The following is a 144,179-nucleotide window of genomic DNA, read 5'->3' on the forward strand; positions in this document are numbered from 1 at the left end:
TTATTAGAGAGACTTTCAGCCCTTGGCTGTACATGCCAAATTGATTTTGACGTCTGAGCGTCATCGCAATGAAGTCTCCATTTCAAGGGGTGGATCACTTCTGATGCATCTTATAAATTTGAATTATTTCATGCATTCAAATGCATTTGAATGCATACTCAACAAATTCGCATTTCATGGCATGCTCCAATGTTTATTTGCTATCCTAGTCTGAACGTCAAACTCATTTTTCTACAAGCTCAAGAAAAGCTGCTGCTCACCCAAGAAAATCACTACCTGTAAATAATCCTTCGATCTGATAGACAAAGGACTGACCCGCTTAGGACCCGCAGTGAGGAAAACTACAATAACCTTACACTAACGGGATGGACGCTTCTGATCAGCTGCTGGCACTCCTCGGATTCATTGGAACACCAGATATTATCATTTTTGGCTTCACTCTCCTATGTGAAATAAATATAATCCTAATCCTCTATCCGCTTATGACCTTAGAGTTTAATATTCAGTACCGTTGTCTCCAATCAGTCTGTAAGTTAGAACTCACAGTGCCAGGGTACGAATTTTATAGTGAGAGTTGTGACACAGATAACAGATGTTTATGCTAGAACAAAAATCTTCTGAAAACTTGTGTAAGTATTCAAACTAAAACACGTTGAAAACACTAGCGCCGCCACACAACGTATTGCTGCAATCAGTGGTGAATATAAGTATCTTGAAATGTTTCATATTCACCACAGACATCACCATGGGAACTTATCGATAACAGCGCCACCACGTTGTTGCTACTTGTGTTGCCACTTAAAATCACCATTATTTGTTTTACACAGTTTTACAATCGGACATAAACATCTGTTATCTGTGGTTGTGATTTTGAAGACAGGTATGTTACTGGACGACCTATACACTACCCAGGTAACATTGGTAGCTGAATAACAGCTTATGCAGCTGAAAAAAGACTGTATAAACATAATTTTAGCTGAATAAGCTGTTATTCAGCTGCCAATGTTACTTGGGTATTTAATCCCTTTACCTACACTCGTGCCCCTTAATTTAATCCAAGCGTTGCAGTGATTCAACGCTCCGATAAGAAATATTCATTCTGCAAGAGATACTTGAAGGAGGAGAATACCAAGCTTAAGAGCTTATAGTTCTTTTCCTAACCCTAAGATTCTAGACCTACATTAAAGGAAATAAAACAAGTTATTAGTACAAATAATGTTATATTTGTTTTATTTTGTTGTCCTTTATTTAAGAATAGATGCGGATTTCTATTAGCCCCCAGTAAGCCAAAGACTTTAGGATTATCGGGAAGGAAATTCCGAGGGTTCCAATTAATCCTGATTAGTTCACAGGAGTTGGAACAATGTACTCCTGCAGTCAATCATCATTTTCTGTACATCTAGCAGCATATCCATAGATCGTTATTGAACTTCTTAGAGAACCAGATGGTTAGTGACCTAGATCTAGACTTTTGACTATAAACAGCTCTAATTAGGCTTCTGAATTGAATATATTTTCTCGCTTCAAAGCTACATCTTGATCTTGATCTGAAATGAAGAGAATTTGTAAATATTTGAATAAAATGAGTGTAGAGTAAAACAACGATCAAACTTCCAAAACAAACAATGACGCGTTGCTATAGTCCGATACAATGGTCTGGTTCAGGGCTAAGTTGATGAATTTATTGAAAAAATGCATTTAATGCAAATCGATGTACATTAGATGTGCACCGAACAAGTGATCCACCCCTTGCTCCATTTATTGCCCATTGCACAGTGACGTCATCGTGTTGCGACCTTGGAAAATCTGGCAGCACTTCCTCGTTTCCATCGGCTCTCTGCTGACAGTTATGCTGTCACCAGTAGACGCCATAATAGTTTTAGTTATGTCGTTTTTCTTTATTTGCACCGCCTGCACCGTTTTCCCACCGGTTAAGCGAAACTTGTACCCAAACTGTTCTTTTATTCCGCAGGCAGCACACCGTTTTTACACTCGATCGCCACTGGTGCAGAAAATCCTACACCCTGATCGAGCTGGGTGTAGCAAATAATGCACTCTTTTTACCAATATATGCATGATTCTTAGCTGTCAGTGGCTTTCTTGTTTTGGCCATTTTGGTAGGCTTTGTTGTTTTTGGTTACGAACAAACAAGATTTTTTATTTTTGCTCATGTCCGACTGCGGGGATAAAATGAATTTATTTCAGAATTGAATCTTTTTATTCGGTAAAAGAAGAAATGTTATTAGCATTTATAAATAAACGAAAACTACAAAAAATCAAGATCATAAAGGAAAATTTGGGATACTATGACCAGGTCCGTCGGACTCGGGCTGAGATTGGGTACCACTTCTATACTGCATTTAGTCCCTCCGTAGTGCAAAAAGTACCCAAGTTGGACAGATCGCAGTACACGGCATTCTAGATTACCTTATGAGCCATAAATTTTTGGAAAACTGCAAGGGACATAGAAGTCTTTAATGTGTCTTTGCTATGACGTCTGATTATGTATCATCAGTATGTAGGAGAAATTTTACGGCTATTATCTAAAAAAGGAACTCTTCATTCAGATGTTTGAGTTACAGAAGATACGTTTTAATGGAAGAAAAAACATGAAATGTAACAAAATAGAATAATTTAAACTCCGATTACAAAATCTGTGGTTCCATATGTTTTGAAAAACAGTGCGATAATATTAATTCAAATAATAATACATAATTAGTGCTCCTGGATGTTTCTGCTGAATCGTGCTTATTACATGCATTTGAGGTCAATCCTTAAGTGTTCAGAATATGTGTCAAAACGGTACCAAACTTTTATTTCCACCCACAGCATAGTAATGTTTTCATCCAGTGTTGGAAGTACCGTTAACAAACTATAAAAAATACCAAAGAATCTATGTAGCACATCATGATTACCGTGATTAACAAATTGACATACAAAATGACACTTCGTTTTGATGGACGCCTACACTCGCACGGTGCACCGTCGGGAATAATCGAAAACGACATTAGTTAGCGTGCAACAATCATTGTAAGACCCACGTCAGCCATCTTGTTCAGAACCGCATACGTAAAAGTGGCGACGCGGTGTGTGGAAAACCAACATTTCGTCGGCGGTAAAAGGATATAATCTAGCGGGACATGGAAGGAGATCAGTACATGCCCAAGCATTTCGTGCAAAAATTTACATCCACAGCCAAGAATCAATCAGCCGCAGCCACTTCAACATTTTCCACCACCACGACAGCAATAGACGGGCTATTATACAACATTTTTTCAACATGTTCAGCATCAGCGTCATGAAAGTAGAAGCATTAACCTAAGAATGCTAATGTCGCTGCTGTTCGTGTTACCAACATCTAGTTTGCCACGAACTGACAGCGTGAGTACCGGGCCTCAAAGTGTCAGATTAATTTTAGGAACCAAAACAACATCATGGTATAGAACAAACAATGAAAAACCATAATTAAAGGTAATAAAAATTGAAATCAATTTTCTGACCATTACGCCATTAGCGTTCTACTACTAATATTTCTATTGTCATGAATCAGATGCTCCAGCAGCAACAATTGTTCTTCCAGCAACAAGAGAAACTATTTCAATTCGCTTTTCATTCAATCAATCCCGTGGCACCTGCGAAACCGGAGCTCATTTTGGATTCACTCGCAAGCAATATCCATGAGTTTCGGTACGATGCTGAGAGTCACATCACGTTTGGAGCATGGTACTCGCGGTACGATGATTCATTTGTGACGGATGCACAGCAATTGAATGATGGAGCAAAAGTTCGATTGCTACTGCGAAAGCTAGGATCAGCAGAGCATGACCGATATGTAAGTTTCATTCTCCCCGCGCTACCGAAGGATTTTTCTTTTGATTAGACAGTCCAAAAGCTCAAAAGTTTTTTTGGAGCAAAAGAGTCGGTCATCAGCAAGTACTATCGATGTTTACAAATCACCAAGAATCAGGTGGAGGGTTTTGTCAGTTATGTAAGTGTAGGTTATTTTATGTCGTAAGAGTCACAGGGAAATTCAAATGTCAGGAAAACTTGTACTTCGTTATGTTTCCACCGTTCAAACTCCCGAGCAGCCTTAGATATACTCCACCACTGCCGTGTCGTGCTGCATCGTCGTCGATGTAGAGCTCTGCACCGATCTACGTCAGAGAAGCCATCGTTGCAGAGCTCCTGTAGCAGTAAGGTGTTGGAGAAGAAGAAGGGGCCCCGCTAAGGTTAGACTAGGTTAAGAAAGTGGGAGTGAATCTAGCCAGCAAATAAATTGTTTAAAGAACTTCTGTGGTAGACTAAATTAATTGCGAGAACTTCCTGACCGCGAGTTTTATTGGTGAGCGTACCGACCCTGAGGTTTTGAGTCAGGGAGTCTCTGTGGTGCTTTCGATTGACTTACCCGATAATTACAGTTAATCTGCAGAATCAATAAATCCTGTGTAAAATTCGATCTGGGGAAGCTGAACGAAAACCAATTCAAGTGCTTAATGTTTGTGTGCGGACTTAAATCAGAAAGTAATGCAGAGATCCGTCTTCTGTCCCGGATTGAGGAAAAAGATGGCGTCACACTAAAACAGTTATCCGATGAATGAGCGAGCACTGCTGAAGAATTTGCGATTGGGTATTATTCAATAACTAAATACTGAGACGTCCGATTTGGAAACGGTCTTCGGCAAAGTTGTAGCTGATGACTGTATCTCACAGTATCAATGTAATATTAATCCTCAAGAGCACATGGGCAAACACTACGACTGATTGAATGAATTGATTGCTTTTCCCATACTAATTTCCATATAAACTTCGAAGGGCTTGTGCAGTCTCAGTTTTCTCCCGAATGAGCTCAAATTTTGGGAGGACACTCAGAATTTGATCTATAGAATCGAATGATTTTTTGAACCACTCTAATACTGATAATATACACCATGAATGCACAGACAAAATGCATGTATTCCCATACTTAGGGCTACACTAACTTGAACTTTGTATGAAGAAAATTATTATTATTATTACTTTTTGACCATAGGTGTTGTTGAAATCGATGAATTTCTTTTTTTATATTGATTGAGAGGTTCTTTAAGGTGAAGATGAATCGAAGCCAAACTTCAAATTTTCAAAGGCACAGGTTCTCCCATTTGAGTTGAAAACTTAATCGATTGATCATCACCAGCTAGTGACAAATCGATTAAGTTTTCAGCTTCAACGGATGTTTTGTTCTCCAGATTTGTGCTCTTGAAAATTTGAACTTTGGCTTCGATTCATCTACACTTCAATCAATAACGAAAAGACTGCAACAAACCTGAAACCTCTTCCCCAAGTTACATAGTGGCTGAATAATAGTCTATTCAGCTGAAATTAGCTTGAGGGTGTTTTATCCAATTATTTTTTCGCAATACCAATGGCTTTTAAAGCGTTATCATAAGTTTAAGAAATGTTAACGTATATGTAAGGATGGATCTTTCGAAGATATTAAAAGAGTGTTTTGAACAACTTTTAGTGTTCTTTAGATAGTAATAACGTTAATGGTCTGACCTGGTCTGACTAGACTTACATACAACACATCCCCGCACTAAGATGCTCTTACCGACATCTGTGGATTCCATTCTTCAAGCAGAGAGACCATCATTTTCCACATGATGTTCTTTTCGGGATCATCCACGAGTACGACTTTCAAACTCGGTAACCGGTAGAGACAGTGCAGACCTCGGTCGGTAATGGCCGTCCGGCGAAGGTTCAACACCTCTAGCGAGGGAAATGAATTACCTGATATTCTGTCCAAACACCAATCGTCGAATTTGGCTACGTTCTCGAAGGACAGATGTTTCAGATAGCGCAAACGTCGAATGTTTTCTAAGCCTTCGTAGAACAGATTCATGTTGTCACAATTGATCTCCTCCAGCACCAGGTTCGGTATGAAGTGCTGTGGCAGGTTGTAGTTCTCCTCTTCGTCCATCTTGATCCACTCTTTTTGTCCGCGGAATCTGAATTTAAGAAATGGTTTGAAAAAGTTAATATTTGAATAAGCGTTTACCTAACAGATCCTCCTCGGTGCACTACAAAATGTGCAGACGCCAAATCCTCTCCCAAAGTGCTATGCCGTTCCGGGATGAACTTTTGCATGAACGCTTCGGTTCCGTCCTTCCGGGATTGCCACCACTTTTTGATTGCGGAAGGCGACAGATCGACCGGCTGTTGCATCAATTCAACCAGTTCCGAGTTCCGATTAGTGGGGGCGAACAGTTTGAAGCTGCTCTGAAAGGAATCCGGGCGATCACTGTATGGAGTTCGCCACTGGAGCTTCTTTTTGTCCTTTTCGATTTTGTTTTTGATACTGGCCAACTGCGTGTTTTGCGGCTCATCGTGATTTAACCGACGGGCACCGGTAAAGAGTGAACGGGTGAAAATTCGATTTCGATGCAAATTTAACATGTTTATTGGGTAACGATTGCACAAACTAAACAAAATTTTTAAGAATCGCAAGTGTTTCCTGACAGTAACTGACAGCGGAGCGGAATTAAATTTGCCACGTGGGTACCATATGAAAACATTTCGGATCTCATTAGAGCGGTGCGATATCATCGGAGGCACTCAATGTAGATTGCAGTTTTCAAAAGGGGCAATGGGGTCATAAACTCAAAAAAAAAAAAACATATTGCAAAATTTGCAAATTTTATCAATTTAATAATCAAAATTTGCAAATTTTATCATATAATCATTTAATGATATTTATGAATTTGGATCATTGAAGGCAACTCTATCGACACTAACCGCATCAAAACAGCATATATGGAATTTAACATTGTGACAGCATTACTGTTATGTCAAACACAAACACATGCTTTTCATAGCAGCCGTTTTGGTTATTTTAATGATTCATTATAAAAAAAAAAAACTAAATATTGTAAGTATACCATTCCAGGCGGCGGTATTGTTGGAGCTTAACATAAGCGATTCTCGCATAACTTATGATCTCACCCTAAAAGCCATTGATCAAAACTATCAACGTTGGGGCGTCATAAGCCTTAAAAAAATCAGAGGTTTCATACAAAAAACAAGGGGTTGAAAAACTTGAAATTTAGCGTCAGTGTGTACCATCCCATAGAGGAGGATCTTCTCTTTATAGTAGCATTGCTGAATAACTTGTAAATCCATTCGTTTGGTCAGTAACAGCGTACTACACACTTGCTTACCAATGGCTTTTAGGGCGAGATTCATAAGTTAAGCGAGATGTTATACAATATCTTGCATAACTTATAATTCCCCCTAAAAGCCATTGACTAAAACAAAATCTTAAATTTAAAGATTAGAGCACTGCTTAGTCTTCGAAATATGTGTTCTTCAAAATTTGAGGTGTGGTTTCAATCCACACACCAACAATTTTGAGTGTGGCTCGTTGATTTCAAGCAAATGAATGGAGCAAATAAAAACTATCATCACTGGGGGATAGAGCAGGATATTCTCTTCATCGTTGCAATATTAAATAACATGTAAATCCATTAGTTTGCTCAGTAACAACAAGCTACACAGTTAGGGGGAGATCATAAATTGGCTTGTTTAGGGGTATCCTGTTTTTCACATATTCTGATTCTACGTTAAAAACTAAACCAGAATCCAAAGTTTCATAATTATCCATGCTCTGGAACCAAAGACAAATTAAAGACCTCCATGTCCCTTGCAGTTGCTCAAAATTTTATGGCTCAAATGGTAATCTAGAATGCCGTGAAAAGTGTACTGCGATCTGTCAAACTTGGGTACCTTTTGTACTACCGAGGGACGAAATGCAGTACTAGAAGTGGTACCCACTCTGAGCCCGAGTGTGACGGACCTGCTGGAACTATGTTTAAAACACGTTTGAAATTAGTATGGAAATCGCGTTTGAATCACCCCTCGGCTAATTTTACTTCGGCACGAACTGTCATTGTGCAAATTGAAATGTCATTAAGTCGACGGATTGAAATTTTTTTTATTCATTTATTATATCCAAATAAAGATATTGAAGCGCAACAAAATCGTGTTACACCTAGAAAAATGTGCTCTTTCGATCAAGCTACAAAAAACTGTGAATTTCATTTCATCACTAAACAACCCAATTGGGTCCTAAAATTTTTAATGAAATCTTGTTTTTATTTAATAACACGAAAAAGCATGTTACTGTAACTACTTTAGCAATTTTTCCCGCTCAAATAATGGCTATATCATGTTTAAACTTTAATTTAAAAATTTGGTCCATAAATGAACCTTGACACTTTGGATCATGTTTGACGTTCGCTTAGTCGACAAAAACACCACAGGGGTTTTAGTTCGACCACTGGGGTTGTTCCTATCTGACATTTCGTAAGGGACACGGAAAACAAAATACACCTAAAATTTGAGTTTAGGCCAAAGGATGTGACAAAATCTAAATAAATGTTTTTTAGGCTTAAACCAACGAAAAACATTAGAAAATTGAGTAAACATGTGTTTTTGGCCTAAACTTAAGCGTTTGGCACTTAAATTGAAACATGGCTTTAGGACCCTATTAAGCGAGATATAAACAGATTATCCGCGAAACAATTTAATTTTGAAAAATGCTCCGCGAGTCAAAAAGTCTGGAAACCCCTTGCATCCGTGAGTGCCTCTTATGACGTTGCGTCCGTCGTGCAGTGAGTGGTTGTTAGGTTTTCAGCTTCGGTTCGTTTCGTCGTCCGTCCAACACACTTCTTGACAGTCGAGCGAAAAATTTGGTGGGCTCTCCTTCGCAAAGGTGCAAAAATCGTCATCTGCGTCTCGAATGGTCAATTTTGCTACCGTACGCATCCTGGAACAGGACAATTTCTAGCACATTATCTGCTGCACCGATTCCGCCAGCAGCCGAGGTAAGTTTGAGTATGGAAAACCAGCAGGACAGGGCGGAAAATTGATAAAATATTTTTGCATTTTCGCGAACCGAAAAAAAAACGAAAACAGCTCCAACATGGCCGGCCGAGGAAAAACCAACATAAACATTGAAGAGGATGTTCGCATCGCCATTCACTACATGATCGACAAGTTCGTCCAGGACGAGAAGCTGAACGAGTTTGACTTTCCGGCCTCGTTTACCCGGGAGCACCGGGCATACATCCACGATTACGTCAAGAACAAATCGCTCAAGTCCAGATCCCATGGGAAAGGTGAGTGAACTCCCTGTGACTTGTTTCTGATAGGTGGCGATAGGTAGTTATCTACCTAGCTGAATTTAGTTTGTGCAATGCACAAACCTGAAGGCTTGGCAAAGTTGGTCTATGCTTTTGCTCTTATGGTATGAACTTTTACCTTTTATAGTTGACGAATAACAATTACTGTTTAGGCAGTTGTTAAAAAATATGCGAAAAACTATTCACATTTTACACTTATTGAGCAGATATGACCTTTCATATTAATTTGCAAAAGTAAGATAAGATATACAAATAACGATCGCAAGCAAAAGTTTGTTCAACTATATATCTGACATTCGTATGTATCAGATTTATTGGAAATGACACCAGGTTTACCTATGGCCACCTTCAAATAAGTCTTACGAACACTATTAACAACAATTCTATTTAGAGAATTTTGGGAAATCTAGCTTACCTTTTGAGCAGCACATATCTAACACAGAGAAAGCCTCTCTTCTTTTTTTTTAATTAATTACTTTTTGTATGGAACGCTAGCCAAGGATATTGTCTTACGATCTATAGTGAAAAAAAAAAAACTTTCCAATAGCTTTAGTATTGCAATGTTATAATCGAAAGCGATCGAGAGAGGAGAGAATATCTCATTGTTACATAGGTCCTATAGTAAAATAGGAGCGGAAAATAATAACTTAAGGCTAAGTAGCCCGTCATTCGTTTTGGCAACAATGATCACTTTTCAGCCTGCATTTCAAAGTGATAAAACTCAGTCTTGATAGTTTATTTTGACTTGAAAAAGTATCACTGTACGCGCTAACGTGCATAAAGTATACTGATACTTTTTCAGCTGTGTCAGTGCAAAACCAACTGTTTTTTTTATTCGAAATCGTGAGATGAATTAGCAACAATCATCAAGACGCGTACAAATTTCAATGACGGCCTACTTTGCCTTAACTATGCTGTTCATTTCACGAGCAGTTCTTATTTCGAAGTTGGAAACAGATATTGGCATTCTATGAAATCAAAATAGGGTAATTTTTGTAATTGTAAATGTAAACATTGTAATTTTTTCATAAAAATAAGTAAACATTGAAATTTCAAGCGTTTTTGATATTTTTAGACATCTCCCATTTCTTCCGATGTCTATCAGAATCGAACATTGTAATTGTTTTTAATCATTTGATGTTTCTGCAGAATCCGCTGGAAAAAATGTTAATTTTTCATTCAATTTAAAAAAAGTATTGAATTTTAGTGATAAGTGTTTCTATATGCCCTATTGCGGGGTTGATAGAAACATACAACAATGTAATAAATATGGGTATGATGTACATTTTTTTTTTTGCTTTATTTAACAACGCAGCTGTAGAAGTTACATAATTAACTGTGTCCAGCCACTCGAAAAGTAAAATATTTCGAGGGAGAAAGCTTATAATCTAACAATGTTTCTTATTTTCTACTTAATACTAACATTAATTCATTACATTTCAATAATTCAATATGGATATCTCAATTATTCTCAAATAGATACTTTTTCAATTTCTTTTTATAAGATGATAAATTTAATTCTAATTTTAAATGATTAGGAAGCGCATTAAACTGAGTTATTCCGGAGTAGAAAAAATGTTTAAGAGCTAATTCTGTACGTGGCCTTGAAACATAAAAGTTTTGTCTTGCTCTTGTGCTATGAGAATGCAAATCATGAAATTCAATAAGACGAATATTCGATTCTACCAATTTATATTTGATTTTAAACACCAGAATTAAACAATTGTATTTGTGCAGCAAATTTAAAGGCAAAACTTCTGGTGAGTATAAACTTGCACTTGGAAAGAGAAGTGGAAGCTTTCGAATTGTTTTAATAACCCTGTTTTGTAGAACTTTCAAAACGTTTAAGTGACTTGCTGCAGCTGATCCCCAAACTGTATTCATATAAGACAAGTGAGGTAATATGAATGCATTATACAATTGCCAGCAACTCTCAATTTAATTTAACTCAATTTAACTTTTATCAACTCGATATTGAAGAGGTATCAAGTCACAGAACACAAAACCAGTGCAACTGCGATCCAAGGGACTTTCGAATTTGCCATGATAACCAACTTTTACTACGCACAGGAAATAATCTGTGGTAAAAATTACTATTTCAGCTGACTACGCCCATTCTCAAAACTACCATGGATTTTTTTTGATCGTCAGCCAAGGTGTCGATCCAAGGTAGACGAACTCGTCAACCACTTCGATCATATCCCTCTTCTATCGTAACACTGCTACCTAGGCGAACCCTGCCGCGCTCAGCCCCACCAGCTAGCATGTACTTTGTCTTGGTCACATTCACCACTAGTCCAACTTTTGCTGCCTCGCGTTTCAGGCGAGTGTGCAGGTCTGCCACCTTTTAAAATGGTCGGCCGACATTGTCCATATCATCCGCGAAGCAAACAAATTGACTGGATCTCGTGGAAATCGTACCTCGCATAACACCTTCTAGTACAATATTAAACAACAGGCATGAAAGTTCATCATCTTGTCGTAGTCCCAGGCAGGATTGAAACGAACTGGAATGTTCGCCTAAAACCTTCACACAATTTTGCACACCTTCCATCGACGCTCTTATCAGTCTCGTGAGCTTCCCAGGAAAGCTGTTCTCTTCCATGATTTTCCATAGCTCTACGCGGTTTGTAAATTTCCATTAAAACTTAGTAAAGTTAATTAATTCGTCAGTTGCTATTAGAGTGTCCAAAAAATCAAGGGATTTGACCAATTTCGGGATTTACCGTTTCCCGGGATATTAGTCCTGACATTCCGGGATTCCAGAAGTGTTCGTTGAAATGATGAAACTACTAAATTTCAATGAAAAACAATGACGCTTTTCTTTATATGATAAAATAGGAAAGCATCATTGAAAACAGTAATTATTTCCATGAAAAGACCAATGTACCGAAACACATATTTTTATTTTTCTAGTTGCAAATTTTTTATGATTTTCTCTTCAACATTAGCCGTTTTTATAAGCTAGGCTGGGAAAGCCAATTTAAAAGTACACCTAAACTTCATTCAAAAATTTTCAGTTATTAACTTTTAGCATGATATATTACAATACCCTCAATGATCTTTAATCGTTCCTTTTGTTCTAATGTTTTGATGAGTTTTCAAATGTTTGAAGTAAATTGTTCAATTATTTATCATACTTCCATTCATATGGGTTATAGAGAATTTGAAAAAAAAAAATCCATTGAAAACCCGTTATAGGGTAACGACACTTTATTTCGGTCTTAAACGCCAACAGTTGACACCAGCGGCAAAAAGTACAGGCAACAACCTTTCGAACATTCAGTTTCTTCCAGTGACCGCCGAGCGACGACACTGTTGTTTGTATTCCACCCACTGATCGCGCTACGCTGGATTCTCAAATTTTTCAAACTTTCAACACAAGCGCATGGAAGAATGATAGTCGGAGAACTGTCAAAACGTATGGAAAATAATGAAAAACGTAAATTACTTGCAATTAGGAACCTGGATCAAAAAAGTAGTGATAAGAAATCAAGTGTAAAGTGAATACAATATACAAGAAAATGTGATTTGTTATAATAATTGGAAACTTGCATCTTTTTATTTAATTGAAAAACAACTAAAATACCTGTTTTATTGAAAATTTGAGAAATCCCGGGATTTCCCGGGACACGCTAAGATTTTTACTCCGAATCCCGGGTCGAGCAAAATGGCCGGGAAATGGACACTCTAGTTGCCCTACCAGGGTGTCTACTACCTGGAAAAACCTGGAAACCTGGAATTATCAGGGAATTTTATTCAACCTGGAAGAAACCTGGAATTCTCAGAAAATTTCGGTCACAATCAGAGAAATTATTTTGAATTAGCCTTTTTTGTGACAAAAAATCTGATCAATCGAAGAAAAAATTCGGCTGCGCCGATATCAAATCCTTATACTAATTTAATAGTCACTTTTATTTGTTCAACATAAAACATGTTTAACCAATATAGTAGGACCATAGGACATAAGATTGCCAAGTTGGTAAATGCAAGTACAGTTCTCAGTTCCAGTTAGACCTCGTTCAGGAGCATATGAAACATGGTTGAGAATATTATTTTTCCATAAATATATTTTCGCCTATTTACAAAAATAATAATTTTTTTAGGAAAATAGCAAAAATAACATGTTTCGAAAAATAGTGCTTTTTTTCAGGTAAGCAGGTCTCATTTCAGAGTCTTGTTCACTATTTTAAGGTGAAAATGAATCGAAGCCAAAGTTCAAATTTTCAAGAGCACGGATCTGGAGAACCAAACATCCGTTTGAGCTGAAAACCTAATCGATTGGTCACCACACAGAATGAACAACCAACCAAAATAACCAAAAACTGGGTACGTGATTTTCACGCAGGTGTGATAGGATGACACAGTAAAACACACTCATCCCCCATTTGATGTCTATGAATGGTTTGGTAATCGTTTCGTTACCTTAGTCAGGTAAAATCAGTAAAAATTCATTTTCAACGATCTACGTGAATTTTCACGTAGCAATGACGTTTGGATTTTTTTTTTTGAGTGTAGTGAAACATTATTCAGAAATACGAATATATTTTTTCAGTAATCTTTAGAAATTCATTGAAAAAAAAAAACTTAGAAAGAATTTCATCAAGAATCCAGGAGTTTCAAAGATCATCACAGGAATTCATCATGGCATACTTAGAACTTACACAAGTTTCATCAGAAATTACTCTAAATTTTTGTTTATAAATTTCTGGCGGATTTTTTTTTCAAAATTTGCTCCAAAAAATCTGAAATATTTCCTAGACCCATCCCCGGATAAAATGATTGGAAAAATTCTTTGAAGACTCTTTGTGAAATAAAAATAAAAATAGAGGAATTCCTGAATGAACTTTGAGCTCTTGGAGATGCTCTAAACGGAAATGTTGGAGAAAGTCCTAAGGAAAACAATGGATGTAAAACATAGAATTTTCTTGAAAAATTAAGCAAGCTTTGAAGGAAATCCTGATTTCTAAAAAAATCAGAATAAATTCATAAAGGTATCTTAAAAGAAATTCATGGAAGAATTAAGAAAGAGGAAGAGATGTTTGGAGTAATATGCGAAAGAAAGAAAGAAATCAACAGCAAAACGAGCAGTTATATTTATCGTATTGTCACGAGGAATTGAAACAAAAGCCAGAGAAATGTTCTTAAAGAAATGTTTGTTCTAATGAGGAAACGATCTCTTATGCCGTGGTTACCGTTAGTTTCTTTTCGTATGTTTTTATTCAGCTAAGAGGTCTCTAAAGTTGATATTTCCAAGACGATCAATCACTTCCAGCCCTGATTTCATCAAGATATCATCTATGCAAAATGCAAATCGACCTTCTGGGTGAGTCGCTGATGATCATAAATATGAATTCCATTTTATGGGAAAGGTTAATTATTTTATTAAGTTCGAGCTTTTACCTCATATCTGACTTTGATGGTTAAAGGCACTTTCAGATAAAAAAAAAAAACAATTCAGAAAATACAAATATACATACAAATATTCAAATTCAAATGTACAAATATTCAGAAAAATACTTTGAAATTTATCATTCGATTTTTTGTTCAAGATTTCGAATCCTAACCTTAAATAAATAAATTTAATAATAATTCATGTAGGGTGCAGAATCCCTGCCCTTAGGTGATGGGATTGACGGTGATTTATCAAGCGATTACATATTGTTGATATTGTGAAAAATTACTCTAATGCTAATATATTGATCGCGAAAATAATCGTAATTATAACTTATAAAATGTAAGCTAGTCGAATAGTTTTAACCCTCTCTTTCCCATGGTAGCTCCAGAGCTCCACTAGTTTTCGACGAACTGGAGACAACCCGAATTAGATGAATACTTAGTAATAGTTACAATAATATGTCTATATACTCATCAGATTAATCCAAAAGTAAACTAACTGTTTCAATATTAAAACTATTGATAAATAATCAATTTACTATTAATAAACAACCAATAACTTTTTTACCGAATTCAAAAAATTAAAACCATTTGCAACATTGTTTGTTCAAGTACTTTTGATAAAAACGCTTTTTTCGTAAAGAAATAGTCGATCATAGTCGTGGGAAAGAGAGGGTTAAGTTAAATAATGACATGTGTTTCAATACTTAAATATATTTTACACTTGATTTATCACACCTTCAGCATGAGTTTAGTTACTATCGCATGATCTAATGCTAGAGGGACCGGCAGGGCCTACTACCAGTCTCTACTAGCACTCAAATCACTAACAAGACTGGGAAACCAACGATCACCTTCATCAGTAGCACTATTTCTAATAGTATTATTAGTTCAATATACATCTTTTTCAGTAGACCACGAGGCGCAAGAGTGGGTGCGGGTGGTCTCTGCGTCTCACAGGACATTGAAAATAGACTTTTATGTTAGGTTTACTAACAATGTAGTAATTATTACCTTAGTAATACCGTAAGATACCGTAATTCAGCGCATCGCCTAAATTCGCGTATTTGGTTCGATATTTGTCGAAATTTAAGAAAAATTTTGAAATTTGCCCATACTGCTATTTGTATATGATGGTAATGCATCAAAATTCCAATTCAAATTTTCATTAATAATAATAATAATACGAATTTTGAGAAATATTCCAAAATGTGAATTACGACATTCTACGGTATTGCGTTATCTAATAAGGTAGGTTGTAGCGGTATTAGAGATAGTTTAGAAGTGTTATTGATATATGTATAATATTTAGAAAACTGATGACGCTGTTGTTACTGAAATGTTTAATTTTTTACTGTCTTTTATAATATGATATAATATTGTTGAACAAAATGCTATAATTTATAACTTATTTAAATCTCTAAACATTTTTGCACTACTTTGCATTTATCACACCAACACTGGCGACATTAGCGTTCTTTTGGTAGTATTTCTGTTATGTAGTAGTAACCTCTATCGTTTTTATTCTAACGATCATAACATAATTGTCGTGAGCGTAGTTGTGGAAGTAACATAGAAGTAGCTTTTGGATTTGTAGTTAAGGTATTATGGTATTAGTTGAAATGTGACACTTTGTTAGTGTCTATGAATATACCGCTTTGATAATATCACATATATTTTCTAATTCTCTATTTCTCGGTACACCGGCCACGGGAACGTCCCTCGGACTCAACGGACCAGCGATAGACCGCATCTCAACCTAAGTAGAAAAATTATACTGCATACTATTTTTGTTTAAATTGAAACAACAACTTAACTTTTCGATCCCTGCATATTCACCCACCTGATGATACAGCCTTTCTAATCTGGAAACTATCTTGAGACATTATTCAATTGAATTCTCATTTTGAGAAGACCTCAGAACAATAGCAACGAACATAAAACACATAGCTGACCATACCGAACACATTTACAGTACATTTCGATTTGATACTTCTTCTCATAATTATCTATAACTTGGAATCGGTACTACAAGTTATCAACATAGATAGTCATCTCTCCTAGAAATTGTAATGGTTAGCATTCCAGCGCGACCTTTGGAACATAAGACTTTTTAACTTGACTCATATTTTGGGATAGATCAGAACAATAGATTGGAATAGATTGGAACACATCATTGACATTGTTTCAGACTAGTAGCGGAATTTGGGGCAAGTGTGCCACCTTAAGCAAATTGTTCTCTAACTTTGCCTAAAGCTTAAAAAATCCACTAATTTATCCTCATGAGGTTAGTTTCGCATCTTTTCATAACCACTGTGTCATTGAAAAAGAAAATAATTTCAAAAAGTATTAGTTTTGGAGCTTCTCAAATATTATCCAAAATAACCTATTTTTCAACACTATGGGGCAAGTGTGCCACCCATATGGGGCAAGACGGCCACCGAATGAACATCGCATGTAATTCTACCTGTAATGAAATTTTCTTTATTTCCTATTAATATTACTTACAAAGCAGACGCTAATCGATAATTTAAAAAATAATTTTAAGTTTACCGTAGTAAAGGGAGGCTTTATAACAAGGTTCAAAACATGCCTACTTCCCTCTTACTCAATTCGAATAACTAAAATAATTATTTTTGTGTCCATTCAATACAATATATGTATTACCATTATATTACGGCAAATATGTATAATATTAAACTAGATCAACATTGAATAACGGTAAAATATTGATGTAGATATGTAAAACGGTACTTAATAAGCCGAAAAACATGTTATTATTGAATATTTTGAGATAAAATCACTTTGGGGGGCAAACATGTTAGTTATTCCCCTACTATACTTCAGAAACCACTACCGGTGCCTCATTTAAGTTTGTTATTATGATTTTGTTGATGATGTTTACATTTTTATAAATTTTACTTCAACAATTTTTGTTTACCAAATAGGTGGCACACTTGCCCCAATAAATATACATTTCAACCAAACTGGATTTTGCATGTAAAACTAAATACTTTTTTCGTTCAAATGCCATAATAACTTACACATTTGAATAGTTTCACGATGTACAGTACGTTAGAAAAATCTGTTAATAATTTACCTTTTACCATGCTATTTGGAAACAACGAAGTCTTATAAAAATCCACTCAAATTTGGTTGTCTTTGCAAAAATCAATGTAAATACGTGTAAAATAGAGCAATGTTCATCATATTTTGATTATTATATTGTGAACTATCATGGAACATATTGTTAAGCTCAAAGAAAAAATATATATTGTAGTTTTTATAAAAAGCAGGGGTGGCACACTTGCCCCTATGGCACACTTGCCCCAAAGTCCGCTAGCATAAACGACTAAAATACAAGAAAATACATGACATACAAGACCTGACAAATGACGAGACACTTCAGATAGTTCTTGTTCGCGTATAGATGGAAGCACATTTCATGTTTTTCACTTCTATAACGTTCATTCGGGAAAATGGATCTTCCATCAAATCGCTATCATTTTTAAATTCGACCGCAATCTATATAATTAACATTCTCTGTATATCATTGTCAAAAGATGCTTGGAGATGACATTTGGGCTGCAATTTGTCAACATAGATTACAACATGGGCCTATTCACATGACGGTCCAAAACAGCTGATCGGGAAGCTCTTTGACAGTTCTTCTATGAAAATGACAGCCTCGTGTATGCATCGGTCCTCCACCGATGTAAACAAATGCATAGACGGACCTGTCACATGAAAAGGCCTATAGCTCTGTATGTTATTTCCAAGAAGTGCATTCATTTACAACATATATTTTCATGTCGCTTCTCCACGCGTAAACAAGAATCCGAATTGCTCAGGACTAAAGGCTGACTATACAAACACAACAACGGAAGGGAAACTGAAGCAAAAACAATTTAATAAAACTACTTCTGCACAATATTCAAACAAAATAGTGTTAAAGCGGGCAACTTAGCCTATTCCGTCTAAATATTGGCAAAAGTAGAGGTAAAAATTTACACTACGGGGTCCAGCACAGACAACGAAGCTGTCATGCAGCTCCAGCTGAGTACACCATAAAAAAAATAATAATAATTCATGTAGGGTGCAAAACCACTTGGGCACTTCCATGATTCACTTTGGCATAGGGGTTTTTTCTAGGCTGAATTATCTGAAACTTTGCAATGAAAAACGCTTCAGTAGGAAGCATATTGTGGAAAAATATGAGCTCTGTAGCTTTCAAAAAAACCCACGGCCAAAGTTAATCATCACTTTCAACTCGACTGACAGGAGCACCGGACGGAGCCGTGAGTAACAAAAGTAGATAAAGAACAGTTCTTTTGAGAAATTTGGTGAGAAATATTGTTCAAAACCGAATAGTGATAATGTTCCACATCAGTTTTCCGACCCGTCAGCTGTGGGAATCCAAATATCTCGATTTCCAACATATTTAGTAATTCTGAAACAGTATGACGTATCTGCTGATTGAAATTTTATGTTTTGGTTCTGATATAGGTCGTTTTGCTATGAGCATTTATGTACGGTGTATGTGCTAGCATGAAAAATGTTGACAGTTGAGTCGCTTTGCACACCTGTTTGCCAAATTAAAAAATACCGAGTAAAGTGCACATACCTAGGACATAATTGATAAAAATTAAAAAAAAAAATGGTTTTAGGAATACTTTTGTGAGTAGTGTTTGATCCTTCGATCTTGACGCTTGCTCCTTCAGGGCGGCCGATGAGGGCAGGATCATACATGTCGTGCGTCGGTAGTATAGAAGTCAAAAAGTGCGCGGATCGTTAGTAGTGTTTGATCTATTGATAGCGTCGCTTGCTCTTGCGTGGGCGAACGACGAACACTTGTTCGGCGTACAATGTGTTTATCGAATTGTTTCGCGAATCCGGTTAGACGTGACGTGAAACATTGGTGACTCCCAGATCTCTACCTTATCCCACTAACCCAATATCCTTTCCATGGCAACTGTGGAGATGCAGAGGTGATCTCGGTCTCTAGTAATAACGGTTGTAGAACTAACATTCCTTCCCCGATGACCGTAAGGACTTGGCCGGCGCCGTTATTGACTTTTAAAATTTGAGCACTCGATTTGAGAATGGTAAGCTAATCCCACGCCCCATTCATTAAATCTCTGTGCGATTCGATTGTTCTGGTCAATCACGGAGTAGCAACTTCGAATTGTACGGTCATCTATGCTTATGGTTAAATGGTTTCAGGAACACTTTTGTAGACTCAATACGTAGATTATTCGTTTGTCGAACCCATGCAAAACAAATCACGATTTGTTCATTTTTTGTATATTCGTCGGATGGAAAAACTATGCTTGAAATCTACGACTCGTGCTGCAAAATCATCATTCTGCAACTTGTTGCGTAAATTATACTAATTTCGAGTTTTCCCACAAGTATTTTATAAAATATAAATACTGTTCGGCTTATCGATAGGCGTAATAGCACTAACGCTTATAACCCTTACAGGCAACCAACGCTACCTGACGATCTACAAATCGAACATCCTATCCCTAATCCATGACGATGCCAGTCTGGACATCAGTGACAATTCGCAGAAGACGATTGAAATGGTACTCCAGAAGCAGGGCCCTGCCCATAAAGATATTGCAGAATCCATAGCTCGGCGCAAGTTGTATCCCACCCTGACATCGTACAGTTTGAACCTGGGATCGCCGAACAATTCCGTCAAATGCATCCCGCCGCCGACAAACTCCAGCATGCAGATCATCCAAGAGCGACTCCGGCTGCCGATTGCCCCCTACAGGGATGCCATTATGAACTGCTTGGCTCAGAACCAGGTGATGATCATTTCGGGCAGCACAGGTTCCGGCAAAACTACCCAAATTCCACAGTTCATTCTCGAATCTGCCACGCAGCAAGGTGAAGCATGTCGCATCATTTGTACTCAGCCGCGACGACTATCTGCGATCACCGTGGCCGATCGGGTAAGCTACGAACGTAATGAACAACTTGGACAGACCATTGGTTATCAGATTCGGCTGGAAAGTCGGCTGAGTCCGATCACCAATCTTGTTTTCTGCACAAACGGTGTTCTCCTGCGGTGTCTGATGGGCAAGAATTCTACCAGTATTCTGAACGACGTGACACACATCATAGTGGACGAAGTTCATGAGCGCGATCAGTATTCGGACTTTTTGCTGATCTCGCTGAAAGAGAAAGTCCTGCAGCACACAAACATCAAAATTATCCTCATGTCTGCTACCATCGAATCCAACACATTTTCGCGCTACTTCAACAATTGTCCACTGATCGAAATCCCCGGAAGGCTGTTCCCCATCGAGAGCTACTTCCTGGAGGATGTTCTCTATCGGATCGATCGCTACAACGCCAAGATCGATGAAGTCAAACGACAGTTCAAAAGCACACCTGACTTTGCCAGAGCATTGGCACAGAATCCTCACCGGACGGAGTTGGTTAACACGGCCAACATGGACGATGAGACGATTCTTCTGATGAACGATATCCTTGAGTTGTGCTGGATCGAGAACAATCCGGACGATTTCAACCACTTCTTCTATCTGGTCGAGGACGAAAATAATCCGATCAATTTCCAGCACACGGAGACGAAGATGACGGCGCTGATGATCGCTGCAGCGAAAGGTATGTGGGATGTTGTTAGACAGGTCTTTCCAAGCTGCTTTTTTTTCGGCATGAATGGTTGATGCGCTCGCAGGAATAGTCCGATATTTTTACCAGGCAAAAGAAAGAATCAGTCCGGCCCGCGGGCCGCACCAGTTTTTTGACTTAATGGCATCACTAGCAATGATTTTGACATGCAGATACCAAGAAGCTTAACAATACATATTTATATACTTTGATATCAGACTCATTCCCCTCCCTCCATAGATGACCACGTAGGACCCTTAATGGAATCATCTCTTCTTTCAAAATATGCCTGTTTTTTATGACAAATGACCCAGTCCCACTTGCGAACACACTAACCAATTCATGTCGAAAAAGAGCCAAAAAGACTGGGCAGGCCTGTTCTAAAGTTTTGATCAAGGATGTTCTAATTGTTTCACTTTTTACAGGGTATACAAATGTAGTCAAGCGACTGATAGACATGGGAGCGGATCCGATGATCAAAGGCAAGCACAATTTCACTGCACTGGATTGGTCGGTCAGCATCAATGGATACAACGCGTGTACGCAGATGTTGGATATGGTCACTCAACCACAACAACAGCTCCAGCAGCAGCTTCAACAGTCGCAACCTCAGCTGCAGACCCCTCCAAGGCAGCTTGCCAAGGTACTTCTGGATGTGTATCACAGCACAGTGAACGACGAGAAGATTGACCATCGCTTGATTCTGGATATCATCAAGTACATCTGCACGAAGCTGGCTCCGGGTGCGATACTTGTGTTCCTCCCCGGATACGACGATATTCTGGAGCAGTATGAAACGCTTAACTGCGGATTGAGTGCAACAACCAACTTTCGAATCTACATGCTGCATAGCAATATGCAAACGAATGATCAGAATGCAGTGTTCAAGCCTGTTCCTCCGAATACCAGAAAGATTATTCTTTCCACGAACATCGCAGAAACTTCGATCACAATCGATGATGTCGTTTATGTGATCGACAGTGGAAAAGTAAAACAGAAGCACTACGATTCGGTAACATCGACGACCTCGTTGACAGCGACGTGGATTTCCCAGGCATGTGCAACACAGCGAGCAGGACGAGCTGGTCGAACCAAACCTGGTGTCTGCTTTCGACTGTTCACGCGACAAAGGTTCGACGCGATGGACAAGTTTACACTGCCGGAAATTCTACGCGTTCCATTGACGGAGATTTGTCTGCAAACGTCGATCATTGCCAGTCACACTTCGATTCTGAACTTTCTGAGCAAAGCCATACAGCCACCGTCAACGATGAGCATCAAACAGAGCATTAAGCTTCTACAGAAGTTGGGTGCTTTGGATGATGACGAAAACCTAACCGAACTGGGCTTGATCCTGGCGGATTTACCGGTGGATGCACGATTGGGAAAGATTTTGCTGTACGGGATATTTTTGAAGTGTATCGATCCGGTGCTGACCATTGTCAGTGCGTTGAGCGTGAACGATCCCTTTGTGTTGCCCACGACGGCTCTCGATAAGGATAAAGCGGCCAAGTTGAAGCGAGACATGGCGGAGGACTCGTACAGTGATTGTCTGTGTTTGCTGAGGGCGTTCCAGAAGTGGAATGAGGTGAGTGATTAGTAGGATGCCCCAAAATGCCAGGAAACATTTCAACCTCCAAACGGTAGCTAAGAATGTTACAATCAATCTCTTGTAAGGGAGATACCTTAAATATGGCGTTTAGAGGTTGCCACATTGAATTTTTTGTACAGAAAGTCCGATTTTCGTTACTACTTAGGTAATAACAAATAGTATTTCTTTTCTAAAATTCCATGATATGTAGGTACCCATTATTTTTATATATTTTTGACGATTTCTCATTGTCCATACCGTCTGGAAAAAATCATTCAATGTGTGCTCTGCACAAAAATTACGCACAATATTTTTTTGAAAATTCGAGAACTAGGTATGCCTTTTTTTAATACTCACATTTTTATTTTATACCATCTAAAGTGGGTATCAAACTTAACGGGGAGTAAGTGAAAAAGTGGGTATCAAACTTAACGCTAGGATTATCCTTCACCTATGAAAAGATGTAAAGGAAACACTTTCATGCCGAATAGGGTGATGTGCTAGTATCCATCGTATTAAGCATTGATCAGTTAAAACTGCAATTTTCCCAGTATTGCAGTTAATGATGCTGATAGAAACCGATGCCAAACAATTCTTTCTCAAAACGGCTTTAGCATTGTACAATAACATTTTGATAAATCTTGATCTCTTTTTGGAAATAATGCAAAGAAAATGCATCTTACCGTATTCTCAATCCGTCGTATCGTTTTCAACTCCGTCGCAATCAGTTTTCAGATTCGTCTCACAACTTACGGCTCACTGTGTGTATTGAGTGGTTAAAATACAACATATCAACGCTATAATAAAATGTTTTACTAGAATATATAGATCTACGGGTATCTCCCTCCATTCCTTCAGCATGATGGAATATACTAATTTCCTTTTAAATTAATTCCTCGTCATCAAAATTCAGCCCAAACATATGAACACAATTCCTTTTGACCGTACAATTATGGTATTTGCTCACAGTACAGCGAAAACAACACAATCAGAGGAATCGTATTTTTACGTCGAGCGTCGCGCACACATTGATGCACACAAGCTTTTTTTCTCAGTACGACGGATTGAACTTTGTTTACATTCTCAATTATACGCGGTGGTTGAGGAAATTTCGTAAAATTTGGTGATTTATTGAAGTTTTACGGCGTGTGATTGGAATGAAATCCTTCAGTGAAGAAGTACGAAGGTTTTCCATAGTGAAAATAAGTGCCCGGCGAAGTAAGTCACCCACGGGGGCGGGAAGAAACTTGTGTTGGATAGTGGTGTGGCTCAGTCGATCGCTAAGCATTTCTCTCAAATCGTGTTCGTCCATGCGATTTCGGTGAAAAAGTGCAAAGTGGATAATTAAACTGAAGTTATTTACCAAAATACAGTAGTTTTATTGCATTTTGGGTGTACAAGTGTACAAACCATAACAGCTTTCACAAAATTACACTTGGATAATGAATCTATGTTGCAGGTAAGTTTGAATATCCGCCGTAGTGAAACATTTTAAGTTTGATACAACGAATAGTAGCGCTTACGACGAAGAAGAACAAAACCCTACCTTTAATTTTATGCGTTTTAAAGCTTTTCAAGATTTACTGAGGGGTGGAAATGTTACATTTTTGGCAATGACGAAGACAAAAATGATGTAATTAGTAAAAACCCGTCTATCAAATAATAAATCCAGCCTAAACAACAATTATTTTGTCAAATATGATGCGCCACTGGATTTCCTTTGATTTATAGCTTAGCTTAGCTTAGCTTAGACTGACTACACATATCAATGGTTGCTATTCCGTGATTGACCGAAGTCAGTGAAAATGCACAAAGAATCAACTAGAAGTTCAGCTGGGATTGGCCATAATCTTCTTCAGTGTGCATAATTCAGTGCCTCTATTTATACAAGGTCAATAACGGCGCCGGCCACGTCCTTGCAGTCAGGTGGGATTGAGGTAAGGAATGTTAGTGTGTAACCTTTGCTATTTGGAAACCGTGTTTGCCTCTGCATCTCCACAAAGGTTACTGGGAGGGATGTTTGTTAATGGGGAGGGTCGTTGGGTCAAAGGATTCACTTTGATAAGCGATTAGACCATGATAAACAATGATTTGTGAGATATATACATGCTTATACGTAAATATAATTGTTCATATAATTTCTATGTAGAGGAAAATTATGCCGACACTTGAGGTGACGAACCATTCAAAGTTTGTTGAACAAATACCTAAATGTAACATTCCTACAGCTGTCAGTACGAAAGCATGTGTTATTATATTTTACTCATTTGAAAAGAAACAAAAGACTCAATTGGTTGGGACATCATAGAACACTCTTATTCTTATGCCGACACTTACAGTGGCGAACCATCCAAAGTTTGTTGAATAAAGTGAACCTTTCGCAAGTCTACACTTGTAGTGTCGAACCATTCAAAGTTTTTTTAATTACAAAAATAAAGGTATATAAGGGGTGTTCTGAAAAAAAAAATGTTAAACATAAATAAATCATGAATCAGAGTTTGTGTCGACACTCACAGTGACGAACCATCCATAGTTTGTTGAAACATCATATTTACATCCCACCATTGTAACGATTAAATGTGCAGTCATACATATTTTATAGATTAGAAATAGTAGCATGAAACGAGCTCACCAATTGATCCGTTATCCTTGACTGAGCAGCCACAATCCACTTTCAGCTTCACTCGTTTGCTCGGCTAGCACCCAGAAAAAAAAAAAAAAAAAAAAAAAATAGGCGCGCGACCCGAAAAAAAAAACACGGACGACAGCTCGGGCTTTCTTGACGCACTGCCCAGGAGCAAGCGTCAAGGTCGTCGAAAGATCAAAAAGAACGAACCGATCGCGGCACTTTTTAACTTACTCCAACCGAACTCCCCGATCACGCCACTTTTTCACTTACGAGATCGACGCGCGACATGTTTGATCCTGCCCTCGTCGCTCGCTCCGGCAAAAGCAAGCGTCAAGGTCGAAAGATCAAACAGAACTCACCACTGGATTTCCTTTGATTTATAGGAACATAAGTTGGAAATTAAATCACATTTGTATGATATTCTGCAAAAATTACCAACGAAGTCACATTTCTGCTCTCAGTAAATTTTGAATAACTTCAATAAAGGGTCATGCACAAATTACGTCACGCTATGGGGGGGGGGGTGTTCAAGCCAAGTGTGACAAGCCTTATAAAATTTTCGAAGGACTCATACACAAAAAAAAAACGTGACAAAGGGGGGGGGGGGGGTGTAAAAAAAAATTCGAAATTTAGCGTGACATAATACCATCCCTAAGCGTTTAGGCTCTCTTTCTTTCTTCACTACTGTTTAGACCAGTGGTTCCCATATTTTTTTGTAGCTGCAATCCCCTGTTAAGTCCAGCAGGGTATTTATAATTTATTTGGTGTTACATCAAATAGTTTGATAAAACCTCGTTAACGATGTTACGCCAATTTACTCGGTCCATGGCTGTGTCCCACGTCTTGGCTGCTTTTATAGTGCTCCAGCTGTCCTCAAGAAGGGCTTCGTCAACATCTCCCATTTCTGGCAACGCTTCCTCGAGATGCTGCGTGGCGACGACGTTTGGTTGGGCCAGTCGATGCGGGTGTAGATACCGTACATTGTTGATGACGGATAGTTTTGGGCGCAGTTCCACCATCACTAGATAGTGATCAGAGTCAGTGTTAGCGCCACGATAGGTTCTGGCGTCGGTTATATCGGAGAAGTGCCGTCCATCGATCAAAACGTTGTCATTTTGTGATTCCCTCTGCTCCGTTGATCTCCAGGTGTACCGATACGGGAGGCTGTGCTGAAAGTAGGTGCTACGGATGGCCATGCTCTTGGAGGCGGAAACATCTATCAGTCGTAGGCCGTTCTCGTTCGTCAGTCGGTGGGCGCTGAACTTTCCAATCATAGGTCTGAACTCCTCCTCCTGGCCAACCTGAGCGTTCAAATCTCCTATGATGATCTTGACGTCGTGGCTTGGGCAGCGGTCGTACTCGCGTTCGAGCTGCTCGTAAAATGCGTCATTGTCATCATCAGTGCTTTCGGAGTGAGGGCTATGCACGTTTACTTTTAACCTCAACTTGCACATTCTTTCGTTGATTGGCCACCACCCGATCACGCGCCTTTCTATATCATCCATCACTAAAAAAGCTGTTCCCAGCTCACGTGTGTTGCCGCAGCTCTGGTAGATGGTATGGTTACCTCTAAACGTTCGCAGATTTCCGGAGGACCATTCCCCCTAAATGTTCGGAGGACCATAGTGCACAGTTTAGCTTAGAGTCCTTCTCTGGCACTCGGACAATGATCAGCCGCCCCTGACATGGGGAACAGACGCTGTTGTGAACCGCTCCTAACATGGAGTACAAACGCTCCAGGTTTTCAGAAGCAAAAGCAAACCCCCCCCCCCCTTCTCTGTCAACATATGACCAATGTTCCCACTGGGGTTGGTTACCCGATCTTCCCCAAGGTTGCTTGTACCCCGGCCAATACCACGAGGAGGCAAGGATAGGAGTTGCTGGGCAGAACGCTAAGGACCATACAAAGGGGTCTATTTTAATCCTGCTGGTACACGAGGTACAATGGTACGCAATGTCCAGCCATTTGCCGTGCTCCAGCAAAGTATCTACTACCTGGAAAGCCTGGAATTGTCAGGGAATTTTATTAAACCTGGAAAAACCTGGAATTCCGATTTCAGTCAGAGAAAATAGTTTGAGGCAGTAATTCATGGTAGAATATGTTCACGACAAAGTATTTTTGCGTTAAAATCCAGAGATAGCCGTTATTTTCCAGAAAACTCTTCTATAAAAAAACGTCAGCGCCGCTTTCAAAACGCTACTTGAGCTATTCAGTGAGGATCTTTTCGGGTATAGAACTTAATCGACTTGTCAAAACATGATTGATATTGTAAATATCTCTTGGTATATTTGATCAATAAATAATAATAATAATACACATATCTAGAGCTGGTAGCAGGTTTCTTTTTGAAGACTTATATGTATTTTTTATTAAAGATCTTTAAGGTCTCTATTTCAACCAGAATATTTTTTCCTTATCTTGCTTGCAGTGAATTCTGATGCGAAATTCTACAGGGTCTTGAGAAGCTTTCAGAGACTGTTACCAGACTACTCAATTATTTCTTCAATATTTTTTTTCACATTATTCTCGAGAAAAAGTTTCAAGAATTGTCCTTGTGGTTTCTCCAGATATTCCACTGGAATACTTTCAGGGACTAATACAGGATTCTCTCCAGAAATTCTTCAAAAGATTCCTCTATCAATTCTTCCAGCTTTCAAAAGGTGCTTAAAGGAATGTCTCCAGATTTTGCTTGAGGAAATCCTTGAGCACTTCGATGTTACTAACTGCAGTAATTTTCTCAGGAATTACTTCGAAAAAAAAAAACTCCGGAGCCTACTCTAGGATTTCTTCCAGATATTTTTCCACTAACTCTTCAGCCGAATTCTCCAGCTGTTACTTTGATAGAGCTTCAAAAATTTCCACAGAAATACTTCCAAGAAGATCCACAAAGGTTAATTCATAAGATTTTAATGAAATTCGTTCAGGGAAAAGCCGACAAGGCTAAGCCATTTTGTCCACATTCGCTTAAAAAAATTGTTACAAAAATACCTCAAGTGGTTATTCGAGTAACTCTATTAGGAACATTTGAAATAATTACTCAAATTCGACCTCCACACCAGTTACTACTACAACGCAGATCATTCCTACACATTTTTTAAAGATTTCGTTTTTCAAGGAGTTCTATCGCCGAGATTCAATATTGATTTGTTTTTTTTTTGTTTTCAATTGTAGAAATTAACCTAGAAAATCTTTTAAAGTTTGTCAAGAGTTTCTCTAGAAATCCTTATTTATCAAGCATGACTTAAGAACTTACACAAGTTTTATCAGAGATTACTTACTTTAAGAATAAATGCTTTAGAAATTAGTCACGAAAAACTCCTGAAGATTGCTTGGACAAATCTTTGAAGACTTCCTTGAGAAATCTCTTAAAGTTATTGGAAGAATTTCCAAAGAAATCTTAGGAGCAATCTCTAAATAAATATTGAAGGAAAATTAGGTAGGGAATCCTGAGAAATCTCTGGAGAAGTTTATGGTTGAATATTCCAACATATTTCAAACGGGGGCCTTGGAGGATGTTCTAGAAAAAGCGACGGAAGAAGATTGCTTCCAGAACCATTACAAAAGATTACAAGCATTGAAAGATTATTACAGGTCTCTCCAAGTGTTCCACCAGGGTCCCCAGTAGATAAGCCGTGAAGATTGATCCAAGGCTATAATTGACCGGGCTGATGTACGACCACCAGATACCTGTCAAAAATCTCATCGAAAAGCCTTAATTAGCAGGCTTCCACAAGTTAGAGTGGAAGAAACGAAAAATGTCGATTTTCTTTATTCACGTCAATACTTTACCAAGGAACTTCCGTTTTTGGGATCTCAGCAGGAAACTAGCAAAATCTGTCAAGAATTTCCCCCCAAAAAAAAAGTCATCGGAAGTATTGGTAGACTTACACGCATAATCAATTAGCCAATCCTTAAAAGAAAAGAACCTTGGAGCTTTGCCTCAAAAATCTCACTTTTGAGATTTTTATGAAAATCACAAAAATGGCAAAAATGTTAGTGCAAAACATACTGTAAATGATTTTTTCCCAGAAAGCTTGGTCTTCGAGGGATCTGCAAAATAATAAAAACATGGGAGGGTATCACGAAATATACACAAGACATATTTCCTTATTACCTCTAACACTGGCACATACGCTAGTGCCAGTGTTAGAGGTAGGTAGTAGGGTGCCGGTACCAATGGTTGTAATGTACCAGTAGATTGGACTATGGAATAAAACGAACATTTTTCGATAAAAAACGACTTGCGCTATTTTTGGTGGATAGATCGTCTCTAGTTTAAGTCGATTTGCCAAATTTCAGCTTTTTATTTTATCAAAAAGTTATATAAATAATTAAGTTTATGCAAAAAGTTTGCTCCCTTGCACCAGTAGTTGCCGTCGTGTTCCAATAGTGGATCAACGGATGGAAGCAGTTTTTAAAATGGATGTATAAAAATGAAAAAAAGCCCTAGAGATGATCTTTATGCTTCATTCGAAAGATATTAATTGCTGTTCCGAGGGAAAAATGTTAAACCTTTGTAAAAATTTACCATTTTGTTTAATATTCCTTGTATCATTCCCAAACGTCTACTACTGGAGCACTAACGCAACTATTGGAACACGTGTACCAATAGTGGCTCAAGCTATTTTATGTTAAAAATTAGATTTATCACTCTTTTAATATTTTTCCCATATAGTAGAGGTTGAAATCTTTCTGTTGACGTCAAAAGATCTTTGTTAAATTGTTTCGTTATTTTGTTATGATTTTTTATAGCTTAGGTAGTCCACTAATGACACCGGCACCCTATTCCATATCTGAATATGTCATTCGAAAGGTGTTCTATTCTGTTTCACCTAAAAATAGTCTTAGAATGATAAAATCGTCGAATCTTTCAAAAAAAAAAAAAAACAAAAAGCCATTTAGAAAAAAATATTGTATAACATCATTAGGTACGATTTGGTGGTTGAGCCCTCAACTTTTCTGACAAAGTGAAATATTGGGACACCCAATATGTAAAGTTTTAATGTTTTTATTTCGTTTCAGCTCAAACCATCGATGAAGGAGCGCCAGTTCTGCAATCGGTTCTTCCTCAATTCGGGCACGATGGATACTATCGGAAGTTTGCGAAGTAAGATTCTCGGCCATTTACGATCGGTGGGTTTGGTGAAGAGTTACGGAGCAGGGAATATCCAAGATCTGAATCAAAACGCAGATAACTGGGCCGTGGTGAAAGCATGTCTGGTTGCCGGTCTGTATCCTAACATCTGTCGCGTGGATAAGGAAAATGCCACCATTAAAACCCGCATCGATAAGAAGATAAGTCCACATCCTAGCTCTGTAATCAGGGACAAATCGTTGAAGAAGAACAAGGAAAGCATCCTATCGCTTCCGTCGGAGTGGATCGTTTTTGAGGAGAAAACGAGAGCGGGAATTCACTGCCTGATCAAGTGCAATACGGTTGTAGCGCCGGTGACGATCGCGTTGTTCTGCGGTCCCCTGTTTTTGAACGAGGAAGAAGCGCTTATTTCGTGGAGGGAATTGGATGAATCGAATTCGGATTACGATGAGCATGACATGTCGGACAAAAGCAAGTTGATTGTTGACGATTGGATTAACTTTGCCGTGGATAGCTATTTTGGTGCCTCGGTGTTCGAATTCCGAAACAAGCTGAGTGCGCTCTTCCTGAAGTTCATCAGCCACCCGAGATCATATCAGCCGAGCACAAACGATTTGTACCTGTTGAACACGGTGGCCCAGCTGCTGAAAGACGAAGATCGTCATCTCGGATTCGCCGGCCACAGTAACATTGGCCAGAAGCCTCGACCTGTGATACAGAACCACCTGAATGTGAATGGTGGCGCTGGAAATGCATTCAATTTCTCGGCGAACGATTTCAAACTGGCTGCCAGCAGTAACAACAGCAGCAGCAACAACGGCAACGGTAGCAGTGGTCACAATAGTAACAACAAGTATCATAACAGGAACCAACAGCAGCACGGAGCAGGAGGCAAACAGCACAATAACAACAACAGGAAGGGGGACCCCAAGGTCCGTTACTTTGTCGTGCATGCGGCGTCCAGTTTGCAGATCGAGCTGGTTGCTGAAACTCCGGACGCGTGGAGCTTTACGTCTTCGTTGCAACCGAAACTATTAAAAATACTTAAGGTATGTGCGAATTGAGAAAGCTTCCGTAAACTACGTTGGCCGATTTCTAATCCCAGGGTTGGTAGTACATCTTTTTTTTTTTATCAGTACTACAATGCAAGGTTCTAAAAAGAATATTGTTTGGTTCATCAATTGTGTCGCTTATCCCTACGGTGGAGAGTAGTGGCGTGATCGAGTGTGTCAGTTGTGTTTGGGTCAGCCGGAAATACAGCAAAATTTGAGAAGTCTATGAACTATCTTCGCAGTGCATAAATGTCCTAAAAATGGGGAGCGGGCCATTTGGCATAAAGCCATTTGACATAAGGTCATTTGGCATAACGCCATTTGGCATAAAGGACCTTTGGCATAACGGTCATTTGGCATAACAGACATTTGGCATAATTTTTAACTAAGTGAAAGATGAGGGTCATTTGGCATAACGGACATTTGGCATAATTTCAATATATTTTCTGTACATACTTAATTTGAAGATTTTAGCTTTGGGCAGGGTTGCGATGGATCTTCTTCGTGAACAATGATCGACGCATCTTCGCGATCCAACATTCGCCAAAATTCATTTTTCATTTTTGCGTCACGAAGAGCATCGCAAAAAGCGAACGGATGCAACGTCGAAGAAGCAAAATGAACACACCGATAAGTGGTTCGCGAAGCCTCTCCCCTCGTAGGATTCATTTATCCACGTGCTGTTCATTCTCGTGATTCATTGCAAGGTTGCTTCTGCTCGTAAAGTCAAGCAAACATTCCACGCTAAGCCAGCTCCACGCAGCGCATGTGTTAAAACTACACAGAATGAGGCAACCAAGGCAGAACTGGCTGACTGAGTGAAAATTATGAGTAGGTCGCACTAATTCTGTGAGTTGCCGACGTTTTCGCCTTCGGCTGCCCGAGATCGATGGAAAGGGAACTGTCAATGATATCCCGCGTGGCAGCAAACAGTTGGCCGTTGGTAAGATGGAGAGCTTTCTGAGATGTTTTCTAACGAAAAGCCGGAAGGTGGTCGCACATGCGAAAGTTTTTTCCCCATTTGCTTCCGCTTCGGCTATTCAAATGAAAAAAATCTCTGAAAATCTTTTAAATTGGAATGTTTTTTTTAATGTTTTCAGAAGCAAAACAAAAATGGAAACGAATTCCGCATTCGAAGCGTTCCTCCTCTGTGCGCAATTCACTCATTCAGTTTTGTTTACCACCGTTTGCACAAAACTGTGTACAGCCCCTTTGCACAGAATCTGTGCTGCACGAAAAGAGGCCAATTTTGTGCGCTCGGCACTCATTTTTGAACGGAGCAAGTTTAGCGTGATTGTTGCAAGCCCACATGAAGATGATCGAAATGAATATTTTTCTGTTCTTCGCGAAGAGCAGGCGGCGTGGATCGTACCGTTCACATTACCAAGCGATGGAAAATCACCCGATGATAGCGTCGGGAGAAACAGCGATCCGAAAATGAAACACGAACGAATGAAGCGCCCGAACGGTTGTTTGTGTTTATTCACAGATTCCGTTTTGATGCCTACGAAAATTCATCGTGCCTCGCGTTTCCGATCGTTGTTCAGCAACATTGGCTTTGGGATTCAGCATGGCTTTGCTTTGTAGCTAAGGACTCTAGCCACTCGACTAAAGAAGGCCCAGGGAGATAGAGAATTGTCACGTGATCACTCATTCTGAATTCATTATAATCTAGAGTGCGATGTCGCATCACTGCTGTTGGTTGCCAAATCAAAGTGATATTGATAGCTCGCTGCTGATATTACTAGTTTATGTAAATCAGCCATACGCTGTTATGAGCAAATCTGATCATTCGCTACAACTTTGCTGAACATACCAACTCACGATTCGTTAAAATAAAGAAGTTGGCATATACCTACTTTACTCTTGCAATCATCGTAAAAAAAATTTGATGCGTACACTTTGTAGTACTGAAAATTCGGTGTCCGGCCACTTGGCCGAATGCCGTTTGGCTGAATCATGAAAATAAAAATCAAATAACACCACCTCTGATATGTAGGTTTCATAAGTGTGGCCCAATAACTGATAAGCTAATTGATTTGTTGTTTTTTATAATGTGACGGGACGTAATTTTTTGTCACCCCTTAAGAGCTCTAAGAGAATGATAAAATCGACCCGTTAATTCAGGACGAAGTTGTGAACTCCTCACAACTCCTCACAAGACTCTGAGGTGACGGTTAATTCGCCTCTGGACTACCAAAGGTGTAATAAGGTTTCAAGTGTTGTATTGATTTCACCAGATTTTTTTCCTTCTTTTGCACATAGGCTATTCATTCGAGTTATACTATTGAAAATAGTGCAGCTTATATTTTAATTAGAAATTTTACCTTCTTTAACCCTCTAATACCCAAATTTTTATTTTCGATTTAAGTATTATTTTTCGTTATCTAAAATCGTTCTAAACACGTTTTGGGCATTTATTTATTTTTATTCGCAAATTTTTAAATTTTGGTTTTTGATTTTTATAATTTTTATTTTTGAGCATCCCTAGCTTTTTTCATTTTTTCTTGAAGCCTTTTCTAGTTGTTGATTTTTGGCATTAATAAAAATTTTAATTGTTACGGTATTTTGAAAAATATTAAATTTTTAATTTATTTTCGGAGCGTATTTTATTTTCCGTGTAACTAACGGAAAAACAGGTTTGAAATTATTTTAATACCAGCAGGCTCTTCGTTTGTGATAGGTTAATCGTAAGAAAATGTAAAAGGTACGATTTTTTATATTACACGTTAAATGAAGCCCAGGCATTTGTAGGTTATATAAGAATGCAATTTTGGGTATTAGAGGGTTAAATCATCGGAAGTTCTTTGTAGTTGTACTGATAGAACTATTACACAGCGTAACAAAAATGACTTTTTTGCGTGTCTCAAGGATCAAATTATGTGTCTCTAGTAGATTTGGGGTTGCTGAATCTGGTGCTATTCTCAGAAATGTTCCAGCACGTCACAATTTTTAGCTACAGGTCGCCAAAGTTGTATAAAACACTGGTTTTATTCATGTTTACATGAAATTTAAAGTACGATTTGTCAAATTTTTTTGTGATCTAATCCGCCAAACATGCAAAATAGAACTTGAACTTTCATTTCAGATATAATTTGATTGAAATTGCGCGATTAAATTTTGATTAAACCGATTTTTTCAACATGCTTGCAGTCTCTATACAAAATTCTTCGTTTCTTCTATAAGGCAAAATACAACAATTCTCTAAACCATCAAAAAATAACTTTTCCGCATCGAAATTATTACAAACTTTGATAATAAGTATTGTTATACACATAAAGTTTGAGTTCTGTGGCAAATTAAGCCAATATATTACCTTACAAGCTGGCAAACTTGCATGCAAGTTGGCTGAAATAGTCATTTTTTGCATTTTCAACAGTCAATATCTCAAAAACTAGACGTGCTATGATATTTCTGAAAACGGCAATGAATTCAGCAACCCTTAATTAAGTGAATAGCGGTATTTTGGTGCTGGAGACAAAAACGTGTTCCGCAGTGTTATATGCATTACACTTGCCTAAATTTTCATAAGAGATTTTTCCTTCTTTTGATCATAGGCTGTTCTTTCAAGAGTGAAGTATTTCTATTAGTTATTCATGATAAAGCTTATAATAAGGGTATCAGGGGTAATATGCACCCCAGGAGTAAAACGACTTTTCGGGGATTCTACAAATATTTTAGAAAAAATTAGACATTTTTCTGGAAGTTGGATTTGTAAAATCGCATGTTGTGGGTCACTCCTATCCGACCTTGACGAATCTTTTCCAATTTTTTTACAAATGCTTATAAAAGGCACCGTGGGGTTGTTTTGCCTCAAGGGTGCATATTACCCCAGAATCCCTTACGTCTTATTCAAAATACTTTTTTTTTACCTTAACTTGGGTGAGTGTCATTCTCCTCCTGCTTGCGTATAGCAATAAACGACTCGGGGAATATTTAAGTCAAAGAAACCAAGACTTGTGGTTGCTAGCGCTATGACATATATTACTAAGTACGATCCGAGGGATCAAAACAACCAGATCCAGCAAAAGGACGAATAAGTCTTAAACCTTTTTGGTTACTGTCAAAATCTAACTACAAACATCTGCAGGTGGCTATCACCGCTAGCAGAGAAGTGAATAACTGCTTACATTTAGGATGTTCTTCTTTCAGCACGAACTGTTTTTTGAAAAACTACTAAAATGCTAATTATGTGCATATCAATGATGGTGTAACCTTATTCTTGAATAAGCTGAATGAGTTCTTTGAAATTCATTATAAATCCATGACCCTTTCGGCCAAATGTCGTTCGGTCAAATGGCATTCAACCAAATGACATTCGTCCAAATGACCCGGAACCGAAAATTCTGAACATATTATCAGAAGCAACTATGACTCTAAAATCAATAAATCGAGACGAAAACCTCATGTCCGCCTAAATTAGCTTCCTGGGCCAGTGTGCACTGGTTGATCGAGTTCGTTGGAACACGAAATGTTATACAAAAGATAATTGTAGTAGCAATGTTGCTGTTTTCTTGTTTTCCAGTCATTACCTTGTTTTCAATTTTTAATTTCAAATTGAGAAATATTGCGTCACTGATTGACACCCTAGTTCATCTTCTGTTATTCTGTTTAGTCATGATATTTATCTAGAGATTTACCCTTCTTTTAAACATAAGGTATTCTTTCGAGGGTTATTGCATAACGATTCGACGCGTTATTTTGTTATATGGGAATTAGACCTTCTTTTTAACATGACTTTTTCTTTTGCGTAATATTACAACAATTTTTTCACATAGAAAAAGGAATATCTGAATTATTATACCAAATAACCCTTCCTTTTCAGATGGTTTGATATTATGCCAAATGTCCGTTATGCCAAATGACCCTTTATTTTCACATTGTTCAAAATTATGCCAAATGACCGTTATGCCAAATGGCTGTTATGCCAAATGTCCTTTATGCCAAATGGCGTTATGCCAAATGACCTTATGCCAAATGGCTTTATGCCAAATGACCCAGACCCCTAAAAATGGTATCCTTGACCACCAATGATAGACACCTGTCAGGACTCCGTGTATTTATATCATGTAATAGGGTAAAGGATCGATGAATTTAGCATATAGGGTTTTCTCCCTTTCCCTTATGAGTCAATGTTGTTTATGGCGCATCTCAAAAATGTTTGATTTGCTTCAATTGGACTAATAATGATTTTTATTTTCCCCAGAAACAACCAAATCTCAGCATCATCCTGTTTTTCCACATATCACAGAACAAATGCTTTCACGGAGCAGGTCGACTGACATTGGTTGCCAATCGGACCCACTTGAATCTGTTTTCCAAGAACACGGTCTCATTTGAAACGCTAAGGTAAGTTAATCAGCGTGCTGCAATTTGAAACAATTCGCATTAATGAAACCATTTTTATCTGTTTCAGTACCTTCGAGAAAAGTTTTATGCGGGGCAGAGTGCTGGAAGAGTACCTCGACGGAGAGGAACTGTCACCCTCGAGCGGCCACGAGCTGATGGAATTTTTCAAGTAGATCTTGATACGTCTCTTCATCAAGCTAAAACCGTCATCCCCGTATAGCTAATACACAAAGAAAGAGAAAAAAAATACAAAGGTTGCAATGATATTCAAATTTCAACACTGTAACATAACGTAATTTTATCACTAAAAGTATGGTAAAACAAGGTAAAACATTTTCTCATTCGCAACAGAATACAAAGTTATAAAGTTATAACACAAATAGAGACATGAGTAATAATGTAAAACCAATAGCATTCAGCGATTGTTAGAACATGAATTCATACGTGACGCTTCGTGTCACGTGCATAAAATTCTCTCTCTATGACTATCTTGTTTGGATTATTGTATCTCAAAGACAACTCGTGTGAAGAAACGAACTAACTGAATAACATTAGGTATTCGATTTGAGCCCAAGTAACAAGATACAAACCGTAATAAAGAAAAAAACAAACTACAAAGCACGGATTAATTGCAATTCTTGAATGTGGTGGCAATTACGGACAATTGCAATCCTCGGAAATCAGAATACAAAGAATAAGCTGCAAATGTACTGTTTAATTTAAATTAAATTAAATTGTAAAAGTGGAATAAAACTGAAAACTTTTAAAGTTATCAATGTGAAAGAATGACAAATTAAACATAGCTTCGATAGTTAGTTGCAGTGATTATGAAAGAAAGTCCTGTTCTCGATAGTGGAATCGATTAAAAAGAAAGGTAGCAGTAAACTACACGTAATTTGTAGTTCAGCATTATTGGAAGATGTATGTGATCCTATTAGTAGTCGTAGTTACATACATCTGTATAACATTTAGGTGAATCATTATTTGTTCTATAAAATTATCCAAGGTAAATGATTTTGCGTTATTATTTATGCATTAATCATAAAAAAACAAGCATTTGAAAGAGCTTCGCGACCCCCAGAAAAGTCGCCACATCCCACTATGGCCCCATGAAGCACTGATTCTAACCCTGGTTGGAAAACAGTGTGCTTGATCATGGGCGTATGCTCATTTCTCTCTGCTGAGAGCGAGAGAGTTTCATGCACTCTCTGTTTTGGTTTTATGGGTCGTCCATAAATGAAGCATCCCACGTGGTTGCGCCTCGACTCATGCTTACATGCCGAGAATCAATATATTCTAGTTTATGCTTCAAATTCTAATATTAGAGAATATTACGTAATTTCCGGAACGCACGCCCAACCCCAAGCTGACAGCTGGCCGTAAACAAAAGCAACATAATCTCCATAGAAATTGCATAAACCAGTGCGCGTCCCAATCCATCGGGAGGAATCATGACGAGCGCTGCCACCGCATTCACGTTGGCCATTTTCAAGCCCCATCTGCTGAAGAATCCGGTCGCGTACGGTGCGGTGGAGCGGCTGATTAAATCCAGTGGCATGCGGATCGTGACCCGGAAGCAGGTTCACCTGACACAACCGGAAGCTGAGCAGTTCTACCGGGACCATCAGGGGAAGTTTTTCTACCGCAGGCTGATCTCGCTGATGACGAGGTAAAATCGATGACTGACTTTTAAAAATTGTCCATTTGTGATTGTTAATAATCGATTTTAGTGGCCCGCTGGAGGTGTTGGTGCTGTCGGGGGAGAATGTGATAAACAGATGGCGAGAGCTGATGGGACCGACAAAAGTGTTCAAGGCGGTGTACTCCAATCCTGAATGCATCCGAAGTTTGTACGGACTGACGGATACGAGGAATGCTAGTCATGGATCTGGTAAGTCGTGCTTTTTTGTTTCGATGATGTGTGTGGTTTAGTTTAATAGTTATTAGAAAATACGTAAATCTTTTTTATGCTATACCTAGGCAAGGTCAAGGAGAAGTTAAGTTTAATTGAAAACGTGCTCGTAAATGCAGCCTAAAACATGACGAATCAGCGATTGAACTTTCGTTCCTTCGTGCTGTGCGCAGTGATGGAAAGTGGCGAACATTTTTGCTGAACTGGAACAAAAACAAAACCAAACGCTCCCGAGCGTCAGAGCGCTGGTTTACTCGCATCTGTCGTGCTCCCCAGTAAGCGAAGCTAAAAGTGATTCGCGAACCTGTTCAGAGCCGCTCAGAGTCATATATTGATTTTGGGAAAAAAGCTGCTTCCCCTCCGAGATTTATGGTTTCCAAGGATTTTTGACCACAAACTAGTATTTTACTGCCGATTTGATGGTGTGTGCCTGTGCGTACACGAAATCTCTCTGCTCTTGGAAGCAGTGGCGTAGCTAGAGTCTTGAGGGCCCGGTGCGGAGGCAGCTTTGGGGGCCCCTCCAAAATTATGTTATTATCGAACTCACACTTACCTTCTACATTTTTTTCGAAAGCGTTCAATATTGAAATTGATTAACTCATTACGCGTGGTAAAGATGGATGAATTATTAGTGAAATCAAGAAATTCGTGAAAAGCGTTTTTATTGTTAAGTTTTTTTTTTCTCTTATAAGCAGGTTAAATTAACTCACCAGTAAAAAATCTGAACCGCTAAAAATGTAATAAAAGCTTAAATTTGTTTTATCAAATTAGGATGATAGTGTTGTCTAATGCAGAACACCTAGCTATAAAAAAATGAGTGTAATGTTTGAAATGATACCAATAAAAAATAAAAAAAAGACAAGTGCCTTACCAACTAAGCTACCGAGCACTTGGCGACTCAATTACGTGATTAAAAAGTAAAAAATATACTCTGCCGATAAAAAATCACCCATACCACGACGTAGCTAGAATTTCGTCCAGGAAATAGTTTTTATTGCTTGTGGAATCAAATAATATATATGAAGCGGTTACCTCAGAAGTTTCTATATGTTTCTGTTTAAAAAGGTCTTTAGAGATATTTTGGATAACTTTCTGTATGCTGTACGGTATTAAGTAGTATGCTTATGATTATTCCTAGTTGAACTTCTTGAAGAATCGTGAAAAAAATCAGTGGGGGTTGTGTACAAGACACGACCGCATGACGTTAACTACGCCAAGTGATTTTCTGCATTTGAATTTAAGTCGATTGTCATAGTTGCAGCCTTCCTTTAGTTCAAACTAAATATCGTAACGGTCGCAAAATTATAGATTTTCAATAGACACCCAGTATATTGCCGTAAGACGTAGTTAACGTCAAAATTCAAAAACTTTCATTACGTGGGGAAAGAAGGGGAACCAAAGCTGGCAAATTTTGCGTTACGTAATATTTGAATCATTCTTTAACAATAGAAAATATATTGCATCCCAACAGCACAGCAGCAGCGTCCTCGGAAACATCCTCAAATTGCCGTATTGTCAATTATTCGTAATAAATCAATTATTGTATGCTGCTATGAGATGAATTAAGAAATTATAGCAAGTATGTGGTAAACACATTAGGGAATATTACACAAATAACTCTTTAAAACACATTTGTTGGCTCTGAAAACGGCCGATTGAATTGTTGAATTTGCGTAACACGGACACATTTGGACGGCGCACTGGTAGAAATCCTCCTCGCCCGATGAGGTTTGCGGTGGCGATGACGATGTGCGCTTCAACAAGCGGCTTCAGTCGTGGCGGCGTGTTGTTGTTCCATTCGCGTTCCATTGAAAACTGAGCTGAGAATGCGAAAGGCACTCGAGACTTGCTCGCCGACCATGTTCACAGTCTGACGGCAAAAAGAAGAATGAGCGAAGAAGCAGGAATCGGTCTGGTTTTATAGTGCGAAGCGGAACGCAAAAGAAGCGTGGAAAACTGCTTGCACGTGATTGGTTGCGTAAGAAAGGGGTCGACATTTTCCAAATTTTCAATAGTTTATTGTCGATATTCAATAGTTTTCTCCATTCGAGAAAATTGCTGTATACATTTCTGACCGATTGGTGGGAAAATTTTTAAAATCTATAGATAAATGACTGAGTTAGGCTGATACAAATATTAAATTTCTTTTATGTCCGAGACCACTTGGAAGGTACGAGGGGGGGGATAAAAATAAATAAGGAACAAAAAAATAAAAATTAAAAAAAAGTTATTTTTTCGAATTTTTATTTTTAATGATAGTTGTTAAATTGTTTTTAATCGTCCTCTGGATGATTATTTTACTTGTTTTTTACTTTGTAAATTGAAAAAACCTAACTGATGTCAAAAAAATCATGAATCTTTTTTTTTTCTCCCCTTCAAAATTTTCGGATTTTCGAAGGGGGGGGGTGACATAAAAGAAAATTAATATTTGTATCAGCCTTATTAGCGTTCAAAATCTTTCATAATTTCGTGACGGTCGCAAAATTTTAGATTTTCAATTGACACCCAGTATATTGCCGTAAGACGTAGTTATCGTCAAAATCTTGGAACAATTCATATTTACCATATATTTGTTGAAATCGCTGGACAAATTTCAGAAATTTTAGTATTATGCAAATCACTGATTATTTCTTTGTTGTGCCTTTTATGCAGATCTAGCAGGCAAGATAGACGTGCTTATTCTGCGCGGCGTGTGAGTCGAAACGAGTCGCTCTCACGGCGAGTGACGTGAGACGACTAATGTTATTCAAATGGGAGCGAGTCGACAATTGTCACCTCATTCGACTCGTGTCACCTCACACGCCGCGCAGAATAGGCACGAGAATGTTTGATTTTGTGATTGATGTTATTTTATGAGGAATTCTCAGCGAAACTCATCGAGCTATCCCTAGAGAAAAACTTCCAATACTTTAATAAATAAAACATACCTGTACAGATTTTTCTAAAGTAAGAATCGGGAACTTCTTGAACTCTGTCGAAATTTGTTGAATTCTTGGATTTTTTAGAAACTTCTTGTTAAAGAAGTCTCAGAAGAAATTTTGCAAGAATATTCAAAAGAATGCTTAAAATTGCTAGAACTGCACTGGTAGAAGGTGTTTCTGGGGAAATTTCTGCTTTAATCACTTTTTTTTTATTTGTTCCACCGTCTTCGACTACGAGTCGTACAGACTGTAACTTAAAAATCAAAAGGGCGTAACTTCAAAACAGGCCCTACGATTTTTTTGAAATTTTGCCCAGGCATGCAGCTTGAACTCTATTACGGGAATCAAGGTCTACTTCCAAATCGCAAAGAAAGGAAATTGTCGCGTTTTGCCGGAAACTCTTAAAGATCGCGAACTTCTTCTCAAGCATCTTGAAGAGAAGAAGCACATTTATTTTACTTATGACGACAAAACTGAACGTTTGTTCAAAGTCGTCTTGAAAGATCTCTCAAGTGACTATAAGTCACCTGAAGAGATCCAAAAATGGAATAAATGATTTACTTGAATTTTCCGCAGTCCAAGTAATCATTATGAAAAAGAGAACCTAATCTGGCATTGTTCGGAATGGGCTTTCTCAATAATATTATTTAATTCACTTTAACAAAAAAGATCTAAATAATATTAAAGGCTTAGAAAAAGCAAGACTTTCCTCCCCTTGTTATGCGACTTTGCCGCGATGGGAGGACATAATCCATTAGCCCAAATGATGGAAACCAAAGGCGTAACCTGTAGTGGTGGCATCACATTTTGGCATTGTTTTGCTTAAAGCCGCGTCATAATTCATATGGCATAGACGAACTAATATCTCGGATGTGATCCTACGGACATTCTGCGTCATTGATAGAATTGATGCCGATTTCAAATAATTAATCTATTCGAAGTGGACATTAATACATAGAACTACTGTGTTGCACATTGGGTAGTCGGGAATTCCACCGTATAATGGAGCTATCACAAAAACATTATTTTCTGATTTATGATTTTTTTTATGATTTTAGAAAACTACACCCGATTCTGTTTTTGCACGGATTTACTACACGGCCGTGCAAAAAAATTTCCATTATTTTTTTTTTCGCCAAAACGTCCTGAAATGGTGTTACTTTTTTTGCAGGTTTTTGAAATTTTGAATTGAAAACTTTTTTTCTCCCGTGGTAAAACAGAATCGGGTGTATTTTACAAGATATTTAAGAAAAATTCATTTGCGACAACTCGTGGATACGCAACAATGTTTGAAAAAAATTCACAAATCTTTTCACTCATAAAAAGTTGTAGCCCTTCAAAGTTCTCTTGGGCCCCAAAAAACAGACAGGGGGTTAAGGCCGCACGGGACGGTGTTTTAATTACCCTTTCCATTTGAAGAACACGGTTATTATCAGACAAAAAATCTCCATCAAATCTGTGCTCAAATCTATAGCTAAGCTGCATGTATGCGCAAAATTTCAAAAAAAAAAATCGTAGGGCCCGTTTTGAAATTTTTGAAGCCCTTTTGATTGTATAAGTATACTAATTCAAAGAAAATCTGAGATATTCAAACGGATTTTTTTTGGCTGTGATTATCAGAAAAAATATACCATCAAAATTTGGTTCAGAGTCGAGTTGTTTAGAAATTTGTAACCTCTTGGTGGAGTTTTGAATGGCAAAATAAACGAACTTGGGAGTTACGACCTTTTATTAATTTTTCAAAGGCTCAAGTGCTGTAAGGCATTACGGAGCCATTTTTGTGACATTATCATTATTCAAAAAATATTGTTATAGCAGGTCCGTCCTACTCGGGTTCAGATTGGGTACCACTTCTAGTACTGCATTTGGTCTCTTCGTTCTACAAAGGGATGGTACACAAATTATGTCACGCTAAATTTAGACTTTTTCGACTCCCTCCCCCCCCCCCTTTGTCACGTTTTTTGTATGAGTCTTTCGAAAATTTTGTAAGGCTTGTCACGCTTGGCTTGACCCCCCCCCCCCCCCTTGGAGCGTGACGTAATTTGTGCTCATCCCCAAAGGTACCCAAGTTTGATCAATCGCAGTACACTTTGCACGGCATTCTGAATTTTGCTCTATTACCTTATGTGCCATAACATTTTGGGCAATTGCAAGGGACATGGAAGTCTTTATTTCGTCTTTGGTTAAGGCCCAACTAGCTACTCTTTCGGCTGTTTCGGCAAACTTTTTACTGTCCTAGAACTTAAATTTCAATCCCTGGGTTTGGGTTTCCCGGCCATTTTGATTACACAAACACAACAAGAACCCTGAATAAACACAATAAATCCAACAAACAAGAACCCTGAATAAAGGCAATAAAGAAAAAAATATATGAATCAATTAACTTATTCTCAAGCTAACTCGTGAAGAGAAAGCCTCATTACTTGAAATACGCTTAAGAGAAGTAAGGAATATGCGTTATTATTTAGTTTCATTGATTTTAAAATCATAACACTTGCAGAGCTTTATGTTACATGTCTTCCTTAAGTATCAGAAGTCTGTTGAGTAGATTCTAAACCTTAACCCCGTATTTCATTAACCCGAGTGTCATCACACTGAACGCACTGCTACGCTGAATGCTATTGTCCAAAATATATTATTACCTTGAATGACATTGTCCCGTGATAATGGAATTCAAAGTAATGCCATTCTAGGAACTGGAACTCACGGTGATGGTCTTCAGGTATTCGGGGTAGTGGAATTCAAAGTAAAGGGGTGTAATTTTAAAGAGATATATTGATTATGATAAAACACAGTTGTTCATGAATACGTAAATTCCCGTTTTGGTTATTGGAAAATCGTAAATTGTTCTGTGGCCCTGTTGATTACCTGCTAGTCTACCCACCAGGATATGGTTTCAATCCTACACAAATGAAAGATTTATATGTATTTTGTTTCGATCGTGAACTGTGCCTGTGAAATAAAGACTCACCAGCTGCTATAACCCTTCACAAACGAAAATAAATACCTTGGAAGCTACGCAAAGTTTTTTAAACATTTCTCGAAGACTTATTCAAACAGACTCAAATCAGAAAAGTTAACAAACTTACTTTATTCCGCTCTAAACTAACTCGATTTTTCACTTTTCGAACGTTTAACTTCCGGATTTACAAAACGACGAGAGTAAGATTCTCCACTTCCGCAACCTATCCGCTACTTTCGCCGCTCCGTTGTATGGGAGACAAAGTGACTTAACCACGAATCAAATCAAAACACTACTTGAGTCGATGTTACAGGGGTACAAAAACGTTGTAAGTAACTGATTGAAACGGCTCATCATTTTGTCATACATTTTTTGTGGGAAATGATAGGAACTACCTAGTGTTTTAAAGCGAGCTGATTGCATGCAAAATTTAAGTGAAATATACGGTAAAAAATGTTAAAAAGTGGATTAATTTTAAAACAGTTTTAGAAGAAAGGTTGGGATTCTTCTTAATTAACTTTCTCAAAACCGTATGAAAGTTACTTACGTCGATTTGAAAAAGTAATCGATATTTAAAATTAAGCTCCGTAAATGCTACGATTTTGAATTCCATTAAACAAAATAATAACGGACGTTCTAAACTTTACATTATTCTCTTCCATTTTGTATCGCTTTCTACGTCGATAGTTTCATTTTATTGCATACACTGCCACCCATAAAAGAAAGCTCAACTTGTATAGTACTTCTTGACGTATGCTTCGCATCGAAATACAACAGGTAGCAATAAGTAGCACGTAAGATAATCTGAATCGTGAGTACACGGGTTCACCAACCTAGCCAGAATATTGTGCTACCAGAATTTATTTGGTTACATAATGAAAATAGCTCCGTAATACTTTAAAGCACTTTAGCCTATGAAAAATCAGTTGATAGTGAAAGATTTTTGTGGTATGTAAGTGCAATGTGCGATTGAAAACAATTGAACATGCTCAATGGTATTGGAATGCCTAATTATTCTATTTAAAATTAGTGTTACACCTTACACCTCAAAAAGGGCGTAACTCCAAATTTAGTCTATTTTCTCATTCAAAACTTCATCAGAAGGTTACAAATTACTAAACAACTAGACTTTGAACCAAATTTTGATGGTATATTTCTTCTGATAATCACCGCCAATGAAAATCCGTTTGAATATCTCAGATTTTCTTTGAATTAGTATACTTATACAATCAAAAGGGCGTAACTTCAAAACAGGCCCTACGATTTTTTTGAAATTTTGCCCAGGCATGCAGCTTAGCTATAGAAAATTTGTTACATTTTTAAGAATGATTAGAAATTGACAGGATCGCAGTAGGCAGCGCGCGCGATCGAATGTGTTGAAAATTTATCTGTCACGTTTTTATCGTCTCCGAAAATTACTAGATTCGGTTGGTGAAACCAGTGGAACGGCTCGTGCAGTTTGTGAAAAAATGTGTCTATTGCGAAAATGAAACGTTATTCTGCACGCGTTCTGCTGGGCAGTGTTTCGTTATAGCCCAAGCTGAAAGTGAAGATGTATCGTGGTCGGACCTCAAATTTTCTGGTGCACGGGTCTGGAGAGCCGGACAGCGGAGCGGGCTGAGGGCTTGATCGAATGCTCGCTCGCTGGTGGTGGCCAATCGATAAGGTTTTCTGCTTGAGCGGCTCTCTGGATCTCTAGATTCGTGTCTTGGGGGTTTGGGTTTTGGCTTCGTTGCCTTTTCACTAGAAAAATCGCGGTTTTTCTTAGGCGTCGTCGCGTCGCCGGAGTTTTTTTCTCGTTTTAGTTTGCACGCGTTGAGAGTGCAATCGAGTTTAGTTTCTCACGTCGCCGGAGTGATATTTTCGATTTGTGAAACTAGAATGCTGATTGAAGTCCTTGATTGAAGCTCAAGCTCTCAATCAAGGACGGATGATGATCAGTTTGGTGAGCTCGTTTCAAGCTTTTATTTTAAATGTAAGATATATTATGGAACATCTATTTATTATGACAACGGTGGGAATGTTACTTAAATGAGTTGACCTAACAAAATATGAACAGTTCGTCACTGTAAGTGTTGACATAGACTCTTGTGCATTAACATAGAAAAACCCATACCTTTCCTTTTACCTGATTTTTATCATTTTAAAAAATAACCTTTGAATGGTTCGACGCTAAAAGAGTCGAGTTATCGTATGTTCAAGTTGTCTTTAGAGTACTTATAGGTGATTTTTTGAACTGGGGTTGCATGAATCGCATCACTTACCAAGCTGAATCCTGATCATGCAGCTATGATCCATCCCCACTAACAAAACTCCTTCCCATGACAACCATGGAGATACAGAGGTGATCTGGGTCTCCAGCAACAATGGATGCCACACTAACATTCGTTCCCTCCCCCCGATGACCATAAGGACGTGGTCGGCGCCGTTATTTACTTTTCAATGTTTGGAGTTCTCGAAAGTGTACATTGAAGATGGAAGGCTACTCCCAAGCTATATCTTTTGGTTCCTTGTGCAACTTCGATTGCTCTGGTCAATCACGGAGTAGTAACTACGAATTGTACGGTCATCAATGCTTATGCTTTTTAAGAATGATTAGAAATTGAGCTAGGGTAAGTGTTACCTTAGTTGTGGGTGTTCCTATAGTTGCGGTAGTACCGTTTTCACTGATTTTATTACATTTGCCACAGAACCGACACTGCCAATCGACGTATTGGCTTGTTGATACACGGAAAAGTTGAAAAGAGCGTTCAAATTGCTTTAAAACTGACGAACTATCAGTAAAATTGCTAAAGTTGTTTTTGCTTGTACCAATAGTTGCGGTAAAGTGTTCCTATAGTGGAGGATCCCATAAGAAAACAACGGATACCGCAACTATAGAAACACAAATTAAAGATAAACCGCAACTAAAGGAACAGTGTACCAATAGTGGAGGTATTATTTTTCACTAACATGCTGTGGATTACCGCGATGAAATATTTTTTCTCATTAAGTCAATGATCGTTACTTCCCGTTACAACATTAACTTATACCATCAGTGCACCAGTTTCCGCTCATGCCCCTATTCCCGCTCACTAGCGTAAAAATTGATTTTTCGTGTCAAAAATCAACATTTTTCGCACGGATATATTCTAGCAATATTAACAACTTTCAAATAAAGTCGTCTGACATTATTTTCATTTTATAAAATAATGCTTTATATTGAAAACACAGACGGGGTTGGTGGTCTGATGGCTTCTGCTTCATATGCAGAAGGTCATGGGTTCAATCCCAGGCCCGTCCCTTTCCTCGTACTTAGTAGTTGTATATCTCTCACTTGCTTCTATCTTCCATTCTAAATATATCACACTCAAACTATTCGTTCATAACAAACGCTAGAACCAGAGACGGACAAGAAACCGTTTCCCTAACGCTTCCTACTTCCACGCGCACGCCTTTCTTACGCCTGATACATAGGTAGTCTGCTAATCACAAAAGCAAACCTCTCTGCCATGCCTTTCCCCCAATCCATACACTCCCGCATGAACTGACGTGGATGCAGTGGAATATACGGTCTACGTGGGAGTCAGTTCAATGCATCATCAATTCCTCCCCCTTCCCCTCATTGGTCTGCATTCTGACGTGGCAGGTGCCATAAAAATTGCCTAAAAATAGAAGATCACCAGCACTTATACACTGAGGATGCCTGTTAGTCCCAAGCAGTCATTCGGTTGGTTCCTTGTGTAAGTGCAGCTGATCTGGCGATACTGGAGTGCATCCACGGGCGGCCAATCAAGCTCAAGCTCAAGCTCAATAATGCTTTATATTGAAAACACAAGACCTCGTGAGCGGTTATTGGGCCACTAGGTATTTTTGAGTGTTCCGCTCATGCAAACAAATTAAACAAAATTTGAGAGAAATGTCAATTTCAGTATACAGCCTTTTTATTGCAGTAGTAGCTATGGTTTGACCATCAAAAATATCAGGATAAATAACGAAATTAAAAAAAAAATACTTTTTAAGTAAGTTTGTCACGAAATCTGTTTACCGTGAGCGGAAATAGGAACACTTAGATGCAGTAACAAATGCAATAAAATATTTTTTTATGAAAGCAGGGTGTCTACTACCTGGAAAAACCTGGAAAACCTGGAATTATCAGGGAATTTTATTCAACCTGGAAAAAACCAGGGAATCAGGGAAATTATTTTGAGGTAGTAATTCATGGTAGAATATGTTCACGACAAAGGATTTTTGCGTCATAACCCAGAGCTATCATTATTTGCCAGAAAACTCTCTTCATTTGAAAAAAGTTTCGGCTGCGCCGCTCTCCTTTCAAGATCCTTTCAAGTATGAAATTTTATCAGCTTACCATAACATGTTGTTTTTAATAACTCTATATTTTTTTAGTAAATGATTAACATATCTAGGGCTGGTAGTAGGTTTTTTTAGATAACATTTTTTGGCAAGTCTCTAAGAAGTCTCTATTTTTTATAAAAGGTGTCTGAAGTCTCTATTTTAAGCAAAATAATCTCTAAAGTCTCTTTTTTCCTTTATCTTGCTTGCAGATAATTAAGATGCAAAATATCTTCTCATATTTCTCGAGAACAGTTTCAGGAATTACCCTTGTGGTTGCTCCAGAGATTTTATCAGGAATTCTTCAAGAAATTCCTCAATCAATTCCTTCAGCAATTTTCCATAGGATGCTTACAGGAATTCCTCCAGAATTTGCTTCAGGAACTCTTTGAGCATTTCAACGTTTACTACCTTTAGTAGTTTTCTCAGAGAATACTTTGAACAAAGTCTATCCTAGGACTTCCTCGAGATATTTTTTCACTAACTTATCAACAGAATTCTACAGTCGTTAATCTAAGTGATATCCAAAGTTTCCCACAAAATTTCTTCCAAGAAAATGCGACAAGAATTTCAACGCCATTTCATCCACGGTTATTCCAACGAATAGCTTCAAAAGTTCCTCGAGGGGTTATTCGAGTGAATCTATTAAGAACATTACAAATAATTCCTTAAATTCTACCAAATGAAACAATATTAAGTTTCTTTAATTTTTTTCTAGGAATTTCTCCAGCGTTTCATTCAAGGAATTTTGGATTTCACCCAAACGTTTTACAATAAATTTCTTAAAAAATTCCCATGAAATATTGATTTTTTGTTATGAGATCCTACGATTGTAGTAATAATTATTACTACACAATTTTCGTCCTGTTTTTTTCCAGGAGTTCAGTCACAATATCCTGCGAGATATGATTTTATATTATATTATATTATTTATATTATATTATATTATTTATATTATATATTATATATATATGATTTTATATTTTTCAATTATCTTAGCAATAATTTAGCAAAAATCTTGGAAATCTTCGCCCATGAAGGGCTAAAAATACTTTCTAGAAGAAGCATACTGATGTATTTGAGAGTTCCATTCAGTTTACAGAGCTCTTACAAACGAAATAAAATACATCTTCATTGGAAAATACAATTCATTTGACTAAAACATAAGCTTTGGTATTGTTAGCATCTTCTTATAGGGTGTCCCAGAAAGTATGGGCACGACTTCACCATACTGCCATTTCAAGACTAGTGAAGACAAAAATCTGATTTTTACACATTTGATTACTGTACGCAACAAGAGTAGATTGAGTTTTTTTTTAAAGAATAATTTAACTATAAATGTGTTGATTACTTAACATTTATTTGAAGCATCTCTTATCAGTCCAGCACAAATCGCTTTATATTTGAGCGACTTTGTTTTACAAAATTTGCTCTATGTCAGAAAGTGCGTATAATATAAATCTAAAAAAATATATTTATCAGTGGCGATGTGATAATTGATCGAACTTTCACTTATTCAAATTGAAATTTTAAACTTAAGCGTGTGAAATTAGTATTGGAACTAAAAATCCGACTTCAGCCGTGGTCGATTTGAAAATGGTCAAAAAACAAATCCTTATATTTACGTAAAACCATCAATAAATAAAAAAATAAAGATGCCTGTCTTGGAGAATAGGGATTAACCTTTCGTAAATCTGAAATTTATTATTTTTATTACTATTTAAAATACCTGAAGAGTTATAACTTCATGATGTAGTCTTATGTGAAAAGAGAAAAAAGAGATTTTTTAATTTTTTAATATCATCATTTTTTCTGCTGTTCTCTAACAAAGCCAAATAAAATTTTAAACAAAAATTTATGTAAAACATCCTTGATACAATGTACTTGAACTCACCACGGCGAAATATTTTGATAAAAACATATTTTACTAGTTATTTTTCAACAAAAACAAAATGTAGGGTCTGTGCTGATCAGATAAGAATGGTTTTTCTAAAATCAAAATTTTTAAAGTAAACGATTATTAAACCAAACAAATTTATTACAGATGCTGATTGAAATAGCCTATAGAAAAATACAAAAATATAAAAATATTTGATTGTTTGGAAAAGTACTAAGATTTTCATTATCAAAGTCGTGCCCATACTTTCTGGGACACTATATTCTAATATTGGAGATGCTGATTGAAATAGCCTAAGGACTATTCATTTTATAAAGTGGACACTTTGTTTATGCTATATCTTTTTTATTTATTGATAAAATCGTAATCGGTTTTCTGTGTATCGTTGACCTATTATTCTAAAATGCTATGAAAATATAAAATCTTTGAAAATGCTTTTGGTTGAAGAGCTAAATAGTTTTTCCAAAAACTCTTAAAAAAAAGCTGTCCGTCAAAGTTTCACATTATTTTTGGCAAAACAAAAATCCTTATTTTTATGAACAAATTGTATGTTTGTATCCTTTACTATTCTACTAAAGGTAAAGCTTTAAAAATATCAATTATATTCCACCATTCTATGACATTAGGTAACTTTAGTGATTTACCCATTTATGGCCAAATTTGCTGATACACCATCCTTTCACTCCCAGCAAAAGAGAAAAGTAAAAAGCGTGTTCAAAACTAGTTTGGATGACTAAAGAAACTATATTAGTATAAACGAAAGCTAAATCGTGAGATTAAACTACAGTCTTAAGTATAAATTTTACTGTTTATGGTAGTTTTACTAAAAAGTCTCATACTTTTAAAATCATGTACGCATATTTATCGATCTACAGCAAATTGTAAACAGTTTTCTCCGAATTTTTCAATTGGTAATCTCAGAATAACATATTATGAAAATAATATGTGGAAAATAAAATCGATTTTATTACAGCAGTGTTGCCAATTTTGATGATTGTCAATGTACTATGATAGGTCTTCTAAGAATAAAACAATTGTGTTTCTGTTGTGCTTTGAATGTGACGTGGGGACTTACTAAGTAACTCTATGAAGGCGTAAGTTATTTTTCATATTAATACTATATTAGGACTTCCGTCAGGACGTACTTTTACACAAAAAATTCTACTCATATCAATTCCCATCAAATTTAAAAAAAATTTCCTTAAAAATATACGGGAAAATTGATTTTATTATATGTATCTGTAAAATTGTTGCTCCAAAAATAACTTGATTTTTTCCATCAGGCTTCTGATTGATGATGCTTTTGAAGAACAAGCCTTTTTTGAAAATAGAAAATATAAATTATCGAATTTTCCAGCCAATTTCTTACAATCATTGATTTTGATAACCTCAAAAAATCGACCGATCTAATCGTTGTTCCATATTCGTGTGAAATTTAATTATTTTGGAGAATTTTTATTATCACAACATTGTACAATACTAGTCGAACGATGTGCAAAAAACCGATTGAAATTTCATTGATTAATAAGAAAGATACAGCATGCACAAGGTGTCCACTTTATAAAATGAACAGTCCTTATAGAAAAATACAAAAATATAAAAATATTTGATTGTTTGGAAAAGTACTAAGATTTTCATTATCAAAGTCGTGCCCATACTTTCTGGGACACTATATTGTAATATTGGATATTAGAATCGCTTCAGCATGCTTTAAATAATGTTTAGAAGTGTATAAATAGCAATTAAATTGAAAACATTTTAAAATAGCATTAATATGTTAAGGGCCGTTTTCTTCACCTTCGCTTAAGCCGTAAACCACGTTTACCCATATGATGAAACTAGATTTAAGACCTAAGCTGCCGTGAATCGCAAGTCAGTCCCATCTGCATTTTCGTCAAAATTGAGTTCGGAAAAATTAGGAAAAAACGACAAGTCAAATTGTCCCATAATGAAAAGTAACCGCTTGTAAGTCCCACTACAGACTTCCGCGTTGTGTAACACAAAAAAGAACCATATTTTGATCATCTTTATATTTTTCTCGGAAAGATATCGTAATAAAAAGCAAATTGTGAAAGTTTCATTAAGATTTAAACAAGCTCCAATTCTCAGGATTTTTTTGTATATTTGTATGGAAAACGAGTTTGGAAATTTTAGCGCCCATTTTCTCAACGCCTACTTTTTACAGATGGTACTAAATGTAAAATGACTTGTGATTCACGGCAGTAAGTGGGGTAAAAAAAATCAGCCCTTAGACATATAAAATTAGAGTATTTCTTGAACCTGGATTTTTTTTTGTGAAAGCTGGATAAACCTGGAAATATCAGGGAATTTCATTTCGGTAAACAAGTAGACACCCTGGAAAGATTTTAGAATTATTTTTATTTTGCAGTTGATTACCTATACTTGGAGCTACATTGTGACATAGAAATACAGTCAAACCTCCATGAGTCGATATCTGAAGGGACCATCGACTCATGTAAATATCGAGTCGTGGAAACGAATGCCTTGGAAAGCTGTTTGAGGGGACCATCATGGTAACCATGAAAATTTGTTTTAGTATGGTTCCATGAGTCGATATCGAGTCATGGAACATCGACTCTTGGAGGTTTCTCTGTAGTATTGATCGACACAATAATTATTTTATAATAAACATTTGAACACATAACTTCCCTTAAATGAGCGGAATCTGGTGCACTGATGGTACATTAATTGCGCTTCTTGAATTTAGGCGGTTGAATGAAGTTCAATAGTGCTTAGTACCTCCACTATTGGAACATCTACCCTACTCGATGATTTACTTTGTTTTTTTGTTGGTCAAATTGTCTAAAAATCGGCATTAAGATGTACAACAAGGGTATAAATAAGGACTTGGTAGCATGCAAAACAAACCCTTCCTGATGTCAATCAAAAGTACCTACAATAGGAACCGTCTTATCAACACAATTACAAACCGGGAACATTTTGAAAATTTATCGGGAAAACCGGGAACAAAGTGGGAATACTAAAATGGAAATTTGGTGGCCACCCTGAATGGCACTTAAATAGCTAAAATTAAATAGCTCAAATGCAACGATTTATACCGAAACGGCCGTAAAAAATCGCTAGTGCGACTAAAGGGAACCCTCTTATTATTAATATGCCTTCACATATAAAATTGAATACGTTGTCAAGCTAAACCTGGTGTATTTTTCCCCAGAGATGTTTGGCTCTTTTCATACAAAGTAATGCAGTGATTCATTCAGCCGAACAGAAACAAATAGGCAGTATCAAAAAGCCAAATGTTATCATAGCAATTATCAATTTTTATAATACCTGAAGTTAGGAAAAGTGCAAGTGATGTTGAGTGTAATGACTCTAAGACAATATAATGCATCATAAAAATCCCAAATTTATGTTTTGGATCTGAAACAGAAACATTCTCCAACAACATTACTTTTGCATAACAGCCTAATAATATTTACGACACGGCCGAACAGTTTTTAAAATGTATGCATAATTAATTACGGCCAAATTATAAAGGAGTAAGAGCTTCCTGTTTTTTCAAAGTCAGAGATGCTGGATTGTCGGTAGAAGACGATGCTCTTTAATGCAACTAACTGGTCTACAACAAAGTAAATGTTTGAAACCCGGTGACAACGACAACATTGTAACCGCACGTTTTATCACTCTCCATCAGAGTGCGATCGTTTCGCATCCCGCCGCATAATTTCCCCTCATAATGAACGGTCATTATCATCAGCTCTCTCTCTCTCTTATCTTCCAGATTCGGTAGCATCCTTCCAGACCGAGGCGGCACTGTTCTTCCCAAATCAGGAGTTTGCTTCGAACGAAGCCTCCGCCGATAATTGCGAATCAAACGGCCATCAGCAGCAAGATCGACAAAATAGCAGTTAGAAAGGACTTGACATGGATTCTTCATACAAAGTCCCGAGGGTCGTCGGGCGAAACCAAAGACGGTTGCATTTTCCGAGGTATGTTTCGGTGAATTCAGCATATATTGTAGGTTGGTGACAAATAATAAAATAAATAAACTTTCCTCCGTTGTAATAGTAAACCTCGGGTGTTTTTTTTGCCTTTTGGTCACACGCTACTCCTTTCTCATGAATGGCGACGAAAACGACGACTACGGCACTCCGAACAGAATGAAGTACGTGTGACGGGGAGAAATTCAACACCTTTTGTGTATGCATTCATTGTTTTTAAAACCCCGTTTAATGGTATGACGAAATTTTGTAGAGAACGTGCTACCGTTTCTTTTTTTATAGGGTATCGTTACCGTGAATGACTTGAATAGACTATTTTCGTTGGACCTTATTATTATTAGTCCATAGTAATATTTTTTTTTGAATGGCGATTGTTTTCATCTTATGCAGTGAACTCTTTATATTCTTAAACTAAAGGTAGGTATATCTTTCATATATTTTATGATTCTTCCACATGAATTTTTAATATTTACCTCTCAAAATTGATTCCTTCAATATCGAGTAAAGGAAGTTAACTGTATTAACATATGATGATAACAATCATGTGTGTAGTAGTCTGACAATCCAAGAACTATTTGAAAAATCCGTGAGGTAGTTTACGATGCAATCTACCCCCATGGAATACACTGTACTATAATTGATGGTAAACTCAACGTGAAACTTACTATCATGATGCAGTGATATGAATTCTTTTACTACTGAAAATTCACAATTGTTGCCATAAGTTATAGCTAAATGGATTACATTCCAGTTGATTTGACCGTTTTTTAAAATATCGATCAATGTACACCTAACATAAATGATCGTTTACCCTATAAATGCACTGCCCATAGTTGCGATGCAAAATGCAAATCGAAACATGATAGCAATTTTCCTCTTTACGGATGAACGCATTAATCTCATCGTCAGCTCATTTTTTTCAGCTCACCCCTCTCGCCCGTACTTGTAAATTACCTTTTTACACCCATCAGGTATATCTTCACCCCGGATGACCAACAATAAAGCTGCGCATGCAGCACGTGAATCTTAGTCTCTGTGGTCTCATATAATTATTCCAAGTGGAAACACGTTCCACGCCATTAAGTCGAACTTGAGTGAGGCGAAAACAAAAAAAAATCAAAATAAGATATCGTCGTCGGGGTGAACCATCTACAAAGCAGAAAAAATTCATCATCATCATCATGATCCCCATCACTACTTAGGCGAGGAGCTACTCGTCTTCGTCACTACTGCCAAATGTGCGGTTCCATACGGTTAAAGTTCAAAAAACTGCTCGCGCGTGCGAAACTATCTAATAATCATGCCATCTTAGCAAGCAGCAGCCGAAGTCGCTCCCACACTATAGAGCTACCTTACCCATAGGTTCCCAAACTTTTCGGGTACACTACCCACCTCCGATCTCCAAAGCTTGTGCCCACATTGCAGTAAACGCGCAACTATTTATTAAGACCATCACTGTGAAAGTGCTTATTAGAATAAGCTGAGAAGCACTCTTTGTCACAGTTGTAACGAAGCAGCGGAATGCAATCTACAAAAATACGAACAAAATTGTAACTAAACGTGAAAACACTCTTCGTGTTCAGTGTTTTATATACAGGTGCGCTATTTCTTGAAAATTGTCACGATCTAGAAAAGATTGGGAGTCTCTGACCTACCCCATCTAATGGTCAGGTATTATTTTGTAGACAAGGGGTGAGCCGCTGGAGGGGGCATACGTCCAGTTGGACAAGTTTCCAGCTACCACTGCGCGCTGGCCACGTCCCACCGGGGTTCGCTTATTAGATGATAAATGTTTGTGAACGCAACGCCGATTGACCCGTGCCCGATATCTTGTGAGACTTGAGAGCGGTCTCGCGTGCCTCCCATCGGCCACTCCAAGCTGTTGACTCCACGTTGTTGAATATGGGCTCTGACCGGGTGGATGCGGAACGCGGCGCAAGTGGCCATAACAACCTACATAGTGCCCTCATGGGTGTCCATCGATCGACGAGAGCTGCTTTTGTAACCGAAAGAGAGTGCGGTGGAGTAAGGGTTGGATAGGGTGCAGCACTACCAGCGCGTGCGACCACGACCATCGTCGGTTGGATCACGTACCATCAAGCCAGCACCCATCCAGTCCCCCGTGGAGTGTTTTCCTAAATATGATGCGGTTTCATACTACCGTGAGGTGGAGTGAAGTCGGTAGAGCATTTAGAGTGATCATAACGGATGCACGACGTTAGGCATCACTACCCGCCAATAGTAAGGAATCGCACCATACACTGCCACAAAAACACAATATTTGCTCAAGAAATAATTATGATGGCTACGCAATGATTATTGTTGAAATTTATAAGTTTCACTTATGATTTTGGCAAAGAATTTCATTACGTTTCATGAGCCTTTCATTTAATTTCTCTAATCAACTAAATGAGAATTATGTACTTTGAATGTTTGCCTTAAAAACTAAAAATTAAAAATTGACATTTTTGATAACATGTGATCAGATATCGCTTAACTTGTATCCAATTTCTTTAGCGGCGCAGCGATTGCTATAAAAAGACAATTTACACCGTCTTCAGCCAAACGCTGCACAGACTGAACATTCACGAACATTAGGCAACGGACAACACGAAACACCCAGTGGCCCAGTGATGAATTTTTCGTTTGACGAAAAGTTTCCACCGACTGGAGCGGGAATCGAACCCACACCTCGTGACACAATACGCCTAGACGACTGACGCCGCTAACCGCAAGGCCACGAAGCCCACAATTCAAATTATGATTGATAAATAATTCATGGAACTCATTTATGAATAATTGGATCATATATCTAGGGGAAGTGGTGGTAAAATGAACACCATGCCTTTTAGCGAGAAAAAAAACAAATTTCAATAAATTTTTATCACACCCCGACGATTTAGAGCATAAATCGGGCTGGTACGGAGGTCACCTGAAGTGAAAATATCAACGAAAATTAAGATTTAAGAAATCCTCGTTTGAAAATTAGAACTGACGTAACTTTTAGCTCGGAGGTCTTGAGGTTTTTTAGTGAGGTGAATATCGTTATAATATGATGTCAAACCTGATACCTTTACATATCATTTTAAATGGGTTACAACCCTTAATGGATATATTTTCGAGTATGCAATAAAAATTTTCAAAAATATTTGTTTTTGCTCACGTGTATTGAATATTGTTTTTTTCATGTTTATTTTACCACCAACAGCTGTTCATTTTACCTAGATAGTGCAGGTAAAATGAACATTTGATTTGTTTTTTTGCTAGCGATGAAGATATGTGAAAATTGAGCAATTTTAGTCTGAGTTCATGTCGTTGCTATAGATAACATCCCTATCTTTGATGTTGTGCGGTAGAACTATAAAAATTCATCGTTTTCTATCAGAAACAAGATGATATCCTTAAGTTGTTCATTTTACCACCCTTTCCCCTATGCTAAATTGTTAAGCACTCAATGAAACTATAATTCAATTGGTTCATAAATCGTGGTTTATGGAAATCGTAAGTTTTTTTTTGCCTCAGATTAAAGTACACTGTAACCTTAATTTACGAACTAGATCGGGGGTGCGTAAATTTAATTGGTTCGTAAATTGAATCAGATCTAACTATTCATATTAGTAAACGAAGTATTGTTTTGAGTTGTGTCGCTGTTCTTGGACTTCCAAGGACTCCACGGAATATAGGCCTGAGTATTATTATTATTCTTATTATATATAGAGTTTTGGCACTTCTTAGCAAAAAAAAATGCTGGAAACTTTCACCTACTCCGGGCATGCCAAAGGGGATTAGGTTATGTGCATCTCATTTGTCGATTTAACTTATCCTAATGAGTCTGCTGGATGAGCTTCTCAGTTGTGGTGGTTCAGGGACCGTCTCAATATACTGCAGGTTCCAAGAATCACCGTTTTTTGGATGCTGTGTTGGTCCAGCTCGTCTAGGGACCTTAGGAGAGATTTTGGAACAATTCCGGTCGCTGAGAGGACTACCGGAACCATACGGACGTCCTCTGGATGCCATATCTGCTTCAACTCTTTGGCCAAGTCATGGTACTTTGCTGTCTTGTTGGAAAACGTTGATTACATATTGTGGTCCAGTGGTGCAGTGATGTCGATGAGTGTTACTCGTTTCATCCTTTTGTCGTAGCCTACAATGTCGGGGTGGTTGGCACGGATGAGGACGTCCGTTATGATCTCGCGATCCCAGTACTGCATTATGCAACTATTTTCCAGAACCGGGTCAGACAGGTATTTGTCGTTAGGCGCAAATCGGTTCACCAAGTTGTGCTTAAGTGCAAGCTGTTGATTAGAGTGATGCAAATTTTGAAATTTTAGCTCCCCTATGCTTGAACGATTCTTATTATGGTAAATAGCATCCTCCCAAAGTTTGAAGTGATTCAGATGAAATTTGACTGTGCACACGCCATTTGAAGTTTATATGGAGATTACTATGGAAAACGCCAATCTTTTGTGTTCAGCCCTCTATCTCTTCGTCATAATATTTTATGGAAAAGTGAACACACTCATCTCATGTAAAAACTTCCTAGCTACAACTTTGCCGAAGACCACATTTTGATTGGACGTCAGGATAAATTGTTATTCATCATCATAAAGTTGGTTTGCATGTAGCATGCTTCACCAACTGTTCGGCAGGCAACAGTGGTGCTCCTGGCGTGAAGAATAGATCAAAGTAATCCAGGCTACTATGTTCTACAGCAAAAAAGCAGTGTTGCTCTGAAAGTAATTGAATGATCATCTCAGCATGATAAAGACTTTGTTATCAATAATAACAAATTATCCTTACATCCCATCAAAATGTGGTCTTCAGCAAAGTTGTAGCTGGGAAGATTTCACATGAGATAAGTGTGTACACTTTTCCTTAAAATATTATGACGAAGAGGTAGAGGGCTGGACACAAAAGATTGGCGTTTTCCATAGTAATCTCCATATAAACATCAAATGGCGTGTGCACAGTCAAATTTCTTCCGAATCACTTCAAATTTTGGGAGGATCATTTTCATCATAATTGACATCGTTTAAGCATAGGGGAGCAAAAACTTCAAAATTTGCATCAGTCTACTGTTGATGCACAATCTTGGCAACTTCGTTTTGACGCTAGCGATAAGCTGATCCAGCTAGTACTGGACAGCCGGCAAAGACATGCTCGATAGTCTCCCCTACCGAATTGCACTTCCACAGCGGTCCTCCATGTCTTCGTGCAATATGTACTACCGATAGTTTTTCGTCGCAATAGGGCGATATTCAAAACTGAAAAGGCAATAGATGGCTCTTTTTCAATGGTAGTAAAAACGAAATCCTGAAGCAAAGAAAGCCCCACGGAAGATGAACTAAACACAAAAAGTTATGTTTTCATTTTACACTTGATTCCTAATCACTACTTTTTTGATTCAGTTTCCTAATTGCAAGCAATTTACGATTTTCATTATTTTCCATACGTTTTGACAGCTCTCCGACTACCATTCTTCCATGCGCTTGTGTTGAAAGTTTGAGAAATTTGAGAATCCAGCGTAGCGCGATCAGTGAGAGGAATACAAACATCAGTGTCGCCGCTCGGCGGCCGGTAAGAGAAACTGAATGTTCGAAAGGTTGTTGTCTGCAATTTTTGCCGCTGGCGCCAACTGTTAGTGGTTATGAACGAAATAAACAGTCGTTACCCTGTTACCCGGTCCTGGATGACTATCATGAAACCTTCTGTTTCTAAGAAGAGGTCACCCCGCACCAGCCGCGTGTTTGACGCCACCTTGCGCCGATAAAAATCCACACGTTTGATTCGTGTATTTAAAATTATGGATCGATTCATGAACGTCTATATTTCTTCATGGACTGATTCATCAACCGACAACATGAATTCCATAATTTTCCACATAAGTGCCTGAAGCATTCCAATTCAAATTCTTATGCGTCAACCTATGGGTGCATAGATTCAGTGTATTAAACTTATGATTATCTTGTATCATGATCATCATGTTCAAGTTGGTCGATTTGAGCTTGCTGTCGATTTCCGTGTTCCAAATTTCTAAATTGTTAGTGATCAACCCATAGCGATAAATTGCGGTCGGACGACAGTCATCATCATGTTTCAAAGAAAAGAAGCAAATTCTGAAGCTGAAAGCACAGACAAACAGACGTAACACTGACGAAATTTTCATCGATCACTCATTAAACGATCATTTCAAATTTGCTATGTTATAAATTTCACAACCAGAGGCGCGCGCATCGCTTTTCTTCGCGTTTGACGTTTCACACTACCGCCAACTACCGGTCTTGTTTCACGAAACACCTTTTTGTGCAACATGCCCACCAGATGATGGTAGTGTAAACTGGGCGATGGATTTTGAAGAAATTTGCTCTAGGTGTTACGTCTGTTTGTCTGTGCTGAAAGTGTTAGAGGAAAATTTGCGGATTCGTTTTTCTTTCTATTAGTGAAGATATCCGAGTGAAGATGAGGAGTTCATTCTTATTTTCTATAAATAAAATGCATTACTTCCAGCATTGGATATAATGTATGGTGTTAGAGAAAAATCGGATTCCACTAACAGATTTTCCTAGCTTTCAGCTTCGAATAAAATGAAATATTCTAATCCCGGGCTTCCCAAATTATGGATTTGCGGCGCCCCGCTTGTTGCTGACTCACTTGTTTGGAAAAAAAAACATTCAAGTGAGCTTGCGACAAGCAGAGAGCCTCTAATCCATATTTTGGGGAGCAAGAGTCCTATAAAATTTCTTCTTTCAGTCTCATGACATTCATTTTCTATCACACATGACTATCTAAAGCCACTACATTTCGAATTCAATAAGCAAATCAGTTGGTTTTCATGATTTAATATTTAGACATTCATGTTTATTTCACATGACAACCTAATGTTGATGCACATGTTATTATACCGTGAAGTCAATGACGAAATCCATATGGCTACCACACTCAAGTCATGTGGTTTTCCTCATTGCGCAAATCTATAAGTAAAACACACGACTTTGATGTGTAGATTTTTCTCAGTGTATAGATGTGTTCGAGCTCCAGTTGATGGGGGTGCGTTCCATGCAACTCCTTGTGCTTCCACGTTGCGATTACAGTAATGACCTGATTTTATCTACCCCCGATTTTAGCACCCTTTTTGACCCGATTTTGTCTACCCCAAAAAAATAAAAAAAAAACAATGTTTATATTAACAATATCATAAAACAAAGTCCTTAAGTTAAAATAAACCTTGACACCAGTCCAAATTTCTCCCGATTTTAGCTTTTGATGTCGCTGTTCAGCTGGTAATCCTTCTGCGCCAGATGCAGGGCGCTGAAACCGTGGTCAGCTTCGCATACCGTGCGGTAAATTTCGTGGTGGTTCTGGATTTTTACAAAATATGCACGCAGCTGCTGGATATGGGAGACACAAACTATACGTCAACAGGGGCACAGTAAACGTGTTGACACGAGACAAGAACTTTTCCCGCAACTCGTTCTTGATCATCGTGTGGCGAATACCTTTAAGTTGCAGGAATCCGAGTTTTTTATATGTTTCACCTTCAAACATATTCCGAATTTCCTCCTGCTCGTTGACGCGGAAACAGCTGGCATCCATAACTTGACATCGGAGTAGATCGATTGACCGCCATTTGTCAATCCCAAACCCCAAGTCATTACTGAATGTCCTAACTAGCTGCAACAGCTGGTGTAGCCTCTGCATTGATTCCGCAAATAGTATCAGGTCGTCCATATAGAAGGTGTGGGTAACTTTTGTACTCCTTTTCCCACTTTCCAGTTGTTAGCCATAGTTGTATTACTTGAGGAGGTTCATGCCAGGAAAAACCACGGCTGACTAAAGGAATCGCCTTGAAAAATCATTCCCATTCGCGTGTTGCATTAGCCTGATGACGTCCACCTCTACCTTATACAACTGCAGTAGTTTGAGAAAGTACGAGTGCGGTAATGAGTCGTTTGCTTTTTTGTAGTCGATGTACACCATAATTAGGTTCCTTTGCTTTTGGGAAGTTTGCCCTACAACGACTGTATCTACGATGACCTGATATTTGCAACCTTGCGTGTTTCTGCGACACCCTTTTTGTTCCTTGGTGATCACGTCACGGTCATCGGTCATCATACCAACGAAGGCACTTTATACAAACCCGTAAGGCACGTTATTGGTTTGTACTTCGCTGGGTCAGCTGTGTTTTGGTCCTTTGGCTGAAGAAATGTGACAACCCTGGTAATGAATTTCGGTAGCTGCGAGGGGTCTCCTACTACCGTGTTGAAGCATTCCGACATCCACCCATGGATCGTTGTGAGTTTTAATACCAAAAATCAGGTCCTGGTGTAGCCCAATTCCTAGTATACCGGGTAGCTTCATGTATATCCTGAGCGGTTACCAAGACCGCGGCCATGTATCCAATTCCATTACACTGTCTCTCTTCGTCTGCTAACCACATCCCCCGTTGTGTTTGGTAGGGCTCTTCTATAAATTGGCCCAAAATTGTGTAACGTCGCCAATCTCCTGAAGTCATTCGCCAAAGTCGACCTTGTCATTTCGGATGCGATTTTAGAACGCCCTCTCGTTTATGTTGAACATCCGGTTTTGTGCCTTCCGCTTCGAACATTCTCCATAACGTCGAAACGTTTCGCAAGAGCACTCAACCGCTGTACATATGTGTCGAGGATCTCAGTAATGTCGACTAGCCTCGTTGATCGATGCACCTACTTGAACTGTGTCAACCGACCAATGTTTGACCGCAGTGTGGCGATCCGACTCTCAAGGCGTCGAATCCTTGCAGAGTTCTGTGCGTTGGAGCGTGTGCCATCTTCTCCTTGCGAGCGCGTTCGTAATCCCAACGTAGTTACTACAGCTGAATACACGATAAACTGCAGACCCTCGAGGTTCTTCATGGCTTCCAAGTACTGTGGCAAAATATACTGATTTAGAATGCTTACTGCACTCGACAGCCGCTAGGAATACCGCACCTTTGGTGTCCGGTGCCGGGACATGGGTTCTGTCCCACGAAACTGCGTTACTGCTATGTCCATATGGGGCGGTAGTTCGTCTCGTAATTGCTGTCGTTGCATATCCGCTGTCGGTCCTGGAGCAGTGGGTGCAGTGGAATCACGACTCTCACTCGCGATTCATGCATCCAGCCCAACAGAACTCTTTCTCGACGTATCGCTCGATCTTGTCCTCACATCTCCTATTTCCCTCAGCACTTCTAGATTGATGTACTCCATTTCTGCAGTGGTGAGCATATTATGAGATATAATTGCACGCTGCCATGTGTACAGTTTGTTCAAGTCATGCTGGTGTGCAAAGCTGTTTCGTCTCCAAACTAGGCCTGAGTATCTACAAACATAAGGGAAGATTCAAATATGACGTCCATTTTTTCGGGATTTCTAGAGCCCCGTTTCCCCCTCTCACGCTTTTTCTAATACCTAATACATGCACTGTCACACTGCCATATGATATACGTCATATTTGGATGACCCCTAAATAGTTGTATACCGATGATACTTAGTCATGGCATAACATCTTAGCTCTACATATAAGCAAATGGATCAATTTACTGATTTTTTATGATGTTCTTGAATTTACTTCGTAAAAAGTGACGTAAATACAATAAATAATAATAACAAATAAATATTGAGCATGTTGCACCTTATTAGACTACTGTGCAAAAAATTTTTGCGCAGTGAAGATTTTCACACCTCACACATACACTTCCAAAACAGTTTGACAGCTGATTCGTTACCAACGTTTGTTGCCTCTGTTTTAATTTTCGTTTGTGTGAAAGATTTTTAACACTTTAGTAAGACATTAGTATGTGCAAAAAACTAGTTAAATAACTAGGATTTGCATCAAAACTAAAATCACTTGCTCGTAATTTATCCGTGGTGAGTGTTTCGCTTGAAATTTTGATGATTCCTGACTTTAACAACTCATTTTGTTTTAGCCATAGTCAAGTGTTTGAATGTAATCCGAACATTCCTACAAACTTGTAACGGGAAGCGGAACTAATTCCTGGCACTCGGGACGATGATCAAACGCGCCGGCCATAGGGAACAGACGCTGTTGTGAACCGCTACTAACATGGAGTACATTCGCTTCAAATTTGAAGATGAAAAACCCCCATCTTCCCCGTCAGTATACCACCAAAGCTCCCACCAGTTAGTAACCCGATCTTTGGTCTTGCCCAGGTCAGTACCATGAAGAGGTTGGAATAGGAGGTACTGAGCACACCAAGAGGTCTATTTTATATTCATGTAGTTATGTGAGGTACCAATGGTATTCCATGCCCAGCATTTACCAACCTCAATGCGATGTATATTGTGTCCAATCATAAGCTTAATACCTTCTGGAAACGCAAGCCGAAGTGAAAACGTGCGCGAAAATAAACAAGTTTCCCTAGAATCTATCCACACGATTTGAACCATTTCGAAACGTCATTACTTTTAATGCATACGCCTACTGATGTTTATGAGTGTGTATATTGTACCTAGCAAAAGAACAATTTAACTAGAATCTAAAAATTCGTGCAATCGTCAATATAATAAATAACATAAATATATTAAATGAAATAAATATATTAAATAAAATAAATATATTAAATGCAATAAATATATTAAATAAAATAAATATATTAAATAATAATAATAAGGGTATTCACTTAACAGTGTAAACCACTGTGCAAGTCCTACTAAATTGGTTACATATCCTAAATATTTCAAGACATTGCGTAAACTGCCAATGAAACATTTCGGGATGATGAAATTCAACGGGATTTCAATCCAAGAACGCTTTGGCAAATTGACAAATGTCATTATTATTGGAACATATACGGAGAATATATTTTTAAGTTTCGATAATCAGCTGGAAGCAAGATGGGCACCATAAATCGGAACTTCACGTGGCCAAAGAAAACCTCTATCATGAACCGGAAATCCTTATTGAATACATAGATCTTGGTCGAGGACATTTATGTAGGGTTTCGTGAAATTCGTTCTGAGAAAAGCTTGGTCATTTTGCTTCATATCGATTGAGTGAGGTAAACGATGAACTGAATGCAGTGTTAGACAGTTCTAGAGTCGGGCATAAAATTTCCCGTAATCGTCTCATGCGAGTCGCCAAAAAATGCTTTTAAGGAAATATTGATTACTGGGCTTCTTCCACCACACACGGTGTACTAAATTAAGAAGGTGATATATTCCGAAAACTGAGAGCTACTTGACGACGTCATTCCTATCCACCTCGAACAAATTTTCAAAAAAATTGATCTAGTGATCCGGATGGTATATGGTACGATAGGAGTGACGTCACATGTTTACAACCAAACTTGATGTTTATATCATTAAAGAGCCTGCCTTGTTAATTTTTTATGCCGTGCCACCACATATTAGACAACTGATTATCCCTGATAATCCGGAATCAGTAGTATGTATCGTGGAAAAAGCGGTCATCTATTAACTTTCCAATCATCCAGCTTCACTATTTTTGATAGAGAAGTTGTTGTGCCAACCTCTATCATTAATATCAACACTTATGACGTTACGAAATGGCAAAATTCAACCTGAATAAACCTTGAAAAATGATCACTTTCGAGCTGAAATAATAGGAAAATCATGTTTGAAATGAAGTTTTGACGTTATCAGTTCCTCGATCCATAGACAACTAGATTATAAATATCTCATTTGACATTCCACCGAATCAAATCTATATAAATAAAAATGGAGTGGTGTTTGTATGTCACGAAATAACTTGAGAACGGATCAACGGATTGAGATAAATTTTTCACTGTTACACTCGACAAGGGATGCAAAGTGTTCGTGCAAAGGAAAAGTTTGGGAAAGTTTCCGGAATAATCGGGAAAACGGGAGAAGACTCAGGTGTCATTTTGTATGGGGGATTACATGACGTTTTGCAACAGCCTACTTAATGGCAAGACAAAGTTTGCTGGGACCACTAGTAAGGAATATTTCATTTGAAATTTTTCATTGCTGAAGTTACGCATAATTGGACTTTACGCGACTTTAAGTGAATACCCCTAATAAAAACTTCATTAATTGAGGTTTAGTGAATTGGATTTCAATGGCGTCGGACATCGATTTTCACCCTTCTCGTGCGAGTCCTGGAAATACCCATATTGCGTGGGTTTTCAACGGTTTCCACAACCGGAGGTCATTCCATTACATAATTTCCCACAAAATTGTCTAAACTAAATTTACGCACTTCGTAAAAAAGTGACGTAAATTGAGTTTGCATAAAAAAAAGACTTCTTAAATTGAGGTTTTAGTGTATTGCAAAACTTGTTTTGGATATTGCGACACTCCAAAAATTTGGAATCATCTTCAATAATAAGTTGCTGTTGTGATTTTAAATTTTTTGGATGGTGTTGCAATATTCAAAATGAGTATTGCAATACACTAGGACAAGCGATTGCATTCTTTTGGCAGATAACTTAAATAAGTTAAGCATAAGTACAATAGGCTTAAATACAGCATGCATAACGAACGTTTAGCATAATTTAAAAAAAAAAAAATGGAATTATTTTGATGTCTGATTTTTGTAAAGGGCTTCGGAACTTTGGCTTTCTTCGGCTCATAATTGTAAATCTCTTAAGGCCACATTCGAAAAGTAAACATGAAAAATCATGCCGACGCTGTACAATCTTCCTTATCCTCGTAGTAACGTCCGTGTCTAAGAAAAAAAGGTGTAGGATAAACGCTTAAATAGTGGATATACCGTTAAGTCACCAGTCACCGTGCGGGCTCCATTCACCGTGCACATATACAAATTCCTACAGAATATTCATACAATTTTCACAAATTATTCTTTTGTCAGCAAAATAAGATAAAACTGATAAAATGAAGTAGTTTTTGTCACAAAGCATTTTGAAAAACCTAGTTTATGTAGTCAAACTCATGTGAATTCTGTTTGATAATGAGATTTTTCAACACTCTGCGTAGAAACGCCAAAAATTACCATTTTTAATATTAACGTTAGAGTATGAAATTTTTCAAAATTTCCACAAGTTTACACTGTGGATACTACTAGTTAGATGTATTTCATCGTATGAGCAATGAAATTTTATGCAATTTATAATTTTTTATTGTGTTTTAGTCAAAACTCAAATGCACGGTAAATGGACCCTTTTCAACATGTATGGTTCCCATCACCGTGCATTACTGTAAAAAGCTTGAAATTATTCGGTAATATTAGATTTATTGTTATGTCGTGATTAAAAAACTTCATATTGAGTGTTTGAGTGAATATGAAATGGTTTGGACAATACAGTCAAACCTCCTATAACGATTTTAATGAAAAATTATTTATTTAGTAAATTTTTAAACTTTTTATGGTTTTTATTATAAATGAAGATTTTAATGCTCTTAAAAATGAGTGCGCACACTACTAGCAACATAGTTGCTCCATTACCAACGTTTCTTTAAGATACAAAATTAAATCATGACGAAAACTATATGCACGGTGAATGGTGCACTAGTGTGCACGGTAAATGGTGACATAGCACGGTACGAGGCGACCTTAACATTACATTTTCAAACATATTTTTAGAGTATTTTTTGTTATCCAACATTAGTTTCATATTTTTTCCTGAATTATTATATAATTGCACGCTACGTAGTGGTATTTTAGTACGCATCAAATTATTTGACAAAGTTATACAATTTAATGAAGTGCAAATTTTTCTTAAATGCACGGTGAATGGTAGCTTGACGGTAGTGTATTTCAACATGTTTCGCAGCCATTAACAACGCAGTAGAAGGTGATTTAGTTCGTAGAAAGAAATCGACGGAACGGTTGGTTTGACGATTCTATCCCATTAGCCCGAACGACATCAACCCGAATGTCATCACCCCAAATTCCTCTTGGCCCGCTAGCCATAAAACAACCAGGGGTGATTTGATTTGGCATTTCTTGCGTACAGATTTTATAGTTAAATCAAAGTAGGCAGAAATTCTAGTTTGTTGATTGAAATGTCAAAAATTTTCACAACATTCGGAACGTACTCAGGAGCTTCATTTGAAATCTCTCATTTGTTTCATATTTGCTTTTATAACTAATATCTTTCAAATAATTTTAGGTTTTTCAAGAGGATTCTAAAGAATGCATCGTTTTTGGTCCAATGCTGTAAATGTGGCCTCCATATAAAAAATCTTTTGTCGTCGTTGCCAATAGTAAACACAATGCTTCTGCTGTAGATTCCCGACGTTCCAGATATAGCACAAATTCACATTTTGTTGAGCACGTAAAGAAGCTACCGCCGTGCATTGCAAATTCTATTAGGGATCGTTCAAATATTACGTAACGCAACAGGGGGAGGGAGAGGGTCTTACATAGTGTTACGGTCCATACAAAAATTTAAAATTGTCCATACAAATGCTGTTACGTGGGGGAGGGAGGAGGTCTAAAATTGACAAATTTTGCGTTACGTAATATTTGAATGAGCCCTTATTCAATAGTCACACATATTTTTTCATAATTGGATCTAATAACAAAAGTTGCGATTAACCCAGATCAAAATTTGTTCATGGAATCTTGACGAAACTATTTAGGTTTACGATTTGGGTTCTTATCTTCATAAATATCCAATAAATGATCGGAAAAAGTAAAAGATTGCTATTGAGAACATTTGGTTAACCTTCGCCACAAAATAGGGCTGTTTGAATACTTTGTAGTTAGGGTTCTTCACAATATCATGCTACAATAATGGATGGCTAAGGGAGCGAGAACCTCCAAAATCGTACAAACAGAACAGATTAATGTAGAAAAATATTATTCGCACACTACACATTGGATGTTTTCAAGTTTTTCCCAACTACTTTTCAAACCAGATTATCAAAAAGTGATCAAAGATGTTTCTTGCAGTGAAAGCCCGCACGTATTTGAAGATGTTGAATCCTTATAAACTTCAATTTGGAGCTTCTTCAACACGAGTGTGAACCAAAGTCAAAAATTCCTGATGGCTTTCCTTTGTGCATCGACCTAAAATAGTAAAACGATCAGAATTATATAATCAATTTCAAAAGGATCGATTTCCATTTCCAAAAACATAACATTGCAGGGTTGACTTTTCTATGTCAACATAACAATTTTTTCACTGCCTTGCTTGCTTTGATAAAACCATAAAAAATATAGTGTGTGCAACAAATTTCAAATGGGGGTGATTCAAACATTTATGGCATGCTAGCGTAAAAAGCTGGATAACCTCGAATACCAATATCATGGGTGAATTTCATTCAAGATGATTGTTCACTCGGGGAAATAGTATTCGGGGTTATGGAATTCTGGGTAATGATATTTTCGGGGTAGTGTCGTTCGGGGTAATGGAGTAGAATCGTCAAAATGTGGAACGATACAAACAGAAACCATACCCATCTGTTCTGGGATAAAAAAAACGTTGCCAGGAAGAATGTAGTGCGAAGTGATGAAGCCGCTGTATCGTTCTCAGGTAACGCGTGAGTTCAACAAGAAACTCAATGCATCCCACTAAGACATTGCGCTGAAGGACGAAATGTGCCGGGGTAAGGATGAAGGTATCTTGATGGATGAACGTTAGATGATTGAAAGGTGGAAGTAGCACTACGATGAACACTTGAATGTCGTAGAGGAGGCAGACTGAGGCAGTAAGAGGAATGGCGTCATCGGTACGGCGGATGAGGGAGACGTGTCAACTTCCACAATAAGTATAGTTAAGGATGCTAACAGCTCAAAAGCAACAAAGCGGCTGGGAAGGACGACTTCGAGAAAGTGATGGTCTTTCCTGCCTCCTGTTCAAGATTGCGTTAGAGAATGTTACGAAACGGGCGGCCTTCTACATGCGGGGCACGATCTTCGAAAATCCAGGCAGTTCATCTGTTTTGCTGATTACGTGGACATTGTCGGAAGAACGTTCCAGGCTGAGCAGCGTGTAGGTTGTATTGAAGGTAAGTACGTCGAAGACCAGACGACAATCCCGCAAAAATGGTGTTCAATCCGGTACACGACGAAGAGGGGCGCAACGAGCTAGGTGGTTTGACCAACTGGAACCGGGTATTGGAAGTGTGAGACGATCGATAAACTGGAGCCGAGCAGCCATTGCCCATTGCCATTGAATTTGTTGGCATTACATTGTGGCGCATGTCTTGAATGACATATCGGGGAATTTGGACGAGCTGTCAAATCAGCACCTTCTTCAGCACTAAATTTTTGGCTTCACTCCAGTTGTTCGTGAATTACAGCCGTTTCAGTCCTGTGGAAAATACCTGTAGTGAAGGGTCTCAAACCTGCCATAACCGGTGCAGTTCGTAGTACCCCCTCGTTTGCCCTAGATGCTATACTCAATCTGCCCCGGCTGGATCAATTCATAAAGCTGGATGCTGAGAAAAGTGCTCTTCGGCTAAAACGATCAACAGTCTTACTGTCAGGGGACTTAACAGGTCACCTCAGTATATTAAACGAATTTTCGATAAATCCTATTGTTGAAAAATGTAGTGACTGGATGGAAAAAGTGGTAAACTATGACTCGCCATTCACGGTGGTCTTTCCTTCTCGTGAGGAATGGGAAGGAGGTGGACCCACCATTTCACCGGGATCTATTAAATTCTACACAGATGGTTCAAAAATGAATAATTTGACAGGGTCTGGAGTATACGGACCGAAAACCAAAATCTCTGTCTCTCTTGGACAGTGGCCTACAGTATTTCAAGCAGAAGTCTATGCAATCAAGGAATGTGCGCAGCTGTGTCTGAAAAGAAATTACAGACATGCCACCATCTGTATTTTCTCTGATAGTCAAGCAGCGCTTCAATCTTTGAAGGCTTTCACTTGTAACTCAAAACTTGTGTGGGAATGCATTCTTGCACTGAAATCCCTAGCTGAACGCAATCGAGTTAAACTATATTGGATCCCAGGACATACGGGTCTAGAGGGTAACGAAATTGCCGATCAGCTAGCAAGGAATGGATCAACCAATATGCAGTGCCGTAGCGTGCTATTGGCCAGGTTGGCACCCGCCAAGGGCGCCAGCCTTCAGGGGGCGCCAAAATGCATGAACATAAATGAAGCCTTCTCGCAAAAACAGTTTTAAAACAAACAAAAAACCTAAACATAACAATTATGGGACATAGATAGTCATAGTCAAAAATGCACAGCTATAATGAGGATTGTTAGTTCAAAACCTTGATTCTCCTGGTCATAGAGTATATTCATACTAGAGTGTAGACTTCTCTCACAAAGAAAAAGTCACCATACATCCACCATTTAGCTGAAAAGCAGGTTCTGTCCCAGTCCTAACATCAGAAAAAAAAGGTGAAAAATGAAAATTTGAAATAAAGTTACTATATAGCTTTTAATAAAATATTTTTGAAGTATATTAAAAAATGTTGAAAAAATATTTCAAGAGACTCCTGTGGCAAATCTCAGACTTATCAATATAAATTAATTAGAAACTTTCTAATTCAAGCAATGATTTGAGGACACAAAATATCAACATTGTATGTAACATTGATCAGCGGGGTAACATTGATCGAATTGAGTCATCTCGTAAAAAATGCAATTTAACATTTATTGATGGAACATTTTCTATGCATGAATGATGCTTCTCATTCTTATATTCATAAGCAAATAAAAAATAAGGTTTTTGCTAAAATTTCGTTTGGTTCATGCGTAAATTTGTCAACTTTTCGGAACAATAATTTATCATTATTGATGATCGTACCAAAGATTCATGTCTCACATGAGTTCTGCAAACGATATAAGCAAGGAATATATGGTGGTTACTAAAAATGGCATTGCCAAAAACGATTCTGTTGTCAAAACTTTTATAAATATGTTAAATTAGGCAACATTAATGAAATATTAAGAGGAAAGTAGGATTTCCTTTGGAAATTGCCTACCTTTAGGTGTAATCCGAGGGTCAAAGTATATTTAATTTTTAAATAATTCATTAAGTAAATTAGAGTTTGGTCTTCATATTCGGCATCAGGGGCCATGGTTTCGGTAAGTAACTGCATTTTTATATATTAATATTTTAATAACCTGGAACATTTTTTCAAACATGCTTAAATCTTTCAAAAAACAAAATACAGTATATAGTCCCGAGCAGTAGGTGTCAGTACTTGTTTTAAAAGTATAAAACTTGCAACATTTGCATTTTCAAATGAAATATTTAAGAAATATCCAAAAAATCGATCAATGTTACCCCGGATTACGGTATCTATAAAATATCAACCAACCGATTGTTTAGATTAGGGCTTAATAATTCAAAGTTATGGTGAAACAGTTGAAAAGACTTATTAAATGTTGTACCAAAACTTTCAAGGCACAAATCTTTCGAAGGGAGTCACGAAAATAGTGAAATTTTAATTTAACTATTGTGCACAAACAGAAAGCTTGAAATTTGGTCAGTTGATCTAGTGTTTCTTCAGTTAAGTGTCTTTAAACGGTAATTGGGGTAGATTTCGGCCATATTTGGTTTCTGATCTGATTTACTTTAAGAAGAAAATAACCATCATCGTATTACCATTTTTCAAACCCAGTTTTTTTGCTCAAATCTGAAGCAATGTTTATGAAAATCTATCATTGCAATGCACTTACTATCTGTAATGCAATGATAGATTTTCATGACATTATCTCTAAATTTGAACAAAAATACTGGTTTTTCATTGTTGATGATTGCTGATGATTGAATGATGGATTCTTGAGCCTTAAAACAATAGGATTCCACATAATCATTACTTATATTCTCACACAAACCAGAACACAATGGCCATTATAAAATCTCGATTTTATTTTCCACATGGGATTTTTTGACAAAATTTTTAGTAGGATTCCTTGTCAGTTCTGGAAGGTGTCCTCAAGTGATTCTGGGTCGTATGTTCATAGAATCTTATCCAATCTGATAGAATCTTCAAAACAATTCTCACATTCCGAACCAGGTTACTAGAGAATTTTTTGACATTGAAATGAAAACAGAATAGAAAGCCATAATACTAAGTTTTACTCGTAACATGAGCAATACTTTCAACATTTCGAAAAAATGTTCTCACTCACTGTTCTCAGTTTGACTAAACTAAAAAAACGAAAACGAACTTTCAATAACATTTCAATAAAGCTTTTATTGCATAATTGCATACTAAAATTTACCAATCAATTCCATGCTGTCATTTTTGTAGAGATTTAAGGAGATATCTTAGCAAAATTTACTTTCAAGTGGGCTTTTTATAATTCTGAGAATGTCCTTAAAAATTTCTGCAGTGGTCAGCAAAATATGGCTTATAAATTGTACTGATGGAATTTATTCAATACCCTGGACAATAATTTAAGAAAACTAAGCAAAAATGCATGGGTCAGTAATTGTCTACAAGCATTTCTTTGGGAATATACACTATACTGATAGATCCCAGTGGTTTGTGCAAATTTATGTCTAGCCAAATAACAGATATATTTTATATGACTTCTTACAGAATTTGATCCAAAAATTCAATGTCTGTAGTAAGTTTTAATAAATAGCATTATCATGAGGGTTTCGATGAACCATTTTTACAAAAGTCGCGCTAGAATTCATTTGGAGTATTATAGTTAAGAGAAGAATGCATTATCTTAATATATTGAAATAAAAAAAATAACTTTAGCTTCAAACAAGGGGCGCTGAAATGCCGGTTCGCCAAGGGCGCCATGAGACCACGCTACGGCTCTGCCAATATGTTCATTGGTCCAGAGCCATTCCTTGGCATTTCAAACTCTGCACTAAACACGGAATTGAACAACTGGTTGTTCGGTCAAATTCAATCAAATTGGAATACAGTTTCCAATGCGAATCAGTCCAAAAGGTTCGTAACAATAAACACGACACAAACACAAAAACTTATAGGTCTCAACAAAAGGGATCTCAGAACATACATCGGTCTAATAACTGGTCACTGCCCAAGCAGATACCACTTATACAAGATCGGTGTCGTCCAAAACACAAATTGCCGTTTCTGTGACGAGACGGACGAAACCTCACAACACCTTCTCTGCTCTTGCAGTGCACACATCCATCGTAGGTTCAAAATATTTGGCAAGCACTACTTACAGCCAGCTGATATTTGGAACGCATCCCCCAGGGAGGTGGTTAGCTTTATTAGGCTGATCACGCCAGATTGGGGGAACTACAACACTGCAACCTAGGACTTCTGCCCATCAATGGCAGATGGTTCAAAGTTCAGTCAAATGCGCAAAGTATTCCGGAGGCACATTTGCTACTGGAAAACATTGTGTACATAGAGTAATAGGGTATATCACAATAGTCCTAAAAAATGGACGCAGTGATCCCACACCCGACAGAAGAAGAAGGGTCTCAAAAGAATTCAATGAATTGCGCCGATAAAGGAACTATACTAAAAATATACCTTTACTAAAGGAACTGTGTTCCAGTGTTCGTTAGTGCAAGGATTTTTGCAGGGTAACCCTGAATTATTCGTAATTCTCGTTTATTCGATAATAAAACGGGATTTATCAACCGATGCATTGAAATAATATATTCCATGATTTTATCGGCATATTACGAGTGGTTTTCTTAGTAGCTCCAATATTGGTACACTAACCCTAAGAGTTAATATATTGGCCTGTCGTAATGGAATTCGTGCCTGTCACACAATATATGAACGGCCCTAACGAAAAGGGTTGTAATTGTAAGTAAAATTTTGGTCGGTTGAGTTTACTAAAAAATTCTACAGTTTCCAATGGTATTTTTAAATGATTTTGGAGCCTAATAGAAAAAAGGAATTAACTTGTTTTTAGGTGCCCATACAATTTGTATAGAATGAAAAAAAAAAGAATGGAAAATTGCTGAAAAAATGTACCTAAATCCCTTTGTTGCTAACTCTTTCATGTGAATACAAAATGGCAAAGAAAGTCTCAGATAACTATTGTGGAAGTTCCCATGTAACACTAAGCTGGGAACCAAGATCTGTCCTAATTGCAATCATCATCGATATCTCTATCTGTCCAATCTGTATCTGGCAATAAGCGTTATCCATTGTGTTTCAAATTAACCCCATTCGACTGTAAGTCTAAAGCTGGCAGCGCGATCGCTACGAACGGTCCCACGCTCGGACTGCGCAAAACGAGACCGCCCGCTCCCTTCCCCAAACCCTCTCACCGCCCCCCCTCCCCTCTTCAGCGCACACTCCAGTTGTCTCGCCTACTCACCCACTTGTCATTTCAACGCTTCGCGCAGTCACTTCGCGCGGTGGCCAACTTTGATGACGCGCTGTTATGGAGTCAAAAAGCATGCCAAACACGCTTCCAATAAATATCTACCCACGGTGTGCCAGAAACCGTTATTAACAGAAAAAAATGTCCATGAATTTGGCACCTACCATTCGAAAGATATAGTATTCACGCATCTTCTCCGTGAATTTGAAAATATTCTAACGAGGGAATCGAAAGTTATAGTGATTTGAAAGTTTTGAGCTATTTTGGAAGAGAAATTCACATGCTTATAAATATTCCCCAACGGTTCGTCATTATTAACTTGTAAACCAGCCAAGTTATCACCAGCTTAACATTAAGCATTCGAAACATGTGATATCCAAGCACCTTCTCTGCAAATTTCAAATCATTACGTCGAGAAAATCTGAAGTTACAGTGATTTGTATTTTTATGATTATTTCTGTGAAGTTTAAATTATAGCTGATTTTTATAACTTTGTTATGAAAGTGTACGTAATTTGCAAATAAAAATGTCTATAGGACTGACCCTCGGCATTCAATAAATATAGTAGTCAATTATCTTCGCAGTTAGTTTTAGATTATTTTATCAAAAGACAACATAACTAGAGTACTTTCAAGTTTTGGAGTCATAAAGATTTTATTTTCAATCTTTTAAAATAGTGTTCGCAACACGCATTTAATAATTTCGACACAAATTAACTTAACAGATTTGCATTCAACTTATATCTTACATTGAAGAAATGCAGTGTTTCGTTAAATGATAAGCATATGGGTTCGTTTTTGTGAATTTTGTTTCATTTCTGCGCGTTTTGCGGGGCAGTGTTTCGTTATGGCCCAAATAGGCATATTGGCGAACCTGAACAATTTGAAAGTGGCACCATGTTGCTCAGTCGAGGTTAGATTATCAACTATTGAGATTGTTTTGTGCTAGTGTTTTAAATAAGTTAAATATGATGGTTCACATTTTGTTCATGACAGCGAAGGGGATACGTTTATATATGTGTTTTTTCAATTAATAGTTAGTAGGAGTTTATTGTATAAATTAACCTTGTTTCATATTTTGCAAAATATGTATGTTGTTGCCTCATATTTTTTTTAGTTCCTAGAATTATTGGATACTATAAGCGTCGACTTTTCCTTTAGATACTGATAGATTACTTTTTGGATTGATGCTGAATGATTTGCATCATGCGAAATCATTGAATAGTTCGTCATCAAAGGTATCGTCATATCGATTCAGTCATGTTTTGTGCATATAAAAGGATTACTTTTTATTTTATTTTTTATTTTATGTTGATGACTTCATTATGTTTTAAGAGAGGTATATCAGGGTATAACCAGTGAAAATGATGTGATGATTCCTAGGACTATTGTAATTAAGCGTTTTGTTTACCAAGACGAATCTGTAATATAACCACTTCCAATTTTCCAAACTCCTATTGACTTCTCGTGGAAGTGCAGAGGATTCCAACGGCTTTCTCAAAGATAGTATCACGTAAATACTTATTCCATAACCCCAATTGACATGTATTCGGACGCGGTATTGCTTAGTACAAAGAATGAGAATACCATTACTTACACATTGAGAGTGCTGCGACTAATCCTAAGTAACATCCGTTGGTTCCTTGTGCATGTATAGTTGTAATAACGGAGAAGCAACAGTAGGCGATCAATCTTGCTATTAAATCACATTGATCAACATATTGATAAGAATTTGTTGCAATTAGTAGTGGTAAAAACATTGAACGTGGTAATTGAATACTCAAAATTTACTTTATTATAGGTCCAAAACTTCAAAGTACTTTAGTAGTATAGTCTCTAGATAAAGTATTCTCAAACTAGCTGCGAAGATGCTTGAATAATCATCTTTTGAATTCCGAATGTCAGTCATTTCGACATTTTTATTTGTAAATTCTGTGTATTAAAGCCATAAAAAAGCTCTAATTTAGACTTCATAGAAATAATGGTAAATATACAAATCGCTGTAACTTCAGATTTTCTCGACATAATGATTTCAAATTTACAGGCAAGATGCTTGGATATCACATGTTTTGAATGCTTAATGCAAAGCTGATGGTTACTTGGCTTGTTTACAAGTTAATAATGATGCACCGTTGAATAATATTTTTAAGCATATGAATATCCCATGCAAAATAGCTTAAAACCTTCAAATCACTATAACTTTCGATTCCCTCGTTAGAATATTTTCAAATTCACGGAGAAGATGCTTGAATACTATATCTTTCGAATGGTAGGTGCCGAATTCATGGACATTTTTTTCTGTTAATAACGGTTTCTGGCACACCGTGTACCCCATAATGGCATTGTGTATAGCTATCTGTTATTGTTGTCGTCGCCGTCGCCGCCGCACTGTGGCGGAAAGCCGGACAGAACCTCGAAAAATGATATCGAAGTTTTATATTTAAAATATTTTTCTCGTGTTTCAATACCACAACTGAGAAAAAGTCAAATTTTCAATTCAATTGAATGAAAATTGACTAGTTAGGAATTTTTCAAATTTAACAGGCATAGTGACAGTTCTTCAATTTGTATCTCCTCTATATTGCATCTGTAATCAATGTATTTTGAGACACTGGTGCAAATATAACAAATGAGATGCCTGACCAATATCATAGTTTGCCGAGAATTTGAAAGTAGTACAAAACATATTTATACTTTAATTGTTTGTTATCAAGCTTGTGTGATCCAAGAACAAATTTCATGATCAATATCCCTGCTAGGTTCAGATATTAGGTGATATGTGGATTTTTTTTATCGAAATTTGAAAGTTGTGACATTTTTTGCAAAAATTGTCCATCAAAATAGCTTCGTTTTCTTTAATACTTTATCATGACTGGACCATGATTTCTCCATTTTTGTTTGACGTATTATACCGGTTTTGGGTGCTGTCCGAAACTGTGTTATCTTCCCATATAAAAAAAAGAACTGAAAATTTTAGCGTGGAATAGAGTTAAAATTTGTTTTTGAAAATCAAAATTAAATAATTTAATGTATCACTATAACTCAAATTACTCATTATATGTAAAAATTTGCGCAAAAATGGAATTAACATATCAAAATTAACAAATAGTTAAACTTTTAGCCATTTTTTGGACAATTTTTGAGGTACTTTTTGTCCAGACTTTTGTATGAAAGCCCGCCATTGTGAGCCGTCTCCGTCGTTGATTTCGGTTCCCACCGCGCGCGCACGAGCTGCCTTTGCTGATGTCTGATGGGATTGGCTTATGGCACGACACGACATGGCGCGCACGGGCCGACTCTTTCTCTTGTCCGTAAGGTAGGTTGGTACCTACTCTGAACATTGAACCGAATTGCCGATAAGGCACCATAAAAAACGGCAACGAAATGGGTGAGACACACGGACCACAGAAAACGAGACAACCCGGCCGCTGAATGTAATCTGGTGAACTCTTGAAGTTTCAAAGTGGCAGGCGGACTTTGACTTTGGTCCAGATTGGAAAATGATTGCGGTGAGAATGGAAGAAAGGTCAGCTCCAATGGGGGTGCAGGAAGGAGGGCTTGACGCTGTACGGATCTCCGGTTTTCGTTCATGTTGTTTGAGTCAAAAACGAAGAAAGAAGTATAGGAATTGAGCTAGTTGGAAAGTTTTGCAAAGTAACTAACTACCATGCGTCTCCATATTAGGAACGGCAAATTTCGTAGAAACAGTGCTTTCCATGGAGAACGCTGCGTGGATTGTAGACGTTCTTTGTCAGTATATTAGTTCTCAGCTTCCTTTACTAATTGAACCATTAAGTAAATTCGACAAATTATTCACAAATTTCGTTTTGGTTTCGCTTGGTATGAAAGTACTTCCACTAAAATAAGAACTTACAAATGTATGTTGGTTGAATGGGACCTAAGTATTGGTTAAATCACTTTTTCGTTATGTTATACTAATCTGAATCGTAGTCTTATATTGTTGTTCGAGATAGGGTAATATGTTCTGGTGATTCAAGTATTCGAGGTACAAAGTTCTTGAAGTTTTTGAAATTAAATCTATTTTTCTTAGCAGATAGTTAAAGACACAGCATTTCTTTGTCTCGAGACTACACTTGAAGCCAGCCCAGCAAACCAGAGATCATGTAAGGATGTTTATTTCAAATTGTATAAATGTACAATTTGGGTTGGAGTTGGACACGATGCAAAATGAAATTAAATTAAAATCGATTATGTTTGATGAGGGGCGCAGCGTTGCAAGTTTACATGAAGTGTGTAAAGTGCTTTTTGATCACATTAGATTTTTTCATCAATCTCTGAGGAATCAAAACAAGAGCTGTGCGGAAATTCATACTTCATTACATTCCAATGGAGATGGAGTAACACGACATGCACTGTACACTAAGGATACCGAAAATGCCATAATAGATAAATATAATGGACGCAATGGCTTATCCGAACAGAAAAAAAAAACAAAATATTCAGCCTTTGGATGGTTTACTTTAACTATACACTAAAGTTTTTTTTGCACGGATTTCGGAATTACCACGGATGTTTTCCTTGTTTACACGGATTTCGGAAACAGCTCGGCTTATTTTCTTATTTACACGGTTTTTAAAATTAACATGGTTCTTTTTACACGGATTCCAGGATTAACGCAGAGATTGTCCACAAACCAGTAGGTAAATTCGAGCGCACATTTTTTTTTTCAAACAGAAGAAATTTTCTTACATAACTCATCAGCGAAGAAAATACGCGCTGGACAAAAAATATTTTTTTATGGATCGAGGTCATTGGCCCTCCTCTCCTTTCAATAATCACGTAGTTTATGGATGATCCCACAGTGTTGGCCATTTTTTATTTTTTTTCAATTTTTACGATATTCCGTACAAAATAGTCAAAAGAAGAATATATGTGATCATTCTCGATAAAACACATATTGCCAAAAATGCTAAGGACGGTAAAACTCGAAAGAACCGCCAATCAAATAAAGGGTGCATATCCAATCACCGGTTCTTTCACCACCTTGAAATACAAAAAGTTATTAGGGGGAGATCCCTCAGTACCGGACAGCACTCAATACCGGACAAAGTCGAAACATTGAGAAATCATGGTCCAATCAAGATGGTGTATTAGTAGTAATGGAAGCTATTATGGAGACTAATGTTTGCGTAGAACAACACATCCTTGAATTATGCATGCCTTCTTAAAAAAGTACAAAAGTTTGAAAATTTCAAAAAAATTTACGTGTTGCCTTAATTTTGAGCCTATTTAGTAATTATTTTGAACATGAAAAAAAAACTTTGGATCACGCAAGCATATTCGAACATAATCCTATTTTGATAGTATGAATGTATTTTGTACCATAATTGGACTAAATATGGACAAATCACAATTTTGGTTAAGCACCTCCTGTCCCCCAGTTTCGGACAGCCTGATTTGTTATATGATATCTTTGTAATTATTGCACCAGTGTCTCAAAATGCATTCATTTTTCATGGATTCCGTCGATCATGGTATCAAAGATGTAATAAAAATAAGGAAAATGAACATTCAGAACAACATCATAAAATGTGTCATTTTTCATCATATAAGAAAGAGGTTTTTTATGTACATCTTGCTAACTAAGAAATATTCAAATTGTTCTTGTAAATGTTGCAAATGCATTGAAATGGCAATTATATACTATTCCTATAGTAAACACATTCAATGATGTTCAAATTTACAGAATTCGAGGCATTTCCAGATCGTGTCCGGTATTGGGTGCCACCTTTCAAAATCGATTAATTTGGTACTAAAATACATCATCAAAATGCAATGTCAAAATTCATATTTATATTTTCAAATTTATTTTTGTACACTATAAAAATGATAATATTTATCATAAATGAGTAACACGAGCGCATAAAATCAATATTTTACGAATTATGAATTTAGCGGCTTAAGTGTCCGGTACTGGGGGATCTCCCCCTACAATTATGAGTTATGAACATTTTTCGAGGACACGGGGTAGTCGGGGAACTGGCGTTCGGGGAAAAGACTTTCGGGGAAAAGTAGCACAACCGTTTTTAGGCCATACCGTCAAACGGGGCTACTTTTGATTCCGGGGGCTACTTTGGACACTCGTGTTGTTGATTTATTTGCGGCATAAATATTAATCTGAGCTATTTTGTGTCTTCAGCACTTTTATTAGCCAAAACATGCTCTACAACCAGACATGAACATTTTTTGGAACAACATCAACAATAACAGGATAAACAAGAAAATGTATTAAAAAATCCTAACATATGATTCACAAGGCACAAAACATTTGCTATGTAAACATTGTTCGAATTTTTCACATATCGTGGAAAGTTATTGGAAGCGTTACAAAACTATCGAATCGTCATGTTTCATAAAAATTTGTGATAATTTTATGTTAAAAATTTTTGCTTTTTAAAAATAATTGAACAAAGGTATTAGTTTTACGACTTTTATTTTATGTCAAAGTGTTGGTTAAACCAAGGATTCAGGAAAGTTAATAGTCATCAAATATATATATTTTGTAACGTATTGGTAGTGAACTCAAACCATATTCTTGGAAAAAATAATTCTCGGTCATATTTTACATAAATCCGTAGTACAAAACAATTTCACTCTTCATCTGCTAAAAATAAACTACACTTAAGCCATCTCAAAACTATAGAGCACCAAAAGTAAAATTTGAATTGCCTACGATCTTGCGAAACATTCTTCTTGTACTTCATGCATTGCACTTTAAATAAAAGTTACTTTTTGTTACAGGAATTGATGAGATCCTTCTACATATCTACTTCTACAGAATTTTAACGGATGTTAATCATTATTAATCAGACCTTATTAATCGTTACAGTACTTGGTAATTGCATCATTTGATTGTGTCAACTTAAACAATCAAGCATTCGTAGCTGACAGTTTTATTTAAAAGAAAGTGAACTTGAAATTTCATACTAGAAATTAAACACTATAAAAAATATATTTTGCTGAAAAGTGTTATATAGGTATGTGTATTTTTTCGCGCTTTACAATTTTCTTTATTATGTTTGTAAACGAAAAACATTCATCTACGTTAGAATAGACGTTAATCTATAGAATCAGTTCAAAATTTATGCGAAAATAATCATTTTATTATCAAATTGTATTGCTTTCTAAAAGTATCCAAAGTAGCCCCATTTTTGTCTTGAAGGACACATATTTTTCGCTATTCAAGCAATTTTTTTATTTCTTGATGGATTTGCTTCATATTTTGCATATTTGTTACGTACATATACAACTAAGATATATGCAAGAATTATCGAAATCCTTCCATAATTCTAAGAGCTACAAATCCTCAAAGTTGAAGAATGTGGAAATAATGTCAAAATAAGCCCCGTTTGACGGTATCTCTGAAACAGTATAACGACATGAACAGTTTTGTGTTTTTGCGAAAGTCTGATTCAGTGCGCGCACTTTTCTCTCAAATTTTTTTTTCTATCTCCAACCGGAACTGATTAGACATGTATGAACAAAATTCTTCAGAAGGTCCGAATTGGACCAACCCTGTTTCAAGCCGGACCCCCATGTTCAAACTCGAACCACCCCGTATTTTATATTTTTTGTTATGCTAGTAATAAAATATCACTCCGATTTGTTTGGTATCAAGTTTATTGACCTTTTTTGTAAATGCAAGACTAAAACTTTGAACTCAATTGTTAGAAAATTTCAAATTCTTCACAGTCAGATCTAGCTCAATTAAAATTCATTAAAAAAAAGTAAGTGGAATTCGAATCTGGTTCAAACATGAGTACAGTCAACCTTTCCTGACTCTATTTGAGAGGACTATAATAAGTTGGGAAGCTATCGAGATGTAGAACACAATTTTTATTACTTATTGTTCAAAATAGTAATTTCAACGTAAAAAATAGTAAAAATTAAACACTTTTAAATTTTTCATGGAAATATGGAGTTAGAGAGGTAAACTTGTATAGGAAACTGGAACAGATAGGATAGAAAAAGGGCCCATTCACAATATTCAAAACGCTACAGAGGTTTCTATGATGTTACAGCTTACAGGTACAAAAATTTAAACAGCAAACAGCGTTACGAAAACTCTATTTCGATAACAACAAAAACAAAGGCATTATTGATCCATATTGCAACTTCTATGGTTTACTACCATATCGAGGAGACTTTTACATGGTGAAGCTCTTTGGATAGGTTGATTGCTAGCCGAAAATGAAAAGGTCCGGATTGAACCATGTCAAAAGGTCCGGATTAGACCAACACACATTTTGTGATTTTTGATCTCGTTGAGCACAAACAGTGTATAGACATATCAGAAAAATAGCTTAGCCCAAGAGGATTCGATTATGATAGATTGATAAATTATTGTTGCTTACAGAAATCTGGAAGTAGTGCTAAAAGACGGTACATCAGAGCACTCCAAACCAACAAATGAATGTAAAAAATAAAAAAAAATACCGGCATAGAAATAACCATATTACAGTGGGGTGATATTCTATAAGAATATCGTTGTAGGCAAAATTTTACATGCTGCATTTAATGGACGTTCCTTAAAAAAAACGTTTTGTGTGGTATGTAGGGAAAGTGTACCAGTTATGGCCATAGTGGTTCCCTATTAGGCCATATGAGACAATTTGATAACTTTCACATTTTGAATCTTTTTGAATGCGTTAACATCAAGATATATCTTAAATCCAACTGCTACAACCCACAAAAATTTTCAAAATTTGAAGACATTAAGGTGAAGATGAATCGAAGCCAAACCTCAAATTTTCAAGAGCACGGATCTGGAAAACCAAACATCCGTTTGAGCTGAAAACTTAATTGATTGGTCACTCGCTGGTGGTGACCAATCGATTAAGTTTTCAGCTCAAACGGGTGTTCGGTTCTCCAGATCCGTGCTCTTGAAAATTTGAGGTTTGGCTTCGTTTCATCTTCACCTTAAGGTGAAGATGACACGAAGCCAAACTTCAAATTTTCAAGAGCACAAATCTGGAGAACCGAACACCCGTTTGAGCTGAACACTTAATCGATTGGATACCACTAGCTAGTTACCAATCCATTAAGTTTTTAGCTTAAACGGATGTTTGGTTCTCCAGATTTGTGCTCTTGAAAATTTGTGGTTTGGTTTGATTCATCTTCTCCTTGAAGTAATCACGTATGGCGAAATAGGAAACCACTATGTCCATAACTGGTACACTTACCCTAATTATAGTTTTTTTATGAACGCTTTTTTAAACGATGCTTTTCATTTGGCCTTCCTAGTCTTACGGTCATTAGGCATTTATCCGCAAAGGATGGTAGGTTCGGTTTCAGCCTCAGCCCGGAAAGTTTTTTTTGCGTGAAATGTTTTCCGATTGTACCAAGTCATGAAACCAATGCTCTTTTGCAGATTTTGCAGCATATATAGGGTATAGGATACACATAGGATATTCCTTGATTTCAAGTCAAATCCATGACGTGGGCAAATACTTAATAATTTGTACAGAAATTATTTTTTTTCTATTTACCCACAATCCAAAATGATAATAAATCCTTGAGCTGTTTAGTGGAATATTTATAAGTAAATGAGAAACCGAATTTAGTACTATACCATTTATGTATGAACAAACTTTTTATTAATTTAAACTGTCTCCAAACATCTCTGAATAGGTTCCACAACCATCAGCAAAGAGTAGTAGGTCGAATATCGTGTTCAACATTTTGTGTGTATTCTGCTTAGGTATTTGTGGGATATCTGCTTATTTTTTAGGGAGAATGTTATGGAAGAGATGTTGTTCTTGAGAACAAATCTAAACAAATCAGTATTATAAGTTATTCTGTTATTATTACAAAATTTTCCATTACAAATAGTGTTTGGACTTTTGATTGTGCTGTTTGCTCATATGGGGACGAGAGATATAATCGAGATCACACTTGTTCGACATGCTAAGTTGCATTCAAGTAAAATCTCAAATCTAATTAGACATGCAAATTGAATATAATTGTCATTGAAACAGACCCAAAGTAAACAACAAAGTAAGCTCCTTTGTCCCAACTTTCGCGGATTAAGATACAATCTCAAGATAAATTGTCATGACAAACCCAAGGAGCAACATTGTTCAAACCGTTTCAAACACAAAACACATTTCATACACAAAATCAAATATGTTTTATGGTTGTTATTTGATAATATAGCAATGTTTAACAACTCGAAGAACATACTCTAAAAATGCAATACAAATCCTAGATAATTGCTACGCACGCGATAAGCAATCATTCTCACATTATGTGTGTGATAAACTCTGGTTGCGGAATGAAATTGTTGCAACAAGAATAGTAGTGTACAATGTCTTTGTTTCTGCGTGTTGGTTGAGAATTGATTCATTGGGCGTGGATATATAATGGATTACGTACAACCAATTTCCGTACCCTTACCTTATTCCGCTAACCCAATATTCTTTCCATGACAACTGTGATTTATTCGGTCTGACACTGATTGTTTAACTAACATTCCTTCCCTTACATGATAACCGTAAGTACGTGGCTGATGCCGTCATTACTCTCTAAATTTCTTAGAAATCCACAAATAGATATCGATATCGAAGTAAGGAGAGAACCCGGAAATAAAAATCAACAATTGAGAGATAAATTGTATTAGCATTAGCATTAGCATTAAGCATTTCGCACAAATTCTAGGTGGTACAGTCCTAGACCATTGTATGCGGGTTGCCTCCTTCCCGTCCGTTACCGAAGTCAGAAATTTGGGACTAACCTTTAACTCTTAGACAAGATTGGCGCATCCTCCAATAGTCGAGAGCTGTCCTGGCCACGTCCTTGCGAAAGCTGAGGAATGGGAAAGGATGATTGATTAAACACCTACTTAAGAAAGATGCAGATAACTCTACGACCAATTGAGAGATAAATTGTATGCAGACAAAAGAAAAAAAAACAATATGGTGAGACATATCGAGATGTAGAACATCATGCCCTGATGATAAAGTTATCCATTACTTTGCATTTCTTTTCCTATAAAGAATCCTTCCATCATTCTTCTGCTGTGCATATGTACCTTCTAGTATCATCCTCCTCTGTCAAAGTATCAATTCTCACCTAGCAAGCAGAATCGAAATTGTCAGTTGGATTTAAATATCACAACATAAAATAATAATTAAGTTCAGACATGCTCCTTCAATGAAAACGTATACCCTTTCATATCATTTGGCCTGGCCTTTTCCTTTTTAGATCCGCACACATAATAGAGAGAACGTGCATTGTGTGCTACCTCGGCTTGCATGCGCCAGAAACAAGCCCATCGCCAACCAAAGCAAGCGGCGCGCTCTCGCACTCACTGTGGTTGCTTTGATCGGTGCCTGATAGCCAGCATGCTTCGAACGCGATCCGACACATCGCCAACCAGCGGCGCGCTCAGCCCACCCCTCTCCCACCATCACTGCGCTGACTGACTGATCATCGTTTCGTCCCTTTGCCGGAGTTCGAGACCACGTGCGCTCCGATACAACAACAAAACAGCAGCGCCAATGGTAAGAGCCCCTATATCACGGCAACAGCATGAGCTCGAAAAAAAAAGCAGCACCACTTCGCTGCTCCATAAGGCTTATATTTCTCCACTTCTTCCAAGCGGGGGTTTCTTCTGCTTCGCGGGGCCCATGCTGCCTATGATAGTCCGTGCATAAAAAACATGAAAACAGTGTGGGAATTTCGAGTTAAAAATTATTTTTCCCACGAGTCGAGCCACACATTATACGGCCCAATGCGGCCGGGAAACCACGGGAGGAGCGATCGCTGGTCGGTTTTGGGGCGAGGCGCGGGCGAGACAGCAGCAGCACCAGAAAACACGTAAACAGATGGTGACTTACACACAGACAGGGCCAACCAGCTGCCGAACGGCGATCCGCGAAATGCAGTAAGTGATTAGGAACGTTATGATGGCATATGAAGGTTCCATTGAATTGTGTTATAGAAATTCTAAAGTTCTTATTCTAACATAACATTCTTTAGACGTCACTGTTTAACAGTTTCAATATTTTAATCCCATACTTTGCTCAATTAAACTGATTTTTCTCCTTGGCATAAATAATCATAACACTTGTTGTCCACTAGATTTATGAACTATATAATATATGCTTACTAATTTAGCGAAAAAGGTAGAGCGCTTGAAGCTCAAAATAAAATAGTTAATTAAGCTGCACCAAACATACTTACTTGATACTTGATGGGCTACAATTCACTACGTTGAATCTACGCCGAATGGATAATTCTTCTCCACTGGGCTCGGTCCTGAGCCAATCGCTTCCAGTCGCCCTGAACGTTAAGTGCCCTTAAGTCCTCTTCAACTGCAAAAAGCCAACGTGTGCGCGGCCTACCACGAAGCCGACGGCCTCGTCCGGGTTCTCTACTGAATATTATTTTTGCTTGTCGTTCTTCCGGCATTCGTACCACGTGACCAGCCCAACGCAGCCTGCCGTGTTTTATGAGCTACAAATCATGATTCATACGACGCCGCCAGATGCCATTTTCTTGTTTACCGCCGAGTATTGTTCGCAGCACTTTACGCTCAAAAACTCCAAACGCTTTCCGGTCGACCTCTTTTAACGTCCCGGATTCATGGCCGTATAGAGCAACCGGAAGGATAAGTGTCCTATATAGCGCGACTTTTGTTTTCGTCTGCCGGCTACGGGACTTAAGCTGGTTACGATGCCCGTAAAAAGCCCTATTCGCAGCTGCAAGACGTCTTTTCACCTCGCGGGTAACATCATTATCGCACGTCCCTAAAGTACCAAGATACACAAATTCTTCCACTACATCAAATTTTTCACCACCCAGCACCACTTCACTACCAACGTCACGATTGGAACCACACTGTCTACCAGCAATCATGTACTTAGTTTTGCTGGTGTTGACGGTAAGTCCAATCCTCGCTGTCTCCCTCTTTAGGCACGAATGCCTCTTCATGCAATGCCTCATACATAGTGCAAAGCAAACAAAATGATTGGATCTCATGAAGATTGTGTCTTGGCTATAGGATCCGTCTTCTTCTTCTTCTTCTTCTTGACATTACGTCCTCACTGGGACAGAGCCTGCTTCCCAACTTTAGTTTAGTGTTTAGTGGGCACTTCTACAGTTATTAGCTGAGAGCTTTCTTTGTCAAAGGTACCATTTTCGCATTCATATATCGTGTGGCAGGCACGGTGGATACTCTATGCCCATGAAAGTCAAGGAAATTACCGAAAGATCCTGGAACCGACCGGGAGTCGAACCCAGACACCTTCAGCATGGCTTTGCTTTGTAGCTGTGGTCTCTACCACTCGGGTAAGGACAACTATAGGATCCGCCTTTGCTTATAACGCTGTTGACCGTTGTACACCATGGTTAATATATTCTCATACACTTTTTCTTTTTTTGGAATAACTTTACTGAATGTAGGAGAATCGTATGTTTCAATATTTCATTGCACTTTGGTAGTGCAATAATGTTACCTCGAATTTGTATGAGCATATATTTTATATGTGTACAAGAAGCTGAAATAGTACCTCGACTCTGCGTGAATCAAAAAGTAGTTTTAGTTACAATACCTAAAACTACTTTTTTATTATTTTTTGAGATTCTGCTCAGGGTGTTCGTATACATAAAAGAGTCGACATATTTTTTTGGTTTATTCATTCTTATCGAAATTGATCTTAATAGGCGTTCATCAGAAAATGAAGGTAACACAAGAGGTCATGAGATATATGTAGCAGTATACAGTCTAAAACTATTTAAATCTGTTAAGTATTCGCTTAACGGTGCAAGTTTTAGTAATTTTTCTTTCACTCTGGCCTATATGGGTGCTGTAGCTACTAAAATCCACGGAAGTGTTCATTTTCACTCGAAACATTTTCACTTAGTTTGTTTTCGACCTTATTTTCTTTCTCGTTATTCAGACATTTAATATGATTTATGTCACCATGAATTGATGCAGCAGGTCTATAAAACAAGGGAAAAAACTAAAGGTAGCTGAAAAATATTGTCATATTATTGATGGAATTAAGTGAAGAACTAGCCAAATGTCATAAAATTCACGCTAATGAAGTTTTTAAAAACAAAATATCACTCTGGCGACTCGAAAACCTGAATTCGATTGCACTCAGAACGCGTGCAAATTAAAACGAGAAAAAAAAACTTCGGTGACGTGATTATGCAAAAAAAAAAAAAAACAAACTTATTGCTCATGAGCTCATGATTTTCCTTGTGAAATTGAAACGAAGCCTTTTGCGTTTTCTCAAACCCTCAATAGCACAAATCTAGAATACCATACAGCGGTTCAAGCTGAAAATCTGATCGATTGGTCACCACCAGCGACCATTCGATCAAGCCCTCAGCCCGATCGACTGTTCGGCTCTCCAGTCTTGTACTTCCGAACATTTGAGGCTTGGCTTCGATGCATCTTCACCTTTTGCTTGGGCTTCAACTACTGTACTTCAAGTACTGCCCAGCAGAACGCGTGCAGAATAAACCGTGTCATTTCCACTATAGACATTTTTTTCAAAAACTGCATCAGGTATTTCACCAGCCGAGTATAGTTTGTGAAGATGATAAAAACGTGAAAGATCCAATTTTAACACATCCGTTCGCGCGAATTGCCTTCTGTGATCCTCAGTAAGTATAAGAAAATAAGGTTGAAAATAAACTTGATGAAAAGTAACAAAACTTTGAGCTGATTAGTGGAATATCTATGAATTAATAAAACCCGATTTTAAGGACTGTTAATTTAAGAAAGTGGACACGTGTTTTTTACAGTAAACTGTTTATTTTCGAACAAATTCATGAGTTTACCTAAAATACATGGAAATCAACGTAATTTCGATTAAATTCACATAAATTTGAACATTTATTGAGCATTGCTGGAGAATGCTCTTACTTTTCTTTTGATACCTCCCATAAAATTCTTCAACTTTTTTCGGAACTTTTCGAACTGCTTTTGGAACTGCTGAGCACATTTTCTTGAAAAAATCGATGGAGCTTGCTTCTCTTCCATCCTTCTTAAGATGCCGTTTGATTATTGCCCAATATGTTTCAATGAGGCAATTTGATGGATTCGATCATTTTTCTACAAATTCGACTTATTCCTTCTTGAGCATCTCCAAAGTAGCTGAAGCATAGTGAGCCGATGCTAGGTCTGGCAAAAATAATGGAGGCATGATATGCTTTCAGTAGATGGGCAGAAGTCATTTTTTAATGCATTCAGTTCTGTAATTTTCGCCGTTGATTGAACCCGTCGTGAAATATGTAGTACTTCCATACCGCAGGAGCAAATTGCTTGCCATACCAAATCATTTTTCCCAAATTTTTCTGTTGGGATGTATCGTACGTCGTCAGGAATATCTGTTTTGGCCACAGCGTTGAAAAAATTCAATTTGGACACTTCGCGATTTAAGCCAAAACTCGGAACGGCAGTTTTTCTGTACACCATTTGTGCAGAAAAAAATTGAGAGTCGCCATGTCAATTCGACCCATCGTTTAGAATTTATAATTTTGTTATGTCAACTTTTGTCTGCTGTCAAAATAAACACTTGAGATCACACTGAAACAAAATTTTATTTGTTTTTATGGAATTTTTACACCAAAATGCTAATATTTAGGTGTCCACTTTCTTAAATGAACAGTCCTTAGTACTAGGGTAGGTGTACCAATTGCCAACAATCTCTCTGTAGTAACTATGTCGTCACTTGAATGCGAACAACAAACCTTTCTTCATATATACACTTCTACAATACAGTTGTTGTAGAAGCGATGTGGATGTGACTATGATAGGCAAACAGTTTCAACACTAAATAAATAGTACTCGTCCTGCACGCATGTGTAAGAGTATACATGAGATGGATGGATATGGGTTATGTGTGATCTCTTGGGATTTGAATTCAAAACTTGTAACTTTCTGAGTTGTCAAGTCACCAAGTGGCTTGGTAGCTAAGTTGGTAAAACACTTGTCTAGCATACAAGAGACGTAAGTTCGAATCTTTCGTTTGAGCACGAGCATTTTTTTTTCATAATTTCACTCAAAACATATTCAATATCTATCTTTACCACGTGAATGGAGGCCATGCGGATTGGATTACCGAACAGCTCAATTATGTGTTAATATACAAAATTATGTAGTAGGCCTTGAAATGGCAGGCGCTGGACGTTATTTTCCTAACGACTGATAATCCTTTCTCTTTTCTAGGTGAGAAAATTTTCAAGAGCAACGAAGTTTGGAATGTTTTGCCTGTGGGGAGCGGTAGTAGACGATTCCCTGTGTGATGCGGTAGTAGTAGTTATTCGAGGGCGGTTTGCAAGCTTGAATACTTTGTAGAACTTTGCCCGTTAGTTTAACCTCTGAAAGGACTCTTAGTCGGAAAATTTGATTCCTGTGTGGTGCGGAAGGAGAATAGAATTGACTGTGTGGCGCGGAAGGAGTATATCAAGAGGACGTTATTCGCTTGGGATCATTGAAATTTGAAGCCACATTGGTTTAGCTGAAGTTTGTTGAGTTATTTTTTTATATTTTTCTATTCTTTCAAATTATAATCAGGGTTGGGGAAAATTCTGAAATTCACTCTACAGTAGCCAAGCAAAGCTAATCCCAGTCAGCGAAGCCAGTGAAACTCGCGCCCATCGCTGCTGTAGGCAAAAAGCCTTGAAAATTGCAAAACACCCGTTGCTAAGGGCAACCCAAAATAACTGCAGAAAAATGTTCTATTTCCCGCTGCATTTCCCGCATTTAGAGCCTTCAATGACACTGAAGTTTTAGAAAATTCATGCACCCAACATGGGCTACTTGATGAGATTCACGTTTTTGAACTACTGTACTGGGAAGAGAAACCTATCAATATTTTATTGATCTCCCCTAAGATTTACAATTTGTACACGGCCGTAAAAGAAATTTAAAAAAAAAATCTCTGGATAAATTACGTGTAATTTTTGGATTTAGAGATGATGTTAACGCTCTTCTTGAATCCAAATTATTTTTATAGATTCCTTTCGCGTTTATGCTCCTTCTAATGCATGCGAAATTAATTGAATAATATACGATGAATCCTTGGGTGAGGTTTTGGATTGTATTCATTTATTTTTTTGTTGGAAATGATTCAAAATACATTCATTCATTCAATGTATAAAAATAACGTTTTCCGGGTCAGTGCTTCCGGATTACGTTATGATTGATTATGTTACATTTCGCGTGAGATTTTGTTATCCAAAGCTCATTCATTGTGACAAATGTCTTCTTTTTCTACACAATTCAAAATTTTGTTCAAACAAACAGAAGTGTTCTAAATGTGGAGAACTTTATCAGTCATCCGAGTGTAATAAAATCTTGGATCTATGTTTTTACTGCAAACAAAAGCACAGTTCTCTGAAAGAATGTGTTGTTTATATTGATCATCAATCTAACTTCAATCAAAAAAATAAAAATAAAAATCTATTGTCATACGCTAAATTAACAAAATCCATTGATAATTTTTCATCTTCCATTTCATTTGATATTTTGCATGATGATGTTGAGAATGAACCATCACAAAATTTGAGTAATTATGCTTACAAACCTCAATCCAAATCCTGTTTTTTGAACCTCAACTATCTACTAATTTTGATACGATTTTCCCTCCCCTTAGTGCATCGGTACTCAAAAATAATATTCCTGTATTTAAAAGAAATGATTCGTTGACCCATTCAACTAACAAAAATAATATAAATTCTAACAATATTTTCAGTGGCAAAAGCAATAAAAATTCTTGTCAATCAATTTTGAATATTTTGGAATAAATTTTAGATTTTTTGGGGTTAAGTGATTTTTGGAAAAAACCGAATTGATTCTATTATTATTAGTCTCTCTTTTAGATAAATTTAATTCATTTGTTACTCTTATATTTTCTCTATTTGCATCCTAATGGCTTTAATCAATTCCAAGAAACTACACGTAGTACCTATTATTCCTAAAATTGATGGATTAAAAGCTTTATTGAGTAATTTCGATGTAGATGTGTTTTGTTTGAATGAAACGTGGTAGCTAGAATTATCCGCATCCCTAATTATAATACTATTCGAAAATATAGAGACACATCATTTGGCGGAGTTTTAATTGAAATTCGCGATAATATTGAATTTAAATATTTAAATCCTTCCAAACACAAATAGAATATGATCTCATATTTCACTCAAAGGGGGATTTTTCCTCTTTAAAAATTTTAGTAAAAATCAATAATAATAATAATAAAATGATGTTTTTCGTATATTTTTAGATCTGGGTTTATGGACAAAAGATCGAAAGACGAAACGTCGAAAGGACAAAAGGTCGAAGGACAAAAGGTCGAAAGGACAAAAGGTCGAAAATGATTTGCTTGGTGGGAATTTTTTCCTTCTTTGAAAATATATTTTCGACCTTTTGTCCCTCCTTTTTTGTTCTTCGACCTTTTGTCCTTTCGACCTTTTGTCTTTCGACCTTCTGTCCTTTCGACCTTTTGTCTTTCGACCTTTTGTCATAGATTCTTCATTTTTTTTTCAAAACATGCTCTTATCAAATTAATATTTTGAAAAACGAGTAATCGAACATAAGAAAAATTTTGTGCGTCGCGTAGTAAAAAAAGTGTCGTGAATCGCAAATAAGTTCAGTGAAGATTGATCCTTTGATCGTGATGATAGAGTAGTATTTTTAATAATTTAGAATTGAGCTCATCCTAATATAGGGTAAGAGCATCGATTTTCGACACAAAATTCTTGTAGGTCAAAAATTAGTGCTTTTCCCCTACACCCTGCCCTACTAATACAACCTCCGTATCCCGTCACGTCTATGAAGATAGTTTGGGTTTTTGTATCTTCTTTAGTATTACGCGTTGCAAGAAAAATTAAGATTCCTGGAAAATCCAGAGTAATTCATTGAAAAATTTTCCACCATATCAATCATAGTCACCCGCGACGTCAAATGTTGAATTATGTTTGTCTATGTTGCATGCTGTCAACGGATAGTTTTGACCTGCGGTACCAAATTCATTATGTTGAATTTTGTATTCGATAATTATGGTTAGAGATAACCTGAAATTCAAATTAGAGAACTTGTGTATTCATGTTCTCTAATTCAGATAATTTGAATGAATCAAATGGCTTAAAGAAAGAAACATGAGATGAGGTAAGGAGAGTAGTAAAAAGTAATTTAAAGGGGGCAGGATCCGTCATTGATTTCGGAATTTTCAAAAGCAATTTTTTCGTTCAAAATCAAGAAAATTTACAGACAAATGTGTTCACTGTATTCTGTTCTCCTACCGAAACACAGTGAACATATTTTCATCGAATAATTTTTAGTTTTGAACAGAAAAACTGCTTTTCAAGTTTCGATGATGACGATGATTACGATGACGGAGCGTTGATCGTTAAGCAAAAGAAAGTAAGGGAGAACAAGCAACTTATTTCTTTATGAGTCGTAGGAGAAAATGCAGAATAAGTGATTAGTTTCTCCATAACAAAATAGCCCGGGTCGCTTATTCACTTAAACTAATTTTCAGTTAAACGATTCCGAACCACTCCAGATTACAATATCTCCTTTCTAAACCTACTGAAAAAGCATGATTTGATTAGGTTTAACTGATTAGGGTCATCAACTCCTATCCCGGTTAGAAACGGTAACTAATACCAATGAAAAGGATTTAAATTTCCACGCATTGGTTCACGAGGAGAAGTTGCAGCAATGGACCGATGCACGAGTTCACTATCTGACGTTTGAGCGGTGCCGTGTGATTTACGTGACCATAGCAACGAGTGAATTCGGCACTGCTCAAACGTCAAATTCGTAAACTCGTGCATGAGTCCATTGGACTTTAGTTTGGCTGCTTTATTCACTGACATTGAATTCAATCTAGGTACCGTTTTGTCTCAAATTCCGAACAGACTCATATTCCGAACACTCGGTTTTTGTATGGCGATTTGGTTGAAATGTTTCGCTGAAATATGTCACCAAATAACAAGGAAATGGTAGTCAATTGCAATTCAATTTTAACGACTCGTATATAATTTATTCTGCGGGAGTAGAGATGATTCTGTATTTTGAGACCAGTAGAACAAGCTCAGATTAATTTATTCGCGAAATTATTCATTTGAATAGGATTTATTCGTGCTGTTCGGAATTTGAATCAAGGTGTTCGGAATATGAGACAGAATGATCACAGTGTTCGGCATTTGAAGCAAAATGTTGTTCCATACTTTTATGAAAAACAATACTAAAACTAACTAAATCAAAATAATTAACTCATTACGCGTGGTAAAGATGGACAAATTATGGGTGAAATTATGAAAAAAAATCCACGTGCTCAGCTGGGATTAATTTGTCTTTCTTTACCACGCGTAATGAGTTAATTAATTTAATAACCATGCGGATTGGATTACCGAACAGCTCAATATAAGTGTCAGTTTAACTAAATCAACATTATTATCGGCACACCCAACAGTTAACAGTTAAACTTTGCGAAGAAATTACAATTTACACAAATATCAGCCAATTTATGCCAATCAGATGCATTTGAAGTCACTGTTGGCCTTAAGTGTTCGGAATATGAGTCAAAACGGTACTCTCCGGAGTAGCAATGCTTGCTGCGGTTCATTTGTTCTCTGCGGGGATTGCTCACTGCGCGTTATTTCCGCGAAGCAATCCAAATTTTTAAATTTCCCCGCAATAGATGTTTCACTAACATTTCTTCCCTTCCCTCAGTGGTTGTAAGGGCGTTTCCATGGGTACACTATGATGCTTGTTTTGTTTATCTCCATTATGTAAAAAAGACGTTCATCTCAAACGTATTTAGCGACAATACATATAGACTTAAAAGAATGGAGCAAAAATAATGAGAAACAAAAAAGTTAATAGGAATTTGTTTTTTTTTTGGTGAAAAAACAGTGCTGCTAGTAGAGGGCAAAAGCAGAATTTAAAATTTTATCAAACCACTATTTTATAATGCAGATTACATACATTGTGTAAAGTATTGGTGAAATATACTTATTCATAGAGAATAAGTCCATTTCGCCCGTGTATTCATCATGCCCCCTAATAATCTTGGAAGTCGCTTTTCATCACTTACTGCATTTCGATTCACACCCATCCGATGCGCGGCTCCAAGCCCAATAAGAGAAACATGTTTTATAAAAGGGAAGCATTATACATTATACATATAATTCTTTAACGGTTAACAAATCAGTTAGCCAGAGTGAGACAGCGCACGATCCAAGAGTCGACCGAGCAGGCCATTCAGCACCAACCACCAGCCCATTCATTGGCCTGTGCGCTGCTCTGCTCTGCTCTTCTGGCGGTGCCACTTTTCTCGGCCAAGCCAAGCCTTCCGCCAGCCGCCGCCCCTCTCGAGTACTTTACCCATTTTTTCGACGACGAGCGAGAGTTGCTGTGTGTTTGGAGATGGGAGATTGGTGGTGCTCTTTGTATCACGTGTTGAGCTCGAGCCAATTTAGCTTAATAAAACTATAATGTATACGAACATCCGCACAAGCTACGGATGATGGGATGAAGCAGAAGAGGCATTGAGTGAGATAGCGACCAAAAAGAGTCTGAGCCTGGGAAAAGGAGTTTTGCGCGAGTGGAGCAAAAAACGCGAGCACAGATACGAAAATGAGGCTTAAATAAGACGAAGAAGTTGCGGCGAAGGAAGCGCTTGGGCTTGGGACCTGAGAATGAGTTTTTGGCTTTGGGTCGGTTATGGTAGCAAATATGTAGCGTGCTTCGGACCATTTTTTCGCGTCTCTCCTCGCAACAAGCGAGGTGGATAGGCCTCCATAGTCGATGAAAATGAGGTGGCTGTTGTGTGAGGCGGTGCGGTTTGTGCTTGTTGCCACTTTTGGGGTGGCGCGGAGTGTGGAGTTGGGATTTGCTTGATCGGAGATAGGTTCTTCCTGTGCGTTGCTTCAATGATGAGCTGACGATGGAAGTGTTGGCAGATATGTTATTTTAATCAAATTACGATTACGGTTTTGGAAATATGGAACTATATTGACTTGTTCTATTTTCAGCAGCTTTGTTCTCTTCGTCATGGAATCTATGAATTGATATTCTTTGCATTTAAACGCATCTTACTGTCGATTTTCAGACAATTTAACATGCGATAATTTGGCCATGAGTTTATTCCCATACAATGGGCTTGTGCAAAGTCAGTTTTCATCCCAATTAGCTAAAATTTTGGGAGGACACATTCGCTAGAATCGAATTACACGGTGTTCTCCTGACCGTTATTATCAGAAAAAAATCTCCATCAAATCTGTGCTTACCAATCGTTTTTTATAGCTATGCTGCATGTCTGGGCAAAATTTAAAAAAAAATCGTAGGGCCCGTTTTGAAGTTACGCCCTTTTGAATGTATAAGTGCACTAATTCAAAGAAAATCTGAAATATTCAAAGGGGTTTTCAAAGCCGCGATTATCAGAAGAAAGTAAATATTAAAATTAGTATCAAAGTTGGTTTATATAGTTAATTGTAACATCTGGGAGGAGTTTTGAATGAGTAGATAAAAAAAATAAATGGGGTTATGTCCGTTTTGAAGTGCAACCAAAAAACACTAATTTTAAATAGAATAATTAGGCATTCTAAAACCGTTGAGCTTGTCAAATGTTTTCAACGACACATTGCACTTACATGCCGCAAAAGTTTTTCACAATCTACTGATTTTTCATAGGCTCAAGTGCTTTGAGGCATTACGGAGCTAATTTCATCATGTAACCAAAATAGTCCTTTTAGCATAGCAATAGCAAGAATATTGTGTCTTGCTAGTTGTGAGAACCCATGTACTTACAATTCAGTTTATTTTACATGCAACTGATTGCTATACAACAAATATCGAAGCAAAGTATACATCAAGGAATACTTTATAAGTTGAGTTTTCGGTTATGGGTAGTAGTGTATGGAATAAAAAAATAGCATTCACAGAGCTCAATTTTAAATGTTTGCCTTTGTCAGTTTGAAAACTTTGTTTAGCTTCCAAAGTAATCTTTTTCGTTTGTGAAGGGTTTGCAATCGAAAAAAAAGTTTATACAGTCAGTGACATAAGTTAGTAACCAAATGCTGTTTTTCCATACAAAATGCCTAAGTTTGAGGTTCTGTATCTCAGCTTCTAGTAGGCCGAATTGGCTGAAATTTGGATGACGAACTACAAATAACTTGAAATTTTGCCTGAAAGGAAATTGTTACATTGCAGTCATTTTACATAGAGTTTCAGAGGGTTGTTCAAAGACAAAAGTTAGTAACCGAGAGACTTTTCAATTTAATTCGAAAACGGTAAGTCGTGGAAAGTTGGTATGTTCTGCAAATTTGTGTGATTTCTGAAATTGAACAACTTTGTGGAACAGACCAACTTTCCACGACTTATCGTTTTCGAATTTAATTGAAAAGTCTCTCGGTTACTAACTTTTGTCTTTGAACAACCCTCTGAAACTCTATGTAAAATGACTGCAATGTAACAATTTCCTTACAGGCAAAATTTCAAGTTGTTTGTAGTTCGTCATCCAAATTTCAGCCAATTCGGCCTACCAAAAGCTGAGATACAGCACCTCAAACTTGGGCATTTTGTATGGAAAAACAACATTTGGTTACTAACTTATGTCACTGACTGTATAGAAATCTTCAGTTTGTGCAGGATTCAAACCATATTATGGTAGGAAAACCAGTAGGTAATCAACAGGGCCACAGAACAATTTACGATTTTCTGATAACCAAAACTGGAATTTACGTAGAATCTATGAACAGCTCTGTTTTCATCATATTTCATATACCTTTTTAAAATTATTCCCCTTTACTTTGAATTCAATTACCTTGAATACCTGAAGACCATCATCTCGAGTTCCAGTTCCAAGAATGGCATTACTTCGAATTACATTATAACAGGGCAATGTAATTCAAGGTAATTAAATATACGGGACAAAAGCATTTAGCGTAACAGTGCGTTCAGGGTGATGACACTCGGGTTAATGAAATTCATGGAAATGAAATTCTGGGTTGAGGTATAGAATCTTCTCAAGAGAGCTTTGATTTTTAAGGAAGACATGTATTAACATGACATTAAGCTCAGCAAGTGTTATCATTTTAAATTCAATGAAACCAAATAATAACGAATGTTTCTTATTTTACCTAAGCGTATTTCTAGTACTAAGGCTTTCTCTTCACGAGTTAGCTTGGTTTGACTGCTTTATACAACTCTTTTACTATTGCATTTATCTAGGGTCCTTACCTGTTTGTTTAATCAAAAAGACCGGGAAACCCAAAGTTAAAATTGTAGATTTGTGAAAAACCTAAATGTTGTAATGTATGCTACAAATGATTACAAAAGTATCGAAAGTGATCTAGAGTTCTATAGTTTGGACTAAAGTGCATTACTCAGTAATTGAAGTTTAAGTTCTGGGGCAGTTCAAAGTTAGCCGGAACAGCCGAGGGGGTATTATTTTATCAATAATAATAATTGTTGTTGAGTTGTTGAAGTCTTCTTGAAAATGCTGCAGCAGGCACGTTAAGACTAAATATACGTAAACTTCGTTGAAAACAGTGGACATGGCACTTATTGGATCATTTTGACCATAAACCGTATTACTGGGAGTAACTGTTAAAAAATCACGTTGCTGCAAAATTCGTTGAGGTGCGTAGATTTTCAAACGGGACAGAATTTCAGGCGAATCCAACTCTCCGTTGAGTACTTTTGCCTCAAAAGCCGCTTGTTCTGTTGACAAGGGTATCAATGCCAAGAAGACGACATCGGTCCTCGTACGGTGACAAGTTCATCGAATCACGCCACGGTAGATTACGTCTTACAAATCGTCTTTGAATTGTCTCTATCCTATTTATCCATGTCAGTTGATGTGGGCACCGTACAAAAACATTGGATTCTAATAAAGATCTCACGAGTGCACAATATAATGACCGGAGGCAAAGTGGGTCCGTGAATTCGCCACAAATTTTGAAGATGAAGCCCAACTGTTTGTTAGCTCTTGAGATGATATCCTCGAAGTGAATCCGGAAGCTGAGTTTTGAATACAGCGTAACGCCTAAGTCTCGTACTTGATAGACTCGCTGTAGCTGAATGCTGTTGATTGCATAATCATAGACAATAGGTGTTCGCTTGTGATGAAACGATATGACACTGCATTTGTTGATACTTAAGGTAAGCATGTTTCTCAAACTCCAATGCGAAAATTTGTCTACCATTTGCTGAAGTTTTTCACAGTCGTTGAAACTTTCAATGATCATGAAGATTTTCACGTCGTCGGCAAAGAACAACTTGCATCCAGACGGTAATAGGCGGGAGAGGTCGTTAATAAAAAGCGAGAATTGCAGTGGACCAAGATTGCTTCCTTGTGGAACGCCTGATATGTTTGAGAAAGTATCAGAATCAATACGCAGAGTTTCCGATCTATCAGGTACGATTTCAACCAGCAAACAAAGTCTGAATAGATGCCAATATTGCGAGGCGCTTTAACAAAATGATCTACACGGTCAAATGCAGATTTGAAATCGGTATGTATCACATCCGTTTGTAAACCACTGTACATGGCCCGTATGCAGTTGGAAACGAAGTGGACAAGATTTGTGCTTACTGATCTCCTTGGGTAAAAACCATGCTGTTCGATCGATGTATAGTTTTTACAAGGAACAGGACTTATAGCATCACAGCATCTTTTCAATACGTAGGACGGAATACCTTCAGGGCTGTCCGCGGTTGAGTAGTTCATTTTATTTATTGCGGAAGCAACTTGTCGCACCGTTATTACCACCTGAGAATCAGTAGATGCAGTGCCACAATGGTCGGGCTCCATATAAAGGGGCGGCCAAAACTACCAAAAACTTTTTTTTGAGATTTTTATGGTTTTTATCATTTTAAAATATACCTCATGTATTATATTATTATGATTCTTAATTGAAATAGAACTAACATTTAAATTTCTTTGACTTCTATAACGTTAAATAGGCTGAAGTCAAAAAATTTAAAAATGTATCAATAAAATACAGCACAAAATTCATATTTAAGGAATGCAATATTTCCCCAAAGTTACGCACTATCTGAAAGCTTATGGTTCAACACTTTTATCGAACATGAGGATGGAAAAAAATAGTTTGTTGAAGTTTTAATACTTTTGAATATTACACTTTAATAATTTTAATGATTTTGAACATGAAAAACAACTCTTGTCGCGTCATGTCGCCGCCATTTCGAATATTGTACATCAAAAATCATCCTTATATCTTACAAAAAACGTTTAAATTTTTTGCAGTAATTTGCTTATTTTCAAGTTAGAGCTATTTGAATAATTCAATATTTTCATACATTTTGACGATATTTTCCATACAAAGTTGATTTAAAATATATTTAACCACTCTTCATACATATTTTTATTAAGTTCGGTAAAATACAAACAAAATTTTTGCTTTCAGCCAAACTTGATTGCATTTCAAATAAAAAAAAACTTGTTTTAAAAAGAGTTACGTTATATGTGAAAAACCCCTTCTAAAACAATAAAAACACCAAATAACATATTCAGATTACATATTTTATCGATTAAGGCGATAAAACTAGTTTTGGCCAAACTTCGTATTTTTTCCGACCATTGTGCAGTGTCGTTGAATGCATTCTGAAAATGTCTAGCAAATAGATTGCATTTACTTAGGTCTGAAGAAGCAAAAGCATCTCCCAAAAACATTTCCGTGGGTTCGCCTGTTTCTGTGCGCTTAGATTTCGCAAAATTCCAGAACAGCTTTGGGTTTTCCGTAAATTTTCTTGCATTCGTGAAGTGTAACGTTTGTATAGAAGCCAATTGTATAACCGATATTTGTTGCTAGCTCTGATTAATGCCGGCTTGGCAAGCCTGCAATGAGTTCTGCAGTATTTCCGAAGTGCTTTTGATCTTTTTCGCTTGAGGTGTTTCAAATGAAAAAGCGGGAGGTCTACGTAAAGGAACATAGTAGGATATGGTAGCATTACAAATACGTGTAAAGTTTTCAATAGCATCGTCAATACTATTAACTGTCTCCAAAAAACTCCAATCATATCGAAGCAAACCTTCATTTAAACCATCGAAATCTGCTTTGCGGAAGTCAAAACAAGGAACAGGTGTGGCTACGTCAGATTTTATGGGGTCAGGCAAGTATGCTTCAACTTCCAAGGCAGGATTATCATTGTCGAGAGCTGTGAGAGGCTCAATGGCTCCTGAAAGAGTGCAATTTCCGAATGCTGCTTCATTGACCAGAACTAAATCAAGGATACGACCATTCCGATTGAAAACGTGGTTGATTTGAGTAAGCCCATTCGAACAGAACCCATCAAGAAGACTACTGCAAGCAGATGATACAGTGGATCGCATAATATCCACAGTTGATTTGGTCGATGTTGTTTTCCACAATAAACTGGATTGATGATAATCGCCGAACATGAAGGCATGATCATGTGCATTCAAATTGGAATAAACTGATTCAATAGATTCCATGTGGTTTTTGATACAAGTTACGCTCGTTTTACGATCGGAAGGAAGGTATATGACTTCAACGCTAATATTGAAACTGGATAATTTAAGTTTCACCCAAATCTGCTCTAAAGAAATGGAAATTTCATGGAAGTACTTGAAAATTGCCTAAAATCTACTTATTATCTTCAAATTTAGAGACATGTGCCTGATCGTGCGAAAAAAGTCATCATAATTTCTCATTTATCTTAATCTTGTGTAAACAGCTATTTTTGAGAATATTACAGTTAACATCGTTTTGGATATTTTTTATTTGTAAAAACTTAGTGTGTATTTTATTGACAATAAATTTATGTTAAGTATACTTGTCATAAAAGTATCGATACTGGCCTTGTTGTTAATAAATTCCATGAAGAAGTGAAAGAGAGAGGTGGACTGTTGTGTAGAGCCCCATAGGACGCCAAAGCATCAAGTGAAAATAATAGAAGAACAGTAAAAAGATGCAGGGGTAAAAATGGTTCGCTAGTCCCTAGAGCCAGGGGAATATAAATTTCTTTCAAAGGCATTTATTATTATCTATTGTAACAATATTCGATCGAATGGTTATGAAACATGAACTCAAAAACTGTATGTCTATAACAGTATGCTGTTTTTATCCCTTAAAAGCCCGAGACGAGCCTTGAATTTTCAAATGGCCATAATTCGAAGACCAGTGGAGCAATTGATATGAAATAAATGCAGTTACTTGGTCTTATAGTCCATAAATGTCTCATCCCATCGTTGGGTGGTTATACCTCCTGACTCTTCCTTCTTTTCTAGATTACGGAAAAAGCGTGGACACGAGGGTCCAAAATTGGCCTCAAATGGACATCTCAATATTCAAAAGAACCGGAAGGCTGGTGTCTTTGACAAAGCTGTTCAGCAGGTCAAGAGTCTGATTGACAGTTATTTTGCTATGTGGCACTAGTAAAAAGAAATCTTCAATCTTCACTACCTCTCAAAATTCTTATCAGCTAGAAGATTTGTGTCTTTGGCAAAGATATTCAGCAGATTTGAGGCTATCAGGAGGTGAAAAATCTAATGGAGAATTTATGCACAAGGTGGCGCTAGCAACAAACGTTCTTCAATTGTCTGTATCTTAAAACCCTCATCAGCTAGAAAGTTGGTGTCTTCGGCAAAGCTGTTCAGAAGATCAAGGGCTATCTGGCGGTGAAGAGTCTGATAGGAAATTCATCCGATAGGTAAAAGTAAATCTACAATCTGCTCTACCTCAAGGTGTGTTTGGCAAAGATATTCAGCTGGTTGAGGGCTATCTGAAAGTGGAAAATATTGGTGGCAGTGTACGGCCGATCAGAAATGATTACCAATGCGTTATTCAAATAGTTTTAAAGTATACCGTAGCCTAAAGCTAAGTACCTAAAAACGCTGACAAAATTTCGAATGGCTGTTCAAAAACTGATTGGACACATGACTGTAGCAAATCAGCAACAATACGCAACATACTGTGATCAAGATCCTTATCAGCTAGAAGGCAAAGATAGCGGATAAATTTCCAATCAGACTCAAATGTCCAAGAGCACATACGCGGCTCAAGCTTAAAATTAATAGATTGTTCACCTGCAGCGGCTATCAGACTTACTGGTTCTCTAGATTTGTGTTCTGGAAGATTTGTGGTTTGGCTTCGATTCATTTTCACCTCAAGATCAATAATTTATTCAACATTTAGTCCTTCAGAAGCCCATCCGTGCTTCCATATAAGTATCCCTCATATCTGGCAACTCTGCCGCAGCCCGCGCCGTCCGAGCCGGTTCCCACTATTTCTGGGAGCCGGCGAGAATTGATATGAATCAGCGTGCTTGGAAAAATGTTTCCCCTAAAAAAATCGATGCGTTGAAAATTGCTTTTTCGTGGCTTCGGCGGCTGCGTGGATGGATATGGTCTGCTTTGGTCGTCGTGGCGCGGGAAATGTGATTGCTTCTGGTGCTCTTTCAAACCGGACCCAATGATGGATGCGGTTGTTCTGCGGTTCTCTTGCGCCTTTTTGATGCGTTTTGTGTGTGAACCCAATCAAGAAGGCAACAACCGTTGACGTAGGTAGGATTTGTTTTTCTGGAGGGGCCTAACGTGTTCTGGTATCACTAGAACAATTTTGCATCCAAAGATTTTTACGAGATTTTTTGTGAACAATTTTTTGAGGAGTTTCGGAATTTCCGTCAATTTATTTTTGAATGAATATTGAAGAAGAATTTCTAGTGTGCTTTAGGAAAATATTCTACTAACGAATTTCTTGCCAGAAATATGAGAAAAATATGTCAATATTTTTTTTGAGATTCAAAAAATTCATGAAATTACAGTCAAAAGTCGTTTGTTGGTTTCTGAAAAAAATCCGGAATAATACTAGAACAAAAATATGGAGAAATAGAGGATATTCTCAAATCGGGAATGTAATTAATGTTTCATAGAGTTTGAAGACAAATTTTCAGTAGGTTCAGTATTTTTTAGAGATGGAGAAATAAAAACAAATACTTGGTAATGATTAATGAGATATCCTTGAAATTTGAATGTAAATTGAGGGTTTATGTCCTGTTGAATACATAATTATTTAGAATTATGTTACTACAATTACACTTAATGCTGGCTAACATATCTATATCTGTTTATATTGAATGCTTTTCATTATCTAGAAAAAAAAAACAATTCGAGAGGGGTTTGCAGGATTTTAAGGGGGTTTTAGTCTCTTTGTTAATACGCCAATGGCAACAACAGCAGCCAGCAGAAGCAAATTTGGCTGCCGCCACCGCTGCTGACTTGCTGTATGGAAGGGGCGACGGCTTCATTTCCTCTTTAGCTATGGGTTCCCTCTGCTGGCCACCATATGGCCATCTGGCGGCCTCTTGGGCTTGCGGGTTGGGCCCGGTACTCCACGCCGGTGTAATCTACGTTTTTCATTTCGATCGCGTAGAGCAGCTACCTGATGACTCGCCGAGCGGCCGTTTATACGAATCTAATTAATTAGCGCTCGTCGCGTTTCGGTTTACTAGGTGTTGGCTTGCTTTTTCTTCTATTGCCGTGTGCTGATGTTTGGGGCGTGAAATTTGATGGCCTATTGGGTAATGATGGTCTCTGGACAACGCACCAGTAGTTTTTCTGGCGGTGGCATTTATATTAGATCTGTGAGCCGTCGCTTGACTAGCGTGTTTGACTTGGCGAGGACTCAAAAGTTCATTCACTAATAACGATCATTACACACAGCCTCTGAGCCCATTTTGCATGAGACGTAGAACTTCAAAGGATATCTACTAAGATGGTTCAAAATATCGTTTTTGTTCTTAACTGCTCTTTCGATTCTAGATCAATTTCTAAGATTCATCCGAAAGCTTCGAGTTTTTTTGAATGAACACCAACATTTCAAATTTCCAATTTTACAAATTGTTTTCAAGAATTGTACGAAGAATTTTATTATGAATTCTGTTCTGTTCTGTATGAATTTGTTTCAGGATTGTAAAGAAATATTAAATCATTTAATTTAAATGATTGTTGAGAATTAAATTTGAACAATTTAATGCACTATAACATTTTCAATAGTTTGATTACCATCTTTCAAATACAATTTTAGTTTGAAAATTTGCTTCAGAATTAACCGTTCTTCACATAAATTTTCCCAGAACTCATTTGGTATTATTTTTTGGTGATTTCTGAAAGGTATTCAGGGATTGATTTAAAATCTCTGAAATCATTTCTAAAGTACCGTAAAACGTAATATCTTTGATAGTGCGGAACCCACAACATACCAAACGAAATAACATAGGTTCCATTAATCAGTTAAGCAAAACGAATACAAAAGTTAAGAGTATTAACACAGGGTGTCCGCAAATTATCCGTACAAACTTTGAAGACATGGCTCTATACAATCAAGCATAATAAATTCAATATTCTTGCATGGTTTTAAACATTGGCTTATTATATTCTTAAGAAGTAAGTTTGACACATTTCCGATTTCAAATAATTGCAAAACCAACCCAACCTCAATAGTCTTAAAGGGAGCTGTTTTCTGAGCTTTATGACGGAAGAGAAATGTCAATAGAACTCACTGGATTTGAACCGTACAATTTTCTATTTCCAGTGTAACTTGAAGCCACTAACCTGTAGATTACTTCAAATAATAATAGGACATTTGGATTCATCTCTTTTAAGTTTTAGGGATAACACATCTCCAGTATGACTAGCGGCCCTCAGGAAAAACGTCTCCGAAAAATTTAAATTTGCCTATCTCAGTAACAAGCAATCATTTCGAAATTTTTTAAAGTTGTATTTTGTGTTAACATATAGATGTATTATAAAAGGTACATGGACATTGATTTTTCATTGTTTTCAATGCGAGATCATCTTTCCAATATTTTGCTGTTCGGATAATTTGCGGACACCCTGTACAACACTTCTTGTCAGAGCTGTTTTCGTTCGAAACGAGAGTATATGAGGCTTTATATTCGAATATTTAAAATTGATGAAAGTTTAGCATTTTTCAAACGCTTACGAACATTCTGTTCTACGATCACTATTTGATGAAGTTATAATCAGTTCGTCACTAATTTTTGATAGCCTAGTTATAGTAGAACATAAATTTAGTCTTCGCTAAGAGGTTTTAGCGAAAAGTAGTTTTACAAATTGGGATCATTTTTGTAATCAAAGTCATAAATTTCCATATAACGTTTAACGCCTATAGATATGCAACGCCCTATATACTTCACAGAATTAATTCGTTTTTGTTTGAAGTAAACTTATTTGTATACCAAAAAATCAATAATAATGGTTAATTAAATGTCGAAACATTAAAATAGTCATCATTTCAGAGATATAATTTTACACAAATTATTATCAACTTATAATGGGATTTGTCATGTTTGTTTTGACTGAAAACACTTTTTAAAATGATTCTTTTTATATATTTTGTACATCAATCAATAAAATCTAATTCAAAATCACGAGTAACATTCTCCAATTCAACTATTACTTATTTAATGTCAAACAGTAGTTTGATTGTTGATGTTCATCTACCCATTATCAAAGTTACTTCAATAACAAAAATAAACTTTCGATTGTTTGAAAAATTATAGGTGCATTCAAAACGAATCGTTATGTAATCTTTCAACTGCAATCGATAACTAAGATACCAGTAGGGTAGGTGTACCAGTTATGGCCATAGTGGTTCCCTAATTCGCCATACGTGATATCTTGAATGCCTTCACATTTTGAAAAATCTTTTGTGTTTTAGCAGTAAAATAAAGGATAAATCTTGATGTTTAAACATTTAAAAAGATTTAAAATGTAAAAGTTATCCAAATTTTGGATATGGTCAAATAGGGAACCACTATGGCCATAACTGGTACACTTTCCCTAGTTGTTTAAAAATATAAAATAAATATTCTGAAATCAGCATGCTGAAATATTCAGATTTTTGTCCACAAAACTATCAAAGTTACCCTGAAGAACGTTTATGATAAAGTTTTCTGCAATTCCTTGCGACAATTAAAATACTATACTTGGAAATACTTAAAGAAGTACGTCTAGTTCAATTCCTTGATTTTTTGTTATCGAAGGTATTCTTGAAAACTTTCGAAATCTCTGAGAGCATTTCTGATGATTTTTTGAAGAAGTTCTGAAGAATACTTAATGGAAAATTTCTATTAAGGTGGGTGTACCAGTTATGGAAATAGTGGTTCCCTATTACGCCATACGTGGTTACTTTAAAGTCTTCTAATTTTGAAAATGTTTGTGTGTTGTAGTAGTTAGATTTATGCTGTATCTTGATGTTAAAACAATAAAAAAGATTTAAAATGTGAAAGCTATCAAAATCCCAGAGAATAGCGTGCAGAAATTCCTTGTATAATCTGTGATGTTATGCTTGCTAATATAGTAGCTTAAACTACTTACGCCAAATTATTGAATTATTAAATTATACATTGATTCTTGTAGCTATTTTTTGATAAATATCTATAAATATCTGTAAGCGAGAAAATGAATGAATGAATCGGGAAAAATCTCTGAAGCGGGAAAAAATGTATATCTTGGGAAGTAACCGACACAAAACCTACATGAATTTAACAAGAAATAAAAGAAGTGATCGACTTCTTTACTGTCCACAACTGCAAAACAGTCACATTCGACATTTTTTGACAAATTGGAGTTAATACCATGAAAAGTCATCAAATGACAAAAACTTTCGATCAACTTAATCATCAATCAATCAGTCAATCAATAAATCAATCAATCAGTAAGTTGATCGAAAGTATTTGTCATTTGATGACTCTCCATGGTATTAACTCCAATTTGTCAAAAATGTCGAATGTGACTGTTTTGCAGTTGTGGGCAGTTTATCTCTTCAACTAATTACTTGGCCGGGTGACTGTTTTTAATTGCTTTTTCGATTCAGTACACCAATAATCGACGAAGAGAAATCGATCAATGCAAATACGCCTTTATGATGACTTAACTCGAGAACAACTTCAATTATTTCCAAAAAATATAAACCATAATTATAGTATTTTCAAAATATATAATTGATTATTGTATATCGTGTGAATGAAATGAACAAAACATATTCTTGTAGAATATATAACAAAGATGGTCATCTTAGAGATATACTTGAAGGAAGGTCTATAAAATTCTCGGTATGTTTTGATAGAATTCCAAGAATCGTTTTTTTATTATTAATCAGGATTCCATACATTAATTTTGGCATGCTCCCCTCTAGCTACACCCATGACGGGGGTGACCCGTTTCGCACAAAGACGTTTTGCATAAGGACGTTTTGCATACGAACGTTTGGCATAATGGACGTTTCGCATAAAGCAGTTTCATGCAGGAACAGGCAGCATTTTAAAGAAGGCATATAATTCTGATTATGCCAAATGTCCATTATGCCAAACGTCTGTATGCGAAACGTCCTTATGCGAAACGACTTTATGCGAAATATACCACCCCCTCCTTGATTATTGGTGCTTTAAGGAAATTCTTTAGAGATTCCTACATAGATTTTTTCAATAATTATTCAAACATTATTATTACAACTTATACCAAGATTTTCTTCGGGAGTTCCTTCAAGCTATTATTCAAAAACTTGTTAAATAATTATCTACAGGCATTTTTTGAGGATTTTTAAACGATTTCGTAATAGATTTTATCATACATTGCTTCACAAAAATATCTAAAAATTCCTCCATGCGTTTTTAGGTATTTCGAAAAAAAAACTTAAAGTCCTTCGAGAATCAGGAGTATTTAGTAATTATTCCTGAAATACCCCTAAAAATGGCTTCAAAAAATCTGGCGAGGATTCTAGAACGAGACACAAAAACTTAACGTAATTCCTTAACAATTTTTTTTTCGGGTTCCTCCAGTGATTTATAGTAGAACCATTTCGAAAGTTCTTTTTGTAATCACTTTTTTTTTCTTTAATGATTCTTCCGAAACTTTTTTTAGCAAATCCTACCAGAATTAATTTAGGGATTCTTTCAAGAATCTGTCCAATGATTTTGCTCAGTTTTCCATGAATTTCTTTTCAAAATTTCCAAAGGATTTTGCCTTAATTCATTTTTTACTGTACTTGAATTTTTTGAGGAGTTTTTGCAGAAGAAGATCTTCCAAGGATGTTTCTAAGAATTTCTGAATGTATTTCTCAATTGACTTATCCAGGAATTTTGTCAACTGATGCCTATAAAAAATTTCAAATATATCACTCCAACGAACTGTTCAAGTTATTGTCCATCGAATCCCATCCCCGACATAGTCACTTATGACGTAAAAAGTTATAGTGACGGCTTCCTTCGGAAGGGAAGTAAAGCCGTTGGTCCCGAGATGAACTAGCCCAGGGCTAAAAATCTCGTTAATAAAGTCAAACCAACCAACCAGAGGTTTGCCCAGGAAGTCTACCATGGATTCCATCTCGAAATTCACCAGATATTCATCTAGAACTAGATGAAACATGATTCTCAACCAAGGATCCGCGTACTAAAGCTCGTGCGAAAAGTAAGTGGTAGAGATCACATTTCAGCGCTTCGTTTTTCGGTGATATCCCTCGTTATCTAGAAGCTTGTCCAAAGAAAATCCATCAAGACATTTCTTTAGAAACTAAACTTGATATTGACAATGCTCTTGAAACTTTAACAAATTTCATTGTTGAAGCCAGGAGCATTGCAATTCCAAAATGTGAAGTAAAATTTGAATCCGTGATTATAGACGATGATCTTAAACTCTTGATCCGTCTTAAAAACGTGAGGAGAAGGCAATTTCAATGCACTCGCGATCCTGCTATGAAAATTATGTGGCAGGATTTGCAGAAAGAAATCAAGAAACGTTTTGCACAATTAAGAAACAAAAATTTTGAAAATAAAATTTCTCAATTGGACCCTGGCTCTAAGCCCTTTTGGAAATTATCTAAAATCTTGAAAAAACCTCAGAAGCCAATACCGGCATTGAAAGAGGAAAACAAATTACTACTAACTAATTGCGAAAAAGTTCAAAAACTTGATATGCAGTTTGAAAGTGCGCACAATTTCAATTTAGGACTTACTAGTCTAATTGAAAATCAAGTTACTCAGGAGTTCGAAAATATTCTCAATCAAGAGAACGGGAGACTGATTTGGAAGAAGTGAGAACTATTATTAAAAAATTCAAAAATATGAAAGCTCCTGGCGATGATGGAATTTTCTACATCCTCATCAAGAAACTTCCAGAAAGTAGCTTATCATTTTTAGTTGATATATTTAAAAAATATTTTCAATTAGCATATTTCCCTGACAAACGGAAAAATGCTAAGGTTGTTCCAATTTTAAAACCAGACAAAAATCCTGCAGAAGCTATCGTCCAATCTAATCGTTGCTTTTCTCCATCAGTAAACTTTTTGAAAAGGTTATTTTGAACAGAATGTTGGCCCACATCAACGAAAATTCAATTTTTGCAAATGAACAGTTCGGATTCCGACATGGACATTGGACCACTCATCAACTTTTACGTGTAACAAATTTGATCCGTTCCAACAAATCTGAAGGCTATTCTACTGGTCTTGCTCTTCTAGACATAGAAAAAGCATTCGACAGTGTTTGGCATGAAGGTTTGATTGTAAAATTAAAAAACTTTAATTTTTCAACATACATTGTTAGAATAATTCAAAGTTATCTGTCAAATCGTACACTTCAGGTTAATTATCAGAACTCCAGATCTGAAAGACTTCCTGTAAGAGCTGGTGTTCCTCAAGGCAGCATTTTGGGACCAATATTATACAATATTTTCACATCCGACTTACCTGAGTTACCTCAGGGATGTCAAAAATCCTTGTTTGCGGATGACACAGGGCTCTCCGCCAAAGGACGAAGCCTGCGTGTCATCTGTAGTCGATTGCAAAAAAGTTTGGATATTTTTTCTTCATACTTGCAAAAATGGAAGATTTCTCCTAATGCTTCCAAAACTCAACTAATAATATTCCCACATAAACCAAAAGCTCTTTATTTCAAACCTTCAAGTAGACATGTTGTCACGATAAGAGGAGTTCCAATAAATTGGTCAGATGAAGTTAAGTATCTCATGCTCATGTTAGATAAGAATTTAACTATGTAATATGTAAAATGTCTCTATCCACTTATTAATATAAAATCAAAACTTTGTCTTAAGAACAAGCTTTTGATATTCAAACAAGTTTTCAGGCAAGCCATGTTGTATGCTGTACCAATATGGACTAACCGTTGTAATACCAGGAAGAGAGCTCTGCAGAGAATTCAAAATAAAATTTTGAAAATGATTCTGAAGCTTCCTCCTGGTATAGTACCAATGAGTTACATAGAATATCCAATGTTGAAACATTGGAACAAATGTCAAATAAAATAATTAATAATTTCAGGCAAAACAATCTTCTATTGCCACGATTAATGCGTTATATGTTTAGGTAACGTTAGGTTAAGTATATTCAAAAGGTTTTTTTTCTCTTATAAGCAGGTGAAATCAACTCACCTGTAAAAAATCTGAACTGCTACGGCAAATGAAATGTAATAAGTTGTTAACAAAATGTTAATAAAATCTTAGATTTGTTTTACCAAATTAGGTTGATAGTGTTGTCTAATAACACAGAACACCTAGATAGAAGAAATATTGAATATAATGTTTGGAATGATACTAATAAAGAAATTAATACTTATAATATATTGTATATTTTAAATAAAAGCATGAAACGAGCTCACCAAATTGATCATCTATCCTTGATTGAGCAGCTGTAGCTCCTTTAATCAGCATGCTCATATCACAAAAGCAAAATATAACTCCGGCGAGGCGAAAACCTGAATTCGATTGTACTCAGAATGCACGCGAAAAAAAAAAACAAAAGACTTCGGCGACGCGGCGAAGCAAAAAAAAAAAATCCTGGTGAAGATGAAACGAAGCCGAAACTCAAACCCTCAAGACAAAAAATCTAGAATACTAGACCAGCGAGTGACCATTCGATCAAGCCCTCAGCTCGATCTGCTGCCCGGCTCTCCAGACTTGTGTTCCCGAAAATTTGAGGCTTGGAATCAATGCATCTTCACCTTTAGCTTGGGCTTTGACGAAGCACTGCCCAGCAGAACGCGTGCAGAATAAACCGTTCCTTTTCTGTCATAGACACTTTTTTTTCACAAATTGCACCAGCCAAATCCAATAATTTGCGGAGACGATAAAAAAGTGACAGATCAATTTTCAGCACATTCGCACGCACGCTGCCTACTGCGATGCTTTTCAGCATAATTCAATATAATTTTGTACATAAATTTCGCTAAGGTATGCTCTCAAGATTCATCCAAAGACTTCTTCAGTAATATTTCCAGTAAAGCTAAAAAAGCACGAGTTTTCACTGGAATACTCCTAGGAAACAAAAATGTCTTCTTAGTGTCGTATTGATGAGATTTCTCCATGTGTTCCCAAAACTTCTTCAGAAGTTTCTTTGTGATTATGTTACTCAAATGTTACTTAGATTCAAAAGTTTAATTTACTGACGTCAATGACGCCGCTTTTTGAAAAAATATCCTGCCGCCAGTTGATATATTTCGGCTTACAGGTCTAATTCAAATATTGCGTCACACAGTTTTTGGGAAGGTACGGGCGCGTTTTAATTGGAGACATTTCCAACAAAACGACTTTAGTTGTTAGGCAAAAGGGGTACGTAAAAAGATATCTTAATATTATCATTGACGGATAGGAGCTCGCCTATCCCGAGCTTATGGAGAAAAGCAAGATTGTTTATGATCAACCCAAAGGGTTATGTCACTTGAAATGGTTGGCAATTAGTGGGTTTATTAGAGGAAATCAGTAACTTTGGACAACCTTTTTCGAAATGAAGTGTTGGCATTCCCACGCATTTCTATCATTATGCTCAGATGACTTTCGTTCTGGGTTAATTATTGAGTAATACATAAATATTAACTTAGCTACCACTCCGAAGCGGCTCATCAAAGTAAGCCATTGGCTTACTTGCGAGATTTTTGTCACGTGTTTCAACCTTACTTTGAACCAAAGAAAAAAGTGTTTCTGAGAAGGACCCACTTAGCAACGGAACACATTGGAGTGTGTTCTGTTCATCTTTCGCCGGAATCCCTGTCGCTCCCATTCAAAGCGAGTATCAATTGCCTCAATTGGCAGTCAAATAAGCGCGGCGAAGCACATCCTGTTCTGGCCTTGTTCGCATAGTTGACGTAAGCGCCAATATGACTAAAATGCAGTTTATCATCGTATTTCATTATTTACCTAACAATACACTTGTTTGATATGCGAGCAGGTGTGCACGTCAATTCATGCATACAATCGTTCAAAAATAATTGAATGCGATGGAATGAATAAAAAACTCCCTCTGTTAACTTTCGAACTACGACTTTCAATAAATTGCCCAGATCATTTGATTAAAATTGTTAATGCGTCCGAAAACACTAAACCGCTTTTTTTAGCAATGATAGTGTTGGTGGTTACGTCAGCTATGCGAACATGGCCAGCGTTGGTGTCCGATATTGGCATGTGCCTTTTGCGTTCATACACAGTGAGAGTCCAACTGGATTTAACAAAAGTTTGAAATGCTTGAGCGCTGGACAAGATCTCCCAAGAGACAATAGCGGAGGACAATAGTCGAGAGATCTCGCCGCGGGATGTTGCTCAGGTGTGCGTTACAACTTCCTGTCCACGTGAAGTGCCTACGCTAAGGGCAATTATGCCCTTCGAGGAGAGATTTCGTCTGCATTTGAATGGGCTTTGAAGAGCCCACGTGGTGGGCCATTGAAATACGTGCTTCATTGAAGGAATTTTACTTTCATTGTCCCTGAGGTTCTGGTTGACTGTAGTAAAATTGAATTTCATGGACGATGCTTCAGCTGAAGTCATAAAAGTGGACGCATAAAGGAATGATTCTTGAATGTGAGCACAAGAGTACTATCACAAAACTCGATATGAGTGGGTGTAAGGAAGTATTGTCTATTTAAAGAAACAGTCTCATCCTTTCACACTTTTTCATAGTTAATTATACTTGAAAAAGGCATAAACTGCATTTGTTCTTACTCTGGGCAGATGTTTACTTCTGTCTAACAAAAGTAGAATAATAAGAACCAGTGCTAGGAATGGTAATACAATCTTAAAAAATCGAATAACAGTGGCAAAACAATAACCAATAACAAATTTTATTGTTGTGAATTCATTTTGTTATTTTCGTTTTTAAGAGGAAGACTTTTGCTATCAACGAAATTTGAGCTGTTAGATCGAGGATCGATGGAAGAATAACGTAAAATTTTTGTAATCGTTATTCGATCTTTGTAACTAATTGAGAACATAATGAGTTATTAATGGGTGAAATTGAATTTGGTCGCTTGGACTTGGTTAACAAAAAACATATTTAGGGTTTGAGTGCAATTTTGTGCCAACTGTGCGGGTAACACAGAAGCTTATTAGTCGGTATGGATTTGGCGAATATTCAACATTGTATTAAGGCAGAAATCGAAGAAAAGCGTTGCTTTCAAAAGTCTGCCATCTGTTCTCCTGAGAATATGATTCATCTTACCGTTCATTTTCAATCCCAACAATTTAAGGCGACAAAGAGCATTGCCGAAATCGTTGCCAAAACTACGTGAATAGACTTCCTGATAAATGGTTTTCATCAAACGTAGCCTACTTATCGTCGGTTTGCTCTGCGGCCCACAATTCCATGGCTACAAATGTATAGTTTGTTAAACTGCAGGATTGATTTGATCAGCCAGAATGCATCGAAAGGGCGAAGTCAATTTCTCCAGGGAATTGAAAGGTTGCTGTGGACGGTTTTTGTCTGCAAACATAGTGCAAAATATTGACGGCAAGATCATTGTGAGTAGCGCACAAACGCATCGAAATGATGTCTCACTACGGGGTGCTATGAGTTGATAAAGAGGAAGGTTGCATCGACCAACGATTTTGTTTTTTTTTTCGAGCCATGCTGCATTCGTACTTTTTGTTATACTCCAAATTGAGGTGTGGCTTTTTGAAATTATATAATTGACAAAAAAAAAAAATCCATCTGATGTGATTTTCTTCTTCTTTTTATCTCAACTATAACTGAACCTCGAATCCAGCCATTTGAAGATGTTTTCGGTTTGAAATTTTTTCCAGTTTTGTTTGCCCAGTATCTCCGTGCTTGCCTAATGCATAACTGACCTTGATAAAAATAAAGTAGTTTAAAATCGTTATTGTTCATCTATAGACTAGACAACATGAAATGTCTGTGAAGCAAATGGCCTGATCAAATTCAAAGTAATAATCAAATTGACCCCGAATTACGGTACATATCACTGAAGACGGCCTTTAGATCGAGGTCAAAAAACGCTTATCTCTTGAAGGTTACAAACTCTAGTTAAAATTAAATGGTATATGTAATATAAATTTCGGTTTTCATTTATTGACAGGTATTTCGCCGGAGAGAAGATTTATTAGTATTACTGTGTAGTGTACTCTCAAACCAAACTAAAGTCAAATGTAGGAAAAGTGTCTCCTGAAAATGGAAGTTAAGACAAATTGTTCAATATACAGTAAATTCTCTATAACCAGATATTGAGGGGACCATCGAGTTTGGGAGGTAACAAGTTACAAAACACAAAATCAGTGCAACTGCGATCCAAGGAATCATCGAGTTATCCATGAAAACCAACTTTCACTATGGGAGTAGTGTTTGATCCTTCGACCTTGACGCTTGCTCCTGCGGGGGCGGGCGATGAGGGCAGGTCACACTAACATTCCTTCCGTTCCCCGACGACCGTAAGGACGTGGCCGGCGCCGTTATTGACTTTTAAATTTGAGCTCTCGATTTGTGTACATTGAAGAATGGTAAGCTAATCCCAAGCCCCATTCATTAATTCCCTGTGCAACTTCGTTTGTTCTGGTCAATCACGGAGTAGCAACTACTAATTGTACGGTTATCTATGCTTATGCTTATGCTTAAAACCAACTTTCACTATGGTTCTCTAACTCGATATCGAAATACGGAATATCGCGTAGGGTGAAGTCGACTGTTACTTTGATTGTTTAAAGTGCTCGTTACCATTCAGCTAAAGTTAGGCTCGTAATAGTTAGACTGGGAAAAATATATCACAAATAAATATCAACAGTAATCTTAATGTATCAATCTCTAATCTTCCAATTCAATTGCTTTAAATTTGCAAGTTCAATCCTCTCGCTCGTGATAGCGATTAGCGCACGCTCAAAGCAAACGCCAGCGCTAATAGTTAATGCCTTCCCTCTTCGCTATTATTACAGCTCATCCACCTTCCACATTGGAGCGCCGAGTCCACCGAGGCATAACCAGCGCGATGCGAAGCTTTACGATGGTATAGGCCATAGGTTCCCGAACATTTTGGGTGTACAACCCACCTAGACATCAAGTTCATTTTTCGCAAATCACCAAAGAAAAACTGTAAGAAGAAAGACTGTTTGGTTTTCAATTTTAGTAAAGTCTCAATTTTTACAATCATATCCCATACTTTCCCAAACTAAATGAAAAATTGTTGGTCATTCTTTGTTTTCTCTTGGATATCTAATTATGAAAAATTAGTATTTCCTGGAGAATGAATAATCCACACCATTAAAGTATTGTAGAATAATTGAATATTTTTGGTTCATTGACTTCTTTGAATAGCTCAGCTAGCTAATATTTTTGTACTTAATGAAAAATCTTAGGATATTTCTCGATTCTTTGATTACCATCATTAATTCTGCAAACATTATTCAGTGTATCAATGAATATTTAGAATTAATGTAGAGTAATCTGCCCAGCCTAGACAATCGCTACCGTCAAATGGGAAAAGTAGGCGACGAAACTAAAAGAAGCATCGTCATCGTCACTCAATCAGCGTCGGATGACGATTTGCCGCAGAGATCCGATCAATAGAAATATTAGTAGTAGAACGCTAGTAGCGCTGATGTCACAAAACTGATTTTAATTATTATTACCTTTAATTATGGTTTTTCATTGTTTGTTCAATGCCTTGTTGTTGTTTATGTGTTTATAATTGATTTGACATTTTGATGCCCGGTACTCAGGCTGTCAATTCGTGGCAAACTAGATGTTGGTAACACGAACAACAGCGACATTAGCATTCTTAGGCTAATGCTTCTACTATCCGATCACATAGGCACGGGCGTCATGACGAACAAATACAGCCGAAGCTCGTTATAACTACAACTTTTATGACGACAAAAGCTCTCCATAGCGACACTTTTCGGTCCCATGAAAAACATTTCAATGTTATAATTATTCTCTATAGCGACTTTTCTCTATTTCGACGGTCCCTTGCGATGTCGTTATAACGCGCTACGACTGTATGATTCCTTCATTACGGGCGAATTTTCGTTCGGAAGCACTGAGTCGACTAAAAATATGAATCGTGTCTTCGACAGATTAAGAGCATTTTTTTTTAAATAAAACAAAAACAAAACACGTTTGGAATCGAACAAACGATCTCTGAATCGTCAACTCCACGCGCTTACCAACAGAGCTATTGAACAACCATGGGGAGAGTTGGTTCATTTGCCAATACAAGCAATTATGTGATGTCATTCGTTGATTGGCGCGAAGCAAGCGAATATACAGTTAACGCCTTCTGCTTGTGAGTAAGGGGAGCAAGCAGAATGAAGAAAAATTTGCTCGTTGACGATTTTGGATTGAAGTTAGTCGTGCATTCTTTCGTCGATGACGAGACAACGACCTGTCAGAGTTATTATACTGGATGACGATGTATTTTTTTATTTCGTCACCCCACTGTGACGAATCTGACGATTGTCTGCCCTGAATCTGTCAACTCGAACTTTTAAACTTATCAATGATTACTAATATATCAGTATATATACTGATGATTATGATCACTTTTTTAGCAGTAGCCATTTTCGAGTTATTACAAGTTTATTGCAAAAATGTATTTATTAAGTGATACAATAAGCCGCAATCCATCAAGAACAATAGGTTTTCGAGAGTTTAGGCCATATTTCTCTACAACTGACTTATTGTTCTTAGTGGAGAATCACGAATAATCTAAGGAATGCGAACTGAAAATCCACAAGCAACCAGGCTTCTGTCAAACCGAAATTTTCAAAAAAATGATCGGAATATGCCTACAAACATATGGGTCGAATTGCACTGCACTAAACTACTTCACGATCTGAACACACGGACGCCTGATATAACTCTGCCCAATTGATTATTTTTAAAGATGCTTACAGTGGTACGAAGATTTCTCGCTCCTGCGTAACCTTCTGCATTTATATCTAAAAACATGAATTTTCACAACAACATAAACTCATACGCACACGAAAATCTAAATACGGGAACCAACCGGTTACATACTCGTACTCCGACACAGACTTCCTCAGCAAGTGTTATGCTGTGTCGCAGTGGTTGAGGTTCATTTGAATCACCTCTACTGTGGTTTGGTAGCAGTCGCCTTTATGAAAGTCGGGCATCGCAGGCCTCCTGTTACTTGGTTGTTACTCTCTCAGTTTGCGCAGATCATACACTTTGGAGGCTTCCGGCAGGCTTGCGCCTTGTGGCCTTCTTCTCCGCACCTTCTGCATAAATTACCTCTGACAGGCCCCTTGCAGAATCTAGCAAGATGACCGTACTCGTGGCTTCTATAGCATGCTTCTGGTTCCTGAGAGACAATCAGTGGACATACCGATCAGCCTTCTATTATCTTCTCCATTTTTAGTACCTTGACGGCCGCTTCAATTGGAAGCCTGATTGATTCTATTAGCTTTCCAAATGGCCCGTTCCTTATGCGGATCAACATCTACACTTCTCCTAGCTCGCACTGCTCCTTCATGGCAACCCTTACATCTTTGTCTGCGTCCAAGTTCTTGCATTCAAGGACCACTTCCGGACACACGGTTCTCACTTGTACCGAATTATCCATGGCTTTCTCGGTGAGCTCTTTGTAGGAAGAGCTGCTGGCCATCAAGTCTCTGTTTAGCTCCAGGATCATATCTCTGGTTTGCCCGCATTGCACGGAACACTTTCTTGTACGAATCATACTCTGCTTTGACTTTAAGTGCCTCGCCTCTCTTCCGGCTCTAAAGAGTTTTTGTTTTTCGGACCTGCTCTTTGTTTTCTTCTTTCTGTTTTTTGTTCTTGACAATTTCCCATGGGGTATTGTTCCCTTCCTCAATAGCTGGTGCGTTCGTTGGGCCTGTCTCATAAACGCGGACGTCCTTGTGTTTCTTGGAACCGCCCGGTCTTGCATCTCTTGGTGATGCTCTTGGCCTCTTCGGCGTGAAGGGCACGCTTTCCGTTCTTTGGGATTTGCCCCTCTTTGCGTTGGTTTCCCTCCAGTAGTTGGCATCGCTGATTGTTGAGTCGACGCTTGCCTTATTTCTTAGGCAGTCTTGGTCACCGAAAACTCCTTCTGCAGCGGCCGCCCATTCCTTGACAGGGTTCCTTGAGTCTCCATCACCAGTGTCTTGAACATTGGCGTAGCAAGGATTTTTTTCTGGAGGGGGCCTAGGGGGGACCTAGCAAATACTTGGTTTTCAAAAGTACTGTCAACAGCAATAAGTAGGATTTCCACAAATTTCGTAATTTCAACGGATTTTTATTTATTTATTATTTTGCTTCATTTCACGGCACATCAGTGATATTTATTATTTTCAATTTTCGCAACGGAAAAGATTCAATTTTTTTGTAATCCAGTCAAGATTTCTAGAAAAAAAAAACTTACAAGGAATGTCCTTTGTGATTCTTCCACGAATTTCGCAAGTACTTAAACATGTGCTTTGAATAGATTTCTCTGAGAATTCCTACGGAGATTTGTTCATGAATTGTTTTCGTAGTTTTCAGTGCTTTCTTAAAGAACTTTTTCATTAGTTTTCACTGAGTTTGTCCTGGGATTCCAACGGAAAATCATTTCCAGGCTTTCTGATCTCACCAAAAAATTTCTCGAACGAATTGGATTAAAAAAATCTCTTGAAGAATTTCGCCAGAGAATGCATTAGAAAACCTTTTAATGATTTCTCTTGGAAAATCCTCTACGTACTTATTACATATACATTCCCATTGTAAGTTCGAAGAATCCTCCAGCAGTTCATTTATAAGTTGTTAAGAATTGTTAGAAATTTCTTAGAATTTCTCCAAAAAATAGTACAAAAAAACTAGGAGTATCACCAAAAATGTCTTCAAGATCACTTAGTAATCCCCCTCAATATGTTTTTTTTATTTTTTCAAAAATTTCAACTCTAACATTCCTAGGAATACGTTCAACTGTTCTTTCACTCTTCCGCGAAAGAAAGAAATTCCTCAACTAATTTGAATATTTTTCTTAAAGAATTATATTATTGTTTCCCTAAGATTCAGCCGAAAAATTTACCAGAGATTCTTCCAAGTATTTTCCAGAGAATTTTTTCTTTACATGTTCTTTACCAAATGGGAATTTTCAAAGAAAGTTTTCATCAAAGTTACAGTTCCATCAAGTATTTCTTCGGACTCTAGAAATAACTCCAATTTTTTCAAATGGTAATCTCAGGATTCTTCCATAAATAATATTTAAAAATGTATCCGCTATCCATATTAATTTTTCAGTGATTGCTTTACAAACTCCTCCTACGAATCACTCCATAAAAAATAAACACACAAAAAAAATGAAAGAGCTTTTTTGGTATTTTTTATTTTTTAATAATTGCACCTTAGAAATAATTCTCGAAAAATTACTAAATTCCTGTCGTTAAATTCAAGTAATATATCGTAGAATTTCTGAAATTTGTTGACAATGTATTTCAGAGAAAAATGTCCAAGGATTTACTACAAAAATTCTTGCTCTTTTTCCTTCGTCTTCTATAACAGAAAATCATTGGTGTTAAAATGGATGGAATTTCAACTGAAAGTAGTTGTTAAAATCTTACATAACATTTTGTATGAACTCGACAGTTTCATGATATTATGTAGAACATATTAATGTAGAGCCCATTTTCCTAACTTTAGAAATTCCAAGCAAACTTTTTTAAAGGGTGTATTATCGATTATTTTGTAGTACTGTAGAAATTTAACGCGAAAATATTGCCGGTATTTTTTTAAGAACATTACGGAAGATATATTGCGGTAAAATGCGTAATGTAAGTTTTTAATGAATTCAAATCTTTGGGTAAACTTTGCATTACTTTGAAAATTTGTTGAGGAATTCCTGATGAGCTTTGAGAAATCCAAAACCATACGTATAAGAATTCTGCATTTTTTAAACTATCATAATTTACCTTTCTACAGATTCTTTGAAATGTTGGTTTTTGTAGTATGGAAAGATTTTTTTACGAAGTTCCTTAAAGCGTCATGGGAAGGAAGGAGAAACAACAAATTGTTGAAGCAGGTAGAACAATAGATGGGCAATGGTACAATGAAAATTAAGTTAAGGTGATTATAGAACGAAGCCACACCTCAGATTGTTAAGAGCACAAGTCTTGAGAACCAAACAGCGCTCCACATTGAAAAATTATCCCAACGGTCACCACCAGCAAGCAAGCAATTTGATTGATTTTCAACGCGAACTATTGTCAGATTCTCCAGTATTGTGCACTTGAAAATTCAAGGTTAGGCTTTGTTTTATAATCACCTCAAGGACTGTTCATTTTATAAAGTGGACTGTATCTTTTTAATTTATCAATGAAATTTCAAGCGGTTTTCTGCACATCGTTCGACTAGTATTGTACAATGTTGTGATAATAAAAATTCTCCAAAATAATTAAATTTCACACGAATATGGCACAACGATTAGAACGGTCGATTTTTGGAGGTTATCAAAATCAATGATTGATTGGAAAATTCGACAATTTATATTTTTTATTTTCAAAAAAGGCTTGTTCTTCGAAAGCATTATCAATCAGAAGCCTGATGGAAGAAATCAAGCTATTTTTGGAACAACAATTTTACAGATAGAATAAAATCACTTTTCCTCTATATTTTTCAGAGAAAACAATTTAGAATTTGAAAGGAACTGATATGAATATAATTTTTTGGTTAAAGGTATGTCCTGACGGAAGTCCTAATATAGTATTAATATGAAAAACAACTAACGCCTTCATAGAGTTGCTTATCTAGTCCCCACGTCACATCTAAAGAACATTAGAAACACAATTGCTTTATTCTTAGAAGACCTTTCAAATTGCAATAACAATCATCAAAATTGGCAACACTGTGTAAAAAAAAATCGATTTAATTTTCCACATATTATTTTCAGTGTATGTTAGTCTGAGATTACCAAATGAAATATTTGTAGAAAAACAATTTGCTGTAGATCGATAAATATGCATACACAATTTTAAAAGTATGAGACTTTTTAGTACCGTCAAGCTACCATTCACCGTGCATTTAAGAAAAATTTGCACTTCAAAAAATCATATAACTTTTCCAAATAATTTGAAGCGTTCTAGAATACCACTACGTAGCGTGCAATTATATAATAATTCAGGGAAAAATCTAAAACTAGTGATGAATAACAAAAAGTTCCTCAAAAATAATGTTTGAAAATGTCATGTTAAGGTCGCCTTGTTCCGTTCTATGTCACCATTTACCGTGCGTATAGTTTTCGTCATGATTCAATTTTGTATCTTGAAGAAACGTTGTTGATGGAGCAACTATGTTGCTAATAGTGTGCGCACTCATTTCTAAGAGTATTCAAATCTTCATTTACAATAAAAACCATAAAAAGTTTGAAAATTGGTTAAATAATTATTTTTTCATTAAAATCGTTATAAGCGGTTTGACTGTATTGTCCAAACCATTTTATGTTCACTCAAAAACTAAATATGAAGTAATTTAATGACCACATAACAATAAAGCTAATATTACCGAATGATTTCATGCCTTTTACACTGATGCACGGTAATAGGAACCATATATATTGAAACGGATCCATTCACCGTGCATTTGGGTTTCGACTGAAAAACAATAAAAAATTCGAATTTGCATAAAATCTCATTGCTCATACGATGAAATACATCTTACTAATAGTATCCACAATGAAAACTTGTTGAAATTTAAAAAAATTCATAGTCAATCGTTAAAATGGAAAATGTGAATTTTTGGCGTTTCTACTAAGAATGTTGCAAAATCTCATTAGCAAACAGAATTCACATGATTTTGACTACATAAACTAGGTTTTTCAAAATGCTTTGTGATAAGAACTACTTCGTTTCATCAGTTTTATCTTATTTTGCTGACAAAAGAATAATATTTGAAAATTGTATGAATATTCTGCAGGAATTTGTATATGTGCACGGTGAATGGAGGCCGCACGGTGACTGGTGACTTAACGGTAAAACTACCATAAACAGTAAAATGTGTATTTAAGACTATGGTTTAACGCACGATTTAGCTCTCGTTTGTACAAATATAGTTTCTTTAGTAAGCCAGCTAGTTATGAACACGCTTTCTACTTTTCTTTTTTGCTGGGAGTGAAAGGATGGTGTATCAGCAAATTTGGCCATAAATGGGTAAATCACTAAAGTTACCTAATGTCAGAGAATGGTGGAATATAATTGATTTTTTTTAAAGCTATACCTTCAGTGGGATAGTAAAGAATACAAACATAAAATTTGTTCATAAAAATTAGGATTTTTGTTTTGCGAATAACAATGTTAAACTTTGACTAACAGCTTTTCTTATGAGTTTTTGGAAAAACTATTTAGCTCATCAACCAAAAACATGTTCTAAGATTTTATATTTTCATAGCATTATAGAATAATAGTTGAACGATGCACAGGAAACCGATTTCGATTTTATCAATAAATTATTTATCTTTTTAATTTAATTAACAAAGTGACCTCTTTATAAAATGAACAGTCCTTATTATTTATAACCTGGAAAATTACAGGATAGTTGCATCTCTCTAATGAATTTACTAATAAAACAAATTTCTCAAGAAGTTCCATCAGAATCTTCTTTGGAAATTGTCTTTGGAATCTATCCTTCCTTGACTTCTGGTTTTCTGGAATTCTGCCAAAAAGCCTCCTAAAATTCCGCCCTCGTATCGCTGAAAAATGCAATCCAAAAATATGGATTCTGCCAAACAATAGTAAAATTATTTCTGAAGAAGTTTTTTAAAGGAAGATCAATACAAATGTCTTTATGAATATCTTAATGAATCCTCACTCCCTTTCCTGTTATTTCGCTACATGGTTCTCTACAGATTTCTTTACCGCTATGCTTATTTTGGAAGCAAAAATTTCCTGGAGTTTTTCAACTAATTTCCTCCAAAGATTCGCAGGCAAGAGACATTCCAAAAACAATTTTCTTTTCAATTCTTGAATAATCCGGGGACTTGTAGCAAAATTTCTAGAAAAGGAAAACATAAGAGAATTTTTAACGCAATTTTTTTTATGTATTTTAGAAATATTTCTTAAGGGCTTTTGATAAACTTCGTGAAAGAATTAGTAATCATTTTTTTGGGAAAAATATTTGAAGGAACAGAAGAATTTCTTATAGAACTTTCAGCGAAATATCCCAGTATAAGATTTGACAGAATCAATTATTTTTAGAGGAATGCTGAACTTTTAAAAGATTAGGTAACATTTTTTTTGGTTTATCCGGGATTATATTCCGGAATCAGTTTTCTAATAAATAGTAAACATAAAACGAATGTCCATCAGGAGGAAATTGCTTTGAAAGTATGAACAAGTCCCACAATATTACTCGACTAATTTTCAAGAGATTTTCAAAATTTCTGAAGCCACCTTTCAATATTTCTTCAAGAATTTCAAATTCTCGCTATTTTCTGCCTGAGAAATTCCTTTAGTAATTTTGTATATTTTTTCAATATTTTTCGGACATTACCTTGAGCATGGTATCCTCCAAAAACATGAGACATTATAATGCAGTGAATATGCTGCTTTATGCTGAAACAGCATTTACTTGGATTGTTCAGAAAAAAAAGAATGTTGGGAATCCAATTTCCCGGATATTGCCTTTTTTTGTACCACGATATTTTTTGCAACGAAAATGTCGAAATGCGCTTATCGCAAACAACAAGAAGCTATTTCTAACAAATAACCATTCAATCGACGGCCGAGCGGTTAAGATCTCGGACAAGCGACAAGCGAGGTTTTATCACTATAGATGTTCACCATAAAATAACGTTACTATAGAAGAGATTTTTGTCAATAACAAGAGTCATGTACATTGAATCAGAAGATTTCGCTTCATGTTAAATAGTTTTTGTTAAAATTTTCGTTTTTATTATCATCAAAATTTTCTGGGGGGGGGGGGGGCCTGAATGATTCTGGAGGGGGCCAGGCCCCCCTGGCCCCCCCTGTTCCTACGCCAATGGTCTTGAAGTCTTTGTGCACATTGCTTCTTTTATCGACGAATTCGAAATTTCCTGTCACGGTTTTTTCTCGGTACCGCGTTATTTTAGATTCGGCAGATGGTGCTATGCCACCCAGCACTAATTTCAAAGTATAGAGAACTGAGAATAGTGGATAAAGTGGAAAATAGTGAATTGCGGAATACCCGGTACATTGGTGCTATAATTTTGCAATATATCTAATACAGAATCTATTAGAATTCTCTATGGACGCAATGGTCTGAAGACCGTAAAGTAATGAGCTGATTGCCGAAGATATATTTATTTGTGTTTTTTTTTTCGAACGATCCGACGTACTTATAAGTGGAATTATGGATTACAAAATTGTGTTCGTTGGAATGCTATTAGACTAAAAAAAGACGAGAAGAGATACGGACACGGTAATGCTTCCAGTGGACGTTTATGTCCTTTGAAGGAAGCACCACACTAGACAACGGACTAGCATGCAACGCCCAGTGGCACAGTCGAAATACTTTCCTGTCGTGTTTTCCGGACTGAAACGGGAATCGAACCCACCTTGGATGCGACTAAATGCTTGGTAACACTAACCGCACGGCCGCGAAGCCCACTATTGTATCGCTTGGCTGGCTTCCTGCGGTATTACGAATATCACCTCTGAAATAGGAACGGTTGGGTGATCCGGTGAGTTTGTTCCAAATTATTCTACACATATTATTTTAAATAGCTATAGATAAACCTTGTAGCAACGGAAAAGAATAGGTGTTGCTTTATTTGTAAATTTGTGTATCGCCTGTTTAATTTCACTAAATTTAAGTAGCTCGTGTCCGCGCTTTTTGTTTTCCTAAATTTGTTACCGTTTTTGCTTCTCTTCGTTTCTTTTTTTTTGTTTTCTTTGCAACACTACGTTATGATACAATGCGCGTTTTAATTGCAACGCTGTTCGATGGAAACCCATCTTCAAGCTTCGGTGATTTGACGTAAATGAAAATTTGCTGCAAAACCAGCAGCACGGTTGCTGCGATGAATTTTGGTTTTACCAGTGGCGGTGCCTACCATGATGGACGAACGTGACGGAAGCGTACCAGTGGCACCAACAAGAAGAAAAAAAAACTTTTGCTCTATTCTTTGCATCATTCCATTCGCTTTTTCATTCTTTCGAGAGCAGTGAACGCAAACACATGTAAAGTCAATTTTTATTCATTAAATCGTTTTGAGTTGAAAAACAATGTGTTAGTTATTCCACAAACAATATTACAGTCCATTATTTCGCCGATCAAGTGAATTGGCCGCAACATTGGTCCATTCGATCCGGATGAGTTCCGGACAAGAGCGTTTCACGAGGCTCCAACATCGTGAATCTCGTCGAGTCGCATCGGAAAGTATCGTAGTGCATTGACCGCAGCGCGAGTGCAAGAAGCGTCGTGTTTGGGTTGAGTGCCGCCATTTTGTCGAGAAGTTTCCAAAGCGTGGAGATTCCTCGGTGAAAATTCCTGTTGTGTACCAACGACGGAAAGCAGTTCCGTTAATATTCCCGTGGTTCCTATGTGGCGAAAGCTTGTGGGTCAAGAAGACGATGAGAAGCTGGAGTCATCCCATGTAGAGAACACCGAGAAAGATACTCCGAACACAAAGCAGCAAAAGAGGAAATTAAAAATGGCTGAACAAGAGCTGAAGTCACTCATCACCAAGCGTGGCCAGGTTAAAGGGAAAGTTACCCGAATCTGGAACGCTATCCAGACTGATCCAGGACAGGAGCTGACAATCTCCCAGCAGCAGCTACGAGTCCACGCAAGAAATATCGAGAAGTACTACACCGAGTACAACGAGGTCAACGACCGGATCATTTCGCTGGTCCCGGATAAGCAAGTGGAAGTTCACGAAGGCAAGCTGATCGAGTTCGAAGACATCTACAACAACACACTGGTGGTCATCGAAACGCTTCTGGATGCTCACGCTACAGCAGTTCAGCAGGAGAACCCACAGAGTGGTTCGGTCGCTGCTGGCAAACCACAGTATGTGATTCACCAGCAATCTTTGAAGGCGCCTTTGCCCACTTTCAACGGGAAATATGAAAACTGGCCGAAGTTTAAATCAATGTTCGTTGACTTGATGAGAAACTCGCCAGATTCCGATGCTATTAAATTATTCCACCTGGAGAAGGCCCTAGTAGGCGAGGCTGAAGGTATCCTGGACGCCAAGACAATAACTACCAGCAGGCCTGGAGGATCCTGGAGGAACGATACGAAAACAAGCGACGAATCATCGACATCCATATTGAAGGTATTTTGCAGCTGAAGAAAGTTGAGAAGAAATCATCCAGAGAGCTAAGAGAGCTAATTAATGAGTGTACAAGGCATGTCGAGAACCTGCGGTTCCATGATCAAGAGCTTACAGGTGTGTCCGAGTTGATTGTGGTGCACATTCTCGCTTCGTGTTTGGACAATGAAACCCGTGAATTGTGGGAAAGTACCATTGAACATGGCGAGCTGCCGGAATATGAAGAAACAGTGGAGTTCTTGAAGAAAAGGTGTCTTGTTCTTGAGCGTTGTGAAACGAGTAAATCAGTGATATCATCTGCCAAGCCGGTAGTTTCCAAAGGATCGACGTCAATGAAGAGTTCCACTAAAGTGTCCGCTGCAGTATCAACAACCAGTGAAATTGTTTGCGAGCTATGTGGTGGATCTCATTTGAACTTTAAGTGCAGTGCATTTCGAAGCATGAGTGTCAGTCAAAGATATGCAAAAGCGAAGCAAGCAAATGTGTGCTTCAACTGTCTGCGGAAAGGACATCGTAGTGCTGCATGTACATCTGAGCGAAGTTGTTCCAAGTGTAGTGCCAAGCATCACGGAATGTTGCATCCAGAGGAAGAATCATCTCGATCGTTGCCGCCACCTAAGCAGGAAGATAAAGCAAATGTTAGTGCTGTGCAAGCCACTGGTCCACTGGTGCAGTCAGGTGCTGTTGAACCGACCAGTTCCGTACCAGTAGAGCCGAATACCAGGAATAGTGCGTCGGTAACAACGCCGTGCTACAACGGAGGAATGCTTCAGTCAACTAAACAGGTATTTCTGCAAACAGCCATTATTGACGTAGTGGACAAGCATGGGCGGCTGCATCCGTGCCGCACGTTGCTGGATTCCGGCTCACAGGCTCATATTTTGTCGGAGTCCATGGCACGAGTCCTGGAATTGCCGTCTACAAAATGCAACGTCATGGTTGTTGGAGCAAATGCTGTGAAAACTCAGGCTAGAAAGGGGATGATTATAGAATTTTCGTCCCGATACTCGAACTACAAGGACCGTATTGAGTGTTTGGTCTCAGATCGTCCAACCGGAACGATACCTGGAGCAACAATCAACGTGACAGAATGGAACATCCCCGACGGAATACAGCTCGCGGATCCACGTTTCTACGAGCCACACGAGATTGATCTTATTTTGGCATCAAATTACGTTTGGGACCTGCTGCGAATGAATACTGTGAAATTAGCCAACGGTACTACTTCACTTCGAGAAACAGACTTGGGATGGATCGTAACTGGTACGTTTGATCCTTATGCTCAGGTGAGTCAATCCATTTTGCTTTCCAACGTTACTTTGCAAGAACCCTTGTACGATGCCATTGAGAAATTTTGGACGGTCGAAGAAATAGGCGACTCTTCGCCAAACACCAATGAAGAAATGGAAGTTGAAGCACACTTTCTAGAAACGTATCGCCGAGATGAAACCGGCAGGTTTGTTGTCAAAATGCCTTTCAAGGATATCGTCAGTGAGCTAGACGACAATCGTGAACTTGCCCTCAAAAGGTTTCATCAGCTTGAAAGGAGATTGTCGCGTAATCCGGAATTAAAGCGGCAGTACACAGCATTCATCGAAGAATATGAGGCACTCGGACACTGCAAAGAGGTTTACGAGAAAGACGACGTACCCGGCAAAGGAAATTATTACTTACCGCACCATGCGGTCCTGAAACCATCCAGTTCGTCGACAAAGTTGAGGGTGGTCTTCAATGCCAGTTCAAAATCTGGCCGATATTCGCTAAACGAGGTATTGAAGATCGGCCCGACTGTGCAGAGTGACCTGTTCTCTGTCCTTCTTCGATTTCGCTGCTACTTGTATGCCTTTTCGGGTGACGTAACCAAAATGTATAGGCAGATTGGTATAGACGCCAGCCAAACTGCTTTTTTGAGAATTTTCTGGAGAAAGCATCCTGCGGATCCTATTCGAGTACTTGAACTGGCAACGGTCACATATGGGACATCGTCGGCTCCCTATCTGGCAACTAGGTGCTTGGTTCAATTGGCAGAAGAGGAAGCAGAACGGTATCCGGTTGCGTCCGAAATGGTCAAGAAGGATGTGTACGTTGATGACTTGCTGTCAGGTGCCGCAACGGAAGAAGAAGCCATCGAACGTCAACGTGAAGTGACGGAGCTTCTAGCAGAAGGAGGATTCCCCATAAGAAAGTGGTGCTCGAATTCGCCAGCAGTGTTAAAAAACGTACCTGAAGAAAATCAAGAAAAACTAATTAAAATTCAAGAGTGTGGTGAAGCAACAAAGGCATTGGGTGTATTGTGGGATCCACGAGAAGACAAATTGCTTTATGGCATTGAGTGCAAACAAGAAGAAAGTGATAAGATTACGAAAAGATATGTACTTTCGACCATTGCGAAACTGTTCGACCCGTTGGGCTTAGTGTCACCGGTGGTAGTGTTAGCTAAAATGTTGTTGCAAAAGTTGTGGGCATGTCAATTGAACTGGGACGAAGAGTTGGAGGGAGATATTCTCCAAGAGTGGAAGAATTTTCAGCGCTCAATGCCTACACTTACCAAAATCAGTGTGCCGCGGTGTGTCTTGAGTAGTGGCGTCGTGCGCTTGGAGCTCCATGGATTTGCGGATGCCTCACTCCTTGCGTACGGTGCATGTGTATACTTACGGTGCCTAGGAGAAGGCGACTTGATAACTACGAGTTTACTGTGTGCAAAATCAAGAGTCGCTCCGTTGAAGGGCATTACCATTCCGAGGATGGAGCTTCTTGCGGCTCTTTTGCTATCCCGCCTCGTTTCCAAGGTGGCAACCATCGTCCAGATAAATGTGTCCGCTACTGTGTTATGGTCCGATAGCCAAATTGTACTGGCATGGTTGAAACGAGCACCCGGAACCCTTGAGGTGTTCGTTCGTAATCGGGTGGTACAGATCAACAATCTCACTGCTAGTTGTACGTGGAAGTATGTGAGAACCACTGAAAACCCTGCCGATATTGTATCACGTGGGCAAATGCCATTACTGTTGAGTGTGAACAAGCTGTGGTGGCGGTCCTATAACACTTCCCCGAATACCATTACCCCGAAAACCATTTCCCCGAAAACCAGTACCCCGAAAACCATTACCCCGAATGTAACGTTACCCCGAATGACACATTACCCCGAAAACCATTACCCCGAATAGTAAATTACCCCGAAAACAAGTTCCCCTAATACGACACTTCCCCGAAAATCAGTGATGCACTTCAAGAAATTCTTCAAGGAAGCTCGCGAATTTGAGCCTGAAAGTTTTCGACTTAGTAACTACTACTATTCCTATTAGTGATTTTTTATTCAATCATCGGCTGTTCTTTCGAGGTTGTATAATGGAAGTGTAAAAATTTTAATCAATGATTTTCTCTTCATAGAGTTATAGGCTGTTCTTTCGAGTTGTACCGTTTGAGTTGAAGTCTGAGCGACAGCGGTAAAAAAAATCGACTGACAAAATTGTCTTGAGCGAAATTCAAAGTTGACAGTGACTTCAAAAAATAAATGAAAATAAGCCCCTGTATTACTTGTCTGTATTACATCTTGTCAGTATTACAATTTCCAACAAGAGATTTGTCCTTCTTTTAGTTATCGGCTATTCTTTCGGAAGTTGCACTTGCAAAGTGATTGTTGGCATCACAGTTATTGACGCTTTCAACAGTGGTTTTTTCTTCTTTTATCATAGGCTGTTCTTTAGCGATGTACTTTTGGAATAGTGGTCAGTTTAATATCAGTTATCATTTTCATCTGACATTTTTCAAACCATAGTCTAATGACATTTTAGAATATGTTGAACTCGCATTGCCTCCAGCAATATAAAAATATAATTATGCATTACCGAATAATATAACGCTTTTGAAAGAGGGCGGGAAAGGTCTCTAATATTAACATGTCAGCATTATCATCAGTTCGAAAAATGATTTATTGCTGTGAACACAATCATTCTCACAAAATCAAGTACACGCCTGTGAGTAAAATTTGGGTTCTCACTTGGCTCATGAAGAATAGCTGTTGATTAAAAGAATAATAAAAATCTTTGATAACATGAAGAACATGAATTCAAATGAAAATCAATATTCTATGAAATAGGTATATGGGATTCATTTGTCGGATCTTCAATTTTTCGTGCCAAGAAAATTCGGGGTTATGGTCCATTCGGGGAAATGGTATTCGGGGTAACGGACTATTCGGGGTAATGGTTTTCGGGGTATTGGTTTTCGGGGTACTTGACCATTCGGGGTATTGACTTTCGGGGTGATGGTTTTCGGGGTAATGGTATTCGGGGAAATGTTATAGGATCGTGGTGGCAGGGACCAGTGTTTCTGCAACAATCGGAGTACGTGGTAGAGGAACCCCCACCGGTTCCAGAAAATGAGATTCCGGAGATTAAGACCCTGGTTATATCAGATTCCATTTGCGTTGAAGAGATGCTGCCGGTCTTCACCAGATACAGTGATTTTCGGAAACTGCAACGAGTGATTGCGTATGTGCGTAGATTCATTTTCAATTGTCGAAGCCGCGTCATCAATCAACCAAAGATCGTATCGAAATACCTCACTGTTCCTGAAATGAGACAAGCGTTGAAGTATATCGTTATGGTGATCCAAATGATGGAGTTGCCAGAAGAAGTAAGAGCTGCTGAGAGAGGTGAACCGTCGAAGCGTTTTGCCGGTTTGAGCCCCTTCATGGACCGTGACAAGTTGTTGAGAGTGGGGGGGCGTTTGGAAAATGCCAACCTGCCATTCGAGTCAAAGCATCAGTTGATACTGCCGCCGCATCCTGTGACTGAAGCACTGATCCGGACCCTCCACGTAGAAAATATGCACGTTGGGCCGACCGGACTGCTTGCAATTGTTCGTCGGCAATTTTGGTTACTGCGTGGCCGATCTGCGGTTCGAAAAATTATTCGTCGGTGCTTGAACTGTTTCCGAACCAAACCATCGAGGATCCAGCAGCTAATGGGTAGTCTACCCGATGAACGAGTAAACGTCTCCGCACCTTTCGAGTACACTGGAGTCGATTATGCGGGCCCTGTAACAGTAAAGCAAGGTAAATATCGTCCGAAACTGGTCAAAGGTTATATTGCCGTTTTTGTATGCTTGGCGACAAAAAATATACATTTGGAGTTAGTGTCCGAACTAACGACAGAAGCGTTCATAGCTGCGTTGGAACGCTTCGTGAACCGTCGAGGATTGGTGCGAAAAATGTTCTCTGATAACGGAACAAATTTCGTGGGAGCGTCACGTGAGCTTCGTCAGTTGTACCAGCAGCTCCATGATGATGTACAATCTCAAGGTATAAACAATTTGTTGTTGCCAAGAGACATCGAGTGGCATTTTATCCCTCCCAAGGCACCAAATTTTGGTGGCCTTTGGGAGCCTGGGGTGAAAAGCACCAAAACTCACCTGAAAAGAACTTTCCAGAATGCAGTTCTTACTTTTGAAGAGTTTGCCACTGCCTTGACACACGTTGAGGCTATTTTGAATTCACGTCCACTGTTCAGCTTGAACGACAATCCAGACGATCCGATGCCAATTACTCCAGCTCATCTACAAATCGGCAGACCGTTGCAGAGTGTTTCAAAGCCTACCTGTCTTGATGTTCCGGTGAATCGTCTATCGAGGTGGAGATATTTGGATAGGCTGAAAGAGCACTTCTGGGGCCGATGGTCACGGGAGTACTTGACAACGCTTCAAACCCGTAGTAAATGGACATCAAGGGAATCCAACGTTCAGCCAGGAATGGTTGTGCTTCTGATTGAGGACAATCTTCCGCCGCAAACCTGGACTATGGGAATAATTTTGAAAACGTACGCAGGAAGAGATTCACTTGTACGAGTCGTGGACGTGAAAACTTCTTCAGGGATTTTCAAACGGCCAATCTCCAAGCTGGCTCCGCTACCAATTGAAGACAACGACTACCTCCAGGAAAGTTCGAAGTCAGCTTCGCAGCCGCGGGCAGGATGTTCGATGGAAACCCATCTTCAAGCTTCGGTGATTTGACGTAAATGAAAATTTGCTGCAAAACCAGCAGCACGGTTGCTGCGATGAATTTTGGTTTTACCAGTGGCGGTGCCTACCATGATGGACGAACGTGACGGAAGCGTACCAGTGGCACCAACAAGAAGAAAAAAAAACTTTTGCTCTATTCTTTGCATCATTCCATTCGCTTTTTCATTCTTTCGAGAGCAGTGAACGCAAACACATGTAAAGTCAATTTTTATTCATTAAATCGTTTTGAGTTGAAAAACAATGTGTTAGTTATTCCACAAACAATATTACAGTCCATTATTTCGCCGATCAAGTGAATTGGCCGCAACAAACGCGGAGCACCATGATTTTTATTTCTGGTTAAGTATTTTCAATATTCAATACTTTATGAACGGACAGTAGTTTTTTTCTTTTTATATAATTCTAAAAAATAGTTTTGGAACTATACGATGACCCTAGAGAGATCGTTTCTGCATTCAACTTACTACTAAGCAGAAAAAGCGATTAATCTAATAGTACTCCTCGAAACATAATTATCCATAAAGTAAATAATAAAAGACTTCTCTTTTGATTGCCGCCATTCAAGAGATTAAATTAAAAACAAGTAAATTACAAATACTCTGGGTTCATCGCTGGCTTTTTAGGCGAATCCTGATGATTTAATACCCGTTGTTTGAAATTTAATGTCACGTTTTTTCCGTCTCCGCGAGTGATTTCAAGTCGGCTGGCTTGAGAAATTATCAAGTGGCTGGTTCGAGTAAAGCTGAGATTCTTTTTTCTCATAATAAGTGCATTTTAACGTGACCTACGATAATTTAGAACATTCATTGTTGCGGAAAGAAAAACAGAATTAACGATCGGTGGGAAGTACTGGAATGTTTCTGTGTTTCAAGTGTTGCTGCTGTTTCCGAAAATAATGAACTTCCGTCAATTTGTGAGCCCGAGTTCAGGCGAGTTTCGCTTGCAAGTGACCTTGGCTTGTGGATAAACCAACAATCAGTCTTGGCATCGGTTACATAAACAGCAGATGGAACAATTTGTCAATAATCCAAGGCACCCCTAAATGGAAAAAAATCCCGTCGATTGCTTCAAGTGTAACTTACAATGATTGGCGGAAAAACGGGATCTTTGACCATTGAATACGAAACCATCAAACGTGTTCAAATGAAATCTGGTGAGATCGTTTTTAATACTCAGTATTATAATTTTTTTTTCAAATTGCATACATGGTCTCACTTTTGGTATGTTAAACCATGTTATAATATTCTTGTAGTTCCTATTTTATTTGTACAGAAACCTGTTGTACAATTATTTTTGAAATTATGTTCTTTATATTGCACAAAGTTTTTAGATTTATGGCTAACGGTTTCGGTTTCTGTATAGCGGGAAAGGGGCAACATTATTTTTCATCTCGTTTCAGAGAGCGAGCAAAGGCGCTTTAATCAAGGCTCTAGAGCCAGGACATAAAGAAGAAATGCCTATGTCCCATCCCAGGAGAACAACAATGAGGTGTGCATTAACTTTCTTAGCAACGCCACTTCCAACGATTTTACCTATAACTCTGAATCCAAACGGTTGGTACGGTTGTCCCCGTTTCTCCTTCTAAAAATTGAAAATTTTGCGTCTATCAGTTTATTCATGCGTGAATTACCTAATCGTCACGATTTTTTCAATCTTCTTCAACCCCAAAGTCTGCGCATTTTAATATTTGTATCATATCGGCTGTATGTACCAGTTTCGCTTGGAAAAGGTAAGAATCCCAAGCTCCCACCTGGCCCCCCTCTGGACCAGAGTTATGTTGGACGCTCCTTCCTTGTTGTCGACTCATCTATCGTATTTCTTAATTTTTTTCGAGGACTTTTTCGTGATCACAACGCAACAGAAACAAAAGCAACATCGATCGATCTTACATCTTCTGTGATTTTCTCCCAAGTTGCGAAGATTTTCACGGGGTAGAGCATTTCAATATGCTAAAATTTGATATGCACTTCATATAACACAAAGACCGTCAATTGTTGAAAGAAAGTTGTGCTAGGTCCAAATTATGCATAGGTCTTTTACATCATGCCTAAAACGTGTTTCTTACTACCATACGGCTAGAAACTTTCTGATTATGGCTGGGTTTGTTGCCTGCATTGAACTGACGAAGCTTTAGGTGAAATAGTTTAAGTGTCCACGTTGTGGTTTCCTGCGTTAACAACGGTTAGCAATTGAGGAAAATATTGTGTTTTCCTTGAACGAACTTAATGTTCGAGCCCACACGTCACAACGAATAACTAATTAAAAAGTTTTCAGCTCTTAGTTCTTAGTACTTAGTTCTTAGTTTTTAGATCTTAGTTCTTAGTTCTTAGTTCTTAGTTCTTAGTTCTTAGTTCTTAGTTCTTAGTTCTTAGTTCTTAGTTCTTAGTTCTTAGTTCTTAGTTCTTAGTTCTTAGTTCTTAGTTCTTAGTTCTTAGTTCTTAGTTCTTAGTTCTTAGTTCTTAGTTCTTAGTTCTTAGTTCTTAGTTCTTAGTTCTTAGTTCTTAGTTCTTAGTTCTTAGTTCTTAGTTCTTAGTTCTTAGTTCTTAGTTCTTAGTTCTTAGTTCTTAGTTCTTAGTTCTTAGTTCTTAGTTCTTAGTTCTTAGTTCTTAGTTCTTAGTTCTTAGTTCTTAGTTCTTAGTTCTTAGTTCTTAGTTCTTAGTTCTTAGTTCTTAGTTCTTAGTTCTTAGTTCTTAGTTCTTAGTTCTTAGTTCTTAGTTCTTAGTTCTTAGTTCTTAGTTCTTAGTTCTTAGTTCTTAGTTCTTAGTTCTTAGTTCTTAGTTCTTAGTTCTTAGTTCTTAGTTCTTAGTTCTTAGTTCTTAGTTCTTAGTTCTTAGTTCTTAGTTCTTAGTTCTTAGTTCTTAGTTCTTAGTTCTTAGTTCTTAGTTCTTAGTTCTTAGTTCTTAGTTCTTAGTTCTTAGTTCTTAGTTCTTAGTTCTTAGTTCTTAGTTCTTAGTTCTTAGTTCTTAGTTCTTAGTTCTTAGTTCTTAGTTCTTAGTTCTTAGTTCTTAGTTCTTAGTTCTTAGTTCTTAGTTCTTAGTTCTTAGTTCTTAGTTCTTAGTTCTTAGTTCTTAGTTCTTAGTTCTTAGTTCTTAGTTCTTAGTGCTTAGTTCTTAGTTCTTAGTTCTTAGTTCTTAGTTCTTAGTTCTTAGTTCTTAGTTCTTAGTTCTTTGTTCTTGTTTTATAAAAAAGTCTCCATCATGAAAATGTGCCATAAACATCTTGCTTGCTATCAAAATTCTATGATGAGAATAAAAAAGAAGTAGAATTTTTGTGTAATTTAAAATAACATTTATTTTTTGAATTTTAACGAGAAAAATACATTATATTTCCAGTGTATTTTTTTTCTTGTAGTCCAAACGCTCCACTAAAACTTTTATATAGAACACTCGTCTCTAGTAGAATCTTTATGGGGCGTCTGTTCTGATGGTAGAGGCAATAGTAATGGGTTGAATAATGAAAAGTTGCAAATATTAACGGAACTTGCTTTTCAAAACTGAATACGTCATTCAAAAACTTTTAAATTTTATTTCACGAAAAAATAATTATTAAATTATTAATTATATTATTATTATCAATATGAAATTATAAAATTTTGAAAAAAGCACATTATCTATTATTGGAAAATTTTTCACTAAGAGCGGTATTTACTAAATTCTGTTTCTGTAATAGTGGACTACCACTGGATCATCCACCCCTATTGATTATAGCGGAACTTTTAAAATTTTTTCTGGTTATTTATTGTGAAATAATTTCTAAGAAGCATTCGACAACATAGACGATGAATAACAACATAAGACTTTTTCCGTCATCCCCTGGGAATCCACCCCAGGGGGTCACGCCCCATAGTTTGGGAAACTGTGGTATAGGCATTTCGAATCCGGTGGGGTGTTATTTTCATAGTCACCGCGTGTGCGTCTTCAATAAGCACGCTCGCGTCAACCGCGTGTACAGCACAATCCAAAAAAACAAAGTCGACCAGAAAAAGAAAGAAAAAAGCGAAGACAAAATAAGGCTCACTGCGATCGGTGGGAAAATCCCCAAAAAGTACAACGCACAGTATGCGAAGAGACAGGAGAAAAGCCCGGTTGGCATTACTTCGGCAGTCAAGTGATGCGTATATCATTTTGTGTGGCTCCTCGGCATCAGCCACTTACTTCCTCCTCCGCTTTCCACGGCTTCCTGCGATTCCCCTTTTCGAAAGGAGAAAGAGCCAACTCCCGGGAAAGAATATATTCTTATTTAATAAAGCAGGTGTATCGCAACCTCTTTATTTTATCACTATTATTATTTATTTTGTGAGAACTGTGAAGTAAGCAAGGTTCTCACGCTTGTAAAAGAGATTTTTTTCGGTCGATATCTTCCATAAGGTGGCGTGTATGTGTTTCGTATAAAGGCACATCAGGTTTGTTGTTATGTTTTTTTCGGCTGTGACCAGGGCGGGCCACGGTATCACAACACAGGAAAAAGCAGCTCGTCGTAGCTCGTGCACCTGGTAGCAATTTTCGATCTTTTCCATCGTTGTCTTTCGCGTTGTTTTGTTTCAGTGAGGACGACGCGCCAATTCGCATGAATGGGACACATGAGCAGGGGGGGGGGGCTTCATCCAGCAGAGCATCCAAGCAACCGGGGCACAGTGATTCTATTTGTTGTACGAAGTGGTCATAAATCTTTTTACAAAGCATTTGATAGAAACTATCATCGGAAATAGTTAAATCAATTGGTTTATCATAAAAAAATACTCGTGAATGTCATCAAAAATTCTGATGTAGGTGACTTTGCTAGCATGCTTCTTTCCGTGTTCAAAATCAACTAAAATCAATGAATATTTTGTTCAAATGATCATGAAATCCAAATGCTTAACCAAATAATATGGATTATCAAATTTCATAAGATTTGGTAAGGTCGATGTACCATGTACCATACCAAATATTTGAATAAAATCGAATAATAAAGCCTACGGTATTGTTTTTACACCATATCAAGGTTGTTTGTTTGTTTAGTTTTGTAGAAAAGAAATGTGAAAACTACAAAAACAAACATATTCTTGTACTTAACATCGCTTGAGCTACTTTAGGAACACATGTGCCTATAGTAGCACTATTCAAATTTTATAATGTTCCTTTAGTAGCACTTGTTGCGCTGGAAAACACTAGTCAGAAGCTTACAAAACTTTTATATTTTTCCTATGAAGAATAGATCAAAAGCTTTCGATTAATGTGAAAAAGATCCTAATGCTTCCTTGATTTAGTTTTATAAAAAAAATGTTACTCTTAGTATTACTAGTAAAGTTTCAAAGGAGCTAAAATTTTAATCAAAACTACTCTTCCGATCATATTTTGGACAATAACAAGCTGTGTCAAATAAAAACAATTGATTTTGGTTTACGAGCCAATTAAAGGAATTTAGAAAATGCTAGATTGTTTTGACAAATAAAAAAAAAGAATCTACTCCATCATGCACGGTTTTACAATAAGTATCCGACAGAAGCGTGTAAAATAATAATTATAATATTTCTACATTCTGAAAATCATAGTTGATACATGGAAAGGTCAGGAACTGACAAACCACATAACCTTTTTTTTTTGCCCTATGCGCGTTACCACTGTGGTCGGCTGTGATGGCTCGAAGAAATGTTATGAAAATGTCTTTTTGGCCGTGTCGTTGTTGTTAGTCGGGCTGTTTTCTTGTCCGTTTTTTTAAATTGCTTATTTTTTGCTGCTGCTGCTGCTGCTGCTGCGCAAGTGCACCGAAATAACAGCAGTAGCAAACCGGCGAGTGTGTTACAGATGGCTCTTTTTCCCACGGATCCACTCCGGCTCCGGGTTGGACTTGATTCGACGTGTTGCTGCTGGTTGTTGTTGCTATAATTAAGGATACTACCAGTGGGGGGGGGGGGGGATCGTGGCAAGTTGGTGGAAAGGGAAATGGTTTGAACGGATGGATGGGTGATGGAAATGATGGAATCGATGGATGTTGGCTGGCGTCAAGCGTGGCGCACAGATTTGCGCAGATCAACGGGGTGGCATGTGGTTGCTTAGAAGCAAGCACGTGTTCCATGAATGTTGTATAGTAATCACGGTCCTATAAATAGCAACCACGCAATTTCGCAAGATTGATTTAGTTTGATTAGTGTCAGAGCTCTGCAAATTAACGCACAAATTAGATTATTTTTTATTCTTTGAGTAAGCATATTTTCCTGGATTCATGAAGGACCATATGGAAGATTATAATCTTATTCTCATAATCTCAGATTGTAGATGGGATGATGCTATAGGACGCAATAAAATGAATACATAGGTAGTATACTCATCCAGCCTATTCGTTAATCAGGTTCGTCGCTTATTCGCTGAAGTTACCTGAGTTGAGCAAATATACTTGAACTGGACTGAATCTGTAACTATGTCATTATTTAGTAGTACAGTCAACTCTTCATACCTACAATCTAACGATATCGTTTTATATGTAGAATTATAGTAAAAGCTCATGGCTTCATTGATGAGCTCTTAGAACGCAGTTACATTGATGTTTTTTTTTTTTCACTCGATATATCCCTAACTAAATGGTACCTTTTTCTTCCTACAAAACAGGCTTTGACGTAGTATAAGGCTGTACATAAAGTTTTGTGTTGATGTTACTCTGATGTAATATAACTTTCTATTTACATCATTCAAGGAATCTTTTTCGAGCAGGATTTGGACCGTTGGAAATTTGGCTGCTCGTGCGGAGGCGAGCGATGCAATAAGGATAACATTTGTTCAGCGTGCGGTGGTCGAGTTATATCGCCAATCCGGTTGGGCGTGAAATATCATGGATCGCATTATCAACTAAAGGTGAGTCTCAGGTCCTTACTTTATTGATTTCTGTATTTCATTTATTTAATTCATGTAACTTAAGACGTTTTTTTTATCGTTACCATATAGAGTTAAAATAAGAAAGCACTTCATAATCTCTTAACAACATGTTCTCTTTGACTGCCTCCACTCATCTACTGAAAGTTCTGTAACGGAGATGAACCAGCCTAGGGCTGAAAATCTCCTTAATAAAGCTATAATAATAATAATAAAGTTCTGTAAGAGGTTGTTATTGAAGCAAAGAAATGGATTTATGGTTCTTATTGGTAAACTGTTCCCGCTACTAATGCACATATAACAAGGCCGAAGTGGTAGCAATTTATAACCAACCACGGCATAGGTTTGCTGGACAAACATTATGTCGCGTGAAATAACAAGACACCGTTTATGGATTAATGTTCCACGGATCACTGTTAAAACTGCTTCAGCAACTAACTTTCCCTAACTCCAAACATTTCGGTTACTGTGATCGATCTTATTTCATTACATATATTTTCAATTTTAAATGACTTTACATACAGTTATTCCGGTTGTTGCAGCAAATATCTCTTTTTTTCGCTTTCTTTACCATACAAAATTCGGTTTATGGTGAATATATCATAAAGCAATGATTGTTTATGAATACCTTGTATGAAGCACTACCAGAACTTTCAATTTTGCACATTGTTGCTGAAGGCATCAAAGAGCTATCTCGAATATTTTTCAAATTATAGACAATTTTCGGTTAAAAACATATTATTTTCAAAATTTTGTCAATCTTTTCAAACAAAAAACGTCTTTACAGTTTTTTTCACCATAAACAGAGAAAGAAATAATTTTTCTAATGCCGACAAAAGATTGAAAATCCGTTTGCGCCTTTCGGAGATATCGGCATTTGAAAACAACCATTTTTTCGAAGAAAAATTCTGATTACTCTGTAACCATAAGAGATAGAACAGTAGTTTTTTCGGCAAAAAGTTGCGCAATCAAAAGTTCTAAAAGTGCTCGGAACAAAGTTTTTGCGAGAAATGATGGTATAAAAAGTTATTAAGAAAAAACTGATTTTTCAGTACCACTCTAACTTTTTTGTTAAAAAAAAATCATAACTCGCAAACCATAAAAGATAGAAATTTGGGTTCTTCGGCAAAGTTGCTCCAAATCGGTTGTTCTAAAACATTGTACAACATTGTGTAGTCCTAAATGCGTCAGCAAAAAAGTTTATGTGCTGATCTCGTAAACCATGTGGGCCACCCTAATTTCACATATCTGAAAAAAAATGTCTGAAAAATATGGAGAAACATTGCCGAAGACACCATGTATCTAAAATTGACGGTTTAGGCGCAATCATTTTTGTCTTCCTAGATATGGCTTTGGGACCAATGTGCAATGCACTATGGGTCAGGGACGCAATCTGGCGGGACAAAATTAATAACAAGGTCATGAAGCGTTTCCGGTATTTGGTGTCTTCGGCAAAGTTTTTTGTAACAACGAGGACCATCTACTGGCATAAACGGATAGTTCGTAAATCGTCCGCATAGGTGGTGCCACAATCTAACTTTTTACTGTGACGTTCTAGAGACTTGGCATGTTCGGCAAAGTTGTTCATTTTGATAAAATAAACAACTCTTTCGAAGACGTCAAAATTCCACAGCCTACTGTTTTCGAGTTATT

General features: G+C 37.4%; 3 protein-coding genes across 3 annotated transcripts; 2 read left to right on the top strand and 1 right to left on the bottom strand.

Moving 5' to 3' along the window:
- Nucleotides 1-5,483: 5,483 nt before the first annotated feature.
- Nucleotides 5,484-6,510, bottom strand: LOC5564115. The gene is made up of 2 exons (XM_001648400.2): nucleotides 6,035-6,510; nucleotides 5,484-5,984 (listed from the first exon to the last, which is right to left on the bottom strand). Exons 1-2 carry the CDS (start codon nucleotides 6,430-6,432, stop codon nucleotides 5,573-5,575), a joined length of 810 nt encoding a protein of 269 aa, XP_001648450.1. The 5' UTR covers nucleotides 6,433-6,510; the 3' UTR covers nucleotides 5,484-5,572.
- Nucleotides 6,511-8,673: 2,163 nt separating this feature from the next.
- Nucleotides 8,674-37,737, top strand: LOC5564106 (probable ATP-dependent RNA helicase YTHDC2). The gene is made up of 7 exons (XM_021855386.1): nucleotides 8,674-8,858; nucleotides 8,950-9,152; nucleotides 20,058-21,212; nucleotides 21,644-22,806; nucleotides 30,462-31,583; nucleotides 36,793-36,935; nucleotides 37,003-37,737. Exons 2-7 carry the CDS (start codon nucleotides 8,957-8,959, stop codon nucleotides 37,106-37,108), a joined length of 3,885 nt encoding a protein of 1,294 aa, XP_021711078.1. The 5' UTR covers nucleotides 8,674-8,858; nucleotides 8,950-8,956; the 3' UTR covers nucleotides 37,109-37,737.
- Nucleotides 37,738-38,314: 577 nt separating this feature from the next.
- LOC5564110 (nucleoside diphosphate kinase 6) lies at nucleotides 38,315-55,013 on the top strand. Its single transcript, XM_001648398.2, has 3 exons — nucleotides 38,315-38,604; nucleotides 38,666-38,826; nucleotides 54,723-55,013. The coding sequence occupies exons 1-3, from the start codon at nucleotides 38,387-38,389 to the stop codon at nucleotides 54,851-54,853; spliced, it is 510 nt and encodes a 169-aa protein (XP_001648448.1). The 5' UTR covers nucleotides 38,315-38,386; the 3' UTR covers nucleotides 54,854-55,013.
- The last annotated feature ends 89,166 nt before the right edge of the window (nucleotides 55,014-144,179 follow it).

This window comes from Aedes aegypti, chromosome 3 (assembly GCF_002204515.2).
Source record: "Aedes aegypti strain LVP_AGWG chromosome 3, AaegL5.0 Primary Assembly, whole genome shotgun sequence".
Taxonomy (NCBI): Eukaryota; Metazoa; Arthropoda; class Insecta; order Diptera; family Culicidae; genus Aedes; species Aedes aegypti.

What these genes read in the sequence shown, in the direction of transcription:
- LOC5564115 (XM_001648400.2), bottom strand. Translation starts at nt 6,432, where the DNA reads ATGTTAAATTTGCATCGAAATCGAATTTTCACCCGTTCACTCTTTACC. An exon ending in CACCGAGGAGGATCTGTTAG is followed by an intron (nt 5,985 to 6,034) that starts GTAAACGCTTAT and finishes TCTTAAATTCAG; the next exon opens with ATTCCGCGGACAAAAAGAGT.
- LOC5564106 (XM_021855386.1), top strand. Translation starts at nt 8,957, where the DNA reads ATGGCCGGCCGAGGAAAAACCAACATAAACATTGAAGAGGATGTTCGC. An exon ending in GATGATCGCTGCAGCGAAAG is followed by an intron (nt 21,213 to 21,643) that starts GTATGTGGGATG and finishes CACTTTTTACAG; the next exon opens with GGTATACAAATGTAGTCAAG. An exon ending in AACTATTAAAAATACTTAAG is followed by an intron (nt 31,584 to 36,792) that starts GTATGTGCGAAT and finishes TATTTTCCCCAG; the next exon opens with AAACAACCAAATCTCAGCAT.
- LOC5564110 (XM_001648398.2), top strand. Translation starts at nt 38,387, where the DNA reads ATGACGAGCGCTGCCACCGCATTCACGTTGGCCATTTTCAAGCCCCAT. An exon ending in CTGATCTCGCTGATGACGAG is followed by an intron (nt 38,605 to 38,665) that starts GTAAAATCGATG and finishes AATCGATTTTAG; the next exon opens with TGGCCCGCTGGAGGTGTTGG. An exon ending in GAATGCTAGTCATGGATCTG is followed by an intron (nt 38,827 to 54,722) that starts GTAAGTCGTGCT and finishes CTTATCTTCCAG; the next exon opens with ATTCGGTAGCATCCTTCCAG.